This window comes from Lygodium microphyllum, chromosome 15, assembly GCF_053477565.2.
Source record: "Lygodium microphyllum isolate KBCC chromosome 15, Lygodium_microphyllum_v1.1.10, whole genome shotgun sequence".
NCBI classification, from domain to species: domain Eukaryota; kingdom Viridiplantae; phylum Streptophyta; class Polypodiopsida; order Schizaeales; family Lygodiaceae; genus Lygodium; species Lygodium microphyllum.
Window position 1 is genome coordinate 129,529,565 of NC_141149.1, and position 144,179 is coordinate 129,673,743.

A 144,179-nucleotide genomic window follows, 5' to 3' on the forward strand; every position below is an offset into this window, starting at 1 on the left:
ACACCATGAAGGAACACCTAGTTTGTTCTTTCCCAGAGCCAATCCCATTCTACTGTAAACAAAAGATGAAGAATGAGAATCGAGATTTTACAAACAGCGTTGGTTAGATTAGTCAGACCATCAACCAAACCATAAAAGAAGTCTGTCACATCACCAGAAGATGACACAATTGAACCAGAAGTTTCCTCGGTCTATCTGCAAGCAAGATTACAAATTTGATGTCGATTTTGGATGCAACAAATGCAACTGTGACAACAGCTACAAATATGGTCATTCCAACCACAGGAATCGACACTCATCCAGGTACCACATAAATTCTTCTCATTCAAGATCTTATTTCAATAGACAAGACAATAGTAATAGTCACAGGTCTTCAAGACATTCATGGAAATCATATAAATACAAAAAAGGCAAGTATCAGTACAAATTTGACAAATACAAGGATAATACAAAATAATAAAAAAAGAAAGACCTCAAATGCTTCATATGTGGAAGTTCTTCGATCTGGCGAACAAATGCCCAAAAAAGGGAAAAGAGCATAACAATTCTGATAAAGTAAACATGCACTATTATGATATTGACTCTTCAAAAGACTTCTTAGAGTATTCTACTGACACTGAGAGTTGTTACTCACATGATGATACAACTGAAAGTCTAGAACAATCAATTGCTACATCAGCAATTGAGTCAGAGATAGAATCATAACTACGTTCTTCTAACCGTTCTTGGCATACAACAGGGGAATCCTCAGAAGAAGATATTGCATTAGATGCTACTGAAGTAAAGGATGAGGACACCATCAGTCCTACAAGTTTTCATATTGTTAATGTTCATGAAACATATTTCACAGGAGGAAGAAAATATAAATTCATGTCTTCAGCTTCTACTTCTTACTTCAAGAATAACTTTTCAAAGAAAGCAAAAGGAAAGAAAGTAAAGATCAATTCTACTAAGTCAAGTGATTCTAACACATCAGACACTTCTTCATCCAAGCATAAAAAGCATAATAATAGGATTAGACAAGAATTCTTTGCTAATCCCCATGATCTGCCAAAACCGGGAACTCTCGATCCAGAAACCAAAAGTCAAGCCAATATGTTTTTGTCCCACAAGCTGGAGAATATTCATCAACCCAAAACTGCTTCTCAACTTCTCTAGTCTCTCTCTTCAACAACTTCCAATACATAACAAACATGTAATGAAATGGTGAATGCTTTTCTTCAAATGCAACAGGAACTCCATTCATTGTGCAAAGTATGTCTTACCATGTCATTGGCCATTCAAGGAAATTTTTATGCTCTTCAAGCTAATTCTAATATCACCATGAACATGTGTGAGAGCAAGCATTGTCAGTGTATTGTTAAGCTCCTTAAGACACTTAGATAGTATCAATCAATTCTCTTTTTGTGCCATCTCTTCTACCATCTCCATGATAGATCTCTTTATTAGTTTAGACATTACTTGAGATTCTGGTTGAGAAGAGAATCTCTTGTGAAATTATTGAGTTGATTGTAGTTTTGAAGTCTCCCTAATCCAAGCAATCTTTATCAATCAAATAGAAAAAGAAACAAGAAACACAATAGTAAGAGCCTAGTGGCGCTACCAATCCAAAAAAGTGGATTCTCAAGGGACGAAAATGCCAAGAGACCAACAACCTCCTATTGAGAGTGCTCTCACAAACATATCTAAAATCTCTAAGACCAAGACTACTTTCAATCAATTTGAGTATTCTCGATTGCTAAACCAAAACCACTAAGTCAGTAGTTACTTCCAAATCCATTGATCTCCTACATAATACCCTTGAGCACATAGTTGGGCTTTGGGAACCTATTGCTCTTTTGTGCTAACTCTCCATTCTGCTCTTCTTTCTTGATAGAGTTCCTTTCTTGGCAGACTTGGAAGCTATTATGTAGTTCTTACCAACTTCAATTTTATCTTAGACTCCTCTTATTTCTTGATGGAGCTCTTTTCTTGGCAGATTTGGAAGCTATCATGTGGTTCTTAGCAACTTCAATTTTTTCTCTTGGATCCATTGCTACGTTGTGCTCAGTTGATTTTTAGGGTTGTAAGCCCTTGGTCTCCTCTTCTTTCTTGATGTAGTGCTTTTCTTAGCAGTCTTGGAAGCTATTATGTAGTTCTTAGTAGTTTTGATTTTCTCTCTTGGATAGAGAGAATTTCTATTAAGTTTGACTCTCTCCTTTTCTATTGGGCCTTGAGTTTCTTCGAGCACTTCTTTTCTAGGGTTTAGGGTTGACTTTGAGGTTGGTTTATTGCCTTTCCCTTGAGAAGAGGAAAGGCGGCATTTATTGAAAGTGATGACTACCTTAATGCTTGGTAAACTCAAGTGTGTCTGTAGTGCTTGATAGTCAATATCACATTTAGTTGCATGCTTGAAAGTTCTTGTAGACAAGACTTTCTTTCTTACATCTTCTCAGTTTAGAAGCATGTAGAACATGATTGGCATGTTTTCAATTTCTATGGCCATAAGAATTATTTATTTTCCTAGGAGGGAATATGGGGATCCTTTGTAAGGTTTGATAGCTATAAGTGTTGGTACAAGTTTGGGTTGTCTAATATCAATCCATGATGCATCATAGGTTAAGATGTTGGAATTTAAACATTAGTTTAATAAAGTATCAATTATCAATAAAAATTAATCAAGTATCAATAACAACCATCTCTCTCTCTCTCTCTCTCTCTCTCTCTCTTCTTGTTTCTTCTTAACTAATTAATTCTGTTATTAGTAAAATAAGTTATTCTCTCTCTCTCTCTTCTTATTCTTAAGTAATTCATTATGTTATTAATAAACTTAAACTAATTCCTTCTCTCTCTCTCTCTCTCTCTCTCTCTCTTTAATGTATGCAATGTATCTAATTAATTAAGTCATTAATAAATTATTTAATTTAATTAATAGTTTGTCTTACATAAGATATTAAGTTTTTAACAAATTATTTAATAAATGAATCATGTACACGATTAATAGTTAACATTACATAAGTTATGAAGAATAGATTATTTAATCTATCTTATGTAGACACTCTCTTTGTCTCAGACTCACCTGGCTATCTTGAACTTCGTCATATTTCATGTCAAACACTCTCTCTGTCTCTTAAATTGTCTCAGACTCACTTTGGCTATCTTGAACTTCATCATACTTTGGGTCAAACACTCTCTTTGTCTCTTGATCTTGCTTGTCAAACTCAGTCTTGCTATTGTCGATCTCGATGTTGTTGAACGAGTCTATGTGTTGTTGAACACAATTAAGCACTGTGTGTGTGGAACACACACTCTCTCTTGAACCACTCTCTTTCTTTTGAACTCACTTGGTCAAGCACACACTCTCTCAAACTCACCAAACTCTATGCAAGCCTGGAGTCTCATTGAAGCATTCATGTTCCAACTCTTTTTTGATGTTTGTTTTTGATTATAAGCGTCGTGCAAGTGTTTAAATTTTTATTTGTTTAAAGAGTTTCAAATTCTAATAGCGTTTTCGATTGTGTGAAACAGGTTTTAAATAGCGTGGAATGTGCGCGCGCGCTAACAAACGAGAAAAGATTGAAAAAAACAATGATGAGTAGCTGAATGTGTAACCAGCTCTAAACATAATTAGTGTTGTTCAGTATAATGATGATACTGATTACAATTAATCTGATAATTTAGTTTAATTGTTCAGTACACTGATAATGAAGAAAATTTATAGGTGCATGAAAGGCCCTGGTTCTCGAGGATCTGCAATCGACTGATTGTCTGTGTTAGGGTTTGTTTCGTAACACAGTCCGCTTTGGCTTCGGCATCGGCATCGGCATCGGCGTCGGTATCAGCATCAGGAGAAGAGCTTCGACGCAGTAGTCATGGCTTCCGCAGTCGCAGGCCAAGCGTCGTCTAGTTTCTGGAGGGCGGCCGGCATGACATATGTGGCATATGCGAACACCTGTGCCTCCATGGTCCGGAAGTGCCTCAAGGAGCCCCACAAATCTCAGGCTGCCACGCGCGAGCAGGTCTACTACAAGTTCGCCATGTGGGAAGATGGACGCCCTCAAAAATCTGGTGCGTCACAGACGCCTCATAACAATTTATTTCTGGTTTTGTTAAAGTTTATTGGTGCTGAAGTGAGCCCGTATCCGTTGACCTAGAACGCTTCCATTTTTCAGAAAACAATGCCTCAGTTCTTACTCGGCAAAATTTATCAGTTTAAAAGTGAGACATTCATCACAGTGCCTGCACAAATTATCCTAGAATGCAGCAAATAAGGCTGCTCACACACAGCTGCCACATGGGAGTACCGAAACCTGACAACGTTCCTTACAGTGGTGGCTCACAATTTTGTTTTAAAGGATTCTTAACTGCATTAGCTGATCATACTGTCCATATTCTGATAACCAATCATTGTAGAATAGGTGTCATCAAACACTATCAATGGTACAAACATACTGTGAGGGGACATGTCTTAGCACCGTTAACTTTGAATCTAGTTCTCATTAGTGAGGAAGTCGTGTGTTAATATTCAAGAAGATCAATGCCAAAGTTGGGCCTCCCTTCACATTGTACTTCCTCTAAAGGTGGGGTTTTTAAGCACGGTTCGTGGTATCTAATGTATTCCATTCATTGTCCAACTTGATGAGAGCAAGGTATGGCATTTTGATTGTCATGCACCCACTTAGGGCCAGATTTAGCTTGAATCAATCCCATTAGTATTGGCTGATTTCTTAGGCTTTTTTACAGCCCAAAAACACAACTTTGGAGCATTACTTCAAGACGATGAAACTCTATAACTTTTGTAGGGCAAATGCCTCAAATAGGCTTGAATAGGATACTTGGAGGCTAGAGCATGGCTTTTGTTAGAGATTGTCATCCCCTAGACATGTGTTCTTTAGAGGTAGGCTGTGTATATATGCATTTCCTGTCAATTAGGCATATGAGAGCAGTTTCATCAGTTGTGTGTGCTGTGGGTGACATGTGGCAGTTCTGTAAAGTCCGTACAGTCAATCGCATTTACTACAGGTATGCCATGTGGTAGCGCTGGGACAGGTCACACGTGTGATGCCATGTCAGCTGTTTGGTGCATTTGGACAGGCTGCCCCGTATAGTCCAACAACAGGTTGGTACAATCGACCGCATTAAATGCAGCCGACAGCATAGTTTTGCCATTTCTTTTCAGGCTATTTATTGCTTGCCTTCAGCACACAGATCGACACATTCTGATCACAGGATTTCAAGTTTTTGATTGTGGAGATTGCTGCACATACTTTGAGGTTCACAGCCCGTGAGATCTTCAAGGCGGAGACATATGCAGACACACCCTTTTTTTGCTCGTGTACATATCTGCTTCCTTATTTAGCATTCTTCATTGTAACGTTTTTGTGTTCCACTGTCTCTTTCTCTCTCTGTTCACTCTATCTCTCAGCCTTGGTCATACGCTTCCGCACTGCTATACATTGACATATTCATCCTTGCTTTATTATCATTAAAGCACCATGATTCCTCATCAACTTCCATAAATATCATCCTCATCATTTTTTTCTATTAGCCTTCGGCTTGTTGGAAGATAGACAAATGATGTATGCTCTAGGAAGAGATGCTTTGTATCCCATAAGCACAGTGAGGAGAGTGAAACAACTCAAAAGGCTATATAAGCATATACGTGGCTCTCATTTCAATGCAATGCTATTGTACTTTGTACTTCCAATTTGTATCCTTGTCATGTCTTACTCAAGATTGTGTTTATGATCCCAAGCACTTAACCTTGGAACCTAATTCACTTGAGTAAGAGACATTGTCTCTTGTCTACGTCATCATGATTCTAGTCTTTGCCTTTTGACCTCCATAACCTACCATGTTCAAGATCTGTGTTTCTCAACATTGTATCAAAGCCATGGTGAGCATGTTTTAGCTCTTCTCATTGCTTCTCTAGCTCTCCACAACCTTAGTTTAGCTCAGCTCCATCAGATGGCTTCATCTCTTACCTCCATCTTCACCCTACCTTCTTGTTTGCCATAGCCAGCCTGTACGTGCCTCACTTGGAGCTCTTGGATCTCTCCATACAAGCCATATCTTACTAAGATTTCTTCTTAGGGAATCTTCTTTAGGGTAAGGCACTCCCTTCTAGCACATTAAACCTTGACATTACTCATCTACCGGCCCGGCATTGCATGATTTTTAGGTCATTGTTAAATCTGCGCTCATCCTTTGTCATACAACGCGTCTTGATTCTACAGGCTATGATTAATCCTGTGAGCATAGGGCTTTGATAGGGCACTATACGAGCTTTCTTCTCGTCAAGTGTCTCGCCAAGTTATCACTTCAACAAGTTGCAGGGAACAAAAAACTAGTCGCCTGTAAAACCCTAAAACATGGCAGCCATAGCCATTGACTTTCAAACTCATAACACACTTCATTTTTTCACTCCTCAGCTCACTCAAGTGCTTGCCACTCTAATTTGGTGTTTCATTCAGTTTCCCAACACTTCAAATCAGTAAGAAGAGGAGAAATCATCCGACAATATCAAGCTCAATATGAAGTTCGTCTAGAAGCTTCTCCTGAATAAAGTGATACTGGATCTCAATGTGCTTCGTCCGGGCATGGAATACTAGATTCTGTACCAAGGCAATGCAACTCTCATTGTTGCACCGTAGAAGAGTAGGACGAGGCTGGGGGTAGCCAAGCTCCTCCAACAATCTCCGAAGCCACACAACCTCACATGTGGTGGAAGATGCAGTCCGATACTCTGCCTCAGTAGAAGAAAGGGCTACCGAGGGGTGCTTTTTGCTACTCCAAGAGATAACACCTATATCCAAGATAAAACAGTAGCCTGTAATAGACCGTTGGTGCTCCACATTGCCAGCCCAATCCGAGCCACTCCAATCTGCAAGAACCAGATTTGAAGCATTTGTACCTACAGGATAAAAAATCCCTAAGTTAGAGGTCCCCCTCAAACACAGAAGAATTCTCAGGGCAGCCTGCCAATGCATCTATTTGGGTTCTGTCATGAACCCTGCCAAAAGACCCACAGCAAAACAAAGATCAACATGAGTGTTGAGAAGCCAAATCAAGGATCCAATCAACTGACGGCAGTGTGAAGCATCTATCACGAGAGAATTTGAGTGTGAAGTGGCCTTCCAATTCAGATCCATAGGAGTAGTAATGGGCCGATAAGTCTCCATCTCAAAAGTCACCAAGAGCTCCTGAATGTACATTTGCTGAGAGATGAAAATCCCCCTCTGAGACTGATAAATCTTGGATCCAAGAAGAAATGAAGAAGCCCCAAATCAGTCATCTCGAATGCTTGATGTAAAGTTGTCTTAGTCTCTCGGACCTTCTGTGCATGATCCCCTGTCAAAATCAAATCATCAACACATAACACAAACAATACACGACCAACCTTGGAAGTATATACATAAAACTGTGGATCGACCTTGGAGCGCTGATATCCCAACTTCGACTGAAGAAACAAGTCAATCTTCTCGTTCCATGCACGGAGAGCTTGCTTAAGGCCATACAAGACCTTCTTCAACCTGTAAACTTTTCCATCCGAGGATCCAAAGCTAGGAGGCTGCTCAACATAGATCTCCTCCTGCAAGTCACCATTTAGAAAGGGGAACTTTACATCCAATTGATAAACAAGCCATCTCCTATGGCCAGCCAAGGCAAGAACAGCTTGAATATTCGCCATACGATCAGTGGGGGCAAAAGTATCATGGAAATCAATGCCTGGGCGCTGAGGAAAACCTTTAGCAACAAGGCGAGCCTTGTGCTTGTCCAAAGAACCATCGCTAAGGTACTTGGTCTTGAAGACCCACTTGACACCAATCACCTTCTTGTGAGAGGGACGAGGCACAAGAGACCAAGTGCCATTTCTCTCAATGAAGACTCAAGAACATCCACCGGCGGAAGCTCCTCGGGGGTGGCCGGTGGAAGAGAAGACTCTGAATTTGAAGAAAAATCTCCATTAAGAGGCTCTGGCTCTAAAGAAATTGTCTCGGGAGTCCAACTCTCCCTTGGATCTCCAAGAACGGAGTGCTCCTCACCCCCCTTTGTGGCTAGTACTTTCACGAATCACACATCTCGGCTCGTGTAGACATCCCGCTTGACGGGATCAAACAAACGATAACCTTGGGATTGGGAGCTATAGCCAATAAAAACCTGTTGTTGGAAAGCCGCCTTGAACTTATCACAGTGCGTCTTCGGATTGTGCACATAAGCGTCGCACTCAAAGATCTTGAAATAAGAAATATCAGGCTTAGTCCCGAAGTAAGCCTTAAAAGGTGTCATCCTGTCAACGGTCGAAGTGGGAGATCGATTAAGGATGTGAATTGCGGTAGCCACTGTCTCGGCCCACAGAAATTGAGGTGTTTGTCGGTGCTCCATCATGGTGTGTGCCATCTCAATCACACTTTGGTTCTTCTGCTCCAAAATGCCATTCTCTTGGGGAGTGTTGTTGATAGCAAACTCTTGGTGAATGCCCCTATTTGCACAAAAACGAGCAAACTCATTAGACATAAATTTACCTCCCTTGTTTGAACGCAAGGTCTTCAGTTGTCGACCAGAATGGTACTCCTCAAAGAGAAGCCAATCCTTGAAATGAGAGAAAGCCTCCGACTTCAAAGTCAAGAAATAGGCCCAAGTTATCTTGTTGTAGTCATCTACGATCAACATGAAGTACAAGCTCCCCTTCAGGGACTCGGTTCTCATCGGGCCACAAAGATCCGTAGATATAAGCTCCATGGGTGAAGTAGACCTCCTAGAAGTTTTGTTGGGAATCGCATTTTGATGCGGTTTTCCACAAATGCAAGAGACACATGGCTGATGGCTCACCACTATGTCCGGCAAGCCTCGGACAAACGACCCTCGTGACGCCTTCTGAAGGTACTTGTAGTTCAGGTGGCCAAACCAAGCATGCCATAGCTCGGATTGTGTTTGAGAAGTAAGAAGAAGAGAAGTAAGAGCTGAAGAAGACTTCAATTTGTAGATTCCATTCTTCTCATACCTTGCAGAGAGAACCTTCCTCGATCCACGATCAAGGACTCGAACAATATCACTGTCAAATTCCACCAAGAGGCCAAGAGCACAAATCTTATGAACCAAAAGTAAATGATACCCCGATCCTGGCACATGCAACACCTCAGAGGTGTGGGTACCACCACGTTCATCTGGAATAAGTTACATCTCACCCTACGCAGCAATAGACAGAGAAGAGTTGTCTTCAATGAGAATCTGCCCACGCGAAGGTCGCAAATGGGCAACACCAACGGAAGGAGTCATGTGCCGTGAGGCACCACTGTCCACAATCCACTCTTGAGCGTAGGGAGTTGTCATCGCAGCATCAGAAGTTGTCAGTGTAGAGTCCTCAATGACTGCTAAGTGTAGAAAAGTGGCTGATGAGGGTGCAGCCACCGCTCGAGAGTCCTTCGTGTCCTTCTTCTTGGTATCCTTCTTGTCTTTGTCGGGGCAATCCTTCTTTTAGTGACCGGTCTTTCCACAAATATGGCAAGTCGATTCCTTCTCCTTGTCCTTCTTGGATTTGTTGTCCTTCTTCTTCTTCTTTTGGTCCTTCCCCTTCTTCTGAGAGGCTTGATCAACCAAGGTCTCCGATTTGAAAGCATTCTGTCCCTTCAATTGTTCCTCCTAGTCCAAGACCATAGGAACCAACTCTTCCCACTGAAGAGTCGACTCCCGCCCTGAAGCAATAAGAGCGGAATAAAAAGTACTGAATCGTGGCGGCAACTGGGATAGTAAAGTGATCGCCATGTCTTTGGAGGAAATAGGCTTCCCTGCATTTTGAACCTACATCTGAAGCTGTCGAAGCTTGTTGATGTGTTCTCGAAGTGAAGAAGACTTATTCACAGACAAAGTCCGCGTCTGCACCTCCAAAGAAACCCTCTTCATTAGGGTCATCCAATTGTACATTTGGTTGAGCTCCAGCCATATCTCACGAGCCACCGTCAAGTGCTCGATGTGAGCTATCACGGTGTGGTGCAAGACAGAAACAGAAAAGATCGAATCTTGGCATTCAGTTTGTCCCAATGAGACTGGGCCTTGGTCAACTCCGCACGAGCATTGGAAGAGAGTTTGGACTCATCCCTCATGGAGGGCCTACTAATCTTCTCCATCACCAGTTCCGCCAAATCATAAGGCTCTAAAATGGCCAGCATCATCACCCGCCAGATGCGGTAATTGTCACCATCAAGCTTTTGAGTCTCTGTAGACATATTAACCTGCAATACTTGCACAAACACAAAAGCAGCTTTCTTTGACTGTGAAAACGCAGCCTTCTAGGACTGATTCCTCCGCTGCCCAAACCTTCTTCACTCGCCAGAGGAGATGAAAAGGTAAAATCTGCAATGGAAAGCCTCAAACGCAGCCTTCTCCCCTTCGAACAGCAATAACCTGCAGCAAATTCACCGATTAGACTCCTTTCCCGCACACCCACGCTCGCTTCAGCCTTGATCCGATGCGCAGCCCTCTCGCTCGCCCTTGAATCTTGGAAACGCAGCCTTGTGTCGCGCTGAAATCTCCTCTTCAGATAGGTTGAGTCCTCAGTCAGTCCATCTTCACCGCTTTGATACCATGCCAGAGTGCAGCGATGCGGAAGCGTAGAACAAAGGCTGAGAGAGAGTGAACACAGAGAGAGAGAGAGAGAGAGAGAGAGAGAGAGAGAGAGAGAGAGAGAAGGAGAGTGTAAACACAGAAAATCTGCGGTGTAGTATGCTGTATAAGAGTGCAGAAATACACAAGGGGGCAGAGGAAATATCTGTGTATGTCTCTAACTTGATGACCTCGATCTCTGTTAGCTCGAGCACAGTCTGTCTCAGCCAACAGGTCTCAAGATCAGAATCTGAAATCACTGAATAATGTACCAACAATGTGCTGGAGGACTGCTATATAAAGCAAAAATAAAAGGCATAAAATAAACAGGTCGATTGCATTAAATGCAATCGATTACAATAAAATAATGCCAAAAAAATTGTTCGATTGCACTACAGATTGCCACGTGGCACACGCGCAATCTGCTGACGTGGCACTGTACTATGTCTGTTGCTGACGTGGCTGTGTAATTTGTCTGCTGTTCCAAACCCTAACTGTGCAGAATCCCTAACACAGCTTGTCTAGGGGATGACTCAAATGCTAACAGTAAGACCTTCTTCAAAATGTTTGAAGTTGAGCAAATAGCTAAATTCAATGGTGAAGGCTTTCACACCTGGAAAGAAAAGACAATGTACCATCTCATGAGGAAAGACCTCTAGGATCTATTTGAGGATGATGTAAGAGATGCAGACGGCAAGAAGGAAGATGTTGAAGATGGGTTCGTTGAAGAAGTCCAGCCCAAGTCAAACAAGTGGAAAAAGATGAACAACAAGGCTCTAGGCATCATTGCTTGGGGACTATCCGATGATGTATTGCACCATATTTCGAGCATCAGAGATGCAAAAAAGGGCATGGGATGAGCTTAACAGGATCTTTGGGACTCAAGCTATCATGCAGTTCTATAAGCTAGATGTAAAGGATAGTTCTCCTATGACTATGCACATTAACAAGTTTAAGAGCCTAAAAACTCACTTGTAACTTTAAAGAACATAGATAAGGATGAAGCCATAGTAGTGCTACTAGCAAGCGTAAATCAAGAACCATATCAGAACCTTGTGTCTACCCTAAGTAATGTTCTTAATCTCTCACTCAAAGACATTGAGCATTCTCTGCTTGATGGAGAAAGTAAACTTAAAAATAAGAATGCAAAAGAAATCATTTCAAAGGATAATCTCTTGTACCCAAGGGAACCTATGGAGCAAAAGCCAGCTAGTGTAGGTGAATTATTTGAGGGGGGGTATTGGAAGATAGACAAATGATGTATACTCTAGGAAGAGATGCTGTGTATTCCATAAGCACAGCGAGGAGAGTGGAACAACTCAAAGGCTATATAAGCATGTACATGGCTCTCATTTCAATGCAATGCTATTGTACTTTGTACTTTCAATTTGTGTCCTTATCATGTCCTACTCAAGTTTGTGTTTATGAGTTGAAGCACTTAATCTCGGAACCTGATTCACTTGAGTAACAATCATTGTCTCTTGTCTATGTCATCATGGTTCTAGTCTTTGCCTTTTGACCTCCATAACCAACCATGATCAAGATCCGTGTTTCTCAACACAACCCATATGAAGAGTGCTTGTATTCATCTCATGTATTTTTTGAGCATCTTAGGAGAGGCACTAGTACTTACTTTCATGATGATGAAAGCCAAAGCATGGCATTTTGTTTGTTATACACCCACTTAGTGCAGGTTTAGCCTAAATTAACCCCATAATCATTGGCTAGTTTCTTTGGTTCTCCTATAGCTCCAAAATGCAAATTTAGAGGCTTAATAAAAATGATGAAAGTCTAGATCTTTGGTAGGGAAAATGCCTCAAAAGTTCTATGAATGCTCTTTGGGGCATGACTACCCATCCTTGATTGTGATGATCTAGGCACCTTGATTCCTCATTAACTTCCATAACTATCGTCCTTGCCATTTCTTGCCATGAGCCTTCAGCCCACCATCCCCAAGAGTGCTTGCATTCATTATATGCATATTGTGACTACGTATTGGGAGAGGCACTATTGTTTGGTTTTGTGATATTGCTATATCATCTTTGCTATTGCGTTTGGGCTTGCTATTATTCCACGACAACCCTAGAGGACTCGGCTCTATTGTTTTGTAACATGTATGCTACTCTAATTGTCAATGCGCTCTATTATTGTTGACCAAATGTGTTGCACTTAGGCACGCCACATTATCAAGACACAACCCATTTGTTGCTTCAATATTGTGTAGGTGCTATTGTTATTGTAACCTTCCATATCATCTTAGTAAAGATCTACATTTTGGCTTTCTATGCTTGCCATGTAGCTGATTGGTTGAGTTTGCATCCTTCATGCATATTGGCTTGTTGCTTGCCTTCAAGTTCCTATTAGTTTTGTACATTTCATGGGTTATTTGGGCTTTTGATGGGCATATGGGTGGGTGTTCGAGTGAGCAGTGTGGCAGTTGGTTTCTGGTCGACTTGGATGCCTCAGCCCTTGTTCCTTGGTTGTATATATGGGCCTCCTCTCTACTCTCTAGCACATCAGCTTGCATACCTACATGTTGTGGAGGGAGGGAGATAGGAATCACTTATTTGGTCAGCCATTGCGTGTGGTTTGTAACTCATCTTCTCATGCTTTGGTATATGTATTTCTTGGGCTGTTTCTTAATTCTTTGCATTCATGTGTTCTTGCTTAGTCTTTATCATTTCATTTAGCATTTAGTTGTTTTTGCTATTGCTTTCATTAGTGATAATGCATCCTATCTCACTTAGTATTGGACAACCAAGTTCTTGGTCCTGGGCTTGGTGCATTTCTTGCTGCTGTTCTTGTTATGATAGAATGTGCTATAGGCTGGTTCTATTGCTACAAGGGCTGCCAATCACTATGTTTTGCTGCTGTTTCTCTTTGTTTGAGTTGGGTGACTTCTTTCCTAGTCGGGAAACTTGCTATCAATGCTGGATGACTTTTTTTTTGCCTTGTGAATGCTGCAAGCCTTGTGTTTTCACCTACAAAAAAGGTTGCATTTTTAGCTTCTATAGCTTCGCCTTAGTAGTTGCTGCCTTCCTTGTGCCTTATAATGCTACCGTCTACCTATTTTTGACTTTGTTGACCTTGCATTTTGGTGGCTGGTCTTCTTGTGTACGTGTGAAGCTGTCATTATATATTTCAGACTTGTTCATGTGTGAAGTTGTGTTTCTCCACCTCATTCTTTTTGCACTTTGCTCCTATCTTTTATATGCTTTTTGTGTTTGAATTGTTTGCTTGAATTGTTGAATCTTTGATTTTATTGGTGTCTTGACCAAAAGTACCTTAGGTACTCTCTCATAACTTTGCACTTTAGTTCGTTCTTTATTTCATCATCAGACATCCAATGGCTCCTCCATGTTTCAATGTTGATGATAAAAAAAGCACAATGGCTTGGGGCATCTAACTTGGAGTGTGTTTATGAAAGCTTGGTTTGTGCAAGAGCAACTATGACACCTTGTTTTAATGCTCATGCTTTTAGCTCAATAGATGATAGTATCATTGGATTATTAACCTGAAGGAAAATGCTCCATCTCATGTATGACATAATCATCATCCTTGGATCTCTTTATTGGGCGTGCTCAACTCGCCGCTACTTCTCCTTCTCTTGTTGCTTCTCCTTTGTCACAAATGGATTTGTAGGTGCAATCATGCTCTTTTCCAACATGTGCAAATTGACAACGATAAGTATTAAATCATTTGCCTTTTGCGCACCCAAACAATTCCTTTCTTTTGAAAGCTTTGTGAGGATAAGAGCTCCATAACTAGTCAAAAGATGAGGAGCTCACAATAGAAGTCAAAATCCGGATACCCAATGATTGAAATTGGAGCATCGGATCCATAATCCTCCCACCATAGGGCAGCCTTGACTCTGTGTATTATCTTGTTCATCTTGACAACCATACATGCCACCATGAATTTTGTACTTTGAAAGACTCTCTCTCACTTTTCATGTCATGTCTAAGTTACTGTTCATCCCTTATGTCTTCCATTTTGTTGATGTGATCCTTTGCCTCCATCCTTAACTTGCACACATGAACAAGGACAGAATCTTGTAGGCTCATAAAGAGAGAGGACCAAGCTCAAGAGTTGAGTCGATCCCAAAGGGCTACAAGATCCATAGTTAAGCCAACTGTGGGATCCTCCACAAGACGAGGAATAGGGGTAGTCGCAAAGGCCCAAAGATAAAATGTATCGAGAATATATCAAGATAAAATGTATCAAGAATATACTCTAGTTTGGAAGAGCAAAGGGAGTAGGGGTAGTCACAAATGCCCAAAGATAAAATGTATCAAGAATATACTCTAGTTTGGAAGAGCAAAGGGAGTAAGTAGACCCATCCAAGCGATCTTCTTTGGGTAGAGAAGGGAGAATGGGCACTTGTAAAGAAGGTGCCATCATAGGCATCCTAGGGCCAAAAGGATAGACCCTATGGGAGACATGGGGGAGAGGAAGTCTGTTCCGATCTTGGAGACCTATTAAGTGATGGTTCTTGTTTAGAACGAGGCTTTGACCTCTGATGTTTGCAATGTTTCTTGACACCTAGTAGAGGGAGTATGAATAGACAACTCGTCTAAGTCATCAAAACCATTGAACTGGTGAAATTCCATGTCTCTAGACGTGCAAACACTCTTAAATCTGGTGTGTTTTGCTATAGAAGAGCTTGAATGGAGAGAATAGTTAGCTACATCTGCAAAAGATGAGTTGTAGATGTCCCGCCTTTGTTGAAATAATCAGCGACACTTGCAAAAGGTCAGTTGTAGATGTCTTGCTTTGTCAAATGCACATGAAGAATGCAGAAAACCTGCGTCTATGCAGGAAACAGCAAGCTGAAAAATTGTTTTTTAAGCAATAGGATGGTTCCTTGTTTGGAACCTCCGTGTCCTCACTTAGGGGATGATACCATGTGAGAGTGTGCAAGCGAAGACACGCACGCGCGCACACACACACACACACACACACACACACACAACAACAACAACAACAAGAAGCAAAGAGAAATTTGCACTGAATTTGAAAAGTATGTTGAATACAGTAATGGACTGATTAGTCCTGGCATGCAGCCCAATGTGTCAATGGGGCCATCAGATTAGGCTTAAGATGGTGGCAGTGTTGGAGACGGAGATGAAGATGAATATCAAAGTATGCAACCTGCAAAGAGAAGACAAGATGATCTGCCCACCAAGTGTGGCTGCTATAAATAGCAGCAGATCAGAGTATTGGCCGACCTGCTAAATGCAACAATGAAAATAGCAATTGGCTAGCTTAATTTGGTCAACTAGTCAAATTGATTGGTGAAAATGTTGACATGGGAAAATCTAGCTATGCAGCCACCATTGGTAAAGCTGGATAAATGGCAGTATACACAATGTGAACACACTCAATACTAATCAAAGTGGATGTGCGCACAAATTGAATGGCTAGAAATAATCAAAGTTTCAATGTCTCTGTAGACTATGGCGGAGCTCACAACTAGGAGATGACTAACAAACAAAAATGGTAGGCTACAAATTGCACTTGTAGATTTTTTTTGTGGTATGTGAGAAGCAATGAGGGGAGGAAGAGGAGCAACGAGCTAAGCATGCTGAGTAGGGAGATCCCAAGGATGCTCATTATGTCATGCTTGAGATGGAGCATCCTCTTACCGGTTGATGACCAAATGATACTATCATGTATTGAGCTCCGAGCATTTGCCATTCAACCCTTAGGGCACATGGAGGCTTTAGTTGAGACTCAACTATTGAGTGTAAAATGTCTACTACTTTTGACATTTTGTAGTTGTTAGTTTCCAATCTACTAGTTTTACTACATTTCTCAGTTTGTATTGTTTCTTGTAGTCTTCAGTTCAAGTAGTGATTATTCAAAGTTTATTATTAGACTTTACTCTTTATGTCATATAGCATTTCTAATCATATTTGACATCCCTGGTACTTCTACTCCAATATAAGTATTCAAATAGGTTTTAACTTTCATGGCTCATGTTTTGTTTTATGTGACATTTTAAGAAGGTTTTTGAGTTAAGACATCATATTTGTTTAGTTTCTTTGTGGAGTATTTCAATTGTATCCAAAAAATATATATCTGTTAGGTTTCCTTGCCACAAGTGTTCATACTAGAATGTGCCCATTGTGAAACACATTTCTAGCACGTCTCTGGTTTTGGGATGGTATTTGGGGTCCACATCTCCTATGCTCCCTATGGCTTTGGAGCATTTGCTTTAACATCTGGTGTGTGTAGTCCCCATGTAATTCCTTCATTGTTCCTCTCACAAAGAAAGGGATTTTTCATGATAGGAATTATACGAAATCACTTTCTTTTTCTTGAAAGTGTATAGGACTCAAGACCTCAAAGGAGAGGAGAGGATTATAGGCCATTGTGCTGTGAAAACCTGTTTTCACCAATTGAGATGTAAGAGCAGAGAAGAACAGGAGAATGACAGTACATTGAATTGAAATCAACTTGATCAATTATCATCATAAAAATCCAAAGACAAAGGCAAAGAGAGAGAGAGAGAGTTATATTAACGTCTACGAAAGGCCAAGTTGGCCTATGAGACCAAAAAGTTACATAGAAAATGTCTGGGAAACTTTCGAGGTCCTTGTAAAAGCTACCATCTAATGCTATGATAAACTAATTGAGTAGGTACAAAATGGTATATAGGATGGGTACAATTCATATGTGTTCCAAGTATGGTGTGGAAGTGCTCATGGAGCTTGGTCATCCTAAAATGTCCCGATGGGTCTATCTAATATCGAGAGGCTGAATCGTGGGGTAGGGCCCTCTGATGGCAGCATAGTATCCCTTGTATCCTTGATATGTGCCTCGTGCAGGGGCGAGGGCCGGTTGGGCATGGGCGTCGAGCTTGGCTTCTTGTCGTGGCTATGGCTAGGGTGGTCCCCTGTGGCCAGGAGGTCGGTGGGGCTGGTGGGGGCTTAGGGGCGGGGATGGTAGTTGGCTCTTGGTAGAATTCTGTGAGCAGGCGTTGGGCGGCTCCCTGTCTTTGCTCCGAGGTCCGAAGGAGGTGGTCTTTGTGATGCCGTATACCCAGCAGGAAGAGCCCAAGGAATCTCTGGTCCTTGAAATCCATCACTCTAGAGAGTGACCCAAATCCTTCTTTGAACAGGCAGTGGAATCGTCCCCGGATCTCGTAGTACGTTGGGCACTTGCATATGTAGTGTTCTTTTGTCTCTGGCTTGAGCTGGCAGATTTGGCAGATCCGTTCTTCTAGGGGGAGGGGGTGGGCCTTATTTCTACTTGTCTCGACCCGTAGTTGGTGTGAAGATGTACGGATTTGTCTGATGGCGCTTCTGACTCGATGGGACAAGTGTGTGTCCATGTAGCTTGGGTGGGTAATGAAGCTGTCCAAAGATATGTGTAGGAAGTGCTCTCAGTAGAAAGCCTTCTTTGTCCCTAGGTCTTCTGTAGGAATCACCCATGTCTTGGCCGTGTGTAGCTGAATGATGCCCATTCTGATGATACGGTTCACCTCCTCTTGGTTGAGTTCCAGGTGGGCGCAATCTAGGCTGTATTGTAGTGGGTGGAGGTGGTCCATGTGTAGGCCATGTGGCCGTAGCCAGGTCTCTATTCGAGCATACCGGCATTTAGTGTCCCCTTGCAGTGCTAGCTGTTTGGACGGCTCCAATGCGACTTTGGAGTATCGATGCCAGGGCAAGTCCCATAGTCGGTGCAAGAAGGCCACTGTTTGGAAGAGGGCCTCAACTACGATGGGCGGTCCCCCCATCTCTGCTCTGATGATCTTGTGTGGCACAGAGGGCTTGCACCAAATCATTCGTGAGATCATAAGTACTAGGGTTCTCTCCATCTGCTCCCATCCCTCATAGGTGGCCTCCTGCTAAGGCAATGGCTGGTCTTGTGTGGCCCTGCTCATGTGGTAGAGACAAGATCCCCATATGGGAGCCCCGTACAAGAGCGTTGGTGTGACTAGAGCGTCAAATAGCCAGAACTTTGTATGGGGCTCTTGGAATTGTATGCGGGCGCATTGGTTCTCCATGGATCTGAGGGCTGCATAGCCTTGTGTCAATCTATCTTTTGCTACCTTTCTCAAAGTGCATCTCGATCCTGAAAATGTAATCCCCAGATACACGTATCTTTGGACCACTTCCACGGTTTTCTCGCCGTATGTGAAGGGGGGTATTGACCGTTGAATCCATTGGGTTTAAGTGTTGAACACCATGACCTCGGTCTTCCCCAGGTTCACGAAGAGGTCTTTATCATGGCAGAAGGCCCATAGTGCCTCCAATTGGCTTTGTAGCCCTTCGGGCGTGCTGGACATAAGAATTATGTCGTCCGCATATAGTAAGATGGTATTAGTATCCCTCCTAGGCTAGATCCCTCCCCTCCTAATCTATCCATGTACTTTGATATCTCATCAATGTAGAGACCAAATAAACTAGGTGAGAGTGGGCATCCCTGTTTAACTCCAATGGTGGTGGTTATCTCCTTTGAAAGCCCCCCTTGTGTTCGGACTCGGCCCGATTCGTATAGTGCCAGTATCCCCCAACACATTCCGGCGGGACCTCCAGTTCTTGTAGTCTCTGCATGAGCATGGCTCATGGTACCGTGTCGAAGGCCTTGCGAAAGTCCACGAAGCAGTAGTATACTCGCCTCCGGTGTGCCCTGCCCTCCTCTATAATGGCTGTAAGTGTGAGGATATGGTCAAGAGTGGAGTACCCCCTCCTGAACCTTGCTTGTCCAGTCACTTGATGCTGGTGTTGATCCGCCCACTTGCTCATCTCATGGTCGAGGATGGATCGATAGAGCTTGGCTAGTACATAGCCAACCATGACTGTTTAGTAGTTCGTGGGGGCCATGGGATCTCTAGCCTTCAAGATAGGTATTATGGTGTTGGCCGACGAGTTGGCAGGGAAGCCCTCACATAAGGCGCTGTTGAACATGTGGGCTAGAAGGGGTGCAAGTACATTGCGGGCATGGGTCAGGTGCGCTGCTACTTAGCCTTCATGGTCCTGGGCTCGGCCATTTTGTAGTCTGTCAATGGCGTCCCAAACCCCCTCCGTTCTAAAGAATGTAAATGACTCGGGTTTGCTCCCTGGTAGTCGGGGCAGTGGGGGCTGCTCGGGTATTTGGTACATTAAGGTCGCATATGCATGCCATGTGTCCAGGGAGGTAATGGATGTCTGAGCACGGGGATCGTGGAATGGCTTCCACTCTTCCTTGCTATCATGTCCCAAGAATACCTGGTAGAATTCGCGTTCCACTTTGGATAGGTAGGCCCGTTTCTTCCTTTGTACGAGGTGGTGGAAGATCAGGCGTGCCTGTTTGTGTGTGTGTACTCCCCGTGCTTTGTCCTGTTGAAGACGGAGCAGGGTTTCCGTGCACTCTGCGTCATACCAGCTATTTTGTGGGACATTCTTGTCCGGAGGGGATGGACGGGGGGATGTGTGGGGGAAAGTACTTGGCCGTTGAGGTGTGGAGTGTTCCTGCTAGTTGTGCTGTGATCTGCTCCAAGGGTGAGTAGGGGTTCATTTCTTGCAGGCTGCAATTGAGGTGGTCGGAATAAGCGCTCGCAGTTAACTTGGTGAAGTGGTACCTGGGGAATCTTGGCAGACTGCTTGCTGGGGGGGTTGGGTCATGTCTACAGGCGATGTTAAATTGCAGGTAGGCATGGTTGGTGGCCATTGCGAGCGGGCGGGGTGATATTTTGAAGGACTGGATGTTATGGATAAGTGATAGGGGCTCGAGTATGTCATCCACTGTGCTTGCTCCCAGTTTTTGTGTGGGTGCTCCTAGTGCCCCTCGTTTGTTGCAATTAGCTGCATGCTTATGCGGAAAGCATGTGAGGGCGTCTGAGCCCGGCCATCTGTCTAGCCCGTTGAGGATGGCTAATCCGTGCGCACCCCCTAGCGCCAGTAGGTGGTTGCCATACTCAGTGCATTCAACTGTATCTTGTCATGTACGGTTGAGCCCTATCTCCTCCGGTGCTATCTCTTTATATGTGGTCTTTGCTCTCGAAGAAGGGAGTCTGTCTCTATGCTATGCGGGTATTGAAGTCTCCGGCCAACATGACATCCCCCAAGTTGTAGTGCATGATGCCCTCATACAATGGTAGGTATGGTGGCGACTCCTTCTGTGGCGTATATGGGGAGTGTGCTGGGGGGGAGTAGCACACCGCCATGTAGAGAGAGAGAGAGAGGAAGGTTGGCAACATTTCCGGAAAAAAAAAAAAAGAGAGGAAGGTTGGCAACAAGATTTTATTGAAACAAACCACGGGCACCAAGTACCCAAACCATATACAATGGGCTGATTTGTTGCAATTCTGAAATTTAGGGTTTTGAACCTTGATTTTTAATACTTTGGGCAACAAGCTGACTTTCTTCTTTAGTGCTTGGATTTGATTAAGATAAGTAGAAAGACCTTGAACGAGTATTAGATAAGCATGTTGGTTTGTATGGGCCAAGTTTTCTTTCTATTCTTCCTTTTAAATTGTAAGTCCTAGTTGGTTAGTGTGGAGACCTTGATGTGTATCGATATGTAAACTTCAATAAAGGAGGATGTAGAAGTGGAAGATTCGGTGCATGTGTACCTCAAATATTATTTAGAAATGGGCTTTTCTGAAGGTTGGCTCTTTATGTATTGTGTGTTTATGTGTAAGGATGTGCATGATGCATTTCTGAGTTTCTTATGAATGAAGTAATGATATGTGGGATGTGCTTGCATTTACACTTGCTTCTGTATGTGCTAAAATTCTAGTAGAGTATGTGTTCTAGTATTTTCATATCTTTGTGTTTTGGATGCTTTTTTGTGCTAAGCTTGGGGGGTGATGAACTCCAACACCAAGATAGGGTTATCAGTCTGAGATTGTGTTGACACTTGCTCAATCATTGCATCAGTTATACAAAGAAAGCTATTTTTCAATACTTAACATGGATTACAGCTACCTTTTGTTCTTATGGACTGTTGGTGTCAAGCATGCAGATATTCGTGAAGTCACAGCTACAGCCGCTGCTATAGCGACAGCTACAGCTGCTGCTGGAAAATGATTGTGTGATTACAGGGGACAGTTTGAATAAATGGCTTCAACAAGTGTCTGCTTTTACCAAGGAGAATTTCAGGAGTCATTCCATGGAGTCTCTGTGATGTTTGCAGCTCAGGATTTCTAGTCATTCTAAAAGTTTTCAAGAAAAAGGATTTGAAGGAGTAGGCATTGATCGTGAGTCTGACATATTCTTAAGTGGGTTTTCATGGAGTGGCTCTTCTAGTTCTTTTTCCCAGTTTGTGCCGTTTTACATTAACTTCGAAGGCACTCAGGCCTTTTCTACTCCATTTCAAATCTTTATGGAATTTCTGAATTTGCTGCATTCTGCAATATAAATGCTAAAACTAGGAAGTTAACTCTTATAAAGGATTTATTTTTACTTTATATGTGCTGACTTTACACAGATCGATAGGGTTGTGGAAATTAACTATACGAAGGATCATACACTATGACTTCTATGATACTTTGGAGCCATGATGAATGTAGTTTTAGAAAAAGCAGAGGGGTCTATAGTTTGGGAGCCTGACATTGTTGACTTAAGTGAGCTCTTGCTGGGTTCGCTCTGGTATTTAGCTGCCACACATTTTTTTGTAGTATCTTATTGTAAACAGCAGTCAGGTATTTTGTATACCAATCTGGCTTTGGAATGTTTATGGCATGTGTCCATTTTACAATATACGACCTCTCTCAGGTGCACTCTGAAGTATAAACCTCTTGTTTTAGAGGTATGGGGCTCAATTCCCTGTATGGGCAAAGGAATATATTTTGTAGTGTCTAAATATAGATAGTTTACAAGGGATAGAAATTCAGGATCTATCATACCCTGTCCTTTCCAATAGTTGTAGCCATTGTCGAAGTTGTAAGAAAAAGTAGAGTGGACCATGAGTACAAATCTGACCTTTTAAGTGAGCAAGCAAAGAATGATTGAGATCCTCTTCTATTCAGGCATTCCTCTGGAGGAAAAGAATGATTACTGATTAACCAAGTCTTGGTAATAGACCTTCTATGTAATGTGTATTCTAATTATCCCATGGGAATTTGTGAAGAGATTTCTGACTTAAAAGTTGCTCGATTGGGGCATTACTATGGAGGAAAAGAATTATTGATTAACAAAGCCTTAGTAATAGATCTTGTGTATAATTGTTAATTATCCCATGGAGATTTGTGAATAGAATAGATTTTTGACTCATGGTTGGTCCATTGAAAGCTCCTAAAATATGTAATCTTATCAATTCGATTGTGTCTAAATGAATGTGATTATTTGAGGTCTACTTTTGGTTCTCAAAAGATATAGGTTATTTTGTTGGATTTATTGCAGAGTTCATGCACCCTAGGTACTGGTATTAAGCATGCCTAATTGGAGCTTGTGCTTATTGTGTTGTCAATGGATATTCTAAGTATATGATTGGCATTCAAAGTGTTTAAAGCTTTCTAATAATTTGGGGAAGTGTGTAAACGTCAGTAGCATTCCAAGAGCCATTGAATGGGGTTTTTACATTGTACTAAGTTTAAGTGGTTAGTTGTTGGCTATCGTGGCTTCGTGATGTGGACTTTGGAGAAGCTTGAAGCAGATGGTAGACTCGTTGTCCACTTGACATTTGACTATAGCATCGCCTTTGACTAATAGGTTGAAGAAGAAAGCTTTCTTTTGGGATGCACTTGCTCTGTCCGCATATGTTTTGTAATTTGTTTGTGGCTAAAAAGTGGATGTGGATAGAGCAATGGGATTCGATGGATTGTTTGGGTTAACCTTAGATCTCCCTTGGATCTTCATTAAATATGGAGAATTTGTCCTTAAAAGTTGCACATTGGACACTATTTTGTGGGTGGTTTTTCTTGGGGTCCTCCCTTTAAGGTGGGTTGGCTTTTGCTAATAATCTTTGAGGATGTTTGAAAAGAGTAGCATTAATATGAGGTTTCTTGCAAAATGGTCGAAGAGATGGATTGCACATGTGCATGGAGAGAGAGAGAGAGAGAGAAACATCAAGAACTTAGTTGCAATCTACTTTGGGGTGGGGTTGCATACATAGGAATGCTAGAGTACCATTAACACAAAGGAAAATTTACTAAGGTTATTAAAACTTTCTAAATATATCACAACTTAAAAAATTGTCGTTCATAATTATCCAAGGTATCATCTACTTCAACCTTTTGTCTTCTCAAAATTGAGCAAAACTTATTAAAGTTATAAAAAGTTACTAAATATATCATGACTTGTCATTCATGATTATACCAAGGTATCATCCACTTCAACCTCTTTTCATAATTGAGCTTTACTTTGGTCTCTAGCTTCCATATCTTTGAATATCCTTGGCTATTCATCAACTTGATCCTCTATTAATGACGCTCCCTAGATGTGCATGGATTGTAATGTTTGTTTGCCATGCTATATCTATTAACTACAAAAAGGATGGTATCTGTCATGCCTTGTGGATTTGCTACCTCTTGTATTTTTCCTTATTTGCTTCCTCTTGCATGTTCATCGTTCTTTTATCAAATTGTAGTCATGGAATATCAAAGCAAATTATTGTAAGGGGGAGTCTATCAACCTAACTAGATATGTCAACCTAACTACGTCAAGGAGTGAATGTTTGGCTATAATTGTTTATTGCTCATCTAGGATAGAGGTAAGTGCACTAATCAAATGTTGCTTGTAACACAAAGACATGTTTAAGCTGAAAGGTCTTTCATTCATTTGGCCACAAAAAAGAGTCTCCACATCTTTTTAAAACCTTGTGTGTTTTGAGCTCTCGCAAGTCACTCCATGGAAACTACCAGGATTGCAAATCACATAGAATTGCTTGTCCAACTAGGTAAGGGAATTAGACTTTGATTTCTCCAAAATGTGGATGACAAGCAACAATGTTCAAGGTGGTATAGGATGACAATTGGTAAGTATCACTTTGAAAGTAGGTTTCCTCAACTATGTTTAATTGTGATGACTCCAAAACATCAATAATTGGATAGCAAGTGTTCAAAATAGTAATTGTTTTATTTGGCAAGTGGTACGATCTACTAATAGAGCATTAAGCAAAAGTGTTCACTCAAAGAACATTTGCCTACAACATGTTATTGTATAGTTGTCATATCAAAGGACATTCTATATAGAGGAAAAGGATATTCTATATGGAGGAAAACTAGACAACCTAAAAATGATAAGTGAGCATTTAGCTACAACGGTTTACTTCCTAGGTTGGTTAGATTTTTCAATTTTAGTAAAATATGTTAAAACATGGTAGAATTACATATTGTAGGTAACATGATAGAGTTACATGTAGGTGGGTGCACAAATCATATATTACGTCAATCAACTCCATATGTTTACCAATCAACTATGGTTTCTTATAGCATTGATTGAAGGCACCTACAAGGAACTATCTTAAACGTTTCAATGGAAACTATTAGGATTGCAAACAAACATAGAATTGTAAATTTATAACATGAAATTGTTTGTTTCATTTTTTTTGTCTTCATAGTGGAGCATGTAAAGATTGCTTTAAAATTTTTGAATATATGACAAATTCATTGAGAAAAGAAATATTAGCAATGTAAAATGTATGACAACAAATAAACTTTACATAATCCTTTCGATAGATTGCCTATTAAAGATGCAAAGCCTTGTCCTTGGATATGAATGTTCTACTATAGCCATGTACTTCGGATCAATGAATTATGTAGCATGTTGAAAGCAAACACATCCATAATATTGAAAGTAGTTAGATCAATTCTAGTAGAAGGCTGTGAAAGCAATCTATCATTCTAAAAGACTAGATGATTACTGAGAATAGATCAACGATCCAAGGTTTCGTTTATAATCACTCTTCTTGTTTTGCAAACCAAGATAGATGTATCAATGATGCTCAATAGTTGAAGCCATGATGGCTTTGCATTGAGAATTCATTGTGTAATCTAGTAAGAGTGACAAAATGTATTTGTTTCTCTTTCTTTGTAAGACATGGTTGACATTTAGTTATCATGTTAACTCCATGTTGTTGGCATGCAAGAATGAGAATAGTGCTTGACATTGCAAAGGTTTTAGGTGGAAGCTAGTTATTAAAATGCTACAAACAAGTTAGGTAACATATGCCTCATCCTAGGCTATAACTATTCTAATCATAGCCATGCTTTTTATTTTACAAATGCTCACAACTATACAATTTTGATTGGGTCAATTAAACAAATTGATGGAAAGGTTTACATGAGAAAATAGTAAGGTCAATAAAAATCACACTTAATAACTTCTACAAAGAGCCATGACCTTTAAATAATAAGGGAGGAGATCGGGGTTTTCTTTGGAACAATCTCATGCCTTAAGCACATCCCACATTTTAGTTTAAAAAGCTTATTGATTTGAACTTGAAACATTTGCATCAACCATTCCACCACCATAAAGGAACAATAGTTGACAAAACATCATTTTTTGAGAGAGAGAGAGAGAGAGTCAGCAGTTTATCGCTAGCATAAAATGAAAATCATTAAGGATAAAAAGAGCAAGACATCACCAGTAAGTTTATTCTTCAATATGTTTTATTACAGCATAAAAAACAAATTTGCTATTTTTGATGTTTTCCCTTTAAAAAAAGTGTCAATAAGAATTATCTTAAGGCTATGCCTAGAGCTAGCCAAAAAAGTATGACACTCTACTTACATACTTGCCACATCCTCATAGTATGTACTATCATAAGCTGACCCAAATCTCCTCTTTGACCAGCATTCTAGCATGGACTAGTTGCATCAGCATAGATCATCCCATTTAAGCTGCGACTGCAAATGATCCTCCTAAAGTCCACCAATAAGAAATGCTTATATAGTTACATCACAGGTTCCTGCAGTTGGCTGACAAGACTTCTACAAAAGCATTTGAGAGCAGTACGAAGCATCTGAACGTGGACTCCATGAGCATCTGAATGTGTCACTTCATGGGACGTAGCACCAAATCATGATTGCATGAAAGATATTACTGTCGTGGCTTGGCTTTCAGTGCAACTGGAAGCAGTTACGTTGGCAAAGGTGCTAAATACACTTTAACTTGATCCTGCTGCCGGTATCACAAATTGGTGTGGACAGGAACCAGCTTAAGAGAATAATTAGCACTCTGATTTTGCAAGCAAGGATCTATAGCCACATCTCTATGCCTCTTTCTCGACTTAAGACTGTTCTGAAGCTATGCGCCATTCTACTTTCACTACATATTCCAGTCAGATAAGTTTATGTTGCTTGGAACTCAAAAGCTCGAGCAGTGAAATCATCTGAACTTGACAGGATGTACCTCTCACCCCTGCATCAAGAAAGCAAGGAAAAACATTTCCAGGTTTTAAAACAGAGCTGTAACTTATATATGTTGACTGCGGCAAGTTCAAAGTTGTAAATTATTACTGTGAGAGGCCAAGGTCCAGAATGCCATCCATATGGCCATGGAAAGTCTTCTCACAATTTCCAGTTCGGCAGTCCCAAACTCTTATCTTCCCATCCAGGCACCCAGTTACTATCATGCCAGACAACTGAGACCAGAGCAGTTTAACCACTCCTTCCTACACAGCATAAGAGGTGACTGCTATTAATACCGAGGTTATGAGTCAAGAAAGTGACACCGTACCAGTTATACCAATGTTATCAATGTAAAGAGGTTCAATTATTACGTAGACAGTCATTGCCTCGTGAATGCAATGTAAAGAGGCTTCAATTATTATGTAGACAGTCATTGCCTCATGAATGCAAGGTTATCAAGTCAAGGTGGTGACTGAACATGTTATATCAGTGCTATCAACTTGAAGAATCTTCAATGTAGACCACCATTACCTCATGATCACAAGTAATGCGTGGGGAAAGTGTCTGCAAATCCCAGATAATCAGTTTACCATCCATTCCTCCTGTAGCAGCGAGAGGAAAACTGGAAAGCCAGAACAATATTGGAATGAAAATGTCAACTCACAAATTACATATGCCATTAAGTGTTTAGAGAAAATACTTGTAAATGCACACACAAAAATAAAAGGGACGTAAGAATTCACCTACACAGACACATTGCAGAATCGATCTTACAAAACCATGGAAATGTGGAAAACTGCTTTGAAGACACGTAGGAAAGCGAAACAAGAAGGCATGTAGGAAAACAAGAAACGAAACATGCAAGGAGAAAGCAAGAAAGGGACACCATGAGGATTAACTCTGCAATGGAACAATGACCAAATATTTGCACAATCATCCTGTGGTTAAAGCTCTATAAAAACAATGGGATACTGTGAAGTTGATTAATGCAAGCACCCAGGTGGCTTTTAAATGATCAGTGAGTCAATGCACTGAAGCTTGAATGCTGAGGAATTGAAACATATTTTGGTGTCAAATGAATTGCTTGATACTACCATATTATACATTTGGAACATAGAGAAAATATGACTATAGACAGGCCAATACATACCTATTTGCAAGTCCAACATATTCAACCGATTTTGAGTGACCAATAAGTGAGCCAACAACCTGAAAGTAATGTGCAGAAAGTCAAAAGCTGGAAAACCGGGAAATAAATTTCCTAGATTTCCTGAGCATACATAATGTTTAAGCATTGGAAAATTCCAAACTCACCCAAGGAAAAAACATACCTTTCCTGCGCGTATGTTTACAACATGAACACTCCCATCTGTCGAACCAGAGATAACAATGCTGGAATCCGCACTAATGCCAAGACAGGTGAGTCCTTCAGTATGAAAAGGGTGCCCTGAAAACAAGCAATGTAAATTATGTCAAATGTAAAGATCATGGACATTTGGATGCAGTCAGAAAGGCTTTTCTTTACAAAGGTGCCATTAGGGTTGCATGAGGACCTTTAACATGCTATTTGAAAATATCACAATTCTCACAAATGAAACATTTGCAACTTAACAGAAGGGATTTCCACTAACCAACCATACAATAAAATGGAGATGGTTACATAAATCCCTCAACGAAGACCCTCTTTAGCTGTCTGGAATGATAGGCAAACATGCACCAGTGATGATGTAGGGATGCTACAGCCAAATGCCCTAAAACACTGATGAAAATCCAGGGAACCATTGCTGATTCTCCTAATATCAATGCAATGTTGATTATCCGCAACAGTGAATGCAAGGATAACTTCCTTGGAATCCTATTCCAATGTGCATCCAGATATTTGGTTTTTTTCTTTCAATCCAACTTGGTTTATCTTATAAGCTGTATGCAGAGTTTGTATCTTGGACAAGTATTGAGAAGTATTTATGCCACACACAGCCATGCAGTTTTTCATTGCGTCTTTTGATGCTGGATTAGTCAACCAGGTTGCCGTGTGGCAGGTTGGCAGCTATGGCAGCATTTTTTTTGTTTATCATCATTTTATTGCCGCAGTCAGTCGACCCGGTCATATTATTGGCATTTTTTTGGCTATTTATTGCAAGCCTTCCCCCAGTCATATTCATTCAGATATCGTATGCGCAGCTGGAGACATACTCTCACAGCCCTTCTACATATGTCGTCTCTCTCTCTCTCTCTGAGTCCGGTCATACACTTCCGCATTCACTGCACTCTGACATGGCATTAGAGTAGCATTGAAGGGTTCATTGATCATGAGCAGACCTGGAAAGGAGATTTCAACGCAACACCAAAGCTGTGTTTTCAGCATTCAAGAATGAGTGGCAAGGGTGTGCATCAATACAAAGCTTAAGTGAGTGGAGCAGCATGGGAAAGAAAGTGAGGTTGCTGTTTTTGTGCAGGTTTTGCTGATTGGGAAGGAGGAAAGGCTGTGTTTTCAGCCTTTTGCAGCAGATTTTGATTTTTAATCACCTCTGGCAGTCAAAGATGGTTTAGGATGAGCCGGGGTGCATGCTACCTTTTCAGAGTCAAAGGGGGCTATGCTTGGTTTTATGCAGGTTATTCAAGAGCCATGTCGCTAGAAATCAATGTGAAGTTCCAAGCGATTATGGACAGTAAGATCCTTGTGGTCCAACCCTTCCATAGGATCAAAAGCTCGATGGTGAGAACTACCACATTTGGTGGGCGATGATGCTTGTCATCTTGGAGTCCTATGATGGAGCTTATAATGGAGGCCATTGAACCATCTGTCAGCCCAAAATCTTTCCAAACTTTCTTCTTCGGAGAAAGCAAAGTTGGTGGATGTATAGGCACATTGGGACAAATTGAATTTCTGCATCTGTTCTTTCCTATTTCTCTCATGCACACTAGCTCTAGTAGCCCACATTGAGCATCTAATCAATGCTCAAGAGATATGGCTGGAACTAGATTAGCTCTACAATCAGATGACGGTGATGATGAGGGTGCATTTGGAAGTGCAAATGCAAACGTCGAACAATATGAACAAGTCCGCATCCATATGGAAGCATGTTAACAAACTCTGGCAATTGCGTATGCAGAAATTTGTTGCCGCAATTACCGCCCTATTTTAGTGCTTTCTACTCCGCCTTGATTGCTTCAAGGCACACAAATACTCCTAAGTGGGAGGAGTTGATTCCAATGCTCTTGGATCAAGAGCAACAACTCAAAGGTCAAACTCTCAAAAGACAAAAGGCCTTGACAAGTCAAGCTTCCCAACAATAAGGGGGAGGAGGAGGAGAAACCCAAGAAAGAAAAGAAATCTACTTGCCACATTTGTGGCAAGGCGAGTCATTGGAAGAAGGATTGCCCTAATAAGGACAAGAAGGAGAAATCTACGAACTCAAGAGCGGTGGCTCATCCTTCATTAGTAGCTTTCCTTCATTTGGAGGTGATCGAGGATTTCACACCATTGGCTTTTGATGCAATGATCATGGCCCTACAACCTTGTGAGTGGATTGTGGATAATCATGCTTCCCATCACATGAGTTCTTCCCTTTATGGCATTGCACATATGCGACCTTCACATGGGCAAATTCTATTTTGAGAAAGTTCATCAGTTCCTATCAAAGGCAAGGGTGACATGCAATTGATTTTAGATCGACATGGTAGTGCCCGCATATCAGAGATTCTTTATGTGCCACACTTAGGGTATCAACTACTTTCAGTGAGGTAAGATTTGTGCAATTGACCTCACGATCGAGCTTGATAAGGACTCCTTCCAAGTTCTTTGATCTACAAGATGTGGACATCTTTAGTCTTTATTTCTCTTCTTCTCTCTTTTCAAACACAAACCAAGCTATGGCATGCTCAGTATGGCCACCTCAACTACGAGTACCTTCGAAAGGTGCCTCGTGGTTAATTAGTTTGTGGATTGCCAAACGCTAGGGTGAGCCATCCATTTTGGGTCGTGCATTTGAGGCAAACATCATAGAGATGTCATTCCTAGCAAGGCTTCAGAGAGGTTAAAGGAGCCCTTGGAGCCTTTTTGAACAAACTTATGTAGACCAATACTTTGTCCCTTAGCGAGTTTGTATTCTATGCTAATTGTTGACAATTTTAGTAGGATGACATGGGCATACTTTTTGGAGCTCAAATCAAAAGTAGTCTTACAATTCCAAGATTGGCTCATCTTTGAGGAGAGTCGATCTAGCTAGAAACTTTGACAAAGGTGGAAATTTTATCTCCTATGAATTTGCTTGATTCTATGCAAATCATGGTATTTATCAAGAGTTTGCCAACATGAATACACCTCGAGAATGGCATATTGGAGCAAAAGAACCAGAGTGTGATCAAAATGGTGCGAACAATGATGGAGCATCAACAGACATCTCTATCTATAGACTGAAGCAACGGCCACTACCATCTATATCCTAAATCGGTCATGTACATCGGCATAGTTGATATGACACATTTTGAGGCTTATTTCATTCTAAAATTGCATGTGTCTTATGTTAGGGTGTTTGGATGTGATACTTATGTTTACATTGTAAAGAAAAAAAGAGAAGTTTGAGCTGGCTTCCAAGAGAGAGGTGTTCATGGAATATAGCTCTCAATCAATGAGATACAAGCTTTATGATCCTATATCAAGGGATGTCTACACAAGTCGAGATGTGCGGTTCATCGGGTTTCTAGCTACAAAGGGGGATTGAGGAGCATCCCATTCTTGGATTAGACACTTGAGTCAATGCCTTCGGAGCCTTAGCCTCTTGAGGTTCCACCATCAATGCCAAAGGAGATTGCTTCACTACCGGATTCACCTTGAGAGTCAACATCACCGGATATATCAGAGTCTTCACCGAATGCAAAGTGATGAAGGGAGTACTAGCTTCCTCCTCAATAGGCAAGAGAGGCACTTGTGATGTAGGGAGTTCCTAAGGAGTGGCAGCCGTAGGATGGCCTACAGTGGTCTCAAAGGAACTGTGTAGAAACTATTAGGATTAGTACTAATGAAACACAGAGTGTACAACCACGACAGAAGGACAAAGATATAGACAATGACATGTAAGACTTAAACCCTAGACACAAAATGCAAACTCAAAACTCAAAATGCAAAAGCATAAAAACGACTTGATGTAGATGATGGAAACTAATCAACGGCAACAATGGAAGCATGGGCCACAACTATGGACCACGTAGCGGTAGTTGCTAGGGACTGGACAGCTAGTGAAAGAGGGCTAAAGGTTGAAACTTGAAACATAGAGAAACAGGAAATGGCCGAAACAGTCCCCCCAGCACGCTGAATCGCCGTCCCCGGCACGAAGCCATCATGGGACGCGTTCCAAATCTGTGGAATGTTCCCCGTCCTGTTTCGGACAGGGAACACCATCTGGCATCCCACTTACCTTTGGTCCGCCTGTTGCTCCCGCCCGCTTGTCAATCTTGGACCTGCGCGTTCCCGCTCGCCTCTTGTTCCATTCGCCCGTTCTAGTCCCCCTATCAGTGGCTAGCTGCTAGTCCCCCCATCTCCTCCTACCTCCAACCTCTCTTCTTCCTTCTTCCTTCTCTTCACTTCTCCCTTCTCTTCCTCCTCCTCCTCTTCTCTGGAGTCTTCCTTCTTCTCCAAGTTCCAAGTTCCAAGTTCTCCATTCTTCTCCTCTTCTCTTCTTCCCTCTTGCTTCTCTTCTTTTCCCTTTTCCCTTCTCTCTTGACTCTTGACTCTTGACTCTTGAGCCTTCTCCCTTCTCTCGAGACTCAAGTTCTCACATCTCTTGAGCCATTTTTATTTCAATTTTTAGCTTGAAATGGCTTCATCTTTCCGCTCCGCTCATCGGGCTAGTGGTCGAGAAAGAAGTCCCGATAACTGGTCATGGTGGGAAGAAGTAAATGCCGACCGCCCATTGAGTGGTGGAGGATCTCAACCATGGGCTTGCAAGCTTTGCCTATACAAGCGAACTAGTGGAGTAAATAAGGTAATCCATTGAGCCAAGCATTTCTATTTTGAATTTTTATTGATTTTAATTTTTCAAAGCTACTTAAATATTAGAATATGGAATACCAATTGCCACTTGTTCCGTTTTATGGATAATCAAGTCCGAGCTCATCTCCTACATGAGCCAAATTCAGAGATACAGTTTTGTATGAAGTGACCTTGGAGAAGCAAAGGGAGCTTCATGATCGTGTAGTAGGTCAACAAGCTTATCTTGCATCTAGACCACGACATGTCGCAGTTAACCCTTCAACTTTTGTGATACCATCCCCATTAGATGTGTCTAGAGCAAGGTCAATATCAGGAAGTGCTACCTCCATACCTACTGTAGGCATTGCATCGGCCATAGCATCAACACCACCACATGTTGCACATAGATAGAGCACATGCAAGTTCCCATTTTGATTCTATTTGTTTTGACCTTCAACTTAGAAGGTTGTTGCTCTATCCGATTGATGCTACTTGGAATCCCAAGAAGAAGGAAGAGGTGGATACATCAGTGGCACGTTTTTTCTATCATGACCACATTCAATTTTGTGCAACTACGTCAAAGTATTTTAAATTGATGTGCAAGAAGATTGGTGAGTATGGTCCTTCGTATGTACCTCCATCATCAGAGACCTTACGCACCACTTTGCTCGACAAGAAAAAGCGCCTTGTTGAGCAAGCAACAATGACTAGAAAGAGCCTGTGGGCTAAAAATGGAGTTTCCTTGATTGTTGGTGGTTGAAGTGATACACGCAAGCGATCCATTCATAGTATGGTTGCTTATTCTCGTAGGGAAATGTATTTCATATCTTCACACGATGTATCGGAGATAGGAAAGTCAGCAAATGTACTTGCAACAGAGTCGGTTATAGGTATTGAGCTTATTGGCTCAGAGCATGTTGTGGGATTTGTTGCAGATGGAGAGCCTGCAAATAGGGCAGCTGGTGCTATTATCCAAGCATATTATCCGCATATCACAATTTTATATTGTATAGCTCATTCCTTGAATAACCTACTAAAGGATATTGGTAACCTATCATGGATTGCACCTGCCATAGAGTAAGAAGCTCAAATGGTTAGCTTTGTTTTAAATCACCTGTTTCTTCACCATTAGTTCTCTTTGAGGTTGAAGAAGATACTTTTAAAATACTTTGATAGCAAATTTACATTTAACTTCTTGATGCTAGGCAAATTAAGAGAATGCAGTGGTGCCTTGAGACAATTATTTCTTAGTGATGAGTTAATCTCATCAACATTGATAGATACTCCTATAGGTATCTTATGCTTGGAGAAAGCAAATAACTCCACTTTTTGGGATGATGTAAAGTGGATAGATGATATGGTATCACCTATTGTGCATTTATTGAGGATTATGGATGTTATGCAACCTTGCATTGGCAAGGTATATGAGACTATGGATAGGCTAAATGAAAAGTTGCAGGAGTTGGCACGAAATGATAAGGCATATGAGAAGATACGCCATTTAGTTGTGATAAGGTGGAACTCCTATAGCTTACCCATGCATACAGTTGCATTTGTTGTGGATCTTAAGTTCCAAGCAAGGGTCAAGAGAATGACACTAAGGTCATGGATGCATGGAGACTTATATTGTCTTGTCTAGTGCCTGATCATGGCACTAGATGAAATATCAGAGACCAACTTTCATGTTATAGGACCTTTTGGGGTTCTTTTGGTTGTGTGGATGCAGCAATTGTCAGTTAGCTCCTCTTGTTTGGAGCAATTGTGGAGTACATACGCTCACATTGCTTCAAAGAAGAGGAACCGTCTTGGTGTGGAGAGGGCAAAAGATCTAGTATTCATTAGTGCTAATTTGAGGATGTTATGTAACAGTATGACAACAAAACCCGATCCATTCACAGAGAGTGGGAGATGCAGCAAGAAGAGGAAACACATGCTGATGTTGAGGGAGATGCAGTATTTCATGGTACACATGATGATGAGGCTGGCACTTCAGGAGTAGCTAGAGCAGCCTCAGATCATGATGATGATCTTTGATTTAGTTTACTTATCATGAGTCTCATGATACATGACACATTGTATATGATATTATGATCATTGATGATAGTGTGACACTTGGGGGCTGTTGTGCCATGTCGACATTATATTTGTACTTGCAATCTTGTAGTTGCCATTTGTTGAGTGTTAAAATGACTTGTTTTTTTGGCTGATTTTTGTTGTTTTTAAGAGTTGAATGGTTGATTTTATGAGATGATTGATTGGTTTGAAAGTGGTTTGAGAGTGTTTTGGATGATATTGATTGTGTTTTGGAAGTTTATGATGTTTATTAGTGGTTCTGTGATGTTCTGATAGGTTCTGATTGGTTCTGTATACCTTCTGTTTTGTTCTGTTTGTCTTCTGTAAGGAGAGATGGAGTATTGATTGATGAAGATTGAGATCTTGTGAAAGCTTATTGAATGGTTTGTGAAAGTTTGGAATGGTTGGAGTATGAGTTATGTGGTTTTGATGACCTTCTGTAACCTTTTGTAGGTCTTCTGTAGAGCTTCTGTTTCTGTTCTGTTCTGTTCTGTACTGTAGCTGTTCTGGTACTGTTCTGTGACTGTTCTGTATGTGTTATGATGGATGAGAGTGTAGCTTGGGAAAGTTTTCTAGCCTTGGAAAGAGGTGAATACAAGTGCAAAACAGCTGAAAGAAGTGGAAGAAGTAACTGCTTAAGACTCAAGTGAAGACTAGAGTGAAGTGATAGTAGTGAGCTATGAAAGGGCACTGTAGTGGCTCTGGTGACTCTTCATATCAGACATACCTCTTGGGAAGGGTATCCACGACCTAAGAAGGATTATTGAGTGATTTTTGAGAGATTGTAGTGAGGATATAATGTATTATTGATGGAGAGAGAGAGAGAGAGTCAGAGATAGCCAATTCTACTGAAACAGAGTGATTGTATATGAGAGATTGAGAGAGAAGACTATGAAGATATTAAAGATGAATACTATGTGATGTATTTCCATTCAAAGATGGTGTATTCCTTTGCTTTCTTTATTCTATTGATGGATTTTGTGAAGATGTTGAAGAATATGGTTGATTCTATCAAATCCGTGGGAGATCTACATGATGCTGTATGAGGATTTGTTGTGCCTGGTGTTTTTTTTCTTCATTGTGATCATATGAAATATGATAAATAAGCTTGTTGATGTTACAAGATAGATTTTCTTGCAAGAGAATTCCCTTTTCCTTGGTGTTCCTCTTGGGGCTCCATGTTTTTGGTGCGCAGCCGGGGAAACTTGCCATCAACAAGCACCAGAAGAGACTGAAAATGAAGGAAATGGCATTGCCAAGAATAGAAGAATTCAATGGATGTTTGTAAAGTTCCTTCTTCCACTGAAGAGTTAGAATTTCTCATAATCAAAGCCACTTTCCACAAAAAGTTCATCCCACAATGGCGGAAACACATCACCATCATGATGCATGCTCTATGTGGTGGACAGTTTCCTCTTCTTGTTGAAGCAGCGGAAACTTGCATCTTGGTGGCAAACTGTTTGGGAATAAACTGAAGAGAAGAAACAGAGAGAATGACCATCCATGGAAGATTTGACATTCATTGAGAAGCTTCCAGACAATCAAGTGGGAGATTGTGAAGAAGCTTCAGGAGTCTTGGTCTTTAAAGGTTCACAAAAACAAGAAGGAAAAGAGTTGAAATTTGTTTGTGGATGCTTAACAGCAAGATACATGGGATGCTTGGTGTACTGATAATCTTCTGTTTGTTCAATTAGCAACCCACTGGAAGTTGGTAGACAGAGTGTTTTTCACAACATACACTGTTGAAACCATCAGAAATTGGCATTACTATGATGATGGCACCACCACAATGCTCAAACGTATGCATTTTGACACCTTCAGAACCGAATACCTTCCTCTGTGCAGTGGAATGAAAGCAGAATTCAGGGACGTTGAAAAGAAAGAAGTAGAAGAAATGTTGGCAAGAGAATCCTCCAGAGACTGAAGCCTTTTGTTAACCCTCTCTGGAGCACTAATAACCTGGTGGAGCCAACCCCCTGATGAATGACGCAATAAAGAGGCAAGCGTTAGAACGAGTCTAGAGGTATGTGAGAAGAGAAAAAGCAAAAATCAAGGCTGAGAACGAGCTCGCAACAAAAGCCGCCTTTGACGCCCTTGCGGAACTCTTTACAGAAGTCCCAATGGCACATCAAGCCCTTCCTCCTCCTGTTGGAGGTCCACTTCCAAGCCAAATCCGTCCTGGAAATATTGATGACAGGCCAGCGAATGTAGTCCCATTGCCAGTTTTTAAGGGAGATTACAATGAAGACCCGGACCTTCATGTAGCAGAGTTTATGGTAGCGTGTGTGGCTAACAATGCCAGAACCCCTGAGCATTCGTTAGCAATATTCCCCGCCACTTTCAAGGGCGCGGTGTTTCAGTGATATGAGAGACAAGCAACATGAACTTTTGGCACATGGGACGACCTGAAGTTGGCCTTCCTCAGTAAATTTAGGCGTGAAAGTTTTGAAGAGCAGATGAGAGAGGAATTCATGAATCTAAGTCAGTCTTCTGGAGAAAGAGTGGAAGCTTATGTCTCACGAATGGAAAATCCATCCTGAAGAGATGGACTAACCATAATCTAGATGATGGCATTCAAAAGGGGGTGTTTCTCAGAGGATTACAGCCAGAAGTCCGTAAGTTTGTGGAGCTGCAAAGACCAACCACCCTGCAAGCTGCAACAGAAGGTGCAAGACTGTACGATGAAGTGGAAGCTAGACTAGCGATGAATTCAGGAAGACGAGTCCTACCTCCTCTGATGCCAGGAATGATGTATCCACCAAATGCAGTTCCTGGGACTGTTCCCTATCCCTACCAACAGATGCCCCCAGTATCACAGTACAGTGCACCAAATCCACAGAGAAAAGGGACACATCTCACCAAATTGTCCAAATCCTCGAAGGTCAGTGGATTACAAGCCCTTATGCAGTCGATGCAAAGGAGAAGGCCACACTGCAAAGGACTGTCCAAGCCCAGCCCCAGTGAAAAACAGTACTACTGATAGTCCGGCCAAGGCCCAAGAGCCTACCTCCAATTTAGTGGAATTGGAAGTTGCTGCCATCACGCGTGCAAAGCAGAAGGAACCACCTGTCCAGAAAGAAAATAACCCTCCTGCAAGAACAGTGAAGTTCAATCTTCCACCAGAAGAACAGAACAGAAGAGAGCCCGACAGTGCCGTACAGAGCCCTACAGTGCCACAAAGAGTTATAGAGACAGGACCAGAGGTCCAGGAGACAGAAGAGGAGGAAGTGCCGCAAGTAGCAGAAGAAGTTCCCATGATTCCCCTGTTGGAAGAAAGAGGGAAAATGAAAATGGGTGTTGCCCCATTCCCTAACCGATTAGAGAAGCCAGTGGATCCTATTAAGTAATACGATCTGGTCAGAGATCTAGATACCTTTAAACCAAACCTCACATTCCGACAATTATTGATGTTGTCTCCCAGTTGCCGAAAAAGGTTCAAAAGTATACTGACAAGGAGAGTAGCTTAAGGATTGCTCCCTCAACAGCAACAAAGTCCAATAAGGCTCCAGAGTCTGTCAAAGAAGTGGACGTAGCTAACACCTTTCTAGTTCCGGGTACTCCAGAGACTGGCGCGTGGATAGAAGGCTGCTTCATTGCAAATGCACTGATTGATGGAGGCTCATCAGTAAACATTATGACGGATGTGACAATGAAGGATCTAGGCCTACAAGGTGTGCAACCCACCCAATGGCTCATCAGACTGGCAGATCAGAGTAGAATCAAGCCTTTGGGTATTCTCCCATATGTGAAGACTACAGTGGCTGGAAAAGATTATTGGCTAACCTATCTGGTGGTGAAGCTAAACTCTTATGGTACATCCTATCCTCTGTTACTGGGCAGACCATGGCTTTTTGAAGCCCGAGCAAGGACAGATTGGTTCAAAGGAACCTTGACCTTGGGGAGAGGACCAAATAAAGTGGTGCTGAAACTGTATGGTTCTCAAAAAGGACATGGATCCACCTCCTTGGAATTATCTTCCGACTCCCCTAGTGAGGCTACAGATGGAACATTAGCAGACGAAGATGCTGTCAAACAGATCCTTCCGAAGAAAACAGTGGTACGTTCCTTAACAGTGGATACTGTAAGCCGACTCCTAAAAGATGCAAAGCCATTATCAATGGGTGAATACTTCTTGCATGAACCAGAAATGACTTCTGAAATCACTTCTGATAGTGAGATAGAAGCATGGATGTATTGCTCTCCCTGTTACATGGCCATAGCAGAAGCCGAGACAAAGGCAGAAGATGAAATAGAAAACTTGTTCTTTTCTTACAGAGCTCCTACAGAAGCAGAAGCAGAAGCAGAGACAGAAGTAGAAGTAGAGACAGAAGCAGAGACAGAGACAGAGACAGAAGCAGAGACAGAGACAGAGACAAAAGAGGATGGATATGATATGGACGAAGAAGATTATGAAAGTGAAACGGAAGAATCTATCCCATCCGAAGAGGATATATATGAAGAAGTTTTAGAAGCTTCGGAAGCAGACGAGCTCATGCTATGGGACAGAATGGCAATAGTACCATTTGGTCTAGTAAATGGATCTTCTCATATGCAAAACCTTTCTAAGGAATGGATTAAGAAGAACAAGCCATCTTTTAGCAGTGGCTCATGCCGTCCTAACCCATCCTTGTCGAAGAAAGATGATGATGCACCGTGCCAACGAGCACCAGTCCCACCAACCCAACAGGCATCAGAGGGTCCCTGTTATGTGACGTTCTTGGATGTGTCATCTTCAAAAGAGGAGTCTTCAAACCAAGAGGTAATTAATTTTGAAACCAAACCCGAAATAGCTCTAATCCCATTTCAACATCTTAAGGAGCAACCTAAGTCTCCACCAAAAAAAGAAGTTGGTTCTACTGGGACATCAGAAGAGGACACCACTCCCTTGAAGGAGTCGGATCTGTATCCAGAAGCAGTTCATGGGACCTTCATCCGTGAAGTAGAAGGTGAAAGGCAGTTAACTTTTGTGGATGCAGATGGCACTGAATGCCACTTGAAGGTGGGTAGCAGCCTCCCAGAAAAGGAGTTGTCAACCTTGTACAACTTGTTGAAAGAGAATTTGGACGTGTTTGCATGCTCTTACAAAGACCTAAAGGGGATTGATCCCACAATATGTCAATATCATATTGACTTGGAGCCTGATGCCAAGCCAGTACGGCAAAACGACAGAGGCGAATGAACTCGAATTATTCCACATTGGTGAAAGCGGAGCTGCTGAAGCTTCTGGAAGCCGAGTTCATCTATCCAATGGCAAATAGTGAATGGGTTTCACCCATCGTGGTTGTACCCAAGAAGAATGGCAAATTGCGAATATGTGTGGATTTTCGAAAGCTTAATTCCAAGACAAAGAAGGATCACTTTCCTATTCCTTTCACAGACCAACTGTTGGACACAGTGGCAGGACATGAGCTTTATTTCCTTCTGGATGGATTCAGCGGATACAACCAAGTCCAAATCGCAAAAGAAGACCAATCCAAAACAACCTTCACCACAGAATGGGGGACCTACGCTTACCGAGTGATGCCATTTGGACTCTGCAATGCCCCTGCTACTTTCCAGCGAGTCATGATGGCCGCATTTCAAAATCATCTGCACGACTTGATTGAGGTATATTTGGATGACTTCTATGTCTATAGTTTGATCCGTGAACACTGGGAACACCTGGAACAATGCTTTGACCGATGCCGGGAGTATGGGATTTCCCTCAACCCCGACAAATGCATCTTTGGGGTCTCTTCTGGAGTTCTCTTGGGCCACGTTGTCTTTGCACAAGGGATATCAACAGACCCTGCAAAGATCGAAAAGATTGCAGCTCTGACAGCACCCACCAACCTCAAACAGTTGAGGGGATTCCTAGGCCATGTGGGTTACTACAGAAGGTTCATAGCTCATTTCGCAACAAAGGCAACCTCCTTGCATAAGCTTTTGAGGAAAGATGCAGAGTTTACTTGGACGGAAGAATGTGACAAAGCCTTCGACACTCTGAAGCAGTGTCTGATTGAGGCACCCATTCTGCAACCTCCTGATTGGACGAAAGAGTTCCATGTACACACTGATGCATCTATTGAAGGCTTAGGTGCTGTCCTTTGCCAGAAGGGCTCCTCGAAGTTGGATCAACCAATCTATTATGCAAGCCGAAAAGTCACTGATAGGGAACAGAACTACACAGTGACCGAGCTGGAGTGCTTGGCAATGGTGTTTGCCCTAAAGAAGTTCCGCCACTATCTCCTATTCACCCACTTTAAATTTTATGTGGATCATGAGGCCCTATCCTTCCTGATGAACAAAGCAGATGTGAAAGGACGAATGATGAGATGGCTCCTTTTATTCCAGGAATTCGACTTTGAGGTGATTACTAAGCTTGGTCGTTCCCATGTTCTGGCTGATCATCTGTCGCGTATCCCACAGACTGCAGATGAGGAGCAGGATGATCCAGACCTCCCTGATGCTTCTCTATTCTTGGTAGAAACTGTAACTCCCTAGTATGCAGACATTGCCAATTTGCTAGCAACCCAACAGTACCCTCCTGGCATTTCTAGTCGGGAGAGGAAGAAGCTTATGCTAGAATCAGCCCCCTACATCCTGTTAGGCGGTGCACTATATAAGAAAGGCAAAGATGAAGTGCTCAGAAGGTGTGTTGCAGGAAATGAGATTGGGATTGTTCTGAAGGCTTGCCATGATGAGCCATGTGGAGGTCACTTTGCAAGAGAAGCTACAGCTAGGAAGACTCTGCTAGCAGAATATTGGTGGCCTACCATTCACAAGGATGCCTATGATTACTGTAAAAGATATGATGCTTGTCAAAGAATGGAAAAACCCATGAAGACAAGTGCCATGCCACTGCAACCTATCCTTCCTTTGAAGCCGTTTGAGAAGTGGGGCATTGACTTCGTAGGTCCGATCGATCCTCCCACCTGAAGGAAACAGAACAGATACATCCTCGTATGTACGGATTATGTCACAAAGTGGTGTGAAGCTAAAGCTCTAAAGCGGAACGATGGTAATAGCGTGGCCCTGTTCATGCATGAGAATATCATCATCCGTTTTGGCAGTCCCCTAGAGCTGGTAAGTGACAGAGGCACTCACTTTCTTAATAAAGTCATGGAAGAGTTGACAGAGTTGACAGAGTTGTATAATAAAGTCACCAATCGCATCCTCTGCTCGATTCTGACAAGAACAATTGCCGCACATCGTCGTGATTGGGACGATCGACTTATAGAGGCCCTCTGGGCGTACAGAACCTCCCATAAAGCAGCAACAGGACAGACACCCTTTCAGCTGGTGTATGGAACAGAAGCTGTTTTCCCTGTTGAACGAGAATTACCCTCTTTGAGAGTGGCTATCAAAGAGCGTTTGGGGGACGATGATTCACTGCAACGCCGTCTCCTGCATTTGGAATGTTTGGACGAAATTCGTAGGATGGCTCTACAGTGTATGGAAGCCACGCAAGCTCGACGCAAGGCTTACCATGACAGCTTCATCAAGCACAAGGAGTTCAAAGAAGGTGATTTGGTCCTAGCCTATGATTCACGATTTGGCAACTTTCCTGGCAAGCTCCAACAGCGGTGGATGGGCCCATATAAGGTACTTGCCGTCAACCCCAATGGCTCTGTCCAAGTGCAGACCATGGATGCCTCTGATGATCCCTTTCTGATTAATGGATATCGCCTGAAGAAGTACTTCCCTCATTGGGGATCTTGACAATTACGGTCATCTGATCCTTTTCCTCGTTGGCGCGGCACTGTACTTCTTATGATGCTACTTTTGATAGCCGTTCTTCAGTCACTCCTGATGAAGTGGATGCAACCCTTTGTCCCCTCAAATCCCCCCTCCAGCCTTGATCTCTTATCCTCTATTTTCCACCAGCGACAGTGGCGAGGTTGGTTCTGACAAATGGTCTTTCTACCATTCCCTTGCTTAATTCGAAAAAAAAAACAAAGGAAAAAAATATATACATATCGGTCATGGGAGAAAAGGACTTAGGTCCCTGTCATGCCGACCTATTCTTCGAGAAAAGGTGGAAACACCCTCGGGAATAGGGGAAAATAAAAGAAAAAAAATAAGAAAAACAAAACTGTTATGGGAGAAAAGAAAGCAATTCCCTGTCATAGCAGGCCTTGTTCCAAGAAAAGGTGGTAAACACTCTTGGGCGAGAACTTGGCTGTGGAAAAGGTGGCAACACCCAGCAGTCCAGGAAGTGGATTCATTAATTGATATTTCCAAGATCCAATTCCGAAGCTACCTCCCTTCGTACGCTGTGTCCTGGGTCTCTTTGCAAAGTGTCTAACTGACCTCTAGCAGACGACATGTTCCTATCCAACATAATGTTCGATTTGATGGCTACCTCCCTGGGTACGCCTCTTCAACAACTGACAACACGATCTTCATCGACAAACCCCTTGAGTGATGTGAGCTTTCATTCTAACCGGATGGGGAAGTGCGTATGGGTTGCCCTCTGTAACTATCAACCACGAGTGAGACAGAGGGTGGGGCGAGAGACCAGTCTTTCCCCTTCAAATCAAATGAGAGGTGAGAAGTGTGAATGAAGTGTTGCACGCACGGGATGGGCCTCTCAATGCGCAAAGCACAATTTGTTCTGTACACTGCACTATAAGGCTCCCTGGCCTTCCTTCTCGCACCGTATGCTGGCACAAGGCGGGATGCACAGTTGCACCATCAAATGCACACAAGGCATACAACCTTCGCACAAGTGACCGTGAGGATTACATCAACGGGTTTTAGGAAAAGGCTGCCCTTCTGTATTTATCGACAGAGCATGAGACAGAGGGTGGGATGAGTGTGACTGGAGTTTCTTCAATCAATTACCGAGAGGTGAGATTGAGGGACGTTACGACACTTGAAGTAAGGTATGTTCACGTTTCCCTATGCACCCATGGGATGGGTCTTTGCCGTTATCACAAGACACGTCACCCTGTTCTGTACACTGCACTGTAAGGCTCCCTTGCCTTCCTCCTTGCACTTATGCCAGACGGGTTGGACGCACTAATGCACCATCAAATGTGCACCCTGGCATACTCCTGCACCATTCCCCCTTGTCGATTCCTCAACTAGGCATGAGATATGGGGTTCCATCATTCTTCCTCGAGTGATATTCGTCATGGGACGAGTGACTGTTCTTTCATTCCAATTGAGTGATTGTGAGTTGAGTGCAATATCCCTCATCATCGACAACGCATTTCTTGCGATTCCTTCCATCAGCTACCTCCCTGGGTGCTGCTGCGTGGTCCCTTCCATGACGGATGTGTGCCGAGAAGATGTCTTGGTACCTCCAGCGCCGACAATAACACTGGACGTGCCATCAACACTCAACCTTGCTTCTTGACGAAATGGGCCAAGTTTTTCTAACCCTCCCACTTTGGTTTCTTCGTGACGGTCATGTTTTAAGTGTGGGAACGTTAGTGGATGGTCTATGGCGTGGTCCTAGGTCCCTGCTGCTCGGTTAACCCTATCCATTGAGGTCTTAAGTGTGGGGACGCGTCCCTGCACGTCTACATTGTCTCCCCCTCTGCATATGCCTTAACCTGCTCATGTATGTATACCATGACTTGCTTTTACCCTAATGAGATCCCTTCCCACCCACCCGGTTATTTTCCACCCACCCTTGGGGCTGTTCCCTTGCAGTTTTCCTTCCTTTCCTACTTTTGAGATCCTGCCATGTGAATGCACCCTACGTTCACCAAAGTCCACATCCAACCTTATAGCCCTATTCCTCTCGTTGCAATGACCATTTTTCCTTTTTACCTACCCCTATTCCGGTGTACGGTTTTTAAGTTATTAATTTTTGAAGCATTTTGCGCAAATAAGTCGGTTTTCCATGTGAATGCGCTTTGCTTGCTTCGGAACAGTGATCTGACGTCATAGCCCTGACAAGCATTTTTCCCTTGAAGTTTTTCATTTTTCCTCCAAGTCATTCCGATACACGGTTTGTCCAATATTAATTTTCCGGTTTTTTAAAGACCTTTTCGTGCGTCTTTTTGACATTTTTCCATGTAAACCTGCCCTATTTGCATCGGAATTCCAATTTGATTTGACAGCCGTGTCCCTTGTGCCTTCCCCCACCTTTTTCCTTTTTCCTCCCCCCTATTTCGCCTTCTGGATTTTTTATTATTAATTTCTAAGTGAGTTTTCGAGCGTATTTTTGGAGTTTTTCGCATGTGAATCCCTTCTACTTCCACCGGAACTGCAGTTTAACGTGACCATCCTGTGCAACCCCTTTCGACAGACATTTTTCCTTCTTACTACATGACATTCCGGCAAACGGTCCGTCCGATATTAATTTCCAATCCCATTTTCGGGTTTGTTTTTTGGGTTTTTCCCATGTGAACGCGTCTTATCTCAGTCAGAACTATGTTTTGATGTGATAGGATTGTCGGACACATCTTTCTGCACAGTTTTCCTTTTTTGTGCACCTCGTTCCGATGCACGGATCTTCCGATATTAATTTTTAATTGCGTTTTTTGGTTCCTTTTTTGTGTTTTTTGCACGTGACCGCCCTTTACCCCTCTCGGAACCTCCGTCATATATTTTCCTTGTTTTCCCCCTGTCGTCCTGCCCACTTTTTGTTTTTACGCTATTTCCTTTTGACGTCCGGATTGGGAGATATTAAATTTTTTTTATTTTTATGTGTTTTCGCGCGCCCGTCTTACACGTGAACGCGCCCTTTTTCAATTTTACGCGTCTTAACGCGCCTCAGTCGCCTCCACGTACCCCGTCGCGACATTCCGACGCTCTTTCAATCCCGTCACGGCAAATTTTTTTACCCCGCTCCGCGTACGCGCGCGGAACGGGGATCTGCCTCTTTCTTGGGCCCCTACCCCGCCAATTTCTATTTCCCCCACCCCTACCCTTCCCTGGGTACCCCCTACCCTACCCCGCCCATACCCCTACCCTACCCCATCCTTTTCCCTTTGGGCGCCCCATCCTTCGGGCACCCCCCATCCTATGGGTCCCTTCCCCTTCCCCTTTGCCCACCCTTCGGGCATCCTCTGGGCCCCTGCCCATATCCTCCCACCCTTTCCACCCCCCCACACCCTTCCCTATCCCCCCCCTCTCCCGACCCCTTCCCTTCCCCAACTACCTCTCCCTCTCCCTTCCCTGCGTGTTCCTGTCCTTCCTCCCTCTCCACCTCGATCTTCCTCGCGCTTGCCCTTCTCCTCTGCTCCCTCCATTTTCTTCTTGTTCCCCCCCCCCTCCCCTCCTCCTCCTCCATTCCCTCCTCCTCCTCTACTCCCATTCACCCCCCACTAAACCCCTTTCCCACCTCACACCCCTTCCTTCCTACTTATACACACACACCCGCAAACCCTCCTTCACACACCACTAACCCCCCACCCTTTCTACCCCTCATTCCTCCCATAACTATCCCTCAAACCCATTCGCACCCCACCCCCCTTAACCAGCTTTCCCCCCAATTCCCATTGGCTTCACCTCCCTTCCCCGACAGTCGTTCGTGTGCGCGCCAGAATATGTATTGTTCGCGCGGGAGTATCTTTTAGCTGCTGTTCACGCGCGGGACGCGCGTTTGGATTTGCTGATTGAGGTGGTGCGTGCTGGTTCATGCATGCGCAGCTGTCAGGAGTGTCCGGGTATTCTTTTTGACATCCCGACTATCATTTTTTAAAAATCCACACCTCCATTAAACACACTTAAAATTTAAAACAAATCATTATAAACGAATTTGACAAACATTTTGAAGTTTTATTCAGAATTATTGACACCTTTTTCCACCATTATATATATATTTATTTATTTATAGTCTGAAATTTCCCATTACATAATTCCAAACAATTCCATATTTTCCAAATTTATTCTAAATGACCTAAAAAACAAAAAGAGAAAAAAAAAAAACAACAACAAACACAAAAACTCATTTTAAATTAGTCAAAAATACCCCAAACAATTCTAAAAAAATTCTACAAAATTCCTCTCACCCCCCCTTGACCTTTCTCCATTGCTTTTTCACTTTACAATATTTTTTATACATGGAACCCCTATTTACAAACAATTCATTAATTTACAACAATCAACACAAACCAAACCCACAAAAACATTAACACATACAAGACATATCCTTACCAACCACTTTCAATTCTTAAAAACATTACAGAAAAATCTAGGATCCTTTCGTTTTATTTTTGCAACCCCTAGCCATATTTTTCTAAACCTGTCACTTTCAGAAAAAATATTTTTGCCTATTTTTGAACTTCCAAATTCTTTCAAAATACCCACCAGTATAATAAAAATTCATTACAAATGCTACAAAATTTCAAATTAATTTCTGAAAAATTCCTAATACTTCCCTTACCATTTTTATTTATCTTTGGCATATTTTTCTTAGCTGTTATAATATTTCATTTCACACCTAAATTCCTCGCAAATTAATTTAAAAAAAAACAATATAAACAACACATTTTTCCTCCACACACCAACTAACCATCTAGAAAAAAATCCAAATATTTTTGGATTGAGAGAAGCGCATTCTTTGCATTTTCATACATCCACTACCAGGTATTTCTCTTTTATTCGTTTTTTTAAAATTAATAAACATACACACAAGCTCCCCCAAAACCCACAATTAATGTAAGACTAAAAAAAAACAACCACGGCAAACAACAAAAAACACACAAACAATACCACCATGGCACGCGCATTCGCGCTATATACACACATACTTTTTAATTAAAATAAACCCGCCGTTCACTTAGCACGCGCTACGTGCGCTACAGAGACACTTTATTTTTTAATTAAAATGATCCAGCCGTCACATGAGCACGCGCTGGCAAAAAAGCGCTCCACATCACCTTAATTTATAATCAATGAACTTGCATTTAGAGACCCAGTCTGGGTATCGAAGTCCGAGATTCGACTTAACACACTGGTTTAACCTAATAATTGGTAATTAAATTTATAATAAGGAACCGTCGTTTTCTTGCTAAGGTTTATCACCTAATAAAACTTCACCCATTCTTAATAATTTCTTAAAATCAACCCTTCATTCAATTAAACCCCCCTCATTGCACTTATTTCCCCTTTTTAACGAACCGTTTCGTGGGAAGGGTATGCGCAGTCCTTGGAGTTATTTCCATAGTCAAGCACTAGTTTATCAACGAGGTAGTCTTGATATGTGTCGGATGTGGTATTGTTTTGGTTTACTGTCTTTGTTACAGTTCCGGATACGGTATGCACTTTTTTATTTTATTGCCTGATACGGGGTTCTGGGTGTTTGTCTGATGCATAGCATGAAGCTTTCGGTCGCATATATCTCGAGGTCATGTCGAATTTTTTCTAGGCTGTGGTTTGCTTGGGGTTAGTTAGTCGAGTCCCGTTTTATTGTTTTGGTTGTTCTCTTATCCTTGGATTTTTGTCTGTTGCTTTGCAAGCATTCTCCTTGATTGTCTGTGTTTATGGTGTGTGTGTAACCATCTGAATGGCGCCTTCTCATGCTTCTCCCCCTATCCAGTACGTCCCATTAGTTAGTAGGGATTACTCTTCCCTACTTACTTTTGAGCCTCTCACGAAGGCGGGACTTGCTGCTTTTATTGCTACTTCTTTTCCATTGCTTCTAGAGGATCCGTCGTTATGTGATGAGTTTCTTGCCTTTTACAGCAAGAAGACAGGACTAGTCCAGGGAATTTCTATGACTTTGATACCTCGAGGCTTAGGAAAGGCTTTGTCTCTTCCCTTCAAAGGTGAACCTTTTGTTACCACTCGTCAGCTTTTCTCTAATGAAGAGATTCTGAAGTTGTTGCAAAAGCAGACAAGGGAAATGCTGGATGTTAAGAAGGTGATCAACTCTTCAGGAGTTTCCTTTTCTATGATTACTGATCCCTTATGGAAGATGATCTGTCAGTTTCTCCAGGATAGGTTTATGCCTGCCAAAACGCCATCCCAGTATTTGTCCAAAGAGCTTTTCACAGCTTCCAGGATGGTGTTGAAAGGAGTTGCTATTGATTGAAGCACTTACCTCCTTACTAAAATGGATCAACATTTCGTCAAAGTCACCAGGGGTAATGTTACCAATGTCACATATGGATCATATTTGTCTGCCTTCTTGACCTATTCAGGTTTACAGAAGATTGTGCCTCTACTTCCTCCATCAGATTTAGTACCTCCTCCACCTTCAGATCAGTCAGATCCCATTGACATAGAGGATGATGATTCTCCGCCTCCCCCGGTCATCCAGCGCAAATGCTTGAAGCGGGTAGCGGATAAAGCTCCGTCCGTACTTCCTTCAGTGTCCATCCCTGCTACCTCTGGCAGTGATCTTCCTGGGTATCTCACTTGTAATAACCTGTTCAGAGCACATCGAGAAGGATCATTGGAGATATCAATTCCCTCCCTGAACAGTCTAGTCTCAGGAGATGCAATTCCTTTCCTCTGTAAAGATATTTAGAGCTCCATTGAATTATCAGTGACAGCCTGTGTTAAACAACTGTACGCATCTTTTTATGAAGAACTCATGCAGTCTAAGGACGAGTTGCATAAGGCAACATCAGAGTTAGCTTCTGCAAAGGATACCCTAGCAGATTTGTTTAAGCAAATGAAACAACAAACCCAATTAATTGCCACCCAACGAGATGAGATCTCTTCTTTGAAGATCCAGTTACTCGAGGCTCAATCACAGGTTACTAGCCTTTCCGAGGAGATGGAGAGGATGTCCAGCGAAGCGAAGGAGTTCCAAGCTATCTTAGATGACAAACTTTCAGCTTTCCAGACTGCTAATGACACCGTGGAATCCCAAGCCTCCCAAATCCAGCAGTTGCAAGATCAACTGGCGAAATCACGCTCTGTTCCTCCAAGCCCTAATGTTCCCTTGATTCCTTCTCTTTCACAGCAGGACTTGGCTGCTCTTCAGAGATAGGCTACTTTGTGTCCTCTATTCCATGATAAAGTGGAAAGATTGCAATCCAGAATGGACTTGTTATGGTCTACCTTTGAGCAGTTTCAGGAATATGTCTTACCAGACCATTCTTTCTTTGTCCACTACCACTTACAGAAGTTGGTCTTCTACATGAAGCTTTCCACGATGGATTTACCTCTTCCAGAGGATGGATGGAGTGGGGCTTGGTCTGCTGAGTAGTTGACAGAGGTCGTAAGAATGGTGTTTGAAGATTCTGTCACGCCGGACACTATGTTGATGTCATACATGTATCTACGAGGAGACTTGTTAATTCCAGATGAGGTGGATATGGCATGGTATGTGGGGGATGTGGTCTTATAGGCTGTTTTGTATGTCAACCATTTGGAGTTGCGCATAGCTGTCATGTTCCAGAGTTACTCCTCCAAAGTGGCTGATTGTCATGATAATTCCTGGCATCCCATGATTGATTCTGTGGTCCTGAATCAAAGACAAAACACAGCTCCTATCTCTGCCCAGAGTACTAATCAACTGAGGATGGATCTCTTAGCCTATCTTTCAAAACATAATCCGTTTGATGCTACCTTCTTTGATGCCTATCATCGACGATCTCTCTTAGGACCTTCTGTTCCTACCCTCCTCTATTACCAACAAATGACTCACCGCTATACTATATATTTTTCTCTTTGTCAATCTAATTCCACAATTATTTTACCTCTTCTTTTCCAACCTTCATCTTTCCCTCAAATTCCCATTTTTACATATTGTTCCTTTATTGAGGATAGGGTATTTTCCCCTTCTCCACCCTGTCTTTCTCCATCCATTAATGTACCCTCTACATTTCCTATTTATCAGTTAACACACCTTCCTTAGTGATTCCCTCCAAATTTCTACCACTCCTTTAAACTTTTCTTCCTTTTATCATTTTTCCTATCCCTCACTTCATCCACTTTTCCTTATTCCACTACCTTCTCCTAACACTTCTATATCTCAACCACCTCAATTCGTTAGTGACTGTGATGGGTTTGATAATCAGATTTCCAGAAGAAGGGGATGGAGTTCGGATGATTGCCTTACAGGATCTCAGATCAATTGGCCAGTAATTCCAGGAGAATTGACAGCTTCCAATCAAGCTTATCAGAACTATGTTCATTTTGCTCAACAGTATTCACAGTCTGCAAATCCCTCAATGAGATTAATTGCTCACTTTGCTTGGTACCTGGCGTATATGCATAGGCACTCTCATAATGATTCTAAGCCTATTCCAAAGTTGTGCATGAATGTCAATGTGAGCATTCATTCCCAACAGCTGGATATATTGTATTTTCATGCCCTTTGTTTGCCTAGCAGATACTTGGTCCTGTTGGAAAGGATGTGCTGTCTTCAGTTTTTTCAAAATCCTCCCAAAACCTTTGTAGATGAATCCTTGTCTATGGATCATTTCCAACAACATCAATCTTTCAAGAGGAATCATCTTCATTGATACCTTTCCAATGTATGGTGCAAGCTTTTTAATGAAAATCTCTCTTTTTGAAGGAATCATTCAGATGGTTGTGTTGTCTATTAGTGTTTGTGTTGTGAGTTCATTTATGTCAAACGAACGTGGTGGATTCCTATTGGATTTCATGTATGAGCTACATTTTTAAGAATTGTGGTGAGTTGGGGTCGTGGATGGAGAGTTGAAGCTGATGCAGATGAAGAAGAAGCAAACTCTTATATCCTTTACAAATTTATTGTGATTTTTAGTTTGATCAGAAGTGTTAATGTATAAAGGATTTTCCTTTCTTTGTATTTTTATATCAGACACAGGTTATGAGTTGGGGTCATGGTGGATGGATTCTTTTTGAAGAGATATTGACGATCAAAGTTGAGCTTTTCCTTGAACTTGTATTCCCTTTTTCCTGGGTCGCGAGGACGCTTCCTTATCAAGTGTGGAGATATATTGAGTGTTGAAATGACTTGTTTTTTGGCTGATTTTTGTTGTTTTTGAGAGCTGAATGGTTGATTTTATGAGATGATTGATTGGTTTGGAAGTGGTTTGAGAGTGTTTTGGATGATATTGATTGTGTTTTGGAAATTCATGATGTTTATTAGTGGTTCTGTGATGTTCTGATTGGTTTTGTATACTTTCTGTTTTGTTATGTTTTGGTCTGTTTTGTTCTAATTGTCTTCTGTAAGGAGAGATGGAGTATTGATTGATGAAGATTGAGATCTTGTGAAAGCTTATTGAATGGTTTGTGAAAGTTTGGAATGATTTGAGTATGAGTTATGTGGTTTTGATGACCTTCTGTAACCTTCTGTAGGTCTTCTGTAGAGCTTCTGTTTCTGTTCTGTTCTGTTCTGTACTGTAGCTGTTCTGTGACTGTTCTGTATGTGTTATGATGGATGAGAGTGTAGCTTGGGAAAGTTTTCTAGCCTTGGAAAGAGGTGAATACAAGTGCAAAACAGCTGAAAGAAGTGGAAGAAGTAACTGCTGAAGACTCAAGTGAAGACTAGAGTGAAGTGATAGTAGTGAGCTATGAAAGGACACTGTAGTGGCTCTGGTGACTCTTCATATCAAACATACCTCTTGGGAGGGGTATCCACGACCTAAGAAGGATTATTGAGAGTGATTTTTGAGAGATTGTAGTGAGGATATGATGTATTATTGATGGAGAGAGAGAGAGAGAGAGTCAGAGATAGCCAATTCTACTGAAACAGAGTGATTGTATATGAGAGATTGAGAGAGAAGACTATGAAGATATTAAAGATGAATACTATGTGATGTATTTCCATTCAAAGATGGTGTATTCCTTTGCTTTCTTTGTTCTATTGATGGATTTTGTGAAGATGTTGAAGAATATGGTTGATTCTATCAAATCCATGGGAGATCTACATGATGCTGTATGAAGATTTGTTGTGCCTGGTGTTTTTTTCTTCATTGTGATCATATGAAACATGATAAACAATATTGTTGATGTTACAAGATAGATTTTCTTGCAAGAGAATTCCCTTTTCCTTGGTGTTCCTCTTGGGGCTCCACCCTTCGGGCTATTTCGGCATGCCGCATTTTGCTTCAGTCTAGAGATAAAACTTTACATTTCTAGTCTTTTTTGGGACAGTGAGCATGTTCTTTCAAAGATTAGACTTCATATTTGTAATCTTTTAAGTTTTTTGGCAATGGGACCATAGGCATGCTCTTTCAGCTTAGAATTTAAAGTTTTGTTCATTGTTATTGTTTTATCATTTATGATATATGTATTATGCATTTTATAATTGAATAGCTTACCTCTTGAGCCTTGTAAGTTGTAATTCAATTTCTATTGAGTGGTTTTAGAATGATGCATGATATCTTAAAGTTAAAACTTAAAATGATTTGTCATTGTGGATTATATACCTTGGTTTTAACACTCCAGAGTCCACATGGATTATGAGTGAAATATTTTTTTTTAATGAATTTTAATTTTTGAAATGTTGTTTCCATTCCTAGGTCCTCGTTCCCTAGGTTTGGCGTCCCTGTTCCCATTCCCCGTTTCATGTTTCTATGTTGAAACACAAGGATAGACTGGGTAAGGCAACCTCTCCATTTATAGATATAGATGGATCCTCCACAATTAGGGTTCCAACAAAACTCTCTCGAATTGCTTCTTGTTTTAGGGTTTTTCATTAATTAAGCATGTTTTGGGGCTGTCTAAGAGGCTAATAACCATGTAATGCATTTTTTAGCTCAATACCCTCTCTAAGGCCCAAAATAGAGCTAGAAAAGAAGACCAATCTAGTTTTATCTCGAGACGTCCCATCCAAAACAACTAGAAAATTAAACAAAGGGTCCACAATGGCTACTCAGTGGCCGACCAAGACTACAGAAGTGATAGTTATCTTACCGAGGGAGTCCAAGTAGTCACCCTAGAGAGGCCAGGGCATTGGACAAAGGATGCACGTCGACTGTCTACTGGCCTACCAAGTCCTGCACATACGAATGTGACTAGACTAAACTTTTTCCTTTGGTTTTGATTTGGAAAAGGTATGATTAAAGATGTTTTGTAGTCAATCAAGTAACTATGTCCATACGCAAGAATGAAAAGGGATAGTTAGATCCAACACACCGTAAAACAAACAAGCTAACCCAACCACTCCAGGATATCAATGACAAGAAAAAAGGGTGATGGAGTAAGGTGGTGGGATGAAAGAACCGTCGGTGGAGATAGCTCAAGATCCACACAAGGGTGCTCTACACAATGAGATGCATAGTATGCTACATGTTGAGCATGCTCATGTAACACGTGCTAGTTGGACAATGTCCCTCGTGAGAAAATTATTCACTTGACCAAGCGCCCTTTACAGAGATGATGAAATCATGCAATGCAAAGCAGAAGATACAAGAGGGGGGAAGACCGATGTCGAAGATAAATGTCGAATCCTACAGAATAACATGAACGGATAGAAACCCTCCTCAACCTCGGAAGCTGAAGTAGAAAGAGAAGCCTGATATGTTGGTCTTCCTGTGGTGCTGAGAATCATGAGGAGGGGGGAAGCCTCTATGTTGGTAGAAGAGCAAATCAAAGAAAGAAATGTTACTATTGTTTCTAGATGAGTTTTGTTTCTTTGTTGCCATCAAAGGAAGAAATGTTACTATTGTTTTTGCCTACCTTTGCATATTGTGGATTCTTATTGTCTCCAATTTTCCCTTGCGAATAAGAGGTAACGAGACCCCTCTCTAAATGTGAATATATGGAGAATTTATTGTGGACTTGATCGTGCAGCATTGCATAGTGTCAAAATTGATACTCGAACGCATAGAAGGTCGGCAATCAAGGCAACAAGATAATGTGCTAAATGAAATGCAAGTATTTTTCAAGCAGATTATTCAAAAAGAATGTAACCTGTCGCTCCATGAGACACCTCCAAGGCTAAATATGGGCAAGAGACCAATAGTGAACAAGTGCCACAAGGGAAAGATGAAAATGACTGACTTCGAAGAGCCAATAGTAGCAAACTCAGTGAGTAATTGCTAATATTCGATCACCTTGACTTTTAGACCATCCCCTTTCTTAATGAAAAACTCCTAAAGCTCAAAATCGAGATTGATACATTGAGTGCAATCTCGCACTGCATAACAATCAATGAGATGACTCCAACGCTCAAATGTAAGGGAAAAATGTTGTAACTGAGAGTGGAACTCAAGAAGCAACTCCTGCATTAACTCAACGTTGGATGTGGCATTGCACGCTCTCCATTGACAACAAATGTGATAAGGGTGAACTAATCGAGGGTTTGGTATAAGCTCTAGACCAATGACAAGGTTCCAAAGACCCTGAGATTCAAGCACTTGTTGCATAAAGTTTGACCAAGTGGTGAAATTTGACTCATTAGAACACGTCTTATCCATGAAGGCTATTAGGAATAAAGGGCCATCGTGCCTTTTATATGTGCACGGGTATGAACAGACCCTTAGCACATTTGTACTTTCATATATATCTATCTAAAATCTAAAGAGGTACACTAGTCTTTTGTACCGAACATCAAGTCTTATGCTCACTCTCTCACTCTCTACTCTCCTCTACTCTCTGTGTTATCCGTTGCGTTCACTCTCAGCTCTGTCAAGCTCCTTCAAACTGGTATCATAGCTCACAAGTTGTGCACGTTTTCCGAAGTCAGTAATAGTCGTCAAGCTGAGTGACAGACGAGCAAGAGCTTTAGGCACCAATCATCAGTATTTGGCAGGTGAAGGAGAGACAGTCGAACTAGCGAGCAGTGTTGTAGGTGTCCCAGGAACTGCACATAGGCTCCACAGGTAGCAAGTCTAGGCAACAGTTGCAAGTGACCTCGCTACAAGCGACCAACCCAATGACTAGCGCCCAACGCCCAGCACGAAAGCGATGAAGTGAGCAGGCGGAGGCGGACCATATCTGCAGGTACACGACGAGACAGGCGATCGGCCGTGTCGCGTGTCTAACGTGACAAGCCGACGGGTCAACAAACCCCACGACAGTTTTTTTAAATAAATTTTTTTTCCAAATCTTTTCTTTTACCCCTTTCCTTTGACGGCATTCATGCGGGGAAGCATAGTTTCTAAATCTGTACAAACCTGGCTTAGAAAAATTGGGGCTTTTCCCGGATTTGGGGACTTTGATGCAGTACTGGACAAACTGACTCAGAAATTGCAAAATCGGTGCACATTTGTCTGGGAATTTTGGGGCTTTTCACATTTTAGTGAAATTTTTACAATTTCACCAAAATTTGTGCACAGAGGACTCGAGAAATTTGGTGATTTGTCCAAATTTGATACGATCAAGATACAACAATGATATTTTTCTCAGAAATTGCAGAAATCTATGACATTTTGCCTCCGACATTTGGGGCTTTTCATGTACATGCAAGAATTGGGCTGAAATTTACCCAATTTCTCAACATTGATGCACATTGGACCCTATGTAATTTGGGGCTTTTACTATTTGGGCGAAATTTGTGCGCCATTTGGTCATTTTATGTACATGCGAGTTTAATTCCATGCAATTTGGACATCTAGCACTTGGAAAATTTGGGGGTTCTGCTGAAATTGCTCTATTTTGGTAAAATTGGCCTATTCTATACATGTCAGAGACAATGTAGATGTATGGTTGATGCTTGGAGCACGAAAATTTTGGGGCTTTTGACCGTGCATGTCAAATTTTGTGCCCGTGGGTGCATGTACAACAAAAATTGCAGCTAAAATTTGGGATTTCTCATGTAATGTGATGTATTTGTCCTTGGGACAGCTGTAATCAGTTGTGGAGTGTTGTAGCACAAGGTTTAGTGCTTCTGAAAATTTATTTGCAGATCTGAAATTTCTGCTTTTACGTGGTTATTTATTGCTGGCTGGTACCTGTTTGTACCTTGGTCACTTGTGTGATAGTTTGGGCCTCCATTTGCGAATTTTTTTGTCACATTTGGGCTGAAAATCATGACTGGCAGCAGTGACAACAGTCATCTCATGCACATTAAGAAGCTTGAAGGAGCACAAACTTTGCAGTCTGGCAAAAACAGTGCTATAATATCCTGTTGCAGAAGAAGCAGGCAAGGCCGGTTAAGACCAAAGGAGCAAAGCCCGTAGATATGGAACAGGAAGACTGGGATGAGTTAAATGAGCTTGCACGCTTAACCATCGAGTGATTGATTTCTGATGCCTTGTTGTTTAACATTGAAGGTTTGGATTCTGCCTATGCTATTTGGACTCGACTAGAAAAACTGTATGCCTAGAAGAGTGCCGCAAGCAAAGTTTATTGGGTGAAAAAGCTTATGGATTTGCGTATGAAAGAGAGTACAGCAATGTCTACCCACTTGAGTGAGTTTAACTCCATTTTCAACCAGCTAGTTGCCTTGAAGTTCTTGATTGATGAAGAATTTAAGGCTATGTTCTTGCTTTGTACTCTACCAGAGAGTTGGGATACATTCAAGACTGCTATGAGCAATTCTAATGCAATCCTTTTGTATATTGATGTAGAGAGTGCTCTACTCATGGAAGAAATGAATGGGCAGACCAATGCATCCAATAAGTCTTCCAGTGCTTTGCATACTAGAGGCAAATCACAACAGAAAGGCAAATTTGATAGCAAGGGACGCAGTAAATCACGTGGTAAGGATGTTGAATGCCATCATTGTGGCAAGAAGGGTCACTTTAAACGTAACTCCTACAAATGGAAGAAAGAGAAAGGAAAGAGCAAGAAGACAGATGATAGCAAGGAAGAGAAGAAAGAGAGTCAGTCTAAGAAAAGCAATATCAAAATTGAAGAGGTGAATGTAGTCACTCATGACAGTGACAGTGGGAATGACGTACTCTTTGTCTCTTCACACTTTAGTACACATGCTTTACTTGCACTTTAGTACATATGCTTTACTTTCAGATACGGACGAGGACATGCACACTTGGATTCTAGATTCAGGTGTTTCCTTTCATATCACTTCTCATCGTGAGTGGTTTTCTGACTATACAAGGGGTTGATATGGTGTTGTCCATCTTGGGAACAACTATGCATGTGACATTACACGTATTGGCAGTGTGAAGTTGCAATTTCAGCATGGTTCTGTTGGGTGTAAAGGCCCTTCGCTACACTTTCCGTATATATATTTTACTTGTACATGTGACCGCACTCTTGCGGGTGTAAATGTACCGTACCCTAAAACATAAATACATTCTTTCATTCTTTGTGTGTGCCACACAAGTACACACCCAACTCAAGTCTCTACTCTCTCTGCACTCTCTACTGCTGAACACGCTCCATTCTCGCTGCGCACACCACTTAGGCATTTTCGCTTTCCTTCAAACTGGTATCAGAGCTTCGGCTAAGGTGTGCGCACTTCCCGGAGCCTGTGCGAGACATCGCCAGCGCTTTGCTCGTGAGAAATCAGCAAGTTGTCATCTCTGCTGGTCAGGCGAGAGCACGCGTGAAACAGGAGACAGTGCTGCAGGGTCGTTTTTGCTCAGTCTGTAACCAGACAGATCAGGCGCAGCCATTCCAGGTCAGCACAGGTCAGGTCGTCAGCTTTCCAGGTCACGTTTCTGTTCAGCGACAGTCAGGCGACAGCTGACAGGTCAGCGTGGACAGGCGACAGCTGACTGGTCAGCATGGACAGGCGACGGCAGCTGACAGGTCAGCGTGGACAGGCGACAGCCAAATCTGCTCAGCGACAGTCAAGCGACAGCAGCTGACAGGTCAGCGTGGACAGGCGGCAGTTCATTTCTGATCAACATGATCAGTCGACAGGTCACGACAGTCATTTTTGCAATTTTTTGTGACTTGTCGCATTAAAACAAGCCCCAATTTGCGCGCCCAAGCACAGTTCTCACAGTTGTGCAGATTTGATCCAGAAAATTTGGGGCTTTTCCAGATTTAGTGCTGTTCATGCATAATACAGACATCTGCGTCAAAATTGCAGACATTGTGTGCGTATAAATTGGGGATTTCGCCAAATTTGGTGAAATTTTGCTCGTTTGAGTAAAATTTCTCAACATTGGACCCATAAAATTTAGGCCTTTTGCTGTATTGGTGAAATTTTGCTCAGCTAAGTCAGATTGGTTGACATTCGTGCACACTTGGACCCGGAAAATTTGGGGCTTTTGCAAAATTTTATGAAATTTTACTGAATTTGCCCGTTTTATGCTCTCGGGAACATGTATTAATGCAATTGGGGCAGATTTATTGCAGAAAATTTGGGGCTTTTCACATTAGTGATGTAATTTGAGCCGATTTGTGCTTTGACAGTGGAATTACTATTGCTGAATGCTCATTGTACAGTGAAACAGTGGCACATACAGCACTCGGGTTATTGCATTTGGGCATTACGGTGATGTATTATTGAAGTGGGAGCTGTCTTGTATGCACATGTATCAGATTTCCTTTGTGTATATGCTGTAATCAGCCTTTTGGACTGCAATTACAGCAAAATATCTGCTTCTTGGGCACACTTTGAAGTGCAAGTTTGTGTATTTGCTGTTATATACAGCAACCTTGCTATTGGCTGATTGCATTCAGCTTTCTATTGCAGAAATTTATTGCTGAAAAATGGCTGGAAGTGCATCCACTGCTGACACAAAGAATCTTTTTGAGATTCGCAAATTTGATGGCAATGGCTTTGATCTTTGGAAAGATCGTATGCAGGGTATCCTTTTTCTGAAGGATTGTGAAGATGCTTTGGCAGAACAAAAACCTGTTGCTTTGTCAAATGAAGATTGGGCTAAAATTAATAAAAAGGCCATTACTTACATCAAAATGGCAGTTATTGATGATATCTTGGTTGATATCAAGGGACTCAACAGTGCATATGCAGTTTGGGAGAAACTCAAGGCTACGTATGAGAATACTACTCCTGTTAATCAGGTCCATCTCATGCGAGAGTTAGTTAACTTAAAGCTTGATGAGTCTAAGCCCGCATCAGAGCATTTGGCTGCATTTACAGGTATTTTAAGTCAATTACAGGATGTAGGCTTGCCGGCTTTTGATCCTAAGCTAAAGGCTATCTTCTTGCTCATGACTTTGCAAGATTCATGGGAAGCATTGGTTGTGTCATTGAGCAACAAGCCCAACTTGACATTTGATGGTGTACGTGGTTCTATCCTCAATGAGGAGATTAGACGCAAGTCTAGTGGGGAAAACAGTGGATCAACCTATAATGTTAGAGGACGGACTGAAAAGAAGTCAAATGCTGCAAATAAGCATAAAAATCGCAGCAAAAGCAAAGAAAAATAGCAAGATGTCACTTGCTATCAGTGTGGACGCAAAGGGCATAAAAAGCTCGATTGCAGGTACTATAAAAAGGAGCAAGAACGCAAGAAGCAGGCTAATGCAAAAGGCAAAAAAAATGAGAAGGATAGCAGCTCTACCCCTAAAGTAACAGAAAAGGCAAATATGGTATCTAGTGTTGTCATTAAGAAGATAGAAGATGATAAAGATGCTGATTTGCTGGTTGCATCTTCAGATCCACATGCTATGACAGTGAAGAAATGTATATCACTAAAAGGGATGTGATAGATGCCTTGTTATCTGCTCATGATGGTTTGTCACAATCGTGGATTGTTGACAGTGGTGCCTCATTTCATGTAACTCCATCTCTGGAGTGTTTTTCTACTTATGCAGCAGGTAATCTTGGGAAAGTTTACCTAGGGAATAATCATGCATGTGACATTGAAAGAGTGGGCACCATACACCTAGCTCTTGAAAATGGCCAGGAATTGATTCTTCATGATGTTAGGTATATACATGGCATTAAGAAGAGCTTGCTTTCTATTGGGCAGTTAGATAGCAGGGGTTACTACACTATCTTTGGTGGTGGAATGTGGAAAATACAGAAAGGATCTATGCTGGTCACTAGAGGTGGTAAAAAGGGAACTTTGTATTATCTTCATTGCAAGGCACTTCCTGGAAAGTTTGTTGCAGTTGCAGAAGTACAATCACCCATGGAGGTATGGCATAAGCGTCTTGGACACATGAGCCAAAAGGGTTTGGATGCACTTTCTTCACTTGGAAGAGTTGATGTGAAAAACTCAAAGCTTGACTTTTGTGATGACTGTGTCTTTGGAAAACATGTAAAGAGTTCATACTCTCATGGAGCCTCTAGGAAGGCATGTATCTTGGATTTAGTCCATTCCGATGTATGTACCATGCCAATAAAAACTCATAGTGGTTTCCGTTATTTTGTGTCTTTTATTGATGACCACTCTAGAAAGCTATGGGTTTATTTGCTTAAGCAGAAAAGTGAGGCATTGGATGCCTTTAAAAGGTTTTATGCATTTGTTAGTACTCAAAAGGGCTTAAAACTGAAATGCATAAGAACAGATAATGGGGGAGAGTACGTATCTAAACAATTTAATAGTTTTTGTGATGAAAATGGGATTAAACGAGAGCTTACAGCCCCTTATAATCCGTCATCTAATGGTGTGGCTGAGCGAATGAATCACACTTTATGTAAGAAGATTCGGTGCATGCTGTCCACAGCTAATCTCCCGCAATTATTTTGGGGGGAGGCACTAAAACCGCGGTGCATATTTGCAACCGATCTCCACATCGTGCACTTGATAGTGGCATCCCTGAAGAGGTTTGGTCTGGCAAACCTACTTCATATGACCACTTAAGGGTCTTTGGCTGCGAATGCTATGTACATGTGCCTGTTGATAGCAGAACTAAACTTGACATGAAATCCCTTAAAGGCATTTTCATGGGTTATGGAGATGATGGTGAAATGGGTTATAGAGTTTGGGTTCCAAGCATGAAAAAGGTGCTATGCAGCCGAAATGTGGTATTTAATGAATCAAAGCTGCTGAAAAATGCCACATCTAGTGATGTAGACAAAAAGAAAGTGAAATTTCAGCATGATCAGCCACTTAAACAGCCATCAGCCACTGAAAATTCAGCTCCATCTAATGCTGGTTATGATAATCAGCGTGTCATTATTGAGCCAGATGCTGAAAATCAGTTTGGGCAACAAAATCAGCATGCTGAACATCAATTACAGCAGCCTGAAAATTTATTACAGCAACCTGAAAATGCAGTTCAGCAGCCAAATAATGAGGTCATAGACATTCCTTTGGATGTAGATCCATTGCCTGATAACACAAATCATTGGGTGAGAAGGTCTACACGTGTCAGGAGACCCATACAGAGGTTTGATCCCTCTTTGGACTGCATTTTACTCACAGATGAGGGTGAGCCTCTTACATATAAAGCGGCATTGTCATGTGAGTTAAAGAAAAAGTGGGAGCAAGCTATGCAAGAAGAAATGAAGTCATTGTATCAGAATAATACTTGGGATTTGGTTTCACTGCCCAAAGATAGAAAAGCAATTCCTAACAAGTGGGTCTACAAAATCAAATGTGTGGATGGCAAACCCAAATACAAAGCCAGGCTTGTGGCTAAGGGTTATACTCAGAAAGAGGGGATTGACTTTCAGGAGGTCTTTTCACCTGTTGTCAAAATGACGACTCTTCGGGTATTGTTTGCTATTGTTGCATCTATGGATCTTGAACTTGATCAAATGGATGTTAGAACTGCATTCCTGCATGGTGATTTAGAAGAAGAGCTGTATATGAAACAGCCATAGGGCTTTGTTATGCCAGGAAAGGAGCATTTGGTGTGCAAGCTTAAGAGAAGCTTGTATGGTTTAAAACAGGCTCCTAGACAGTGGTATAAGAAGTTTGATGCCTTCATGCTCTCACATGGGTTTAAAAGAAGCAATGCAGATCACTGCTTATACACAAAGAAGGCTGATGATGGAAGCCTTATTATCCTTGTGCTTTATGTGGATGATATGCTTATTGTTGGTAAGCATAAGAGCCAGGTTAATGCATTAAAAAGACAGCTGAATTCAGCCTTTTCCATGAAGGACTTGGGTGCAACTGAACATATTTTGGGCATGCGTGTGACGAGAGATAGAGAGCAGAAGCTCTTATTTCTCTCACAAGAAAAGTACATCAACAAAGTACTTGATCGTTTCTCTATGACAGATGCTAAGTCACTTGGTGTTCCATTACTACCATACCTTAAGCTTAGCAAAGCTGATTGCCCAAAAGATGACATGGCAGCCAACTCTATGAAGGGTGTTCCTTATGCTTCAGCTTGTGGATCACTCATGTATGCTATGGTTGCCACTAGACCTGACATTGCTCATGCAGTGGGAATTGTGAGCAGGTTTATGTCGAACCCTGGCAAAGCACATTGGGAGGCAGTGAAATGCATCTTTCAATACCTTAAGGGCACACAAAGAAAATGTATTTGCTATGGAAAGGGTACATTAGATCTGCAGGGATATTGTGATGCAAACATGGCAGGTGACTTGGATACTCGCAAGTCTACTAGTGGGTATATATTTACCTTGACTGGTGGGGCAGTTTCTTGGTGCTCTAGATTGCAAAAGATAGTAGCACTTTCTACCATTGAGGCTGAATATATTTCAGCCACTGAAGCTTCGAAAGAAGTTGTTTGGCTTGGTCACTTGGTCAAGGATTTTGGGCTGCCCACCAAAACACCTGTACTTGGATGTGATAGCCAGAGTGCTATATGTCTAGCTAGGAATGCCATATTTCATGCACGTACTAAACATATTGATGTACGGTACCACTTTATCAGACAAGTTCTGGATGATGGTCTAGTCACACTGACTAAGATCAAAACACAAGATAACCCTGCAGATGCTCTCACAAAAAATCTTGCAAAGGCTCAGCATGAGCATTGCATTCAACTAGTGGGAGTTGGTTAAAGGTTTGCTCATGACCTTTAAGTGGGAGGTTGTTGGGTGTAAAGGCCCTTTGCTACACTTCCCGTGAATATATTTTACTTGTACATGTAACCGCACTCTTGCGGGTGTAAATGTACCGTACCCTAAAACATAAATACATTCTTTCATTCTTTGTGTGTGCCACACTGGTACACACCCAACTCAAGTCTCTACTCTCTCTGCACTCTCTACTACTGAACACACTCCATTCTTGCTGCGCACACCACTTAGGCATTTTCACTTTCCTTCAGGTTCTGTCTTCACATTTCAGCATGCACGGCATGTACATCAGCTCAAGAAGAGCTTGATTAGCACAGGGCAGCTAGATGACAATGGATTTCATACTACCTTTGGCGATGGGAAATGGAAGTTCTGTAAGGGATCTAGAGTGATTGCCAGAGGATACAAAAGAAATACCTTGTATCCTCTCCATGTATCCAATATGTGTGACCATGTTGTTGCCATGACCGAGCAACCAAGTGTTTCTTTGTGGCATGGCCGGTTGGGACACATGAGTCAAACTGGAATGAAAGTGCTTTCTCATTTTGGTTACTTGCATTGTCTTCGTTATGATGATTTTGAGCATTGTGTTTATGGTAAACATGCACAAACGTCTCATAAGATGTCTCTTTCGCTGAAATCTTCTACTCTAGAGTTAGTACATTCCCATGTATATCAAATGCCAGGGTTATCTTTAGGAAGAAAGAAATACTTTGTCACCTTTGTCGATAATGCTACACGGAAGGTATGGGTTTACCCTGTTCGTAGCAAGGACGAAGTGCTTGACAAGTTTCAAAAGTTCTTGGCATTGGTTGAGAATCAGACTGATAAGACACTTAAGTGTCTTCGCTCTAACAATGGTGGGGAATATGTGTCCAAGGCCTTTTAAGCATTTTGTGACAGCAAAGGGATAAAGAGGGAGTTCATTGCCTCTCATAATCCGCTCCAAAATGAAGTTGCAGAGCGTATGAATCGGACCATACAAGACAAGGTTCGTACAATGCTGTCTCATGCTGCTTTACCTCATGGTTTTTGGACAGAGGCTATTATGATAGCCGTACACTTGATTAATCGGTCACCAAACAAGTCTTGGGGAGAGGGGGAGTTCCCCAAGAAGCGTGGTTGGGAAAGCCACCTTCATATGCTCACCTGAAAGTATTTGGCTGCGAAGCTTTTGTGCACATTTATAAAGAAGAACGCATCAAACTTAAGCCAAAGTCCTGTAAATGCATTTTTTAAAGATATGGTGACGAGGGTGAAATGGGGTACATATTATGGGATCCCGAGAAAAGGAAAATAGTACGCAGCAATGATGTTAACTTCTGGGAAGATTGCATACATAAACAGCCAGAAAAGACTGAGGAGGTCCGTAGGGTTGTATTCCGTGAAGAAATACCTTTTGGACAGCAAAAAATGCCCACTGTACAGCAGCAAATACCTGCTGTAAATGAACCTGCAAATGCAGAAAATAATGTTGGAAATTATCAGCCAACCATTGCCCATAATGATGAGCCACTGGATGTGCAAGAACAGCCAGGACAGCAAGCTGTTAATGCTGATTGTAGGCTGAAATGCCAGGACAGCAAGCTGAAAATGGAAATTTGCAAGCTCAACAGCCAACAAACAATGATCATTGGGTTAGGAGATTGTCTAAGGCTACTAGACAACCTGATAGATTTGTTCCTGGTGCAAACAATGTGGCTGATTATGCAATGTTGACAGAGTGTGGTGAACCGTCTTGCTCCAAGGAAGCAATGGACATACAGAACAACAAGAAATGGTATAAAGCCATGTTGTCAGAGATGGAATCTCTTGAGAAAAATGGCACTTGGGACTTGGTGCACTTGCCTGAAGGGCAGAAAACCCTTCCATGCAAATGGTTTTACAAGATGAAGGTCACTCCTGGTTCCTCGCCAAAGTACAAAGCAAGATTGGTTGCGAATGGGGTACAAGCAGGAACATGGAGTTGACTTTAATGAGATCTTCTCTCCTATAGTCAAGATAACTACATTCAAAACCATTTTGGGCTTGGTTACAGCTGAAGATATGGAGCTCATCCAGATGAATGTAGAGACTGCATTCTTACATGGTGATCTGCATGAAGACATATATATGCAGCAGCTTGAAGGGTTTGTGGCAAAAGGAAAAGAGAAGATGGTATGTAAACTCAAAATGAGTTTATATGGATTGAAACAAGCACCAAGAGAATGGTATCATAAGTTTGATACATTTATGCAATCTCAAGGTTTTCATAGAAGTCAAGTGGATCACTGCTTGTAAACCAAGAAGGCAGCAGATGACAACCTGGTTATCATGGTTCTGTATATTGATGACAGACTGATTGCTGGCAAGGATACTCATGCCTTGGACCCACTGAAGCAAAGCCTTCATGGCAGCTTTGACATGAAAGATCTTGGTGATGCAAATCACATTCTTGGCATGCGAATACTCAGAGATAGGTCAAAAGGATTACTCGATCTATATCCGCAGGAGTATATCTTCAAGGTTTTACAACATTTCAATATGGAGGGGAGGAAAACAATTGGGGTTCCATTGCCTCCATATGCGAAACTCAATGCAAAGGACAACCCTACATACGTCCTGACATTGCCTTTGCAGTGGGAGTGATTAGCAGATACATGGAAAACCTTGGTAAAAAGCATTGGGAAGCAGTGAAAGGTATTATGAGATACCTTAAAGGCACAAAGGATTTGTGCATCTACTTTGGAAAGAAGAAGGCATCTGTCATTGGCTTTACGGATGCAGACTATCCTGGTCATGCGGATTGCAGAAAGTCCACTTCTGGATATGTGTTTACCTTCACAGGAGGAGCAGTCTCTTGGATCTCCAAGCTATAAAAGTGTATTGCCTTGTCTACTACAGATGTAGAGTATGTGGCTGCCATTGAGGCATGCAAGGAGACTTTATAGCTTTCACATCTGGTGGGAGAGCTTGGCATTATAGAGTTACCTATTCTCCATTGTGATAGTCAGAGTGCTATCATGTAGTACGGAATGCCGTCTTTCATGCAAAGATGAAGCACATATAGGTGAAGTATCACTTCATTAGAGATGTACTTGATAGCAAGAGCATTGAGCTTGTCAAAGTACATACAGATGATAATCATGCAAATCTTCTCATGAAGGGTCTTCTAGCAAAGCGGTTTGCTCATTGCTGACAAATGATGGGAGTTGGATAGGTATATGTATTTCAGCTTTGTACATACCTAGACTTAGTTGATTCTTTTCTTCTCTTAAGGCACATTGCCTTTAGGTGGGAGGTGGTTGGGAATAAAGGGCCATCATGCCTTTTATATGTGCACGGGTGTGAACACACCCTTAACACATTTGTACTTTCATATATATCTATCTAAAACCTAAAGAGATACACTAGTCTTTTGCACCGAACATCAAGTGTCGTGCTCACTCTCTCACTCTCTACTGCTCTCTACTCTCTGTGTGTGATCCGTCACGTTCACTCTTAGCTCCGCCAGGCTCCTTCAAAGGCATCCTTAGCTATTAAAACAGGAGTAGCAGTGCTAGGAGATGGATAAGGTGTGTAATTGGGTAGAGTGGATAGGGTGGGAGAGTAAAGTACACTTGAGAATTAATCCCAAAAGTATCCACCATGTGTGTAAAAAGTGTGAATAGTGGATCCGAATGTGGGCATGAACCGCCTAGACATGGACATGGTGATCACATGAGTAGCCCATGGAGAAGAGAGAGGGATACGTGGAGCAGAAGATGGAAATCCCTGCATAGAAGTGACCTATGGAGTCTATGACAATACATCATGAGCAAAGGATGAAAATTCTTGTGTTTAAGAAGGACCTAGCTAAGATGAAGAAGACGATCGAAGAGGTGGCCGCCTCATCAACCAATACGAATCGAGTGGCAAAGTTGATAGGAGGGGTATAAGCTTGACTATATGTGAAATGCAAGTACTCTTCAAACTTCTCTATCATGAGACTGAAATCTGGAATAGGAGAAGACAAAAAAGGTGAAGATGAAGGTGGGGTGTCATCTTCCTTGTGGAGTCCATAATGGCTCCTCGGGGCCTCCAATGATGGAGAAGGTTACTGACACTCCTATGTGAACGTAGGCATAAGTGAAAACCCAACAAACCCCCCTAGAGTGAAGAGTGAGTGATTAAGAGTACAAGGATCATCTGCCACCAAAGGAGATCAAATTTAAGGCATTGCAAAATGCTTCAAATTTGTCACGAGAAAGAGCTTTGGTAAAAAAAGTCATCAATAAAAGTCACAAGTGCAACAATAGTCACAAAGAATAGACCCAGCAGAATCGAGTAAAGTCATCAATAAAAGTCACAAAATAGTAACATCCTCCCAATGACTTTGTCTGCATAGGCCCACATACATCTGAATGCACTAATTGTAACCTAGCTGTGGCTCTGAAAGCAACATCACGGGAAACGAAAAACGATGCGTTTTTCCTAAAAGCACCACTATCAAAAAACCAAGTGCCTGTATCCTTAGTAGAGCTAAATACTCGATCAGGCCAAGAAGTGTCATAACTCCATGTGTAAAAGCAATAGTCCTTATCTACAACAAAGAACGCGAACTCAATAGCAGTGGAAGGAGCATAAAAAACAGACATTCCTGACTCCTCCTTGGCGATGCGCTTTCTACACTCAGTGATGTAGTGGCCTGGCTTCTTGCAATAATGGCATTTGCCCTTTTTGGCTTGCATGCCCTCAATTTTTTACTTCCCTGTGAGGTACCTAAAGTCCCAAAGCTCTACGGAGCATTCTTTACTCGACTGCCTTTGCTCTTCTGTCTAGCCATAAAAGCCTGTTCAGAAGCTATGACATCCACACCACTATTTCTTCTTGTTTGCTCCTCTTATAGAAGCAAACTGACTAATTGAAGAAAAGTAATTGGTTGTGCAGTAATCCTCATGGTGAGGTTTAAGGCCGTATGAAAAGCCAAGTACAAAGGAGGTAATGAGTTCAATGTAGTAGATATCATCTGTGCGTCATCTGAATAGTACTCATCAACATTCATAAGTTGCTCACGCAAGTCCTGAATTTTGTTCAAGTGATCCTGCATAGAATCACCCTCATCCATCTTCAATGTCTCTAGCTCTTTCTTTAAGAAAGAGATACGAGTCTCATTCTTACCAGCAAACATCTCTCCAAAGTTAGCCAAGCTTCTCGTGAAGAAGCTGCCGAAAGAATGTGGGGGATGATGGACCGCTGAACTGCCAATGCAATCGGTCACAAAGCCTGTGCATCCCATGTATCCCATGCTTTTTGAGCTGCTAATCTTTGGGAAAGTAGCTGAAGTGGAGCAGGCTGAACAAGATGAGATGCTCGTTGTCCACGTCCTCCTGGAGGAGGAGTAGCTGGAGCCACAACTCCGGGCCTAACTTCTTCTCCACTGACATAATCCCAAAGATTTTTCGCCACAAGCACATTCTTCATCATGAAGGACCAAAGTGAATAGTTGTTACCATCCAATCTGTCCTCCTTGGATACATACGTAAAGGCATCTTCTCCCTGATTTGCCATGATAATCAATTACCAAAAGAAGCAAAAGAGCAATGTCCAAGCTGGATCAAACTAGAAATCTCAAAATTTCTAGAAATTACAGCAAATAGCTTGCTGCAATTAGTACACTCAGGTCCACTCTGTGAAAATTGTTTGTAATGCACGCACTCCAAGTTGCATTTAGTGATCAGCAACACTATATGAGCAAAAACCCCAAAATTGTCCAAAGCAGTCTATCACTCGGAGACTGCAATACGTATGCCAATGTCTTCAAAAACCTTAAAAGCCCCAAAATTTCTGATAAATTTCACAAAAAATTTGCATCAACTGTGTCCCAGACACGTATTGTAAAATTTTTAAAAAAAATACTTCTGAAATGTCGAGTTAAAGGCAGTAGATGCAGGCCGTAGGAGCTCAAGCGGGGATGACAGAGGGCTGCACTAGTGGCACAGACCAGGGCGTTGCAGGGAGGGACGGCACAGACTAGGTGGTGGGCTGCTCAAACGACAGGCAACACAAGCGGGCGCAGGGAGTCACATCCTCGTCGGGCGCAGGGGGCGGTGTATTGGTCGGGTGCAGGGGGCAGCATTGGGCAAGCAGACGGGCTGAAGACGCAGGGTCCAAACTTTTGTGTTTTGATTAAAATGCAAATTTGTGTTTGCTAGTGTTCACCAAATGGTGCAGGCATCAGCATATTCCTACAGGCGACAGCTTCCTGAGACTTGGCGACAGCTTTCTACCATAGGCAACAACTTTCTATGCAGGCGACACCTTCTTAGTGGCAGGCAACACTTGTTTTTCTGTCAAACACAGCTTTCTAGGTGATTGCAGGTTTGAAAATATCATTCCAGTTCACGAGCTTTCATGACTCAAAGGAGGAGCTGTTTTCCAAACACTCTTCTAAGCAGAGATGCAATTATCACGATAATAGTCGCCATGAGAAGTCCCCCATGCGCACCCATCCCCCTTCTATTCATCTTTCATAGAAAACTCCATCCTCAATGAAGATACCATCCTTGATACGTTCGGTACAAGTGCTTGTATTACCTTCATTACGTCAAGAAGACAAACTTGATGGTTCGAACTATTCCTTGTGGTCATGTAAGGTGGAGTGCATACTTGACACCTTCAATCTTTGGGCTCTTGTTTTAGATTCCATCCCCCGTCCTAAGGAGGATCCTGCAAATGGAACTTCTATGGACCATACAACCTTGTGGGATTGGCTCAACTCTCGAGCACAATCCTTTCTTTTTATGAGTTTGCAAGACTCTATCCTTTTGCATGTTCACAAGTTGGAGACCGCAGCAAAAGTGTGGAAGAAGCTTGCATCTTTGTATCAACATAATACATTTTCCCACAAGATTTTCCTGGAGAAGAAATTCCAGATGCTCAGTCTTGATGATTCCTCCTCTATGAAGGAGCACATCACGAAGATGGAGGACATGAGAGGTGAGCTTACCTCTCTTGGTCACATGATATCTCTGAAGACATGGCTATGATCCTTATGATTCAATTGCCATCTCCTCCGTTCGATGTCTCCTACACCAGCCTTATCACATCGAGGACCCACGAGACCCTCATATGGGAGAAGCTTTCCCTGCTTGTCTTGGCGCATAATGAGCAACTCAAAGAGGTTAGGGCCTGTGATTCTAGCTCCACTAAGGCATTTATTGCAAATATAGGTGGCGGAAAGAAGAAAAAGGTACACGCCAAGGACAAGAAGAATGAGGACAAGAAGGATGAGAAGAAAGAGAAGTGAAAGTGCCCACACTGTGAGAACAACACTCATCCCGAGGAGAATTGTTAATAAAAGTAACCCCATTTGAAGCCAAAGGAGAAGCATTTGAAGGCTGCCCAAGTCAAGTGGATTTATGTATTTGCCAAGAAGGATACAGCCCTTGCTTCTTCCACTCAAGAGAAACCTTGCCTCATTGACAGTGGGGCCTCTTCTCACATGACCGATAGACAGGATTGGCTTCAAGACAAGTGTCACAACTCTATAGAAACAGAATTTGTATCCTTTTTCATTAATTTGTCTATATAATGATTTATTAAATTTGTTTCCTTTGCACTACTTAGATATAAAGAAAAGTGCATTGGAGCTGGCCACTGATGAATAGTCACAGGTTATGGTGGACCCACACGGTGGGTTAGAGAAAAGATAGATCACACTTCCACCTATATGGCCCGATTGGGCGCCCGTGACCAGAACTCATGCATATCAGGGTTAGACTCGCACACAGAAAGGATTGATGCCTTGAAGTGTGGACTAGATCCGCCAGAACAGACAGTTACAATCAACAAGATAACATGATCATGAAATGCTTGTACAAAGTGCATGTGTGGGCTGAAAGCTTGAAATGCACATTTCTTTGCATAGGAAAGTCACATGAAGATTCTGATACCGTTTTTGCGATGTACACGGAAAAAGCTTTCATATGACACCCATATTGGGGGGTCCCTAAATTTTAGGAGGTCCCTAAATTTTAAGAGCCTCGAATTAGCCTAAAAATGCTAGTCCTAAAAAATAGGGATATCATTCTAAAAATAGTAAATTCTGTACTCTGACTGTGCTTACTAAATTTGGTTGTTTCTATTCTTGACAGTATTCAGCCCAAAAAGGAAGGCCATAGAGAAGAGACAAGTGTCAAGACACTTATCACACAAGTTTCCAAGTGTCCCACCACTTGGCACATCTCATGATATGTGGCGGGACACTTGTCTTGTGCTACTGCACTTTCCCCTTTTGTACTAGCTCTTCCCTCTCCTATACATAAGAGCTAGTTTTTCTTCTTCGGAAAGTTGCTTTGCTTGTAGGTATAGATTGGAGCGAAATTGAGGAGCATTAGGAGGTGCATAGGGCTTCATCTTCTTTTGATTTGATGGCTGCTTTTGCCGCTGTTTTTGTCCTTCATTTGGGACTGAATACTCCTCATCATCAGCTACTCTCTTCTTATCATTCTTTTGGAATGATTTGTTGCCATTGTGCTCCATTTCCCATGTCTCAACATGATCAATGAGTTCCCTAAGACTAGAACAATGATAATGATTAAGAGCAGTACGAAGTTTAAAATGCAAACCTCCTTGAAACTTCCTAAGCTTTTCCGAACTGCGGATCTTCTTGAAATGTTGGACCATCAAAAGTAGCTCCCAAAATCTCTTGGTATAGTCACCAAGTGACTCATTTTTCCTTTGCCAAAGCCGATCCCATTCCATTTTTACATCTCTTTTGAAATGAACAGGAAGAAATTGGCTTTATATCATGCGAACAAAGGACCACCATGATTTTGGGACAGCATGATCAGATTCCAACCCCGTCCACCAAGTATGGGCTAAGTCGGTCAAATGTAAAGCTGCAAACTTAATCTTTTCTTTTTCTTTATACTTGTCACGACCATACAAAATTTGAAATTGACGAATAAACTTCAGAAGGAGATCAGGATTTCGGGAACCATCATACATATTGAACTTGATCTTCTTTTCAAGTTGAGATAGTGACTTAGTCTTCTTCTTCTTCTTATGCCTTCGTCCATGCCCGGATCTTGAGGTTGAAGATGGTGAAGTGCTTGATGGGAATGAAGATGGAGATGAGAGTGAAGAATGTCGACGCCTTTGACGATGATGAGGTCTTCCACGAGAAGGGTGTGACTCTTTGTCACTGGAAGAGGGTCCATCAGAGTAAGCGCCAGATAAGTTTGAAAAAGAGAATGAGCTTCGACGCGATCTCTTTCTTTGACTTGAAGTAGAATGGGACTGCCTCTTAGAAGTAGTTGGACTTCTTGATCGGCTCCTTTCATTGGTATGGCTTTGTCTCCTTGAAGCAGATGGGCTTCTTTCCTTGAATTCTTTGGGATTCTCAACTTTTTCTAGTTTGAGAAGTTGCTCACGAATTGGCTGATTCTCCTCTCGAAGACTTTTGAATGGCTTGAAGGATAGCACTCGACTGATCCATTGAGACTCTAAGAAAAATATGCTCAAGCACTCAATGCCAGGGCTGAAAACAAACAAACTTATAATTGTAAGCACTACCAGTGTTGGGATGAGGACCGAGCCAAAGCTCTGATACCACTGTAAACGCCCCGAACAACGTAGTATGCTTAACAATTATGATATTCGCTTGTTTTTTAGAATTAATATAAAAGAGAATGAACAATTAAAGCCAAAAATGAAAATTACTCACAAAATTACAGCCATGAAAATGTAAAAGTAATGGAGACAAGATTGAGGGTTGAAGATGGGCAACCCCTCCCCTGAAGGAATGTATTTCTGCTCAACCCAAGTCCCTTAAGGAAGAGCTCAGTTACAATCAACCTGAGAGTGAGGAGAAGTAATTCTCACTCTCACAAGATCATGCAAAGATATACAAACACACATGCATTGTCTATTATGCAATGATAAGAACTGATTTCTTTACAATATGAGAGAAGAAAGAGGGGAAATCAGCCTTTCTTCATCGTTGATCAGCAATACATGGATAGGACTTGCTTCTTGTTGCTAAAATGGAAGAAAGAGCTCGAGAAGGAGGTGCTGTAATGAATTTACAGGCTTGTTGTCCTGTAAAACAGCAATGATAGAAGAGGGAATATGGAGGAATTTGATAATGGAGAAGTGGGGGATGATAATGGGGATGGATGGGGCCAGTTTCTGGCTATCTATGGGTGCTGTACATGAGTTTACAGCAAAGAAAAATGTTGCTGAATGAAGAAAAACGAGCTCTTATTTATAGGAGAGGGAAGAGCTAGTACAAAAGGGGAAAGTGGAGTAGCACAAGACAAGTGTCCAGCCACATGTCATGAGATGTGCCAAGTGGTGGGACACTTGGAAACTTGTGTGACAAGTGTCTTGACACTTGTCTCTTCTCTATGGCCTTCCTTTTTGGGCTGAATACTGTCAAGAATAGAAACAACCAAATTTAGTAAGCACAGTCAGAGTATAGAATTTACTATTTTTAGAATGATATCCCTATTTTTTAGGACTAGCATTTTTAGGCTAATTCGAGGCTCCTAAAATTTAGGGACCCCCCAATATGGGTGTCAAATGAAAGCTTTTTCCGTGTTCATCGCAAAAACGGTATCAAAATCTTCATGTGACTTTCCTATGCAAAGAAATGTGCATTTCAAGCTTTCAGCCCACACGTGCACTTTGTACAAGCATTTCATGATCATGCCATCTTGTTGATTGTAACTGTCTGTTCTGGCAGATCTAGCCCACACTTCAAGGCATCAATCCTTTCTGTGTGCGAGTCTAACCCTGATATGTGTGAGTTCTCATCACAGGCGCCCAATCGGGCCATATAGGTGGAAGTGTGATCTATCTTTTCTCTAACCCATCACGTGGGTCCACCATAACCTGTGACCGCTCATCAGTGGCCAGCTCCAATGCACTTTTCTTTATATCTAATTAGTGCAAAGGAAACAAATTAAATAAATCATTATATAGACAAATTAATGAAAAAGGATACAAATTCTGTTTCTATAGAGTTGTGACAACAAGAGTGCCAGAGGGGGCACAATCACCATTGGTGACAACTCTACCATTCCTGTTCGAGAAGTGGAGACTATTCCTTTATTGCCCGACAAGCAATCTTCTTTGACCAAAGTTTTCTATGTACCGAATTCATGTTTCAACTTATTGTTTGTTCATGGTCTTACACAGCTTGGTGCCCATGTAGTCTTTACACAAGATGTGGTGACAGTGGAGGATGCTTCTACAAGTACTATTCTTTGGACAAGCTCCCAAAAGGGTAGGCTTTACACGCTCACAACCTTAGTCGCAAGGTCTTTTTACGAGCTTGGGCTCCTTTAGCATGCTCGTTATGGTCATCTTCACTTTGATGCGATCAAACGAGCTTCTCGGAAGAAGATGGTGAAGGGACTTCCTAACTTCCCTCCTATTCACACTCTATGCCCTAGTTGTTTGAGGGGCAAAAACCATAGGCAGCCACATCCCTAGGCTACCACTAGAAGGACTTCTTTCCCGCTTGAGTTGGTTCACACCGACCTTTGCGGACCTATGGGCATAGCCTCCCTTGGGAAGCCCAAGTATTTCATGTTGATTATAGACGACTTTAGTCGTTATGTGCAGCCTTACTTTCTAGAGTACAAGAGTGAGGAATACTCTCGTTTCTACGATTGGAAGATCTCTATGGAGACACGGATATTTCCAAAGTTCATGGTGTACAAGCAGATCATAGTGGTGAGTTTACTTCTAACCTCTTTTCTCAATTTTGTAGGGATCAAGGCATTTTGGTGGAGTATACACCTTTGGAGAATGGTGTGGTGGAGCATATGAATCAAACCATGCTAGAGACCGCTCGATGGATGTTAGAGAATTGCCATCTTCCTCATATCCTTTGGGGTGAGAGAATGGCTACTACTATTTACATACGCAACCGCTCCTTGACTTTTGTGCTACAGGACATGACTCCTTACAAGGCTTCTTTGGTCGAAAGCCTTATGTGTCTCATTTTCGCATCTTTGGTTGTGATGCATTTGTCCATGTGGATAAGAAGAAGACGAAGACAAAGATTGACTTGAAGTCAAGAAAGCTTATCTTCGTGGACACTACTACGAAGAATTATCAACTCTACAACGTGACAACACAGAAGCTTAAGGTGAGCAAAAATGTGATCTTCGATGAGGCTTCAACCTCAGAGGATCCTATTGATGGTTCTATTGCAAGTGATTCTTTGTCATCAACTGACCCTCCCCCACCCTCAATTTCGTTTCTCCCTTCCAGGTTGCCTCTTAGCACCCCTTCATCTTTGGCTCCTCCATCTTCTTTTTTTTTCATCCTCTACTCTGGCTTCCCTATCACCTTTGATGGATACGACTACTTCTACTTCGTCCCATACTTTTGCCCCTTCGGTCTCCCCTCCAAAGTTCCCTACGAATATTCAACTATCACAAGGGGAGCCTTCTTCCCATGCAAAGGAGATCCCTTCCCTTGGTGTAGGGGAGTCTTTCCTTCCGACAGGTGCATTGCATGTACCAAAGACTATATAATCTCTCTCGTAGCAAGATTAACCTATTCACGGCTCATGGAAGATTCAAGTATTTCTCACTTTCTTGCGTCTCCTATATGTCCACACATATCACCTTGCTTACAAGCCCAACGGAATAGTTCACTTTTGTGTGAACTATGCTCGTGTCACAGATTCTTCATGATCATGAGCCTACTACAATTGAAGAGACTCTTACACAGGATATTTGGTGTCATGCCATGCAAGAGGAGCTCGATTCCATCAAGCATAATCAAACTTGGCAGTTGATTCTGCGTCCCCTAAAGCGCAAGGTGATAGGTGTGAAGTGGGTCTATAAGACCAAGTACCTTGCAAATGAATCCTTGGATAAGCACAAAGCTCGGCTTGTTACCAAGGGTTTTGCTCAAAGGGTAGGGTTGGACTATTTTGAGACTTTCGCACCTATGGCTCCAATGTCTACTATGTGAGTTATTTTGGCTCCTACCGCCCACACCCACTAGCTTGTTTATTAGATAGACATAAAGTCTGCCTTTTTGAATGGTGTCCTTGAGGAGAAGATTTATGTTTCCTAGCCTCCTCGTTTTCTTATGCAACGGAAGGAGAACCATGTCTACAAATTGCAAAAGGCTCTCTATGGCTTGAAGCAAGCTCCGAGAGCTAGTACCAAAGAATTGATCGCTTCTTTCTTCAAAGTGGCTTCCATCAATCAGCTCATGACTCCAACCTATACTTCCGCGTTAAGAGTGGCAAATGTCTTTTGCTCATCTTGTATATGGATGGTCTTATCATTACAAGGAGCCATACTCAGGAGGCTAATCGTACTCGGGAGATTTTGCGATAGGAGTTTGAAATGACGGATCTAGGAATCCTTCACTTTTCCTTGGATTGGAGATTTATCAAATGACACAAGGCATTTTTGTTTCGCAACACGTACATTTCTGAGCTTCTCTCGGAGTTTGGTATAACCAATTTTCAACCTATTTCATGCCCTATGGACCCAAAGTCCAAGCTTTCAACAATTAGAGTTCCCCTTATAGATGCCACCCATTCTTACAGATGTCTTGTTAACTCCCTCATCTGGCTTATTCACACTCGACCGGATATTTCTTTTGTTGTGGCTCTATTGTTTTCTTTCATGAAGACTCCCACTCAGGTGCATTGGAGCGCGGCCTTACGCATTCTTCGTTATTTACACGGGACTCGATCTATCACCAGGACGTGAAATTTTGATATGCTTTAATCTTACTAATAACATTTCATTAAGTTATTAATCAAACACGCAAGGTTGTTCAAGCACATGTGATGCACATGGCAAATATTCTATAGTAACATATCAAGGACCCCGAGGATGCAATGGGTATCAAAGGCAAAAGTTGTGATAAATTATGCCCGCTAGGTTATACTAGCCAATTGGTATTAAATTGGACCCTAGGGAAGTAGTTTAGCCAATAAGTATCGGTGGTGACACTAGGGACTAGCATTAAATAATTAATTAATGTCAGTATAAGAGTCAACAAAGGTTGGGGACCACTCCAAGTTGCAAATGGCCTAGCCAATTTAATTATTAATAGGCACATTTAATTTTGGGCAAGGATCAAAAGGGTTGATATTAATTTTCAGGATAATTTAATTTCGAAAATTAATTAAATAGTTAGATAATGCTGAAAAATGGATTCAAAAGGCTGCTACTTGGCTAAAATGCCCATGCAAACTGAGAAAACGTTGTTGGGGCCTGATTTTACAGTCCATAAAGACCATCAAACTTTGACCTACTTTCTAACACAGACAAGTTACCAAAGTAACATATGAGATGGGCAAATTTTCTCTCTATGTTCCATTTTCAAATTGTACATATTGATGGTAAAAAGAATATTGTGACTGACGCACTGTTACATAAACCACAAATTTCAGTCGTCGACATAGCTTATCATTGAAGCCAATCTTTCCCTTCAGATAGGGTGGTAAAATCTAATCAAGCATTTAATTACAACAATTAACAAATTCGTAAAATTGAAACAATGTTGGACATTGGACAGCCTGTTAGCCCCAAAATTCCCGCCTCTCCTCGTATTTCTTTAACTTGATTGCAAATGGATAGAGTACAATAGAGGTCCTCTAACATCCTCCACTAGTCCAAGTGTTTTTTACTGTTAAAACTGACTAGCAAACCTCCAAACAAATTTCCCCCTTGGTTTGCTTGGGGATTGGCATTCACCTTGCTTCTTGAAAGACAAATTCAAGCCCAAATCTCACATTGGTTGGCTGGCCACTTGAATCTCCCTGAAATTCCTCAATCTCAGCTACTAGAATTCAAGTCCTAGGTCCTCAATTCTGAACACACAACTTGAGGCAGCTAACAAAACCCTAATTTCTGATGTAAATTAGGGTTTACAGCAGAGATTGACTGAAATCTCTTCCTCGGATGGCTCAGACTGCTAAAAAAATGCTAAGATAACTTGTGAGATGGCTGGGGGATGAGAGAGAATGCTGTAGAGAGAAATTTTAAAGTTTCATCGCGAGAAACGCTGAAAAACTACTGCTATCTTGCTCAAATAACCATGGAAGCTATCATCTACAGCTTAGGATCACCAAAAAGATTGTTGTCTGCTGCCATTTGCACCAAAAGAACCTTGGGCTACTGTCACCTGCTCTTGGAGAGCTCCATACTGCTGTCATATACTATAAGATTGATCCCTACTGGCTGCAAATCACATTAGCAGCCTTTCCTTGCTCTCTAAGAGCCTCATTCTCTCTCACAATGACTGGAATAGACTTGCATCAACCCCTAAAAACGTTTTTTCCACTTGCATGAGCAAGTTTTGCCAAGTGGCAATCTTTTTATTTCATTTTTCAACATTATCCAACTTATTAAATTAATTTTTAAAATATTAATTCTAAAAATTAATTTAATAGTTATTTGAGTGCTCCAAAATTTGATTTCACCGGCCAATTATTAATTGGCTAGGCCAATTTGTCTTCCAAGTATGTCCTTGAGCAGTTATTGAACCTTACACTGGTATTAATTACTTAATCAATGCCTAGTCTCTAATGGCACCCCACTGATATTATTAGACAATAAATTGATCTAGACCAAAATCTAACAATGGGTACCACCTAGTACCTGTTAGGCATTACTTATCACAACTTTTGTCTTTGATACCCACTACATCCTCGAGGTCCTTGGCCTCTTACCATGAAATAACTACCATGTGAATCACATGTGCTAAACAACCTTGCACATTTGATTAATAACTTAATCAAATGTTATTGACAAGGTTAAAGCATTTTAAAATTTCACGTCTTCGTGACAAATCTCCCCCTTGAAAACCTTGCAATCGTCCTCGATTGCACTGTATTGTACCAACAAAGGAAAAGCATACTGCACTAGAATTTCCACAAGGCAAAGCATCACAGTCACAACATTAACCACTGTTATCCAACCATACCATATGCCCCAAACCTGCTAAAAATTTCCAGCCAACATATCCATAACATAAATCTGAAATACATTCTAAAATTGTTCCTAGAGACCCACTAGATGCATCCATAACTCATGTTTCTCAACCGTTCTAACTTCAAAACCATAGTAAAGCATATTCTCAGCATAAACCATGGTTGAAACTATCAATGGCATTTACTAACGTGTTGTTGTCCATAGAACGGAGTAAACCATTGAAAACTGAGCATAATCTGATCATTTACTAATCTGAGAACTTATTAAAAAAATACTATAAATGTGATCTCAAACTGATCACAAATTGATTGCAAAAATTGATCAGTAACTAATGCAAAAATTTATGCAAAACTTATCCCAAAAGTGACATAAATGGTTTCTCAAATTGATCAAAAACTGAGCTGAAATTGATAAAAAATCGATCTCATAACTGAGGCAAAAGGTCATGCCCAAAACTGATCATCAATTAATCCCAAACTGATACAAAAGTATAGTCTCAGAGCCACGGTAACAACCATACTCATCTGCATACATCTCATAGTTACTAGTACACTAAGTAGTGACCTCATGGTAGACATACTGTCAACACAATTCCTTTGATACATGTTTAATACATCTGAGATCCACTACATATGAGAGCTATCCAAAAGTCAAAAACACATTGGGTTGTACATATGCATTGCCAAATTTGGCCCTTTGCACCCCAGCATCATGCCAACATTGTTATACATGGGGTTATGCATATTACCAACTATGCCCAGATACATTTGGTCTTGCACAACATGCATTGGCTATTGCGTACCATAAGGAGTTGTGTCATACATCCCCGTATGTGGTCCCTAACCCACCATAGCATGAAAACTAGTGCCGCCATGAAAGTACCTTCGTTGTCTCATCATTGGATGCATGCTCTACTGTCCCAAAAAAACATTGGGTTGGCACTTTCAAGTTAGCCTTGCATATGTATCAATTGCCCCACTAGCATCATTTGCTTATACTCATTGCCCACATTTGTAACATATGTTGTTGTATTGGCTTTTGCTTCGGTGCACCTTGCTATCCCGAAGCTCTCGAAGACGATTTTCTCTTCTTACCTTTGTTGCCCTCCTTTAAGGGGTTCAAAAAGCGTGCAAGCTAAGGATCATTTGACAATTACATAAACATTTCAATTGTTGTCCATGGCTGATCTTTAAATTAGTCATGAAATTTATCTTCCTCTTGTTGGTCTTCAACTTCAAGAGACCTAGAAGGACCCATATTTTGGTCTAAACCAACATTATTAGCTTGGTGTCCATGCTACGTGCCTTATCCAAGATCAAGCATTGCATTTTTCCTAACACTTTGTGAATTTTCAGAGATATCATCCTTGCTCGATCCCATCTCACTATCTGAAGACATTCTTGTTGTAATACTCAACTGAATACAATTTCAGCACTAGAGCAAAGCTTCTGACCTTCAAACAAGTGCCTCGGGCAATGCTCAAAAGCTGCTACTACCTTTCTTAAACAACCATGGAAGCTGTCACCTACAACTTAGGATCACCAAAAAGACTATTGTCCCCTCTTGTATGCTACCACCTGCACCAAAATGACCTTAGGCTACTGCCACCTGCTCCTAGAGGGTGGCTGCAACTGACATGAGCAATCTCTCCTTGCTCTCTAACAACTTCCTTCTCTCTCACAATAGTTAGAATAGACTTTCTTCAACCCCTAAAAACGTTTTTCCCACTTACAAGGGCAAATTTTACCAAGTGGCAACCTTCTAATCCCATTTTTCAACATTATCCAACTTATTAAATTAATTTTTAAAATATTAATTTTTAAAATTAAATAAATAATTATTCGAGTGCTCAAAAAATTAATTTCACCAACCAATAATTAAATTGGCTAGACCAAATTGTCTTCCAAGTATCCTTGAGCAGTTATTAACCCTTAGACTCACATTAATTACTTAATTAATGCCTAGTTTCTAATGTCACCACTTACATTAGTGGCCAATACATAGATCTAGGCCAAAGTGAGACAAGTGCTAGTACTTGTCAGGCATAACTTATCACAACTTTTGCCTTTGATACCCACTACATCCTCGGGGTCCTTAGCTTGTTACCATAAAATAACTGCCATGTGCATCACATGTGCTAAACAACCTTGCACATTCGATTAATAACTTAATCAAATGTTCTCGGCAAGGTTAAAGCATCTTAAAATTTCACGTCCCCATGACAATCACACTAAGTTGGATGCCATGAAAGAGCAATATATTACTGATTCAGGCTTTGTAAATGTTTATGATCAGCTTTGTAATGGCCACAGACATGAAAATTTTGTGCTAAGAGATGGATTTCTAATGATGCATGGACGATTGTGTGTCACAAAGCAGTTAAGGCCCAAAGTCATCACTAAATGTCATGCTCCTCTGTATGCACAACACAAAGGTATTGACGCCACGGTCAAGGCAGTGGAGCATTTCTTTTATTGGCCAGCTTTGAGGCATGATGTAGAACAGTTTACCGAGACATGCATCGTTATGACAAATGGTTAAGCATGATAGGCAAAAGATGTTGGGTTTATTGCAACCCTTGTCTACTCCAAATAGGCCTTGGCAAAGCATTGCAAGGGACTTTATTTTTTAGCTTCCTAGGACACCTGCAAAAATTAATGGGATATGGACTATCATTTGCATGTTTAACAAACAAGCCTATTTCATTCCGGTGAGGAAGAAAATAAAGATTGATCATATTGGCACGATTGTTTTTGCAACACATCTTTAAGTATCATGGTATGCAAGAGTTGATCATTAGTAATTGAGACCCTCAAATGAGCAGTTTATTTTGAAAGGGATTGTTTGAGAATATGGATACCAAGCTGAAATTCTCATCATCCCTCCATCTGCAGACAGCATCCACAATCCAAGATACTGTGCTAACAATATGTTTGCCATGAGGCCACTACTCAGTATACTAGTCACTGTGAGATATATCCAAATGAGTATGAATATCACTCGAGCACCGAAATTATCCTTTTGCATCAGCTTGTGATCAGTTTGGCATGAATTTTGCCACAATTTTGAGACAAAAATTATGATCAATTTCAGCTCAATTTTTTGTCAGTTTGAGAACCATTCATGGTCACTTTTGGGATTAGTTTTGCATCAATTTTTGCACTAATTGTTAGTCAGCTTTTGCAATGAATTTGTGATCAATTGGGGCCACATTTGCAGTAGTTTGTGCTCAGTACTCAATTTTAGTAAGTGATCAGTTTATGATCAAATTATACTCAATTTTCAATACTTTACAGCTAGTTCTATGTACAGCAACATGTTAGTAAATACCATTGATAGCTTCAGCCATGCTTTATGCTGAATTAATGCTTTTCTATGGTTGATAGTCAGAACAATTGAGAAACATGAGTTATGGATGCATCCAATGAGTTTCTAGTAACAGTTCTGGACTGATTTTCAGTTTTACGTTATGTATATGCTGGATGGAAATTTTCTATAGGTTTGGGGCATGTAGCATGGTTAAGATAACAGTGCGCAATGTTGTGACTATGATGCTTTATGGAGATTCCAATGTAGAATGTTTTTCCTTAGACACAATGCAGTGCAACGGAGGATGATAGCAAGGATTTCAAGAGGGAGGTCTATCACAAGGACGTGAAATTTTGAGATGCTTTAGTCTTTCCGATAATGTTTGATTAAGTTATTAATCAAATGTGCAAGGTAGTTTAAGCACACGTGATGTATATGGCAAATATTCCATAGTAACAGACCAAGGACTCCCAAGATGCAATAGGTATCAAAGGCAAAAGTTCTAACAAGTTATGCCAACTAGATTCTATTGGTCAGTTGGTATCCAATTGGACCCTAGGCCAATGGTTTGGCCAATAAGTGTCCGGGGTGATAATAGGGACTAGCATTACTTCATTCTCAAGAGATCTCAATATTTCTCAACCATTGTGAGTAGATCTCAGCCAAATTTCGTGGACAGCAAAGAGATCTCTATTGTAAACTCTAAATTTTTGCAGAAATTAGGGTTTGGGTTTGATAGCCACCTCGAGATTCATGCCAATTGGTGAAGCCATCATACGCTGAATTCAACACCTGAAATTTGTGTAATTATCAAGGAATTCAAATGCCAACCCATTCATTGTAATTTGGAGTAACATTTGACCAATTGGTGGTTCCATTTGTGTAGGTCCTGGGTAAAAAATCAAGGGGCAATTGGCTCGAATTGATTGTTAATTGTTGCTACAACAAAGAGGCTTTTTGGAATAGCAAAGGAGATTGTAAATCTCAACTTGAACTCATTCCATTAGCAATCAAATTAAAGAAAAGGGGTACCAGTTTTGGGGCCAACAAGATGTCCAATGTCCGAGATTATTAAGGTAATTTGTGCATTTCAAGTTATATTCATTTGTTGATTGCTATAGTTAAGTGCTTAATCAAGGAATTACAACCCTTTCCAAAAAGGAAGACTAGTTTCACAATCCTACGAGATCATGTACCGAGTGGAGTTTACTCTCTCTGGTTGGAGTGATTCTGATTGGGTAGATGATGTGAATTCACGGATTTCCACTACACGTTATGGCTTCTCCCTTGGCTCAAGCATTATTTCATGGTGCAGCAAGAAGTAGCCTATTGTGGCCCTTTCTTTTGCAGAGGCAAAGTATTGTGCCTTATGTGCAACAACTATGGAGGTTGTTTGGCTTCGCCGCATGTTGGCAAAGCTTGGCTTTGCTTAGCCAGGCCCTCTGGCGCTACGTGTGGACAACCTGAGTGCTCTAGCTCTGACCAAGAACCTTGTGTTTCATGCTCGCACAAAGCCCATCGTGGATCAATACCACTATGTTCGAGAGTAGATCGTGGATTCTAAGTTAGCAGTGGCCTATTGTTCCATGGAGGACAACGCAACTAATCTCTTCAAGAAGCCTTTACCCAAAGCTTCTCCACTTAATTACATGAGGTTGTTGGGTCTTCAGACACTCCCAAGATCTAAGAGGGGATATTAGCCTAACACCTTAGTCATGTCTATCTGTTATCTCCTAGTTGTGAGCTCCTATTAGAGTCCGGCAAAGATATAGGAGCTCTGGCAGTTTAGGTGCATTTTTTTGCTTGTCGACTTCCTAAGTGCATTCCTAGGTCCCTTATTGCTTTCCATAGTCTACCTACACATGCCAAACATTGTCTTTGTCACTTGGGATTTTTCCACGGTGTCCTCTATTTTTTTCTGGCATTTCTTTCTACATGACCAGCATTTATCACTAGTCGACCAACATTTTTGGACTCCACCGATGTAGGTCGACTAAATTTTTACATTTATGGCTATTTATAGCCACCCCCCACTTGGCACACGCACACGCTCTTCAATCTTCAATCTTCCCTTTGCAAATGCACACTCTAACACTCCGTCTCTCCAAGCTCCGTGCTGCCATTGTCATCAGCCTAATCTGGTGTCTTCACTGACGCTTTGGGTTGCATGTAAGTCTTTCACCTGCAATTTGTTGCCCCAACTATCAGACACTAGCCATCCACTCGCGATGGACACCCCACTAAGGTTATCAACGGCTAGTATCACCACAAAAATTGCCCAATGCCACCCAACCCCCAACTTGCATATAGATCACTAACATAGCCACCAACAAAATCAAGTTGGCTAGTACCTAGATTACTTCTCTTTCATCTTCTCGCTCTTTGAAAATTCTCTTTTTTTTTTCGTAATGGATGTTATATTTATAAAGTACTAAACAACAAAATAGTTACAAAAGTCATGGCAAAGACGCAGAGGAAATTGCCATATGCCAGGGAAGTAAGTTCTCCCGAGGGAGTAAGTCAGAGTGCCGAATGAGATCTATCTGCCAATGCAAGAGACCTTTAAGCCTAGCAATATGTCCCTGAACATTAGAGGCCGAATCAAAAAGAAAAGCATTCCGAATGATCCAATTGTGCCAACAGCCCCAGTATCTAAGAAAGTGAAACAAAATCTTCATATGTGGCTGCGCCGGTGTGGGGTATTTGGGCCGCACAAAAACCCAATCAAAAGGGCTTAGCGAGAAACCAACCACCACTCACCAAACTACTGACAAGAGTAACCGAATTTTCTTAGCAAGAGGGCAAGAAATAAATCGATGACGGGCCGATTCCACACTGGTGGTGCAAAAGAAACAATTGCCGTTGGAGATTCGACGCTTGGAAAGGCCTGAAGCAAGAGGAAGACCACCAATCATCACCCTCCAAAGAAAGACCTTGCATTTGAAAGGTGTCTTGTTCAACCAGCCCTCCATCACAACTACCTTCCACCATGACTGAGATTCACGCAATCCCCATACAGTATTAGCTTTAGTAACTAACCATTGATGATCTTTAATCAGAAGATGATACACCTAGTTAGCTGAAGCCTTTTCTAAATTCAACCGGCCTGCAAGGTCCCAGTCCTGCTAGGGACGAAGCAAGGGCAGAAAAGGGCTGTCTACTCTGGAGCACCATCAAAAGTTGTCCCCATAAAACCCGGTATCCACGAGTGATCCTAAAAAGTCTCCTGGCTGTGCAAAAATTCTCTCTCTCTCTCTCTCTCTCTCTCTCTCTCTCTCTCTCTCTCTCTCTCTCTCTCTCTCTCTCTCTCTCTCTCAATTTTCTCATACAACTTCGCGCTTTTTTTCTCACTATAACATGTTTCACCTCTCACTTCAAAACATTAATATTCAACCTTCTAATCACCAACATATCAAAAAATGTAAAGAATCAAAACCTTGAATGCTCCCTATGCACACTAATCTTTGGACTGCTAATGATGATCTACCATGGCTATAGAGTGGCAACTCCCCTTGGACACCAATCATCGACACAAATCCAAAAACAAGCAAACCATTCAACTCATTACAATATCCCAAGAACAAATACCAAATGAGAACCATTCCTCATCGCATCCATCACCTAAAGGCTAAAACACATGCCTCCCATGTTTGCCTCTCTTGGTAGTAGCGTCCCATATCATCCTATCGAGATAAAGGTAAACCTGTCAAGCATGGAAGATCATGGTTCCATCAGTGAACACCAAAAAGACCAATATTGTTGCCACCCATCCAACCGTCCATGGATGTAATAAGAGTTTTCACATCCTATGTGAGATTAATTTAGATCAACATGTAGTCATACTAAGAAACTTTATAACAAATATTGAGACTAGCCTTCCTCTTTGGGTGGTACTAACCTTATTTAAGAGTCATTACAACAAGCATAAAGTTCACATAAACTGAAAATGCAAATATTACCACTTTAATCTTGGACAATGAATAGCATGTTGACCCCAAAACTGACATCCCTTTTGGTATTTCTATAACTTTTATTACAAATGAATGGAATACAACTAAGATCCTCTAATCTCTTGTGCTAATCCAAATGCCTCTTGCTGTCAAAACTAACCAACAAGCTTTCGAACCAATTTGCCCCTTGTTTTGCTTCGGGATCGGCCTTCACCCTGCTCCTTGAAAGACAAATTTAGCCCTAAATCTGATACTGGCTGGTTGGCCTCTTGAATCTTCTTGAAATTCCTTAATTTCAACTATTGGAATTCAAATTCTAAGCCTTCAATTCTAAGCATGCATCCCGAGATGGCTATCAAAATCTTGATTTCTACTGTGAATTAGGGTTTACAACAAAGATTTTCTAATATCTCCACCTTTGATGACTCAAATGGCTAGATTTTGCTGAGATAACTTGAGAGATGGCTAGGGGATAAGAGAGAATGTTGTAGAGAGATTTCAGATTTTATCGAGAAAAATGTTGAAAAGCTATTGTTGCCCTGCTCAAACAAATATGGAAGCTATCACCTACAATTTAGCACCACCAGAAAGACTGCTACCCCCTCATGTATGCTGTCACCTACACCAAAAGGACCTTGGGCTGTTGTCACCTACACCTAGAGGGCTCCAAACTACTATCACCCTGTAGGACTGGTCCTTGGTGGCTACAAGTCATATTAGCAGCATCTCCTTTCTCTCTAGTAGCCTCCTTCTCTCTCACAATGCTTGAAATAGACTTCCACTAGTCCCCCAAAAACATTTCTTCCACTTGCATGGGTAAGTTTTGCCAAAATGGCAGCCTTCTAATCCCATTTTCCAGTATTATCCAACTTATGAAATTAATTTTCAAATGATTAATTTCGAAAATTAATTTAATAATTATTCTAGTGCCCAAAAAATTAATTCCACCAGCTAATAATTTGTAAAGATGGTATTACTAGTGGTGCATGCTCCAATAATAATTATACTACTAAATATAAAGTTCTAATTATATTACTAAATAGAAAGTTCAATGAGCAAAGAAACAATCCAAACAACATTTTGCCCAGTAAAGAGGAAAGTAAACTGAAAACCTTGTATAATGTGAATACTTTCCCCTGTTTTTGGATTCCATACCCTCAAACTTCCATCAGCAGAGCCAGTGCAGACAGTTTTTCCTGCAGCAGTTAAAAATGCCTTTTAGTAATAAACAAACTGAATGCCACTTTCCAAAGAAGATACGTGAGCTTTTTTATGAATAAATGTTTGATCCATGCACATGGACTGAAATAGAAAAATATTTCATCGTGTTTCATAATGCAAGAGACCAGATAATGGTGCTAGACAATACACCTTCTCTAAGCAATAGCAGAGGAAACACTCACCTAAACATCATGAGTTGTAAACTACAAAAAAGAAAGTATGTGCATAAACAGTGACAATCATTGCTTAGAAGTACAACAAATGATAAAAGAATAGCATGCCAGGGCATATACCATCTGGAGTAAAATCACCACATGTAACAGAGCCATTATGTCCAGCGAACACAGTAAGACAAGCTCCTGTATCAGCATTCCACATCCAGCTAGTGAAGTCTTCTGAACCTGCTAGTACCACATGCCCTCGTTGATGCCACCTAACCCACTACAAAGGATTAACGTTAATATAAACCGAGGTAGGATAGACATTGAAGTTTCCAATAAAATGCAATATCATCATACTAGAACAAAGTACAAGATTTTGATATCAAGAAAGATCATCACATGTCCTAAAATAATCTCAAGCCTGCTCAGACAAGGTGGTCAATTGCAGGAGATAAATTCGAGGAACAATCAAGGGAATGGATTTCTTTTTTTTTACAATCATGAGCAGTGACAATTTACCCACGTGATCCCTGCAGGAGATCTGGACAGCAGAGAATGTACAAGAAGAGTGTGACCTTTATTCAGAACACACAGCAGAATTGGAGAAAGCCCTGAAAGTGCAAGCATGCTAGCGAGACAAAGGGCCACTTCAAAACAGGTAAACAGCCTGCTAGGATCCTTCAGCATCTCCTTAGATTCTAGGTCAGCTTAGATGTAGAGATGCAATAGAAACCCTAGTTATAACACCCCCACATGACTCCATTGAGATAAGCCCATAAAGCTGGCAACTCTCTTAAAAGTTTGCACCTCACTGCATTACATCTCCCAACCATGAGCCAGCCCAGCAATGAGGGTCTAAATAAGCAGCTTAGAATAACTGTCTGGTTCCTCATCATGACCAACCATTGTGGCAAGTACTCGTAAAACACGTGACAGACGTCTTGAGTTCTAGCTTTGGACCAGACCTGTCCAAATGAAGACTTCACCTAGATACACATAAGGAGTGATCCCCTCATGGTTCTATACCCCACTGTAGAACAGAGAACACAGAAGTGTCATTTACACAGCAATAAGTTCACAAATAGATGTTAAGAGAGGCAAAAACACCTAGGAAAGACACCAACACCCACACCTCCAAATATTAGATAGTATGTATCAAAACCCTCTACTCTGTAGAAAGGCACTCTTAGATCCACACAGCAACTGTCACTACCAAGATTTTCCTACTAAACCCTAGCCCTAATCTTAAGAGACGCTGCAGTAACAGAGTTTGTCAAATGCTAAACTCTAAACCTAGCTAATGCTTGGCCTATTTGTGTAGAAAGACTTTGAAAAGATACAGTTTCACTTGAAAATTTTATTCCTTACCCCTTGGTGGAGATAATAATAATTAATTGCCTTACCCACTGTGGTGAGAGGCCTCAAGCCTTAAGGTATACAGTAAAGGACTCAGGTCTGAACCTTGAAAGAGGTGGTAGAGAGATGAATATCAGTCTCAGCCTTAAGCGTTCATGAATCATGTCGAAGCCCTAATTGGTGGTAGACTAAGATTGGAACGGTGGAAGACTGGAAAGGTGGAAGATCTGAAAAATATAGAGATCAATTGATCATCAGGTGAACGACACATCATTGTTTGCTAATTCGGTTTACTTTAAATTTTGACAAGTGGCAAGTGCATAGCTATAGTATTGTGTTTCAGTACTGACATTTGGATGTGTAAAATATCAACGCTAAAGTACAAACAGGTGAATTTTTTGAATATTGCACCTGCAGACCACTATCCAAATGTGGTCGAGCAGAGACTGGGCCCCCTTGAATAGCAGGGGGAACAGCCCAGACCCAAATATCAAAGCATCACATTCAATGAAAAGCATTGGTCAGCAGGGTAGCTCCCAACATGAGACAAGACTGCACTATCTTTTGTACTTGCTGCACCAATGCTTGGGCAAAAGCTGAGAGAGAGAGAAAAATGCAAGGTGCTCCACACACACCAAGAGCCCTGTCAGAGCGGAAAGGACCACCCAGTCTCTTAGGACTGACCAACCCTCTCTTTGCTTCACCCTTAAATCCATTTTTGACCAGCCCCAAGGAAGAGAGGCAGCAGGAAGAAAAGTAGCAATCCCCATGCAGACCAGCCTGGGATGTCCCACGCTAAAAAGCAATGCCATGTAATGGAAGACCTCAACTGATCACCCTATTATGACCCCATAGATCTTTCGGAAGAGCCACTATTACTCTTCGGACATACTGTGCACCCACTGCAACATTAGTTTCCAAGAGGCAGCAAAACCGCACGCTACATCTTAGTGAAGGCTCTATTCCATTACTGATAACTACAAAACAAAAGATAGAAGAACACATAAGGCATTGAGGAAGGCAGATAAGCTTGCTGAAATGATTATGAGAGCACACCACAATAGCCTCGCTTGGACCCTCAAGCTTCTGCTTCAACAGACCAGAAGATGTGTCCCAGATATTAACTATACCATCCAAACCTCCAGAAGCCAGCAAGAGGCCATCACTACTGAAAGCCAATGCTCCCACAGAATCAGAATGGTCTGCATACCACAATAAGTATGTGCAAACATTGATCACTGCTCAGAATATGGCACTGCCAGATAACACAAAACTTTGACTTAACAATTGAAATGGCAGCGTACTTTTCAGCTCCAAAGGAGATATACTATCTTTTATTCTCCACAGATAAGCCTTGTCATCTCCACCCCCAGTTGCCACTAGATCTGGATCTGTTGGGCTGCAGGCAATTGCGTACACAGAATCTGTTTGCAAAGAAGAAAATTAAGCAATGGTCATGAAACTAGCAGTCTAGACAATATACAACTCACAAATATACTGGATATTTAGAAAAAATTAACCAGCATAAAAGCATACCCTCATGCCCTGTAAAGATGTGAATCGAATCATCTTCCTCCACATCCAGGTTGCCATCTTTGACAAGAAATGACAAAGCTCCGTTAGTTGACAGCACAAAAGGGAACTAACACAGAACACTTGTGCTTCACACACTACAGTTTAAATGTGCATAATAATAAACAACTGAATTTGCAATGAAGCACAACTTGGGCCCAAGGCCCCAATGGGAGGCACACTGATTCACACATTCTTGCAATGCACATGAGCACCAGAAGTAAGAAACTAACCTAGTCTAAGAGAAAATGGTAAGTCAAAAGGCACGTGAGCATCCTAAGTATGATACTAACCCAGTCTAAGAGAAAATGGTAAGTCAAAACTCTAATCTGAATTCTGGAAATGGCACTCAAGTTCAAAGTACTTACCCAAGACCCAGCTCACACCTATATGAGGACTGGACACAAAGTCACGTGAGTGGAAGAACACGAATGTGACCACAATCTGCTCTCCAACAAGCTAAAGAATGCCTGTGAATGGCCTTCCTTTTGCTGTTCCAACTACAGGACCAAAAGGCAATCAGACCTGCCATATCATCAGCCATGTGTCCACCCAGTTGCTTATTCATCTGCTTGCTGCTGGCAACAGTCTAGAAGCTAGTTGCACACTCTCCCACTAGAACAGTTGAAACATCCCCCTAGGATCCAACCTGCACATGAGACATGACACCAGTCACAACTGACAGGGATAAGGACTGTGACGGGGACAGGGACATGACAGGGATGGCCAAAAATAGGGGACGCGGGACCGGGGACCAGGACGTCATTAAAAAATTCAAAATATATTTAAAAGATTAACAATTTTTTGCCTTAACTTCGAAATTCGGAATATGTATCATCAAAGTAACATACAAAGGCGTAACTTCAACAACTATAGCCAAGCTTGGAATCAACTTCTTGCAATATGCAAAGAATTATTTCCAAGAATTAGTGGACTAGGCTACAATACTCAAAAGCCACCTGAAGAACATTAACTCTCAAAGTGCCTTGAAACAGTCTCAATAGACAAGGCCCTAGCTGTTAGAGGGGCTTGAAACAGTCCCAATAGACAACGCCACAATACTTGAACAGTTCTGAAATAATCTCAATAAACAAGGCCTTGCCAGCCTCAAAAGGGACCGTCACCATCCCCGTCCCTGTCACGAGATTAGGCTGAGTGGTTTTCCCCTCAAACAGTTCTAAAACAATCTCAATAGACCAGGCTTTGTCAGCCTTGAAAAGGACCATGGAAGGGACTATTGAAGAAGAGCAAGACAATGAGGAAGAGGATAAGCATTATGAAGATAATGACAAAAGTGAGAAGAGGGAAGATGAAGATGATGATGATGATGTGTCCGTCACAAACAAGCATCCTGTCACATTTCATGACCCCATTCCGTCACTTTGTGACAAATGTTAAAGTGACATCACTTTTATAAGTGATGCGTCCCGTCACCGATCCATTACAAGGATGGAGTCCCAAGGGTCCATCCCGCCCATTACTTGTGACTATGCATAACACAAGACATGTCCACAACAAAGAACATAAAGGGAATGGACATCAGACTCACCTCCCAACCATAGATCTAAATAGGTTTGTCCATAAGCCTAGTAGCTAGCAACACATTGGACCATGACCATGTCCCAAAAGGTAGCATTTCATACCACCAGCCCACATCATTCCAATGTGCGGACTCGTCTGTCAACATGCCTAAAGTCCAAGAGTGGTGATCACACAATGACATGCACAATAGGGCCCCAAGTCAATAAATAGGACTCAGCTGCCCTAACCCTCCCCTAATGCATTCGCACTACATGACGTATGACCAATGTGCCCCATGCTACTAAAACCCATCCAAATATCCAAGGAAATAACAATTCGACCCTTATGAATGATTGTTGTTCTCAGCAATATCCTCATGTATCAAGAACTAAGTGGGGAAAACGAACTAAGTGGGGAAAACAACTCTTCAATGAATGTACTAACTACCAAGCTGTCTTTCACCTGACTAGATACTCAAGATAAAGTGTACGACGGGATCTTTTAGTCCTATAGTTGACCAATTCCAATTCAAGTGGAATATAATGAGCAATAGCTGTCAATCACAAGACTTCCTCAATTTGGACAATGAGTACACTTCCCCCCAATCATTCTTTCAAACAACTCACTTAAAACATCCGATACACTCGAGTGTTCAAAGGTAAATCTAGCAGGTAAGATACATTGCACTCCTGAAGCTCTTGAAGGGTATGATTCTATTTAGCATAAAACGTAGCACAATCCTGGGCCATTTTAATGATTTCCTTTCCAATTGTTAACATTTCCTACACGTCGTGCAAGAAGTCAACTATGGACTGCATCTTGAATCCCTTGAGCTTGACAACAACCAATGGTATGAAGATCAAGCTGATCACAACTAATTTTAGCCAATTGTGGTCAGCTCAAATAACAAACCAAGCACAATACAAGTAATGACATTATATTTTAAGAGCATGGATGACCGCCAATAATTCCTTCTCTAAAGTGGTGTAATGTGTTTGTGCATTGGTAGGCTTATAGCTCTCAAATGCAAAGTTCGGTCGTCCTAAAATTAAAAAATACCTACAGCATAATCACTGGCACACATATGAACCTCATAGAACTTATTTTAATCTATAGTTTGCAACATCTATGCAGTGATAACTAGAAATGGTGATCGAGTTCACTCATCCAAACAACAAATGGACTAACATGCTGATTCTTGCTTCGAATACCCTTAAAATAAGCAAATCAAGGGCTCAACAATCTTAGCATACTCCTTAATGAGCTTTTAGAAGAACACATTGGAAGCTAAAAAAGATTTCACCTACCTAGTGAACCTTAAACTTTAGGCCACTCCAGCACTACTTGTGTCAATCCCAACATCTTTTCAAAGTCAAACTGGATGCCATCAACCGAGATGACACGTCTGAGGTACAAAAGCTCTAGACGAAAAATTTCACACTAGCATAGCTTTGTGAATAAGCGCTCTCGGCTTAAAAGACGTAAGATGATATGCAAATGTTTTGCTTGTTCCTCCAATGACTTACTTTAAACAATATGCCATTAAGAAAAACAACTATCACCACATGTGAAACATAATTTTTCAAGATATCCTCAAGAGCTCTCAATATCTGATAATACACGGCCCAAAGACTAATGTTGGTGAAATAGCGCACACCACAAAGCTGATCAATAAGATTGTCCCCTTGAGAAAACGGATATATATTCTTGACGGTTGCCTTACTGATATCTTTATAGACAACGCAAAAGCACATCATATCATCTTTCTTTTTAGTGAGAAGAGATAGACCTACCCACAAAGGCTTACTAGGTTCAATAAACCCCTTAACAAGATAGTCATGCAACTATCAAACTATCTCATCCTCCCCTCTCAAGCTAAATCTATAGGGCTATCAAGAGAGACGAGATGGCTAACAATGTTCATCGTCTTTTGGAAAGTCACAAAAGCCTTTTGTCAGCTCGAAAGGTTAAGTGATGCCACATATAGGCCGAAATTACCTCAATATTGGAAGATACATAATGCTTTCATGTAAGCCTGCAAAGATCTTTTCATGGAATTGCACAAAAGGATGTATCTACTAAAATTCAGCTAGAGGTTAAGAAGCTACATGAGATTTTTGGTACTAGAGCATTTATTGACACATAAGGGAAGAAAAGTAACAGGTAAAGTTTCCAAGTGCTACTAGGTAAAGTGTCATCATTGTTCACCTATGGATACAAAATGGATGGAAGAGGGTGACTTGGTAGACCATCCTCAATTATTGCAGCTTTACCTTGATACATTTCAGCTTGAGCCGACTTTACCTCAAGCTCCTTCAAATTCAACAGAGCGAGAGATCCACAACACCACTTGATGCTCAAGGGAAAGATAACACTTCCACTCCTTTGGTAATGGACAACTCATGTATATAGTGGATCTCAAATGTACTCAATTTGCATCCAAGGTATTGTTTGCTAATAGTATGTTTGTCTACGGTGACTATCAAGTATACTAGTCAGTGCAATTGGTATACAAACAACTATAGTTCTTATCATGGCTACAAGAGTATACATTTGCATTAGATATCAGTGGTTTTCAGCTGAGAATTTTACACAGCAATGTTATGAGATGCCACTAAGAATACATGCATGTTTTATGTTCAGTTTATGCTTTTATGGTCATAACCTTTTTGGTTCATAGTTTATGGATGCATCCCATGTGGTTCTGACAGCAATTATGGTTTCTTTTTTGTGGGTTATAACTTAGTTTTGCTGGCTGGAAATTTCAGCTTATGTGTTTGGGCATGATTATGGTTGAACATTAGCGGCTGATGGTGTTTGACCATGATGCCTTATGCTTTCTTTGCTAAGCACTCTTGCTTTTGTCACTTTGCAATGAATCAAGGACTTGCAAGGATTTAAGGGAGACGTCTACCATGGGGATGCTTATTTCAATTGCTTAGCTTTGGCATTATTAAGTTGTACACATGTGAGGTGCATGTGTGACAATGCAAGTTAGATATAGCACTCTGACTAGTCCAAAACTTAAGTTATGTATTGGGGACATTGGCAAAAGTTGTGATAAGTTATGTTGAACACATACTTGTTGTCAAAAATGGATGCAACAATGGAAGCATATACATATGTTGAAATAGACTGTTGAACTGAAGACAAAAGAGAAAGGAAAGAGAGCAGAAGAACATAGCAAAAGAAAAGAACTCAGATGAATGCTCAAGAAATGAAATCCATATACCAAGACATGAGATAGTACATAACCAATGTGAGTCACTCAAGACATGAGATAGTACATAACCAATGTGAGTCACTAGCTGTGAAGATACTAGTACCAGTTCCTCTCTCCACAAGAACCTATAGATGATGACACATGAATGCACTGGCTGAGGAGGAGCACAAAACATATAGGCCATAAATATAATCCCTACATAATAACTAGTCGGCCAACATTAAATGCTAGCCAATTAGCATCAAAATGCCTAAAATATGTGCCAAGCCCAATCACATGCAAAGACTCAACCATGAACTCACATATCTGCTAAACACCCTCTCTCAAATCATGAGTGATCTAATACAATATGATATACAATGATAATGTCCTATCATAGTACATACAACAATGTCCACCAGAGTAGAACCATGGATACCCAAGCAATGAATGCGCAAGCTACCACCAAGGTGCACAGAGAAAACCTCATGTCAATGTCAATCGTACAAGCTCTTGAAAATAGAGAAGAATAAGAGCAGCTCTCAATGTCTGTCAACAATATCTTGCAATAGCATACAAGACCATCCTCTCAAAAAATCCATCTGAACATATGTGACCATGGTGTTAAGCTAGAATTGCATTAGCTTGACTTAAACAACCCCAAAACACACTCAATTAATGAAAAAAACTTTTTATTTTATAAATAAATGTTATCCTAGAGAGCTTCCATGTCCCACATGCAAAACCCTAATTTGGGTACCCCAAACTTTCTATAAATAGACATACAACCCACCACTCTCCGTCAATTTCGTTTTTTCTAGCTTCAAGCCCTCTAGCTTCACTGCTCACACCCCGTTCACGAAGGACATCTCATCCGGAGCTGCCCATTGCTATTTACATCAATGTGGCGCATGTTTCCAACCTCCATCACACAGTTTACATTGATTTCTACTGTGTTTGCTGATCGGCCACATTGTCTACAACTAGCGAGCTGCTGAACTACTGTGTTTGTGAACTACGGCTACTATGGACTACCTCTTCATCATACCTACATTTTGCTACTGTTAACCTGCCACGTCATCATACTTACATTTTTATGCCGTGCTACAGTTTCTCTCTCCTTAGGTACTTGCATTTCTAGTCTTTCTCTCTCCTCATTGCATGCTAGTATCAAATCCAGCATCTCTGGCCACATTTACTGCCATTCAACACACAGAAGCTACCTTGCTGCATTTCAACATCCATTTGGAGTACGACATACTCTCCAGCTCTTAATCTTTGCCTTGATCTTAGAGATAGGAGAGTTCGAGGTTTAATATTCACTGCATAGTGTGTTTGCTACATGAGTTGTCATGAGGAGATGTATTTTTGAAACCTCGCTTAACATGTGGATTAATTTTTAATCAAATGGTTAAGTAAATGTTACACATGTGAGATGTAATTGGGATTAGAGTAAATTTATGAGCCTAGGACCTGAGAAAATCACGGGATATCAAAAGCAAAAGTTGCTATAAGTTATATTGCACATATACTTGGTGATATCTGGTGCCAGTTACTAGCCTATGTCATTCATTTGGCCATAAATGTCAGTTGGTGAACTAGAGAAGTGGCATTTAATGGTACCTAACGCCAATTTGATGGTCAAAGATGATGCAAAGACACTTGGGAATGGTTGGGCTTATGTGTCTCGATGCCTCCACCTTCCCCATCAACATCTTATGGAAACATTCAGTGCCTTCACATCAATCGACACTCGTTGGACACTCACAACCTATTTCTGCCTACCTCCCTCCTCCTCCACCAAATCCACCTTATCCACCTCTATATTCTACATTGCCCATCTATCCCCCACCAACTTCCCATTCATCCGCCAAGCATGCTTTTTTAGGCAAGACTCATTTTAACGGGTCGAATTTTACCACTTGGTCCAATTTGATGAGCCGTGTATTGGATTCCCAAGGTTTATGGGAACTTATCCTCGAACAAGAACCTCAACCTAACCCTCGTTGTTATCAATATGAGGTTTGTCGCTCTTGGACAAGCAAAAATAACATAGCCATCGTCGAGTTGATGCAAGGTCCCCTTCTAAATTTCACTCACAACTCTAGCACTTTTGACCTTGCCTCTAAGCGTTGGGCCCATCTCGTTGACCTCTATGCGGTATGGGATCGGAGACTTGTCGCATCAACTTAGAACATGATCTTCAAAACTTCACCATCACTGATAAGGATAACTTGAAAGTCAAGTTGGCTGAATGTCAGCATTTACTTGCTAAGTTCTCAACCACTGGGGTTCCTAAACCCCTTGACAATCAAGTTACATTGTTCCTTAATAAGCTGTCGTCAAAATATTTCCATTTTGTGCAGCAAGTGATATCCCAACCTTAGATGCCTACATTCTATGAATTTGAGTGTCAGCTATTGTATTACGCTTGCCTGTTCGATCAATTTCATGGGACATCCTCCACATAGGGGCCCTTTATTGCATCCTCTCAGAAGGGATAGTAAGGGAAGGGCAAGCAAACTCAACCTTCCAATCAGCATCCAAATCCAAACCAAACTAGTGAGTCACAAAGAACTTCCCAGTCAAAACTCAAACCCGCGCGATAGAATGTACCAAACAAAAATTGGTATTGACACATTGTCAAAAGGCCGGTCACTTTGACGACGAGTGTCATTTAAAGGCTAAGGAAATTTGCCCAAGACTCTTGTCTCAAGCCCATTTCGTGCAAGCACTCCCACCTCCCCTCTCCACAACCAAGACAGCAAGATAGATCCACTACTCACATGGCAGCTAGTTCTCCTACTCCCTCTTCACCTAAGGAGTTGTCAAAAATGTATTTCATCCTACTATTGTAAATTTTAGTTATCCTCGGCATGTGTTGCCTCTCTTGAGGACCAACTTGATGAGTCCCCTTTCCACTCCAAGTTGCTCTCTCCTTCGAGTTCGCAACCAACAACACTTAAGCCCACTTTCTCTAGAGACCATTCGGCCTAATAGATTGTGGAGCCTTTCTCCAAATCAGAACTCTATGATACTGACTGTGATTCCTTTCCACTGGTCGTCAGGTCGCAATTTTCGTAGTCAGGAGGCTCTATGAGCTGTCAAATGCGTCTAGAAGGCTATCGAAAGGTTTCTCTATTGCTAAAGGTGCTTCACCTAGCCCGGGATGTGTTGGATCTCGCAAATTTCCTATCAGTTTTTGGTTCGATTTATAGTGTTTAATTTGGAGTCGTCCAATTTGTAGGTGTCCAATTATCAGAATCGGACTGTCCGATTTCAGTTGATCCGACAATCTGATTCCCGATCATCCAATTGTTGATAGTCCAACTATCCGATTATCTGATTGTCCGAATCAAACAAGCCATATGTCCGATTAGACAAGTTGGATGGTGTCCGAGTGGTCCGATTTTTCAAAATCAGATTGTCCAATTATCCAAAATCATATATCCGAGCACGATTCTGGGAATCGGACCCTATCATGCGCATCTGATTCCGATGGCCATGGTTCTAGACGAGGTTGCCACACCAGCTTCCAGAATGTAAAAATAGACAAGGGGCAAGGTTTGTATATAACTGGCATAGCTTGAAAACACCCGTACGCAATGATCGATCCGTGCCTTGCCTTGGAACTCTCTCTCTCTTACACATCACTTGATCCTTGTAGAGCAAGCTCTAGTTTGTCTTCTCTTTTTCACTGCACATTTCTCCTTTTACTTTCATACATTCTTAGCGTGTCTACCTTTTGGTAGTGGGAGACTGGAGTCCCATTCACATTGTCCATGGCACTCACCTCCACTTAACATTGAAATCAAGGTTTGCATCTTTTGCGATCTTATGTAGTTGTTTTTGCTTCATTTTGCAAGTTGACATTTACTTCTATACTCCCTAGCGAAGCCTTGGATCATTCAGCACTCCTTCCCATGGTTGCACCTTTTGGTGGCACTTCTTTCCCATAATTTTCCATTGCCTCTTCGAAGGCCACCTTGGGGGCTATTCATTTTACAAGTTTTTAGCTGGACCTGTATCTTACTCTTCTTCTTTTGAATGCTACTCCTTTTCCCCATTAAGATCAATATTTGGGGACATAGGGGGTACTTACTTCTCCTTCCACCATCCGATGGTGAGAGGGGATGGTCTACACTTTTCCCTTCCACTTTGCGAGGGGGCAGCTTCTTCTCCTGATAGTGACAGTGATTATACTTACAGATTTTGTTTCAAGCATCGTATTTATACACTTTTAAACATTGTATATTCATCTGCACTGTCACGATGACATGATTGTAAAAGGGTGCTTGGGCAAGTGAACAATTCCCCTACGAGGGCACACTGCCCAAGTGGCGCCATTGCATCACACTCTGGAGTGGTCAACTCCAAATCCACCATACTCGTAGCATTGCACATGGCAGTCTCCTAAGGTAGTTTTTTAACCCTATGCTTACATGCTAGCTATGCTTGTCTTGCTTGCTCACCCATCGTATTGCTTCTCTCTCCTCATATTCTCCATATAATTGGCACATACACACACTTAGGAATCCCTAGGCACTTATCCTAGTAAAGTGTGCGATTGTTTTGCTTGTTTTATGAAGGTAGTGGGGCTATCCATCCTAATTTTCCATATTTCGAGGCACCCTGGCTCCATGGGATAAACGCTCATTTAAAATCCTCACTTAATGATGCTAAATCTTGTGGCAAACAAAAAATACCTTTTTTTTTTAATCCATTGTTGATTCCGTCCGTCTTTGCAAGACTTGGTAGGCCCCTAGGCAACCGACGAGCACCCTTGGTCTGATGCTCTGGCCTCTCTCGGATGATTACTTGGGCTCCCTTGGTAAGATAATCATTGCCTCTGTAGTCTTGGTAGGTTACTAGGCAACCAACGTGCACCTTTTGCCTGATGCCCTCAGAATAAACAAAAGGACTTATTTCTCATGGCTCAATTCTTGGCCTAACAGGGGGTGTTGAGCTAAAACTACATTAGCTTGAATTAAGCAATCCCAAAACACGCTCAACTAAAGAAGAAACTTTCTTATTTTAAAAAGAAACACGATCCTAGAGAGCTTCTATGTCCCACCTACAAAAACCTAATTTGGGTGTCCCAAACTTTCTATAAATAGGCATACAGCCCACTACTCCCCCTCAATTTCGTTTTTGTAGGTTTTACACCTTCTAGCTTCGCTACTTGCACCCGGTTCACATAGGACATCTCATCCAAAATTGCCCATTATTGTCTACATCAGTCTAGTGAATGTTTCCAACATCCATCACACAGTTTGCATCCACTTATTGCATTTGTTGATCGGCCACATCGTCTATAACTGGTAAATTGTTGAACTAGTGTTTGTAATTTACGACTATTGTATGAACTATCTCATCATTATATCTGCGTTTTTATTGCCATCAGCTTGCCACGTCATCATGTCTACATTTTTTACTGCCATCAACCTACTACGTCATCATCAACTTATTGCAGTTTTTCTCTCCTCAAGTATCTACATTTTTTGTCCTCTCTCTCCTCATTGCATGTCTGTATCAAATCCAATTTCTACAACTGCATTTATTGTTGTTTCACACACGAAGACTGGCTTGCTATATTTTGGGATCTTTTCGGAGTATGACACTCTCTCTAGCTCATAACCTCTGCTTGGATCCCAGAGATATGAGAGTTCGAGGTTCAATATTCATAGCATAGTGTGTTTGTTGCATGAGCATTGTATATTCAGTAGTCATCCACTTTATTATTCATTGTATTTGCTGTCTCTGTGTTATCCTAATCCTAATTGTATTTTGTGTTATCAATTTGTACTTTATCGTACGATTGGTTTTGTATTTTTTGTGTTTAGAGCATTTCGTCACACATGGATTCCCCGCGGTTGTCCTATCCACCAAAGTGTCCCCTCATGTGAGCACCAAACTAGGAGTCAATACCGCTCTCTATCACGTACTAGCCCATCATAAACCTTGATGTCAATCCCAGCTCCAAGATTTGAACCTATCAGACTTTGATTGATGCATCAAGGATGTGTGCACCGGTATACCTATATAGATAAGACTCAAATTCCCCACCTCACTATCCTCTCACTCCCTCACTGGCACCGTAAAGTCATGAGGAGTGACCGCATCACTTGTCCTAGAAAGCAACAAAAGGAGAGTCTACCAAGCCCTTCCCTCGTTTTAAAAACAAGGAGTCTACCAAGCCCTTCCCTCGTTTTAAAAACAAGGATACGTTTTGGGCCTTGGCCGGAGGATCTATATTGAAGTCGAAGAAGGATAACTCAACACAAGAGTCCACATCTTGCTTCTTCTTCCCAGAAGCCACTAATTGTTTACAATCCTTTCATAAGTGTCCCTTCTTACCACAGTGGTAACACTAGACCTTTAACTTTTTCTTCTTGTCACCCCTCTCTAAAGCTATAAAGGCCTCACCAAAACCTCCATAATGAGATGGAAGCCTATCTATAGACACAAAGATGTCTCATGCTCAAGAAGCATCAAGGACATATGGGTAAAACTCATAAGTCTTGATGACGCCTGTGCCCTCAAAGCATTGGTCACTCCATCAAACTCCAAAGGGAGCTTGTAGAGTACAGTCCCGACAAGATGTGCCTCTAGAAGGGTAGACTGCATGTGTCAAAGCTGGTCGTATACCTATGTAACACAAAACAAAAATGACAGAATAGTGTCCCTGGGCTTGAACTTCATCTGCTAGAGGTATCCATAAAGCGTCACTACATGCATGAAGAGAGGAACCTCATACAACATCTGAAGCTTTGCCCATACTTTTAAAGATGTCCTGGAGGAGGTAACCGCCAATAGAACAACTTTAGAAACACATTAAAGAAAAGCAAAATAAGCACGCACATCATTTGTATCCCATGTAAGCACAACTTCCTCATGGTTGTCCTTATCAAAATCTTCTAAAATTGGAAAAGGATGCTGAGGACGCGAAATAGCTCCACAAACAATGTACCATAACCGCTTCTACACAAACCAAACTTTCACAAACCAAGCTTTCATAATAGCACTCCAAGTTAGATAGTCAAGGCCATGTAACTTATCATCAATAGAAGTGCGTGGAAGAGGATAGGAAGAGAAGATAAAGGATAGAAGGTATACACAGAGAGAATACAGCCACACAAACAGTAAGACTGCACAAAATGAGAATTCACATGCAGTGGAAACCAAAATCTGATCAAAGTAGAAGGGTGACGATTGCAAGAGAATGGAAACACGGCTAGAAAATACCAAAAAACAGCAAAAACGACCTGTAGACACAGTTGCCCAGCCAGCAATCAGGGTTAGAAAACCAAAACACAAGCTGATTTGAGCAATAAATGCAGAAAACTAACGATTACAGGGCAAACAGATGTCGCGCACCGAAAACAGTCCTATACACAAAATCCAAGCTACAGTGGACCACAAACAGGCTGTACACAATCAGCAACAGGTCACCTGATCAGCAAATGGAAGGGGAAGACCTGTGGCTGTAATCAGTAGAAAAACATCAGCAAGAGAAGAGATCCTACAGTTTGATACCATGTCAAAAGTGGATGCACCAATGGAAGCTTATACATATACTAAAATAGACTGCTGAACACAAGAAAAAAGAGAAAGGAAAGAGAGAACGGAAGAACACTGCAAAAGAAGAGAGTTCAAACGAATGCTCGAGAAATGGAATCCATATACCAAGACGTGAAAAAATATAGAACCAATGTGAGTCACTAGCAATGAAGGTACTAGCACTGGCTCTCCTCTCCACCAAGAACTTGTTGGTGATGATACATGAATGCACTAACTAAGGAGGAGGAGCACGAAATATATAGGCCATAAATATGCCCTAAATAACAGCAGGTCGGCCAGCATTAAATGTTGGCTAACTGGCATCAAAATGCCCTAAAATGCGATAAATAATGCACAATAAAAATGCCCAAAATATGTGCCCAACCTAATCACGTGCACAGACGCAACCATGAATTGACATATCTGCTAACACTTGTGTGTGTCTCGTGTCAGTTTGGGCCTAGAGCACTAGCTTGACATTCCCTCAACCTTTGAAGGTGGGCAACAATGAGATATGCTATCAAAACCCTAATTTATAGCAGAATTTAAGGATTCCCAGCCAAGGATGATTTTAGAGTAACAGTTGTAATTGAAGCATTTGACAGTTGACCTAAAGGCAAATACTCATCTACACTTAATTTAGCCCCGACACAAGAGTTTTTGAATCAATTTGTGCCCAAATTGTAGCCAAACCAAGGGGTAAATTGATCTTTGATACTATTGGTCACTCACAACAGCCCAATGTATTGGACTGCGGAGAGATCAGCCAATACCTCATTGTACTACAAATTAGAGCAATACAAATTAAAGAAATACTGCAAGAGCACCACTTGTTGGGGTCAATTGGGTGCCATCTGTCCAAGATTTAAGTGGCAAAGTATTATTCCAGTTTTGTGAATTTTTATGCATATTGTAATTTGAGTTAAACTAGGTACCCACCTGCCCAAGAAGGACAGCTAGTTTCATGCTATATGCTGTTTGCAGTAAAGCTACCCAAGTGCCTATGGGCTAAGGTTGTTAGCACTTCAATGTGCATCCTCAACTGATGCCCAACTATGGTAGTTCCTCATAACATCCCCTTCGAGGCATTCCATGGCATTCAACCCACCATTTCTCACCTTTGAAGATTTGAGAGTCATACATTCACAGATACTCCTCATGACAAGTTGGGTAAGCTCATGCCATGGCAAAGCTCTTGATTTTTGCAGGCTACTCTTCCAAAGCCAAGGCATACTAATTTTGAACCATATCCTAACTCCGAGAGATGTTGAATTTGATGAGAAGAAGAACATACAACCCCTTGCACTGGCCAAATCTTCTAAGCCTATCCTTCAATCTATAGTTCATGAGATCATGCCATCTAAGCTTAGTCTTCTTCCCATCCCTAATCTGCCCTCAAATTTTAGGACTCCTAGGCCAAGTGCCCATCCAAGGATGAAAATCTCTTTGCATCTATGCATACTATCTATTTTCCTTCCTCAAGTGGTCGATTTTGGATCCACCATATTCTCCGCACATTAAATGGCAATCTCTATGCCAATGCATCATCTGGTAGTATACAAGACGTTCCTCTATATTTCCCTCATCACTAACACCCTAGTGGGTGGTTGGGATAGACTTTCTATTTTGTGATGTTGGAGCCAACATCCCTTTTTTCCCTAGGGACACTGACTTATAGGAAAAAAAACGAAAGAAGAAGGTTGTTCAAAGTGGTTTCATCGCCTTTGCATATCCTGGTAGGCCACTGAGCAGCAGATGAACACCCTTTGTTTGATGCCTTCACCTCTCTAGGATGGCCTTTTGGGCTCCTGAGGTAAGATAACCATCACCTCTATAGTCTTGATAGGTTCTTGTGCAACCATTGTGCATCCCTAGAGACCAATGCCCTTGCTACTTTGGGGTGGAAACCCTTGAGGTAATCTAGAGTAAGCCATGCTTGCAGTCCCTCCTGGTTCCAATTTTGGGCCTTTGCCATGGGGGGGGGGGGGGGGGGGGCGGGAAGGGGGGGGACTTTGTTTTATACTTGAAAAAGTGCACTTCAATTTAAACCTTAATTAGTTCATTTTGAACAATCCCAAAACTCAAAATGCTACAAAGTTTCTATGCACCATAAGCAAACACCTAAACTTGGGTTGGATCCACATCTATAAATAGAGAGGCTCCCCAAACCACTTACCCCATCCTATTTTGCAAATTCTCTCTCCATTAGTCAGCACCCTGTCTCCACAATTGTCACCCAGTTCCAACTGAGGCACCTTACTGTCAACAGTTGTCCATAATTCAGACATATTCCTGGTGTTAGTGGACTTCTATCTACATCTACATTTTGCTGTACAACTACCACCCTGTTAGATCAAAGACAATTACTGCCTGTTGCAGCCAGCTAGGAGCTTCATTTGTTGTTCCATGCTGCCACCCCTCCCCCGCACCATCTCTAGGAGCATTCATCTTGCAGCCAGCTGCTGCTTTTTGTGCACCTGTCTGAATGAGCAAAAGAAGATGAGCTCAAGGAGCAAAGATGTCCAACCACCACTCACTTGTGGGAGCAAGGTCCCAAATAATGACATCATCCATGTACACAATACCACAAACTTGGAGTAGATGAGTAGACTAGAGCTGACAGTAATGTCACGCAGCAGCTGAAGTCTGATCACAATGAGCTGCGGCAGTAAATCACGGATGTTGGAGTGATGGAATCAGCGACAATGCAATCATGAACCCAAACACAATAGTTGAGATGGTCATGGAGCTATAGAATCAGGTCACCAGCTGATGAGGAGCAAAAGCCCAGCAGCAGCTGGACAAGTAGTGATGGCTGTGGCGGAGCTGGGAGACCTCAAAACAGCAGCAGCAAATGATGTTGAATAGCTGGCAGCTGAAAACACATCAAGAAGAAGCCACATGCAGGCTGGTGTCAACAAGAGGAGGGCCAAGTGTTGAGAAACCCTTCACCCATAGTTTGTGTTTTTGCATTTTGCGTTTAGGGTTTGCAGCCCCTAAAAGGGGCGCCACCCTAGACTGGCTGTGCCTATTTATAGGCCACTCTCTCATTCATTCTTTACGGCTGATTCATTCAATCCGTCACCTCTTCTCTCCAGCCTCTCCACTACACTCACACCCCTTCAGGAGGACATTGCAGTTCGTGGTTCATGGCTGTCTTCATCATCTTCCTTGTGCTACAACACCCTTGTTCCCTTGTATCACATTCACTCCATTCATCACAATTTCTTCTCTCTTCTCTTCTCAGTGTTTACCAAGTTCACTCTGTGTTCCTCCCCACAAACCCTATTGTCTCGCTGGTATGTCGTCTTTTGGCATGCTATCAGAGCTAAATCTGCTCAAACAGTGGCAAAGATCCTCCACTCCAATGAAGGCAAAGACCGGTGGCAGGTTCAGCATCCACTTCTCTTCTTCTTCCGCTACATCAACACTCTAACTGGCCGCTGCTCCCTCCTGCGTTTGCTGTTTTCCAGCCTACGTCCAGGGCTACTGCTACAACCTCCATCTCCCCTTTGCTACATTTTACTACCGCGTTTTATTGTGGCATTCTACTGCTGGCGGCTCCTCCCTGCTGTTGGCGGCTGTTCTCTGCAACCAGGCGGCTCGGCCAGTCTGCTGGTGGCTATTAATACTCTACAACCCGACAACTCCACCATACTGCTATTGCAGCCTCTTACTACTTGTAATCCTCCTCACACTGGCAACTCACTTTTAGCCCTTCCACTGACCCCCTAGCCCTTGAGGCGAGCATTGCAGTTCATGGTTCGTGGCTGACCTCTTCCTTCTTCAACGAGGCACACTGATTCCCACGGCTTCTTTACTAGCAGATGACCAGATTACTGGGTGCTCGTACTGTGGCATCACCGAACACACCACCAATGCTTGTCAACTTCAACCTTTGCTCCCCACCCCACCCGAAGTATATGCATCTCCCACCTGGTACTTCCTGTGCCACCTCTCCTTTCTGGGCCACAAAGATCGTTCTGCATCGGCTATCAGATTATTACGCTCAAGGCAATAAGCCACACGCGACGCGCACTAGGTCCTTTTGAGCACACGGAGGCTCTAAGACCTTACGAGGCAACAAGCCCTCCTAGAGACCGCTCCAATATGCGGAGGTTTCTCCCACCCACTTCTAGGTACAGTGGCTTTTGCGGCCCACATCTCCTCCACAGTCCACTATCCTAAGAGCCCGCGACTATTCCCCACCCTTGGCTTATCCCGAGCCTCCTTCTTCCCCACCCTCTTCCACTCAGGTTCAAGAGGCCACTTTTGGGTGCTTTCCGACTTCTTCTTCCAAGACCTAGATACCTTCTTCAGCACGACTGGTGGCACTACCTTCGTCCTCAGATTGCTTCGCAGTCCGTGAGCCATGAGTGGTTGGATTCCCTCTCTCTCAAACTCGGATTTAAAGGGGGATTTTCTTACTTCGCCCTCAGCAAGGGCTTCCAGTTCTTCTGCTTCAGAGGGGGCTCCTACTTCTACTTCTTCCAATTCAGAGAGGGACCCTATATGCCATGAAGATCTTCACACACCACCACCTTTCACTTTCGAGGAGTGGCTCTCCTTGGAGCATACATTTCCTCTACTCATACCCAGGATCTAGAGGATCTACCTAGATCGGGGCCCTTGGATCTTTAACAGCAACTTGGTGGCAAGGCCTTCGTATTCCTTTCAACATGGAGTCACGGAGCTAGTAGCTTCTCTCCCTAGGTTGAGTTTTGGATTCTATAGCTAATCCAGTCTCCTGACTACTTCAAAGGTCTCCTTTCAAGTGGTATTCTCAGCTTTCAAGATGGATCTTTTTCATCCCTTGGTCAGCATGGAGCCAACTCCCGAGATATATCCTTATAGTTCTCGGCACTACACAAAGTCTGACATTCCTCCTATACATTGCATGTTTTCATCATCTTTATACTAGGGCACTTGGGCAAGTGAACAATTTTCCCACGAGGAACACTGCCCAAGTGGCACCTGCTACATAAATATTCTTTAGCGTGTAGCATTGCATCTTCACCTCGCTCTTCTCTTGTTCCCCTTTTTGGACCTAAGAAGGGATGTTGAGAAACCCTTCACCCACAATTTGCGTTTTTGTATTTCTACGTTTTGCGTTTAGGGTTTGCAGCTCCAAAAAAGACCACCACCCTAGACTGATTGTGCCTATTTATAGGCCACTCTCTTATTCATTCCTTACAGCTAATTCATTCAGTCCGTTGCCTCTTCTCTCCAACCTCTCCACTACCCTCACACCCCTTCAGGAGGACATTGCGATTCACAGTTCCGGGCTCTTTTCATCATCTTCCTTGTGCTACGGCACCCTTGTTCCCTTGTATCACATTCACTCCATTCATGAGAGTCTCTTCTCTCTTCTCTTCTCTTCTCAATGTTTACTGAGTTCACTCTGTGTTCCTCCCCGCAAACCCTACTGTCTCGCCGGTACGTCATCTTTTGACACCAAGGATAAGCTAGCGACCTGCTGGAGCTGGTGGTGATGGCTGGCAGCAAGGGCAGCACCTCTGGATGGTGTACATATGGGTAGACTAATGATGGCAACAACTGTGGGCTGATGAGAATTAATATGGATGACAGAATGAAGCGTGTTGTGCACATTGCATGTGAAAGCCAAAAGAAGTCTACAGTGTCGCACAAGCGACCTGTAAGGTAAGACACCGCCTCATTGAAAGAGTCCGTAAAGCTAAATTTACACGATAAGACATCAGCTACAACTTGAAAATAGCATCCTCAGGATGAAAGTTACCTCCTTCCTCGTTGTAGAGGCCGGTCTCATCTCCATCTTCATCCACATCAGGCAGGTCTGATGATAGAACAAACAACATGCTCCTTCCATTAAAACTAAGGATTGATCGACAGAAGTGACGATCGGAAACGAGCAGGAACGTAGCCTAACCTTCCTCGTCGATAAGGAGCTCCTGCTCCACGTCTTGATCGTCTAAATAAACGGCCCCTTCGTCTTCTTCCTGATCACCCTGCAATACCCCGAACAAAGGAGCCAAATAACTCAGAGGGCATGAAAGACTGCGCACCACAGAGAACGAGAGCTCGCGAGCAAGGGTTCTTACAGCACTTCCCGGGCGCTGAACAGCCATAGTGGATCGCTACTGATGCTCAAACTGCTGTGATGAACGCCCTCGGGACAGGGAACTTATATTTACAATAAAAACAGCTACGATGCATGCGTCGCACAATGCGCTAAGGCTGGTTACACACCAAATGAGTGATGTGCACTTTGTAAGCTTTAACTAATCAAAACATTTAATAAAGGGTTGAGCGTTTGCGGTTTATTATACACTAGAGAAGATATGATTTATTGTTTACATGTTAAATAGGTAAATTTCCCACTCATTTTTGGAGAGAGTCTCTCCTATCCACATTGTAAAGTGATGGATAAGGGTATGCTTTTTGTATTTGTAACCAATCAAAAAGTTTATATGTTTATTATTTTTTACTCTTTCGCAAACTATGTCCATTTGATACAAAGGTACTACACCCATGTCCATGCCCAGTTTCAAAAAGTACATGCCTACACTCTAGGCGAGGTTTGAACAACCGTCACTCGATGTGTAACCAACCTAAAAGAGGATCAAATTTCTCCTTGAGGTTTCAGGGCTCTTGCACAGCAAATCGTCACTTGGAGTGTGGGCATGCACTTTTTGGAATTGGGCACCTATATGAGCACAATATCTTTACACATAACAAAAGGGCATGCTTTGCACATGCAAATAGTGCACCCTTGTCCATCGCTTTGTAAAGTAGGCAAAGAAGGCTACCCATCCAAAAGCAGGCAAGGATTTTACTGATTTCATAAGTAAAAAACAAGTCGTGTCCTCTCTATTGTGTAAAGGAGAGCGAATGCTTGACCTCTAAATAAGTACTTTGATTGGTAAAAACTTACAAAGTGGGCATCCATCATATATGACTTGTGATAATAATGCTTACATTGTCATGTATATGACTTTAGAAGAGTTAGGTTCATGCATTGATGTCAAACTATTTATGTGGATTTGTAAAACTATCGACATAAAATCAAATATCTAATACGACAAAATAAGTCATAAGCATTTACCATGTCATTTATAATTTTTATTTGCAACTTAATTAGTTGCTAAAGAATCATTGAGCAATGCCATTCCTCATTAAAGCTCAAGAGCACAAAATCACTCAAGATGTAGGAACACTAAAAGGCCTCAACTAGCCTCAATGGCATATAAAAAACCATCAACATTGAGGCTCTGACTTTGTTCATCAAGATATCCCTTGACCTCTACCTCAAAGCTCTCTACCTCCTCTAATAAATGTGCAAATTGCTCCCCCAAAGATTCCAGTGCTCATTAATAACTAGGGTTCTTCATAAGCAATAATCACTCTAGCATCAAGGCATGTACCTCAATTGCCTTGGCACAATATTCGTTCAATGTATAAGCAATGCAAAAGCATAGATCTCTATCATGATCAACCTCCAAATCCTGAATGTCCCGTTCATTCACAGAAATTTGAAAGCCTCGTTGTATGGCATTTGTATAATTATTCAAAATAAAAAAGGAAGGGGAGAGAGAGGAAAAGAAACCAAAGAAAAAACAATAAAGATGCACACACAAGTACTACACCACACCAAGGGGTCCTCAAATTAGTATGTTCTGTGGGCCTCAATTGGCTAGATCCATCCTTGATACTCCGGCCCTCTTTATCATTCCCCTACATCTACAGAGGTGTGCTTAGTTCCTCTTTCTCTTGTCTATCGATTCCATTATGATTATTCCATGTTGTCATCATTTTGTTTAGTTCATTATTCTTAAGTCTCCCTTCTTTTTGGATTCAACCACTCTTTTTTCACTCTTCCTTCTCCCCTCTCCTTAATGGCTTGTTTCTCCTCGCGGTCTTGAGCCCTCTTGAAGAGGTAGTTCTATGTTGAGGACTTTGTTGTAAGAGAGACATGGCATGAGGTTATTGGAGAAAAGTTGAGTTAAAGCATTGCCAAAGCTAATCGTGGTGACCCTAGCATCTACCCCTTTTTTTGTGAACTAATTTTCATGTCACTACAATACTCCTTACAAATGCTTGATGTGTAGTTTTCATCTAATGGCTATTCAAACTTTGCTTCGCGATCCCCCCCCCCCCCCCCAAGATGTCCTTTGAGGCTTTTTGAAATCCTTGTCATACAATCATTCAAACACATTCTAAATAACACTACTAGTGTGTGGAACAATGAGGTTTTTAGTTTTAGCTCTTCATTTATAATAGCTATCATTCTAGACCATCTTGATTTAGTGTAAGAGGGTATCCTCACCTCAAGGTAGTTTTAGCTCTTCATTTATAATAGCTATCATTCTAGACCATCTTGATTTACTGTAAGAGGGTATCCTCACCTCCAGGTAATTTACTCTACCTTGTGGCTCTTCTCGTAAGGTTTAGTCTTATGCTTGATCCTTAATGCTTCCTTCATTTTCCAATATGTTAATGTGATAGGGTGCTCTACCATGCTTTGTGGCATTGCTACATTAAGAGTTTCTATCTTGGTTGACACTTATAGGATTTAAGAAACTTTGTGGTGTCGCCTCCCAACAATCACATATATTGGCATAAGCCACACTCCTCACTGAGTTATTTAATGGTTGGAGTGCTCTCCACAACTCACTTTAGGCTCTCAAACTATCAAAACTCAGTGATGGATGGAAATTCGAAAGCCCCCTTAGTTTCATTATGAAATCATCATATGCTGTCATTTTGCAAAATGTATAATAATGCTACATTGAGGCATCTTCTTGCATTTGTAATGATCTAGCCTAAGAAAAAATATTCACCAAATCTAAGGACAAAAACATACAGCTCAGAAAAATTTGTGGCTAAAATCCATGGCTTTATATTAGTGTTAGTGACCTTCATTGGTCCAATTTACTAAATGCAACGCTCTATTGGTTACCAATATATAGACAACTATGCTTAAGATCATGTCCGCTTTGGTCCAATTTACTTACTAAATGCAACGCTCTATTGGTTAGCATTTTATCGAGTAGGGGATAGTATAACTTTTTGTTGCTCAAGGGAAAATTCCGCACCATAGCCGACACTTTAAGAAAATTAGGTGCCACTTATATTGGATCATACTCAAATGTCTTGATGGCACATCATTATTCAAGATTCATCATTGGTCCACTTCTAATCTCAATTATTTTAGTGTGAGTGGGCTTCATTCCTTTGGTTCTTTCAAGATTTCTAGTCCTTCCCTTGAGCTTTTAGGTAGAGTTTTGTAGAATAAGAAGGGATAAACCTCATGGCCTTAACAATGAATTTGGAAATGAGTTGCAAAAAGTTGTCAATGACTGGGTGGCGATTATCATAAACACATTCTTCCTCCTCCCATACCATAGGTGTTCTTGCAAAACCTATTTTTTAATAGTAACACTCCAATGTCAACTTGCTCAAAGATGTGCAAGAATAAGAAAGTGTCTTAAATGTCCTTAAGGCATGCCACAACATTTCTATTCTACTTTTGAACCATATGTTCTGCCATATCCATAGGGGATTGTTTAATTGACTTAAGCCTCAAACTTGGTAGAGCCTGAGGTGGTACATTGCACATATCATGGACTTTCTAATTAAATACTTAATTGTGCTCTTTGACCTAGTAAGTATATCTTGTACTGTGGAAGCATTTGAGATTGGTTCCTTAGCAAAGTATACTAAAATGGTCCTACTCAAGGGTTGTGATTATCCTAATTCCACTCTTTGATTGGAAGTAGTAGTGGCTTGTCGAATGGATTTTAGGGTGACATGCAACCATTGTAGTATTAGATGTGATAGAAGATCTTTGATAGGAGAGAGAGTTTGAGGCCCAATTCCAAAAAGTGACTAGAGTCACAGAAGATAAAGTAGCTATGGTACATCTTAGTTTTGGGGAAGCCAAGCTAGTCAAAATTAGTGCTCACTCGGCACAAATTTTTGTGATTATTTGATCACTCTCCTAACAATGTTTAAAGATATATTTGCTTGGGATTATGGGAATATGAAGGGCTTGGACCCTAGATTTTATCAGCACCACATTCCCCTCAAGATCAATGTTATTCCACTTAGGATACAACAATGTCATATGAATCTACATATGGCAAATTTGGTTAAACAGAAATTTGATCATCTACTTTGGGTTGGATTCATTGCCCTTATGGATAGGGCCGAGTGGATTTTTCCAATAGCCATTGTCTCAAAAAAGAATGAAAGGCTTTGGATTGTGTAGATTACCACAAGTTGAATGGAGCTACCATTCCAAATCTGTTTCCCCTTCCCTAGCTAGATAGCATCCTAGACAAGGTAGCATGGCACAATATGTATTCCTTCTTAGATAATTTTAGTGGCTACAATTATGTTCAACTGGCTCTAGAAGATTAGCCAAAAACTACATTTATCATGGCTTGAGATGACTTTGCTTGTACGATGATGTGGTTTGAATTAACGAATGCCCCGATATTATTTCAATAAGATACATAGGAAACTTTTGGGACCTATTAAATTGAATTTATGCAAGTTTTCCTAAATGACTTTAGTGTCTTTATTGTAATGATTCTTCGTCTTCATCATCTTCGATTATATCTCATCAAATGCCGAGAAGCTACTCTAAGCTTGAATCCAATCAAGAGTGTTTTTGTAGTAAAAGAAGGAATGCTACTCAAACATGTCATTTCTTAGAATGGGATTGTGATGGATTTGCCTAAGATAGCTATGGTGATGTAGGTTGAAAATCCAACTTCTCCATTAGTAGTTTTATGATTTTTGGGCCAAGTCCACTAGCACAGTCACCACATGTGTCTATTAGCTCATAAAACCACTCATTTGAATAAATTCACCCATGTTCCAAAATCTTCTCATTAGTGGGATGCAAAATTAGATTTGCCAAGCATTGTAATGCCTTTTATTTATGGTATCCAAATCTCGCATCTTGATTTGGCCAAGGCATTCATGTTTCCATGGATGCATCAAATAGAACCATTGAAAGTGTCCTAATTCCAGCTTTTCACCACCACCGAGAGATTAATTTTATTATGTTATTGAACATAGTCCTTGGGCATGGTGTACAATATGAATAATTTTTAGCACTATCTTATGGGTCACCCTTTTACGTTTCATGTTGATCATTTGGCCTTGGTGTACTTGGTCAAGAAACAAAATGTGGTAGGATGCTTAGCTTGATCAATCATGATATTGTAGGAGTTTGAGTTTCAAGTAGTGCACATGCCAAGAGTTAGCATGTGGTGAGACTAAATTTCTTTCTTATGTAGATATGTGGGTGAAGTTCTAGGTGGTATGGATGATGATTTCCTAGATGTATAGTTGTTTGTAGAGTAGTTGTCTCTCCAACTATACTAGCTCCTCTCTACCTACTTGCCCTTGGACTTGTTATGAAGAAATGTTGATTTTTCTTACTACTAGTGAGATTCTTGATCATATACTCATTGATTATAAGAAGGAATTAACCCTCCATGGCCCATTTTGAAGACATTGTCATCAGACCCTATCCAAAGTTCTTTTGTGGGTGGTGCCTCATATTATGGAATAAGAAATTTTGATAGCCGAAGCTCATCAAGGTCTCTTGAGAGGACTTTTTTAAGGGGAATTTTCTATCTATAAAATCCAATAGGCAAGTTTCTGGTCATTGACTATATATGGTGATGTTCAAAAATGGGTTCGACAATGTGATTCCTATTAGCAATTGGGTGAGCCACACGCATAAGATTTTTTATCTCTTCATCTTATCTTGGTCTTGGAGCCTTTTCATGAGTGGGGCTTGGATTTTGTGGGTTTGATTAAACCTGATGTAGCTTGCACTGGAATAGCCATATCCTCACAATAGATTATTGTTACCGAGTGGATTGAGGCATGGTCCCTTAAGGGTAACACTCCTCATTCTATGACAATATGTCTCTTCAAAAATATTTTCACTTAGCATGGTTGTTCAATGGAATCGATGAATGCGACCGAGTTAGTCACCTCCTAAAAAGTAATTTGGAGATTGATGACATTCTTCATGATTCTTCATACAAAATCTTCCATGTATAATCCTTAGGCCAATGGTTTTGCCAAATCTATCAATAAAACCCTATGCAAAATTTAGCTAATGCTAATGAATCACCATTGTATAGATTGGGATACTAGGCTTTCTTCTACACTATTGGCTTACTGAACTTCTTTCAAGGTGAGTATTGGCCTTTTCCCATTTAATTAGCCTTTTAGAATGGAAGCCGTTAGAATGTTGGAATTCTTGGTTTCTAGTTTGCATATGGCCTTTTACAATTTTGGAATTCCTGATTTCTAGTTTGCATATGGATTCCCTTAAATTTCAATTGGAAACTTTGGGCTAATTAGATGAGGATCGGGTGCACTTTGCTTACTTGTTATCGAAGCAAATGTGACGTTGATTAGCTATCAAAGTAGATATTCAAAAGGGGTCGTCTTTAATGCCACACTGGAAAATTATTGGATAAACTTAAATTTAAATGGAGTAGGCCTTTTTAGGTGTTCCACCATTTTTACTCCAATGCCTTTTACTTGATGGATTTGCAAGGGCATATTCTTCCCCATACCATTAATGGATTTTCCTATTGATATTATCATGGTGCAAATCTCTAGTGCCCATTTTTGGACTTGACGGAGTTTGAGGAGTCTCCCAACCTAGCATCACTCAAATCTAGTCTCTTTTTGTTCCATTCGATCTCACTGTGGATCCCAACCTCGATGATGGTTCATATTATTGTCTAATTGGTAACATGTCTGGGAGCATGGGCTAACATGGTCCTTCTTCAATTCTCTTTTCCATTATTCAAAGTACACAATGGTTGCACTAATGATATGGTCTCTTGAAGTGTGTTTTGCAATTATGAGCCATCATGGCTCTTTGTGCACAAATATTTTGTTAATTTTTCTTATTTGCCATACCATACAAAGGGTGTTTTCTTTTCTTTTAGCTCATGATTATGCAATTCTACTTTGCCTTCATTGATTATTATCTTCTTGCTCTCCTCTCTATCCTATTATTTAGCATGGTGTATTCTCTACAAGCATGGCGATTGGTTGCCTAGTAGTGTTTGACATCGTCTTCCCTCTAGAGTGCAATAATATTCATCCTATGGAAGCATGTTTACAATCACTAAAAACTCTTTGTATTCACCACGTTTCCATATGTAACCATGCTTGAATACAATATTGCTACTAGTGTCATGCCACTACGCAGACATAGTGTGAAAAACTCTAGAGTGCATCATCATTCGACTTTCTTATTAATCTAGAGAGCCAATGCAATATTAGTCATTAGTGTTAGTGTCCGTGGTGTGGATAGTTTAAAAATGCTACATTTTTGGATAAGTTTAACCTATTTTTTTATTTTTAGATATTATTTCTTGTAAATATCCAAAAGCTGTAGACAACTTCTAAAATAGGATGACATGTAAAAAAAAAGCAAGTGGCTTTCAGCCATTTTTGGGGGATTTTATGCAAAAAGAAGGATTGTGAAATTGTGCAATGCGCGATAGCAGTTTACAGGCAGTAAACAACACTCTGAGCTGGGAGAAGAAGAAGAAGTGATCTAGGACCAAGTGTCCTAGTATTTTACCCCCTTTTTGAAGCTAATGGAAGTGTTAGATTGGTGGTCTGGGTAGCAGAGAAGAAGCTACTATTTGATGCACATTTTTGGTCTACAAGGGATTGATCTTCTCAAAATGTAGAAATAAATTGACAAGCTTCACCTCTATGAGTATTCTTCTACATCTTCTGTTTCTTTAAACCTTTTCTCTTTCATCAATTGCTCTCCTTGAATCTTGCTTCACTCTACTGTTTCCTCTTATCCCCATGTAGAATTTCGACCCCAAACGCTTCGACAGTGGTGAGCCTGACCTGAAAGTCAGCAGAGCAGGTGTGTAAAGATGGGGGATTATGTAGGTTCAAGTGGTGGTGATGCTTTACAACAAATGATTGCTTTGTCACAGCAACAACAACAACAACGATTGTTGTTACAACATCAGATACAAAACTTGGCACGATGCAAAAATAAATTGACAAGCTTCACCTCTACGCGTATTCTTCTACATCTACTCCTCCCTTCCGTCTACTCCTCTCCTTGAATCTCCCTTCACCCTATTGTTTCTTACCCTTGTGGTACACTTTTGACCCCAACCGCTCCGACATCAGAACCAAAGCAACTTGTATCTATCAAAGTACAATGTTCCTCCCATCAAAAGATCATTGTTTTCAGCTTAAAATCCCCATTTTCAATTAGTTATATCAATTAGAAAGAATAATCCCAAATTTGGCCATACAAACCCCTGAATCAAGAGCATAACATGCAATAAAATCACTCAAATCACAAACTCACTGAGCAAGCAATGAACAACCTAAAATCTCTAAATAAAGCAATCCACAGTAGTCCAAAGACTTTTAGATCAATCCTCCCACATGGATTCACCAATCACAATCAGTTTTCTCCCTATTTTATTCAGTGTTTTTCATGAGTTTGTTTTTCTTTTTTGTAGGCCTTATGTCTAGCCGCAACTTGTTTATTCAATGACTTTCTCATATAAACTTATAATAGGGGTGTGTAGATACTCAAATCAAGCAACAAGCCTTGTTGGCAAGCCAACACTACAAAATTACAATACTCCTATTAGAATAGTCATAAATGTTGATTTTTTATAAATGTGTCATTTTTAAATATTTTTTCACTCAAATAACTTGCATCACTCAAGATAAGTCCTTAGATCTGATTAATTCTGGAGCCAAAGTTCTCATTAAGTCATAAAAACTTAATATTGGATACTTTCCTAAAAAACCATGTAAAGACTCCCTGCCATGTGCCTTTGTATAAATGGTTTTTCCTACGACTTTCCTTTATCAAGCCTACAGCCACATGACAACATCCAAGAGATGCACCTCAAGTGAGCTCTACCTCCATAGCTTCAACTCGTTGTGCAGCCTCTAAGAAGAAAAAGAAGAAGAAGAGAAAGCAAAAGCTTCTTCTGCACTAGTCTCTCACTCTCCTCAATGTCTTCCTCTCTCTCACAAGCAAAATACATGTAAGAAGCAAGAAGAGAGTTCACAAGATTGCACATCATAAGAACGAGCTTATCCATTCACTTTTTAGCTTTTATACATGGCCTTAGTTTTCTTGGGTCTTATTGCATTGGCTTAGATTGGTCTTCTTTTATCTCACACACACTCTTTTATATTTTACAACTATTTTTTTACATGTTATGTCAAAATCTATTGCACTCATGCCTCATTTGGGTTTTATGATTCGCATGAGAGCAAGCTCGGCTCTCTTTTACATAATAATTTCAAAATATTTTTATTGTCCAAAAATTACATGCATTGGACAATCGCTCTAATTTTCATTGATCTTGTCTGTCTAAAATTTTAAATTTATGCCATCTTTTTACGTGTTTCCTTTGTTGCACCTTCTTAGAAGGGGTTAACATTATCTCTGTCCTAGACTTGTAATTGTCCCATAACACTCTAAAGTTCGGTGGGTATCAATGTGTGACCAGTGCTAGTTGGTCATGTAGAGGGTAATCACTAGTAAAATAATTTTAGGCCATTGTTGGTGTAGTTGGGATTAGCTCTTGCTTAGTTCTCTAGGGGTTCGCTAACTATTGAGTTAAGTGCATAGAGAGAGAGAGAGAGAGAGAGAGAGAGAGAGAGAGAGAGAGAGAGAGAGAGAGAGAGAGAGAGAGAGAGAGAGAGAGAGAGAGAGAGAGAGAGAGAGAGAGAGAGAGAGAGAGGGAGAGAGAGAGAAGGATGATATGGGCCATTGATGTTGTTGGTTTAATCAAGCTAAGCTCTCATTATAGAAGAATTTTTGCACTTCCTAATGGTGTGGGTCCACCTTGTCATGTTGTGATTGTTGTGTATGTGCAAGTACAATTAGTCATTGTGGCTCTATTTGATTCCTTGGTGTTGGTCAAGGGTTTATCCTCCTAAGGATCTTTCATCATATGGGTTTTTAAAGTTGACCTTGTAGCTAAGGGTGTTCATGGAAAAAAGGGGTGGCTACAACAATTGGTAAATTGTGTGACATTTGTATCCTATAGCAATTCAAAGCAATATGCTAGTAGTAGTGCAATGTGAAGAAGTAACCTTACCATGGCATACGTATCTATTCCTACATTCATATCAAAGAAGAGTGGATATAGACCCTCTTCTTCTATCGACTTCTTTTGATTGTCCACCACTGCTACTTTGATTGAGTGGATGTATACCATGGCTCATTCCAATTCATTGTTTTCTCGGGGTTTTACCCTTTCCTCGTTTGGTCGAAACTTTAATGATAAACTTTCCCCTTATTCTTTTTTGGATGTGGCTAATTTTGGCTCTTTTGGTTGCATTCTTGGTTGTCGCTACTAGGTTTCTAGGTGTATCCATTGTTGATCATAAACTCTCTTACTTTTCAACTTTGGCAGTCACTCCAATGCTACCTCGGCCTATGTCTAGGGAGTAGCCATCATGAGGTCCCGTTTATTTACTTCTTGTTCTCTAATCAAGCTTATCATGCGAACTTTGGTTGTTGTTCTCCTACTAGGTGCTTGCTTAGTCTTGAGCTTTTGTCATATTGTTGCTCTACAAGTCTTCTTGCAGTTTCCTCCACTTCTAGCTAGAGTTTTCTAATTTCTAGTTCCTCTACTTCTATTGAGGGTTTATGCTCTAATGTTCCTTTATGTGTGGATGATACCTCTTGTGTTGCTATACTTGGGGTTTCTTGGAATGTTTGTTCTCAAGCATTCATGCTCTAATGTTCTTGCGTGCATGGATGATACCTCCTACATGCTATGCTTGGGGATCTTGGGATGTTTGCTTCTCTCTTACATGTGGACCTTTGATGACTTCATGTATGAATGGTTGTTAGTATGCCTCCAAATTCTACTAATGTGGCTTGGGTTGCCACTTTTTTCCTCTCTACTTCCCTACTTGTTGCCAATATGCGTCTTGATTGTTTAGAGCTTGTGCACAAAATCCAAGCGCCTTTGTTGCATCACTGATAGTTTTTATGACAAACACATTGAGGTTTCTATTATCCATTACATGTGTAGCCATGTTTTCTAACATTGCCACTTGGATCTTGCTCGTCATAAAATTTTACATATTGCCAACGAATAGAGCATGTATTAACTTGGCTTGAATTCTCACCATATGTTTTGGAATGACCAACAAGATTACATTGTCATAGGTAAATACGTTGTCAGAGCGTTTAGGGTTGAAAGTCTACCACGGGGGTAAGAGAGAGTAGAGTGAAGCGAGATTCAGAGGGAGAGAAATCGATGAAAGAGAAGGGATTTAAAGAAATAGAAGAATACTTGTAGAGGCGAAGCCTATCAAATTATTTATGCATCCTGAGAAGATCAATCCCTTGTAGATGAAAAATGTGCATCAACAGTAGCTTCTTCTTTGCTACACAGATCACTAATCTGATGCTTCCATTGGCTCTGAAAGGGGGGTAAAATGTAGACACCTAATTAGAATTCTCCTAGATCACTCCTTCTTCTTCTCCCAATTCAGAGTGTTGTTTGCGGCTTGTAAACTACGATTGCGCGTTGCGCAATTTCGCCAATCCTTCTTTTTGCATAAAATCCCCAAAAAATGGTTGAAAGCCACTTGCTTTTTTTAAAATAGACATCATATTCTAGAAGTTGTCTACAACATTTGGATATTTATAAGAAATAATATCTAAAAATAGACTAAACTTATCCAAAAATCTAGTATTTTTGAACATCCATACTATGAACACTAACACTAATGACTAATATGGCATTGGCTCTCTAGTTTAATAAGAAAGCCAAATAACAATGCACTCTAGAGTTTTTCACATAGTGTCTACGTAGCGGCATGACAACGTTCTATTTTTCTATACCAAGCATTGCATATACTTCTCATTTTGGCCTCTTCTCCTTTTTATTTGGTAGGCCAAACTTTATGGATTGCCATTTTTGCCCATTGTTATCACTCATCGTACTTGATCCACTATGCCTATTAGGGTTGTAGGTCGTGAGAAATTTCATGCACTTTTCATAATTCACCTCTACTTCAAAAATTTTCATGTAGAGGTTTAACCCATACTAATCCACAAGTGCTCTAGTATTTGGATTTTTGACTACCACTTCTTTTAGATTATGGATTTGCATGTACCATAAGTAGCAAGTCAAAGAGCACTACAAGATATAGGCCTTATACCGATGTTAAAAGCGACAAAAATGTTCATAAAGAAATTTGCCCTCGTCGTTACAAAAAAGGTCGTTATTGGCGACGCCATAGAACAGTCGGTATTAGTGATCAGCGTCGCTATTTGCATTGTGCTAATACCGACGCAAATAGCGACGCTAATAACGACGCTTTGTGACGCATTTTGCGATGCTAATAGCGATGTGTGCAGTAAATTTGCGCCGCTAATAGTGACGGTAATAGGGAAAAAAATTTGCTGCCCTGCCACATATAGCACTATGTGCTTTATTTGGGCCATACAAAATAGTTTCAGTAATGTGTACAATGCTCGTGTAAATAAAGGCAAAGTGTACTTAAATCATAACACTGATACATGAAATAAATACATGATCGCACAATGAAAGCGACCGGTACAATCATGGCAAGATACTACTACTACATAGAAAATGTCTACACAGATCATGCGACCAAAAAAGAAGGATATGTGAGCTTCAAGGATCCAAAGGCGAGCTATAGATCCTCGCCATCCAAAACCTCGTCCCGCTACAAAAGGAGCATCGAACGGACTCTGCAAAAAAAGAAAACAACTACACATAAATCCACTATACAATAATGCATTAAAATTAAACTTAGTGACTACAAACAAGAAAGATGAATGACTTACAAGGTCGCTGTGTCCATACAATTGGCCGATCAATACAGTGAGACCGTGTCCCTCTGCTTATCAAGTCTCAAGGCCGGTGGGATCGCGGTTTGTAATGGAGTGTTGCAAAGAAAATAAAATACAACTATTAGAAACACAATTGCTAGTACAAAGGATATTGCAATAAAAAATAAGCAAGCTGAACAAAAGAAAAACTTACAAAGTCCTCCAGATATGTCCTATGGCTGCCACTCTCAAGATGATGGACCATTTCGACCTCTAGTCATGCCCTCGCCGCCTCGCGCTGCTGTCTCCAATGTCTTAGAGAATCTGTAGCCTCCTCCTTGAGTCGGTGCCAGTTGTCCGCATCTAGCCACTTGGGCTTTGAAGCCCCACTCTTGAGTACCTTGCGTGCATCCGATCGTCTGTGTGACATGTATGCATGCATGCACTCCATCATCCAGCCCGTAGAAAACCTATATGTTGCGCTTGGTACCGGAAGCTCCTCATGCAAGGATGCTACTATGTAGTCCTTGCTCCCCTCTGGTATATTCTTCCAATGATCTAAGACGCTATGTCGAAAAACTTGTTGGCACTACTCTCTCATGCGAGCCATCACCCTCCTTCCCTCATCATTCATGATGATGGCTTCTGATCTATCATCTACAAGGTAGGCATACCCCTCTAGGGTATGCCTAAGATGGGTTCTCTCCCTCCTACGACCACGTTCCTAGGCATATCCAGGAGACCCGTGTGCATCTAGTGTACCTATCGGGGTAGTATCTCTCGGAGTAGCACCCATAGGGGTGCCACCTGCAAATGGCTGAGCAAAAGTCGGAGTGACTAGAGTAGACGTCCCCACAGGTGTGACAAATCCCGGAGGTGACGCAACTCTAGCAGAACGACGAGATGGAGACATTACATTGGTACCTCCACAGCAACCACCTGAGCCACGCCACGAGAGCGAGGAGTAGCACCTGTATCCCGAGCCGACCTCGGGCTCACTGCATCCCGATCTCCGCAACATCCCTCTGAATCACTTCCTTTGTCTAGCCCAAGTCTGGGGCATTGACCTCGTCTACTAGAAACTAAAGTATCAGAGCGCACTGAAATAGATTTAATAGAGCGGCCTGATGGTGTCTGAGACAGCTCCTGGTCCACCGTATCTCTGAATCTCGCCATCTGATCTGGAGACATACGCGTGAAGATCTCCTGTACCTCCTTGTCGCTCATCCCTCGACTCATCGTGATGATCTAAATATCCACAAAGGTCACACGCACAAACAAAAATTGATGTTAGCATAATTAATATAAATCATACAAAGCACGGTAATATAAATCTTAAAAAAATGATATTACTTAAAATGCATATCTTATGTAACCTTATAAGTAATTCGTCAGCGAATTGAGTAGGTGGATGCTCCAAGTATGAAGTACCCTATGGTCCCATGTCAATCTCCTGACACAACTCTGCACACACTGGAAGGTCGATAGACATGTCACCACAAAAGGATGAGTCCACCTTGTTCTCAAAGACTACTACTACAACCACGACTACGACAACTATGACTACGACTACGACTACCACAACAACAAACCATTACCATTACCACTACTACTACCACTACCACTATACTAAACAAGAAAATAAGAAAAAAAAAAACAACAACAACTACTACTACTACAATAACAACAAATAAGAAAAGAAGAAAAAACTACCACTACTATTACTACAACAGCAACAACAACAACAACAACAAACAAGAAAACTAAACAACAATAAACAAGAAAAAAAAAAACTACTACTAAAATAACAACAACAAACAAGAAAACTACTATTATTACTACTACTACTACTACAATCACGACTACGATGACTACGACTACCACAACAACAACAAACAAGAAAATAATAAATTAAACAACAACTACTACTACTATCACTACCACTACCACTACCACCACTACTACTACGACTACCACAGCAACAACAAACAAGAAAATAAGAAATTAAACAACTACCGCTACCACTACCACTACCACTACCACTACTACTAACACTAACACTACTACGACTACCACAACAACAACAAACAAGAAAAAAAGAAAAGAAGAAATAAAACAACAACAACATTAACAACAACCTCTCCCTCCCTCTCTCTCTCCCTCCCTTCCTCCCTCTCCCTCTCTTTTTCTCTTTCCCTATTATGTTTAATGTTTTCTCCCTCTCTCTCTCATTCCTTCTTTCCTTTTCTCTCTTCCTCTCCCTCTCTCATTTCCTCTCTTTCTCTCTCAATACACATGATTTTTAACAAAAACAAGTAAAAGAAAAGAAGAAAAAAACAAAAACAAAGCAAGAAGGAACAATGCACTCACTACAAAGGCCCGAGTATGGATTCGACGGCTTCTCTTCGCCCTTCGTACACTTCCTCCTCTTCTTCGCAAACTGTGGCAGCGGCGATGAGAAGCTTTCATTCTCCCTCTTTTACTCTTTCTCTCTCTCTCTCTCCCTCTCAAATGCAAGATGGTGTTCGCTCTCCTTTTCACTCTCTCTTTCGTTAGTTTATGCAAAATAACGTGCTCAGGTTTCGGCTCGCGTTTTTTCGTTTGAGAACCGTCGCTATTTGCATTGGAAAGTACCATTGCTATGCCTCCATATCCTTGTAGTGGAGGTTATGAATTGTGTTGAGCCTTTTTGTTATATGCAAATGCTATGATTAGGGATGACAGTCATAAGTGAAAGAGGGATATGTAGTCAGGATATATTCTTTTGTTGGACCAAAAATAGGTCCAACTCTAAGGCTCTAGCCGGGGGTCTCCTAAACTCACATAAACAACCCCATGGTCTCGTGGCCAAGAGTGTATAAACACTATGAATTGATTTAACCAAAGAATGCGTTTGTAGATACTATTTCTCAAGCTTAGTCCAACTTGTCACCCTTTTTTACTCCAAGCAATTGGAGTACCCGAGCATAATGGTGTCTAGCACCTCATATCACACACATAGGAAGCTCCCCCCCATCTGATTGTTGTGGCCCTACTACAGCTCTCCTACATCCCAAGGATTAGCTCCATGATGCATTGTTTCAACATAAAGTTCATGCGAAACATAGTCCTCTTTTTTAATATTTATTTCAGGAGATAATTCAATCCTTACCAAATCAAGACCTAAAGAAGCGATCATCTAAACCTAGAGCAGCTTAGGGAACCTCACACTCAATATGGGTCAATCGCTAAAAAACAAGTGCTATGCATCCAAGAAATGATTCTCATGATACCACGTATAACCATGCGGATGCAAAGTGAATGCCTTTAAGTGCATAAATAAGTAAAGCTCTAGATCAAACAATATGGATGTGCACAAATAATTCTTTTCATGATTTCACCTTAACACAACAATGTATCGTTGCTAAGATAGCACCGAAGTAATTTGTGCTACTGCCTTTCTTGGACTTAAAACAATCGGATCCTATATATCATGATATGCATAAAATCATATTTCAATGGATTCTTAAGTCCCCACAACCCTTCCCTCCTACAGTTTCAGGTTTTGCATTCGTTGGTAGGTGTAAAGAGTATTTGTTTAATGTGTTTTTCATATGTAAAAAACAATAAACATGCAGTTTGACAAAAATAATTTGGATAAAATGAGGCTAAATCTCATGCCCTAGCCCCACCATACATTCACAAATATATTCATAATTTTCTCATACTGTGTAAAATTTATTTTCTCTCAAATTTTCTAATTTTTAATTTATCTTATTATGTATTATTGGTTTTTCTTTTTTCCTAACATATAGAGCTTGCATGAACAAAAAACCAAAATTATTCTCCATATGACCCCATATGAACACAAAAAAAACCATGAAAACTCATAAAATCCTCAATTTGCCCAATATTCCACAATTTTTGCATTATGAGTTTTCTTGATTTTTATTTTAATTATGTGAACAATAAGAACCAACTAAGAAATCTAATTTTTCATGCACTCAAAATCATTTTCAAATATTCAAAACTATTTTTCATAACATGCGCGAAAGAATCATCGTACAATGTAAAAAACGAGTACTTACACATTTAATTTAATTCGAATCCACACACATTTCAAAGTTGGGAAGCCACTGACACTCTTCCATGGCTGCTTATGTATCCTCAACCTTCAATTTACACTCCATAATACTTCAACATTAACATCATCACATGTCCAAAATCTATCACTTGAGCCCACCCCCCTCTCACATAGATTGAACCATAAGAAGAAGGTGCAGAGAAGAGAGAGAAAAAGAAGAGAGAAAGAGTGAAATCAAAGATTTTGATTCATTCTATCATTTTGCGAATGGTCTGTGGGGATATGGAGTGAAGAAGTTCATCATCTTAACCCCTAGAGCATTTCTCTCCTTTTCCCGGATCAGAAGATTCATGAATCGATGCATTTTCACATGAGAAAAATGAGCTTTGAAGCTCTTTTATACAATAATTAATATTAATCATAAAAATAACTAGTTCATTTTTCACATGTTCACACTTTCCAAATGTGGTTTCGGCTTATATAGAGGGGCAAACGAGCTCAAAATTGCAAATGGACTAGAGAACTAGCTTTGTGGCATCAAAATCTATCAACGTAGCCTCTACCATGCTCTTTCCGCCTCCTTGATCCGATACCTACTTCATAACGCCAAATGTTACTACTACGGGGATTAAATGGGGGGGGGGGGGGGTGTCAAATGAACTTTGATTGACAAACGAACACTTGAGTTGGATTTCTGACATCGAAATGTATCTAGGAAAACTCCAACTCCTTAATCTGTAACTGTTTCATTTTTCTTGAAAATTTGCTCTTTTACATCTTCGAAGGTCTTTTGCGCTTAAAAATCAACTTCAAAAATCCGCTCTCGTTGGTGATCATGAAATAGGGCGACTCAGCCCGTCGAATCCATAAATTGTCATGCACATTAAGAAACCATAAAGAGCATCAAGCTGCTTTAAAAAAAGAATACACAAAAAAACACATCTCTCATCCTATCCCCTTACAAAATCAAGGCATGAAGATCCATAAGGGATAGGTCAAGTATAACCTGACAAAGATCCAAAGCTAGTCGATAACCAATTGCTCCAACACAGACCGGCTAAAAAGAACTATCAAAGAAGTCATCCTAAACTGGTGGTCTAACCTGCCTACCTAACCTAGGACAACTGGACCAATAACTCGTAGTAGGTGAGGACTCCTATAGCCTAATAATCTTACATTTTTAGATATTTTTGATTCATCATTTTTTTTTCATACTTTTGGACTTGATACTTGAGCATATAAATAGGAGGGAGGTGAGCGCATTGTGACCCAAGGAGAATGGGGCATTGGCCTTAGATCATATCTTGGTACCCAAGAACCTACTAAGCGCTCCCAAGGCGATGCCAAATCCTTTTTCTTTCACTCACTTTTATTTTCACTCTAACCATTCTTATTTATTTATTTGGCTAGACATCACCCTCAGGAAGACAAGGCATTGTGACTGACTCGTCCCTAGGAACCTACCAGGCCTTCACAAGATAATGATCATCTACTCTTGGAATTTTTCTTGCGTTTCATTTCATTTCTTTTTGTTCAAGTCTTAGAACCCCTTTTTACATATCTCTGCATACTATATTATTAAGATATATTCAATGTTTATTCTATTTCTTTTATTGAGCAGACTTTTCTATTTACATTAATACTAGCAATGACCCCTAAAAACAGCTGCCTAGCAGGCTAGTAGACAACAGGGTCACTCAGGGACTACTCTCAAAACAGCTCTTTAAATGCAAGATAATGCCTTTACAAGAGGCAAACAACTACTCAAACCTCCTTAGGCACAAATAATCTAAACTTTGGGACTTCATGCCTTGATTTTGCAAGTCCCCAAAAGAAGAAAATTTCCCACATACAGATATACATTTATAGCATCAAGAAGGGAAAGAACTCATTAAGGAAGGACATCACCTGGACTTAGCCATAAGAGGCTCGCTTCAAGTACTCCATTGAATCTATCTAGTATAGCACTAAGATAAGAAAACTTTAATTGCACCTGCACCAAACAAATACATGGCCCTCTTGGCCTTATGAAATCAAATACTAAATTGCAAAATAAATAGCCCTCTTGGCCTAATTGTGCGTCCATGAAAGAATAGGAAGATGGTCAATGGCAACCTGACTCATCACCCATACTAACCATTGGCGGCCATAACAAGGCATGCTAGGAAGTAGACCCTAGAGTAACCCCTTAGGACCACAATTGAGAAATATGTCCTCAACAAAGGCTTAATTTGCCAATGAATCTGCAAAGCAGTTCCACCAATGAGGAACCAGCTGCGGAAGCACAAGAAATGCAGAAAAGTCCTAAATAAAGGAAAAGGGTGCATAAGAAAAAACACGAATCAATACTTTTGTAAAAGAGCACAAGCGCATCATGGTTTAATTTAAAGAGCACCGGGCTCTCACCTGTGCAATTTGTAAATGTAGACGGGCGGTGGAAAGGAAAGGAAGATAGAAGGACAATGTGAAAAAGGGCCTAGGCTATGGTCGACCATGTAAAAAAGGGGAAAAGGGAATGACCGTCCAAAAGGGATTTAGGGTTTTGTATATAAAGTTGAAAAGTGAACGAGAAGCTCATTCTTGTGTGTGGCAAAAAGTAACTCTCCTATTCTTCTTCTTGTTCTTGTTCTTGCTTGCTTGAGCTTGTGCTTGAGAGAGGGAGTGTGAGAGTATGAGGGAGTGAGTGTGTGGGGGTGAGAGACCGAGGAGGAGAAGCTCTCCATCTTCTCGTCTCTTCTTCTCTTCTCTTCTCTTGCTCACGGTGATGGAGCTTGGAGCGTAGAGCTTGAGGATGGAGCTTGCTTGAAGCTTGACTTGGATCGTGGAGCTACCGGAGTGCGCGGGAGAGGAGATAACTCGAACGGCATGGAGGTAAGCTCACTATATCCGTAGATATGGATGGCGCGTCGGCTATGTGAGAGGTAGCCATTAGTGCTCGGCTTGGAACACTTGAAAGAATAAGCAATCTGTGGGTCTTGGCGGTTAAGCAAAAGCTCCCACATTTTGGTTCCGTTGTTGCCGAGACGAACAGATTTAAGCCTTGAGCACTTGTGCGCTTCGAATTGAGCATCGAAATAAGGGTTTTCCCCCTAACCGGTGCTTGAGATAGGTAGGAAGTGAGGGGGTTGAAGATGGTATTCGATCTCCTTGGGAAGTAGGTTTTTTGCTTTTTGAGATTTATGTTGTGAGATGGAGTAGAGTAGGTACATACTTTATGATTTGGATGCATTAGAGTAGGAGAAAACAAAGAAAATAAGCATTAGGGTTTACTGTTGCAAAACACGGCAAAAACAGGGCAAGAATCGTGCAAAAGTGGTTAAAAACTCGCTTCCGATGCCTAAGGTCGGCAAGTGAGTTATTGGGGGCGTCAATACCATACCTGGGAAGGGGTATAAGGGCCAAAATTGGCAAGAAAGGCCACATTGTGCACTGCAGGGTTTTAGGAGAACAAGAGAGAAGAGGAGAGCTTGGTGAGGGGATCCGCTTCGATCTTGGCATCAGAGAGATACTTGGCTAGCCCAAGTAATTCTACACCTTCCCCTACATGAGTAGGATGGATCTGCAGCTGCTTGACTAGGGGGAAGGCCTCCATCACCCAGCATGGCAAATTTTGTGAGGTTTGGACGAAAAGACGCGCGGCGCCCTGCGTGTCCGAGTGACGGCTACTCTGGTCCAACGCCCAAAATCGGCCCTTGAACCGCTCGATTCGACCCATTCGGCCACTACTACTTGGACGCCCACACTCGGCTCGTTCAAGTCGAGCACTCAGACTACCTCAGAACTCGGCCTCGGCCCATTCAGCCCGCCCTCGGACACCCGGGTTCGGACCGACTGAATTTGGCATTTGGACAATCACATACGACCCTTCCCACTCGGCCCTCGAACTTGCCGAATCGGGTACTCGGACCCTGCAATTCGGACCAGTTGGGCCGAGTGTGCAGTTTCACCAAATTTTCAGAAAACTTTGCCAGACCCGGCTAACACTCAGCAGCGCAAACTGTCGAAAGCCCTTAGGACACTCAGAACTTGAGTCTGGCACACGGAATAGACAAAATCGTAGGGCGCAGCCGCTTAACAGCTAGAAGTAGGCAGTTGCGAGACCAGGGACTTAGACGCAAACCGCTAAGTGGAAAAGCCTGATTAGACCAAAAAATGAACGAGGCACGAATTAGAAAACCTCTAAACCCCGAAATTGACCCCACGGGCTACATAGAGCGAAAGGTGCACCATAGATCCACCACTAGGCCGAAGCTTCGAGCAAGTGGTTTAAGATTTGGCTAGATGGTCCTCCAAACCACACATGGTGTCTATCGTAACGGCCCTATAGACCGGGGAGGGGACTGCTCCCCAGACCCCCGTAGGAGGGGCTCTGCCCCTTCTGCACCTTCCCCAAGTAGGTTGGAGAGAAGACACGCACCATGACAGGTCCTCCAACTTAGACCCTTGGGCAGTAATGGCCCTACACAAGCATGGATTCTCACTTAAAAAGGAGCAACCAGAAGCTCGCACCCGAATAGATGCAAACGGAGACCCTGGAACCTTAACGGGCCAATCTAGCCATCAAGGGCAAAAAGGCCACACTACAAGGACACATGTACATTGTGTTCAGACCATGTCTAGTCATAACGAAATGCAACATCAGCAAGCTACAAATGCCAAGATGACTAGACATGACACTGTTGATGAGAGATGTACCTTGAGCAATACTACACAGACAACCCAAGACATTGCTGGAGAATCCACGTCTGGTCATGCAAGTGGGGACTCAAGGGCATCTGTCAGAAGGCTTAAATTTACAAGCCAAGACCCAGAAGATGAAGACATAGTACCACCTGCTTATCTTAGGGTCAAACTCATCGCGAAAAGAGAGCATACTATTGATGCTCTGATTGATGAAGGAACAGATTTTAATATCTTGACCTATGAATCATGGACCCTACTAGGCCAACCAGAGTTCACACCAACTAGTGCAACTCTTAGCCCTTATGGGGGACACCCACAAGCACTCATAGGGAAGTGCAATATCCTTGCGATAATTGAAACGAAAAGCTTGCCTATCTTATTTCATGTTCCTCCAAATAGTGCTAGCTGGGGGAAAGAAACCCTCCTAAGAAGACCCTTCAAAAGGGCGACCAAGTGTGAGGCCGACTATGTAGCACAGAGGATACACCTGACACTACCAGGTGTGAGGATAGTCACAACCTTTAGCAAGGGTGACCTCATCAAACCTCGAGGGAAAGGCAAGGAAGGTGCTGACGTAACAGTCAAGCCTACTAACGAGAGCAAGGACTTGTTGGAAAAACTGATACAAGCACAGGTCGAACAACGAGAACCAATGAGTGAGGCCATGCCTGAAACAAGAAGGTCAAGAGACAATGCCAAGAACGAGCTTTGGACTTACAAATATCGTAGAAGACCCCAAAAGAAGCCCAAGCCTTATAGACGCAGGCATCGATGGAGGGTTAGCACAACGCCGCGATGGATATTCAAAGCGTTGCTACGTGCTCAAGGGTACTACGCAGGTAACCGATGGATTTGGATACCAAAATCCCCTGCTAAACCGCCTCTATCAGTTGAAGGCCAGAGTGCATCAAAAGGAATGAAGCACATGAGGAAATCTAAGAGAAACTCTAGGTGTCGACGTAAGAAACCAGACATGATTGTTCGAAAGAAAGAGCCTCAATCTAGCATGCTAAATAGACAGATGTCATATATAGCCATTGAGCATGCACAAAAATCATTAGTGCCCAAAGAGCCTTTGATTTCCCAAGGGGAGAACAAGCATCATAGGCATAACATTGCTCATGGCAAGGTTGCTCACTCAACAAAGGAAATGGCACAATCGTCTAATAGCCTTGAGCAAATCATTCAGCTAGTGCCATGTCCACCTATGAGTCCTAGATCTCCTACGCCCTCTTTTCCCAACAGACACAGGAAGCACTATAGCAGTTGTCAAGGGCAACTTCTCAATTCCAATCTCTATCTCCATCTAAGCTTCCAAATGTCCAAGAGATGGGACATGACGCCATCTGTAGCCCTCGACCCAAGGATATGCCTAAGCAACCTAATGTGACTACATCAACTCATGCTCGATCTACACAGATGAGTGCTCAAAGGGCAACAAAAGACACGACCACTTCCGATCACCCTAGGGACTTGACACTGTAATCCACCAAGGGTAGCCAGCCCACTAAACTAGCTACTACTACTTCCAATCAAGGATCACAGCAGTCACAGCCCTTGGCCGTGATAATGCCCCTTGTGGAACGTGTCCTTAGTAGTTTACCTGTGGGGAGGAGGTGTCGCAACCAACTTCCTCGACAACACAACACTTTCAAAGTACCTAAAGCCTAGGCTGGAGGAGTTAAACACAAGGGAGTTGGCTAAAGAGCTAGACTATCCGAAAAGGGAGGTAGTTGTGCTCTCACAACCTAGCAAGGCTATTCAGCAGGCCACGGCCATGTCCCATAAGGACACACTAGAGAAAGAGAATGCTGAGGCCCAACCAAGCACATCAACAGTTGACCTAGTCCAGGGTCCTGAGTCGTTGAGAGATGTACCTTCACTGACCAGGAAAAAGAGGAGAAAACAACAAATACAACAGCAATCACAGGTGGTTGTGGATCCCAAGAACATTGACACCAAGAGCGCTGGAGAGCTGGGGAATAAAGCATCAAGTCCATCCACCAATGAACCCATTGATGTCTCTCCTAATAGCGGTGAAACCTCAGACACATCCGTGTGCTCTGAAAAATCAAAGCAACCGTTTCCATCAACAGTTGCTCTCAACACTCAATCCACTGACAATAGAACTCACATCAACCAATCAAGAGTGGGTACAACGCTGTCACAACAGGGTGACAAATCTATACCAGTCACATCCGAGGAGAACCATGATAAAATAGTAGCAGAACCCCAGGAAAAACGCATAATTCCTGAGAGCATGAGCAATCCTAGCATTGACCAATCTTGCTCATCTAGGCCTGAGCCCCCAGCTATGCTAAAACCTAGGCAAACTCCTAGAACCTTGCATGAGATAGCAACCGAGCAAGCCCTCGTTGAACATAGAAGTGTCGCAGAATGCTTAACTGAGTTGGATGCTAAGCTCAAGGGGTTCGCACGTGTCTACGTCCTTGCGGACATGGCCACATTCCCTAAGGAGCAGCTTGGAGAATACTTGCCATTTTCCCTATCCTAGGAAGAGCAAGAACATCTTAACGAGCACTATGATAGGCTCCTACATGGACGCATGCGACTCATCTCTGACGAGGAAGTCGACGAACTACGCTTAACTATAACATTCAATGATGTGCTCTACCAACCAAATCTCTTAGAGATAGAGCAACTAAAGCGACAATCGAAGGGTCAAAGTCAATTTGAGAAACGTTGGTTTGAAAATCGTGTTGCAATGGCCGAACTAGGAGCCCAAATCATGACAGTCTCAGAAGAGCAATTGGCCAAATGGCGATCTCAAAGAGACCCAACTATGTGGCACCAACTTCCTTTCAAGTGCTAACTGCCATTTGGGGTACGAACTTAGCTGAAACTAGGCAAGAGAACTCTTTGGCTGATAAGGTTCTCACTGAGGAGGAGCTACATGTTGCCAGTAGACTCTGACAAGATTCAATGCTACTCGATCTTGCAAAATATCTATCGATATTGAGTAAGCTGCCACGAGTACTAGATGCGTGTGCCACACTTCAATACAATCCAGAGTTCTACAATTGGCTTTTATCCTCGTAAAGTAACATGGATTCGTAAATATATATATAAATAAACAATGATTTTCGTGTGACTCTGTATAGACAGTATCAACATACACAAGCAATGATAGTCAAGCGCAAGGAGAAGAGTTGGGTTTGACAGGCTAAGCTCCTCAGGTCCTCCTCTCATCACATATTTAAAAGTCGTGTGACCATTCCCACCTCTAAGTGAATGGCATGCAACCCTCATTACCGCCATAGGAAGCCTTTGACCAACAACTCTGATGGTGTAGACGGGGTACCGTCCCTTTCTATACACCTTTCCCCCTTTCCGGTCTATCCTTCCGAGGATGAGCCCTGCTCCACTCCATGACAACTAGTCCACACAACTTAGCATAAGCCAATATCTGCTAATGGCTAGAGGCAAAACGAACATCATCATGGGGGCCATCCCTCTACAACAAACAATGCATGCCTCACCTCTCCCCTCCTCATCATATGCGCTTGATAACCCACTGTATAATCCCTTCCATGCAAATAGTTTTATCCTGCCTCGAGGCCTAATCCTTGGTCTGCATTTTGTAGGTCCCCCTACAATAGCTGACATGGAGCACCCAATGCAGTTGGCTTGCAAGGACGCTATCCGCCGTCGAAGGGAGCATGTAGCAAAAGCGCCTCTGCCGAAACGCTACGTATCTACCCTTAAAAGGTTTGCAAAGAGATGAAGCGACACCGGCCCAGACGTAGGCCAAAAGATCCCGAGGCCAGGGGAATAGAAGCTCAAGGGAGCACACAGGGCATGGCAACACCAACCGTACAGGCTCCTACCAGACGCTCGAGCACCAGGTGCTCGAAAGAGGAGAGGATAGCTCGAGACAAGCAAGAATTTGACGCATTGTTTAAAAGCATTCTGGAAACAGTGGCGGCCACCAGGGACTACACCATCTAGGTCCGAGCCGACATTTTCTCCTCCTAGCCTCACAAGAGCCCCTCACTAGCACAGCCTCAATCACCCGACCACCCAGACTTGCCCCGCCTCGTACAAATAGTGTAGCCCCATGTTGTATAAAAGGCTTATCAAATGCTACCTGGCCATGACTTTTTGTCTTTAAATGGTTAAGTGTTGACATGTTTCCCAATTGTACAAACTTTTCATATCTGTGTTTAATATATTTCATGTCTTTAGCAAAAGAAAAAGCTAATCAAGCGCAGGTGATAAGTATCTAAGTCAACACCATGGAATTCAGATAAGTGATGTCTCCTTGCATTGCACTGGTTTATTCTAGTTGCGGCATATACCATGCATGTACTCTCATGAAGTGACAAGTGGATGCAGGATGATACAGGTCTTTGTGCAAAAGTATTCAATGCCCGATCACCGCAAGACCATTGACCCCACAAAGAGCAGCGACAAAGCCACGCTGCCGAAAGTAAAAATCACCCTTGTCGACCGCCCACATTGCATGGCCCAAAGCATATTCATGGGCTATGCTTTCTTTCTGGGTCAAGCTCTATAGTTGGCTCATAGCAGTTGTTACCTCAATTGTACCAACATCGCGTGTCGCAAAGAGGTTTGCAATATCTCAAGTGTATCTCCACATCTCAACAACTGCTTCTTTAACAATGAGGCTAGGGCACAGTCATCACTGTAATATCCATTTCCTGAGCCTTCGAAGCTTGACATTTTCCAACCCATTGAAAGGCTGATAGCCTCAACATATTGCAATGGTTGTACACAGGCAAGTCCAAAAAAAAAAAGGAGAAAAGAGAAGAGAAAGAAAGAAAGAAAGAAAAAAACACAAGAAAAAGAAACAAAAAAGAAAACAAAAAAGGAAAAAAAGAAAAGAAAAGAAAAGAAAAGAAAAGAAACTAATGAAAAGATAAGAAGCACCCACGATCACAGCACAGCACCTAGGGGTCCTCAAATTAGGTATGCCTAGTGACCTTGGTTGACTGGCTCCGTTCCTAGTCCCCTAGCCTTTTAGCATCACCCACAATTGTTCAGGGCACATCAAGGACATGACATACCTAGGGAGCTTGTCTCGCCTATGGTCAGACATGTTACCCTGACCCACTTGCACAATTTCCTCTTGCACTCTGCCTTAATACTATTACAATCAATTGTGGTAAGCACTGCATGATTGGCCATGAAAAGTACACCGTCCTCATCAAGCAAGTCCAATAGCTTCCAGCTATCGAAAGTGCGGTGTCCCTATATTCAATTATGCTATGTCGTGCAGTCACAATGCAAAGGATGTCTCATATACCTTCACGTGTACTTCTTCTCAACATGGATAACTTTGCTTCATCCACACATTGTTACGAGAAACTAGCCCGTGGTCTTCTAACTACATAATATCTAAGTATGCACGAGCACTCACATAATATATGCACCTAAGTATATACACAGTTTGGGTCCTCAAGTGCACGACAATGCTCTCAGCTTGCTTAGAGTTTGACCTGTCTCCCAAACTAATTGCACTATGTCTTGTGCACAATAGAGAAGACTAGCACTACCCCTAGGGAAAGACCACCTATGAGAGGTTTTCAATTGCAGGTATTGAAGACTCTAACAACAGTGTCATTCGATCTTCATCGACACCCAACTCTGAATTCTTATCCTTTATCGTCCTATAGGCCCGCCAAGAATCGTCCTGTGCCAAATCCCCAACAAAGAACAGCCCTATCACCAACCACCTAGGCCACCAGCATGCCCCCAACGACCTTCCTCCACACCACCACCAACACTCCTCCACGGCAGCCACCAATGTCCCTACTACCCACGTCTTCGGTGCATGCTAAAGCCTACTACCTACGACGATGAGTGCCATAGGACTGGCACTCGTCTAGGAGGGGGGTAATGTTAACTGTTAGACGAACAAGGTGAAAAATCTGAAAAAGTTAAAGCAGAAGACAAAGGCCAAGGCAAAAGTGAAACAGAAGACGAAGGCGCGCCAAGAAAAATATAGAAGCACAATAAATGCAAAAAAGTCCTAAATAAAGGAAAAGGGTGCACAAGAAAAAGCACGAATCAATACTTTTGTAAAAGAGCGCAAGCGCATCATGGTTTAATTTAAAGAGCGCCGGGCTCTCACTAGTGCAAATTGTAAATGTAGACGAGCAGTGGAAAGGAAGCTAGGAAGATAGAAGGACAATGGGAAAAAGGGCCTAGGCTATGGCCGGCCATGTAATAAAGGGGAAAAGGGGATGACCGCCCAAAAGGGATTTAGGGTTTTGTATATAAAGTTGAAAAGTGAATGAGAAGCTCATTCTTGTGTGTCGCAAAAAGTGGCTCTCCTCTTCTTCTTCTTCTTCTTCTTCTTGCTTGCTTGAGCTTGTGCTTGAGAGAGGGAGTGTGAGAGTGTGAGGGAGTGAGTGTGTGAGGGTGAGGGACCGAGGAGGATAAGCTCTCCATCTTCTCCTCTCTTCTTCTCTTCTCTTCTCTTGCTCATGGTGATGGAGCTTGGAGCGTGGAGCTTGAGGATGGAGCTTGCTTGAAGCTTGACTTGGATCGTGGAGCTACCGGAGTGCGCAGGAGAGGAGGTAACTCGAACGTCATGGAGGTAAGCTCACTACACCTGTAGATATGGATGGCGTGTTGGCTTTGTGAGAGGTAGCCATTAGTGCTCGGCTTGGAACGCTTGAAACAATAAGTGGTCCATGGGTCTTGGCAGTTGAGTGAAAGCTCCCATAACACTGCTCTAAATATGAATGTTCAAGATAAGGAATGATTCTGCCCATCCAAATGCCTTGGCACATATTGCAAGTTTAAGCTAGAACCTTTAAGATTTGCAAAGGTACCAAGTCCGACAATAGTCCCTATATATAATAGGGCTTCAACTTATTAAAGTTTACTTTATTTTTAGACTCTAACCGCTACAAATCTACTAAGAGGGCTATAGAGCCATTCTTTCCTATTCGAATAATCTTATAAGGATGATCCCATTTTGGTTTTAACTTGCCAAGAGATAAGTCGCGACGTGCATCAAAATGTAGAACCAATCGACCCTTCACAAATTTATATCTTTTAGCACGAAGGTCATAAAGCACTTTCATTCTCTTCTTTCCTACCTCTTGATATAACAAAGCCTGCAATCAGATCTTATCAAGATGTACCAAGGAGGTCAACCTTTCTTGCAATGATTCCTCTTCTCTTAGAGAATGGTTCAATGCAAACCTCACAATGGGTATTTTAATTTCCAAGGGAGAGGCATACTCTTCTCCATATAGCAATGTAAATGGGGTGTGGCGTGTTGCTTTTTTGAACATTGTATTATATGCCCAGATAGCCACATGAAGTTTCTTGTCCTAGTCATGCTTTCCCTTCGATATAGTTTTGGATAGAATCCCTAAAAGTTTCTTATTGTACTCTCTACTTGCCCATTTGCTTAGGGATTATATGGAGTGGTTTTATTATGCTTAGTTTTCAGAGCTTCATTCAAGGCTTCTATGACCTTATTCAAAAAGTGTGTCCCACAATCGAACACTAGTTCCTTAGGTAGACCAAAAGGGCAAATAATTGGTCCATAATAAAACTAGTTGTTTCATTGGCATTGTCCTTCATCATAGCTCGATCTTGAGACCATTTTGTAAAGTAATCCGTCGCCATAATGATATAATGCTTCCACATAGTAGAGAAAGGATGCACATATCCAACAAAACAATGTCCCACTTCTCAAAGGGCAAAGTCACAAGAATGGGATTGAGTGGCTACTTACAAATTTTCCTAGCATCATGTCTCTAACAGACATCACAATGCTCAACATATGCAAACGCATCTTGGAAAACCATTAGCCACTAGTAGCTAGTACGTAAAGATTTATGGGTGATGAGCCATCTAGCAAAATGATCTCCACATGCTGAATCATGACATTCTTCTAGAATAAAGGGTACCTCATCAACCAAGCACCACACAATGACGATAAATCTCATCCATACATTTTCTCTATAAAACATCTCTATTATTGAAAAGTGAAGTGCTTGATGCTTAATCTTCCTCTTCTCAAATTTAGAAAGAGTTTCCGTTGGGTTACCTGTTGATAGATAATACATCATGGATGCATACCATGGCAGAATAGAGACTGCATCAATTTTGTATAAATCCTCATAGTCACTAATACGAGCCCACTCTTACTTAGACTCACCAAAATCTAGTGGACACTCTACAATACCATGCAACTTTGGTGGCTTGCTCCTAATCTCATACAAGTTGTTGACTACCTTGCTGGATAGAGCTAACCCTACTCCAACAGGTGATGGCTAAGTGACCAGAATTCCCGCATGTATCACGTTTGACATTGGAACAATTACAAGGAAAATATTTTCCACCACACCACTTATAGCTAAATCATAATGGCGCCCCCTCATCGGGCTTTCTAGTACCCATATGATTTTGTTGGCACTTAAAAAAAATTAACATCTACGATGATCTAGCGGTATTGCTCAGTGATCATATCTATCTTCATCTACAATGTTTGATGCAAAGGACTCATAGCCAATGGCTTTAAGAGCTACCATCTTACTAGGTTGCACAACTTGTAAGGAATTCGCTATCTACACAAACCCTAGAGTTACAAAAGGAGCTCTTTGGCTCGCTGCCTGGCTTAACGATATTTGGAGGAGCTAGCAACAAAGGCACATTTTGCATCATGCTTTCTCTACCATTTGGGTTGGTCACAAGGGTATTGATGACACCTTGATTTGCATCAACTAATCCCAAATTATTTCTAGGCCACTTACAAGCAGGACTCTCCTTCCTATGCTCGGGTTATAGCAGTATCTATATTTGTTAAAGGGACATTAGTCAACTACACTTGGATATTAAAGCCTAGTCCATGCAATAAATTTTGCAATTAGGCAGCAGCAGGTGGGGAATAGGAATACATACTTGCAACTTATGAAATACCTCTTTCATCTTCTTGGTATATGCTCGGGCATTTTCATGGGACTCTTGATGTGTCACATTTAGCACATGTAGCTTGATGAATTGCAATAGGTTGTGCTATAACGAGGACTGGATTTGTTGTAGGACTTTGTGATGGTATGACTACAACTCTACTTAAAGTGGGTAAATTTACTTGGAGAAGGGGAGCACTCAAGCTTCCTCCTCCTCCTAATGAACTGTTTGTGCTACTAGGGTCACTTAGACCTCTTCCACATAGGGGTATCAAGCTGCTACGTTGTGAAGAATACCTCCTAATAATTTTAGCCCGTCGTCTAACCCTTTTGGTTTGTTCTTGTTTTTTAATCTTGGCTTGATAGTGTTTATTAGGAAATAATGGGTCAATATCCGTGCTCTTCAGCATAAACTAAGTGACTAGTCCCTATCCAACCAAGAACTAGAAACCACCACTTATTAGCGGCTCTCGGCAGACACACCACCTATTGGAACCAAAAATGGGTATGATACTAGCTCTAGAGCTCTAGTCAAGCCTCCTAAACTCACCTAAACAACCCCACGACCTCACAACCAGGAGTGTATAAACACTATGAATTGATGTAATCAAAGAATGTGTTTATAGATACTATTTCTAAAGCATAGTCCAATGTGTCACCCTTCTTGACTCCAAGCAATTGGAATACACAAACATAATAATGTCTAGTACCTCGTATGACACACATGAAGCACCTCCCAACAGATTACTTTGGACCCCACTACCGCTCTCCTACACCTCATGATTAGCTCTAGGATGCACCGTGTCAACATTAAGTACGTGCGAGACATAGTCCTTTCTTTTAATGTTCATTCCAAGAGATAATTCAATCTTTACCAAATCAGGATCCAAAGAAACGATCATCTAAACCTAGGGCTTAAGGAACCTCACACTTAACATGGGTGAATCGCTAAAAAACAAGTGCTATGCATCCAGGAGATGATTCTCATGATACTATGTATAGAAATGCAAATGTAAAGTGAATGCCTTTAAGTGCACAAACAATTAAACTTCTAGATTAAACAATATGGATGTGCGCAAACAATTTTTTTCATGATTTACTTTAACAAAGTGCGTCGTTGCTAAGGAAGCACTAAAGTAATTCGTGCTATTGCCTCTCTTAGACTTAAAACAATTGGATCTTATATATCATGATATGCATAAAATCATATTAGAATGGATTCTTAACTCCTCACAACCCTTCCCCCTATCAGTTAAGGTTTTGCATCCGTTTTGGTAGGTGTAAAGAGTATTTTTAAATGTGTTTTTTGTATTTTAAAAAATGATAAATATGCACTTTGACATAAAGAATGGGGATAAGACCTCATGCCCTAGTCCCATCATACATCCACGAACATATTCATAGTTTTTAATAAATTTTCCATGGATAAAACTTATTTTTCTCAAATTTTCTTTATTTATCCTATTATTTATTATTGATTTATCCTATTTTTAGACATGTAGAGCTTTCATGAATCAAGAATCACTATTATACTCCATATGATCCCATATGAATACCAAAAAAACATGAAAACTCATAAAACCCTCAATTTGCCCAAAATCCCACAATTTTCACATTGCAGATTTTCTTGATTTGCATTTTAATTATGCAAACAGCAAGAACCAATTGAGAAATCTAATTGTTCAAGCACTAGAAATCATATTCAAACATTTGAAACCATTTTTCATAATATGCGCTAAAGAATCATCATAAAACATAAAAAATGAGAACTTACGCGTTTAATATAATACAAATCCTCATGTATTTCAAAGTTGACAAGCCACTAATGCTCTTCCATGGCCGTTGATGCATCAATCTTTGATTTACACTCCATAACACTTCATCATCAACATCACCACATGTCCAAAATCTATTGCTTCAGCCCATCCTCCCCTCTCACATAGATTGAGTCATAAAAACAAGGTGCATAGAGGAGAGAGAAAGATAGAAATCAGAGATTTTGTTTCATTTCACCATTTTGTGTATAGTTTGTGGCAATACTTACAGAGTGAAGAAATTCTTCATCTCAACCCTAGAGCATTCCTCTCCATTCTCCTAAGGATCAGAAGATTCATGAATTGATGGATTTGAGGGGACGCACGTGAGAAAAATGAGCTTTCAAGCTCTTTTAAATAATCACTAACATTAATCATCAAAATACTTAGTTCATTTTTTTCATATTCATACTTCTCAGAAGTGGTTCTGGCCTAAATGGATGGGCAAAACAAGCTTGGAATTGCTTCATAATGCTAAACCTTGCGAGGATTAAATGGGGGGTCAAATGAACTTTGATATGCTTGCGTTGGATTCCTGATGTCGAAATGCATCTAGGAACATTCCAGCTCCTTGATCTGCAACCATTTCATTTTTCATGAGAATTTTCTCTTTTATGGCTCTCCTGATGTCTTTTTGCGGTAAAAATTTAGCTTCAAAAACCCACTCTCATATTTGGAAAAGAATGCTACTTGAGTTAGTTCCTTTGCTTAAGGGCAAACATGCATCGCCATGTAGGTGCATCTACAAGTTGAATATATCTTTATCTAATGGATTTCCTAAATGCAAGGCAAGTTTAGAGGCCAAAGGATGTAAGTATGAGAAGGGGATTGGCTTTGATTGGATATTTTCATTACTAGTTAAGATGACCACCCTTGCATGCAAACTTGCATGAGAATATTTACATGCTATAACTTAAGGGGTTTGTTGTGGAAAGCAAGAAGCAACTAGGGTGCAAGTTGTGTAAGAGCTTATATGTTTGGAAATATGCTCCCAAGGAATGGTATCATAAGTTTATGCAGTCATTGAGATACAATAAAATGAGAGTGATTACTGTCTATATACTCGGAAGGCTTGGGATAGTAGCCTTAGGATTTTGACTTTATATGTGGATGACATGTTACTTGCTAGGAAGTCCATTATGGATTTAGATGCTTTAAAGAATAGGTAACATAAAACCTTTGACATGAAGAACTTATAGAATTTGGTCACATTCTTGGTATGCACTTTCTATGAGATTAAGACAAAAATATACTCTATTTGTCTCAAAAAGAATACATTGGCAAGGTATTGAAGCATTTCAATATGGAGAGGGGGAAGGCTATCATTGTTCTATTGCCTCCATATTTGAAACTTAACCAAGCGGACAACCCCAAGTTTGATAAGTAGAAGGCTAATATGGCCAAGATTCCATACACATTCGTAGTTACTAGATTGATATATGCCATGTTTGCTACACATCCAAGCATTGCCTATGCAAGTGAAAGTAGTTAGGTATATGGCAAACTTTGGCAAGAAGAATTGGGAATTAGTAAAGAGTATCATGAGATACGTGAATGACACTAGGTCTATTTGCATCAACTTTAGAAGGAAGAATGCATATGTTCTTAGATATATCAATGTTGATTTTGCAAGGAGTATAGAATTTAGGAGGTCTACTATAAGTTTTATCTTCACCATCACAAGTGCAATCTCTTGGATCTCTTGATTACAACCATGTATAGCTTTATTTATGATTGAGGTAGAGTATATTGTAGCCACTGAGGCTTGCAAACAAGCTATATGGCTTACTCATCTAGTGGGAGACTGATGCCATAGGAGAGGTATCTACATTGCACTGTGACACTCAAGATGCCATTTGGTTGGCACAAAACCCTATCTTTCATTTAAAGATAAAGCACATTGAGATGACGTATTACTTCTTCATGAAGGTTCTTGAGAAGCTCTATAGGAAACCTTATAGGTATTCTCACAAAGAGTTTACCTTTGAAGCACTTTGCACACTGTATAGTGTTGACGGGCATTGGGTAGTATCTTCATAAATTTTTATATTCCCATACAAGTACGTTGGCCTTTAAGTGGGAGGTTGTTGGGGTAAAGGCCAGTGACCAATAGTTGGGTGGGCACTCGTTCTATATGTACACACTATACAATCATATATAATTGAAAATAACAAAGAATAAGAGTACCGATCATTTTGTACTCAAATAACTCATGTTCTTTTCTCTCTCAACTTTCTTGCACTTCATAGCTTCTATCTCACATTCCATCATTCCTTTTATCTCAAAGGGTTAGGATTATAGGTTAGGTTTTAGTTGGAGGTAGTTAATATTTTGCAATCGAGGGGGTTTAGGCAGGCTTACAGATTTTGGAGTGGAGAGAAAGAGTTGGGATTTTTGACATGGCAAGAAAGGATTAAGGGTTTCAAGGAAGGATGTGACACACACATACACACTCTCTCTTTGCCCTATATCATTTATTTTTACCCTCACAATGGTACCATAACTGACACCAATTCAAGCCTAGTGAACCCCCTTTCCTCCC

General features: G+C 41.4%; 2 protein-coding genes across 2 annotated transcripts; one reads left to right on the top strand and one right to left on the bottom strand.

The window, feature by feature from the left end:
• The first annotated feature begins 3,658 nt into the window (after positions 1–3,658).
• Positions 3,659–21,979, top strand: LOC148025057 (ATP synthase epsilon chain). Its single transcript, XM_087694759.1, has 2 exons — positions 3,659–4,047; positions 21,535–21,979. Exons 1-2 carry the CDS (start codon positions 3,852–3,854, stop codon positions 21,597–21,599), a joined length of 261 nt encoding a protein of 86 aa, XP_087550885.1. The 5' UTR covers positions 3,659–3,851; the 3' UTR covers positions 21,600–21,979.
• Positions 21,980–26,075: 4,096 nt separating this feature from the next.
• LOC148025058 (transducin family protein / WD-40 repeat family protein) lies at positions 26,076–109,542 on the bottom strand. The gene is made up of 13 exons (XM_087694760.1): positions 109,387–109,542; positions 109,215–109,293; positions 109,065–109,121; positions 90,988–91,044; positions 90,756–90,875; positions 90,508–90,653; positions 88,228–88,375; positions 87,826–87,909; positions 28,195–28,310; positions 28,014–28,072; positions 27,395–27,485; positions 26,972–27,126; positions 26,076–26,873 (listed from the first exon to the last, which is right to left on the bottom strand). The coding sequence occupies exons 1-13, from the start codon at positions 109,411–109,413 to the stop codon at positions 26,804–26,806; spliced, it is 1,209 nt and encodes a 402-aa protein (XP_087550886.1). The 5' UTR covers positions 109,414–109,542; the 3' UTR covers positions 26,076–26,803.
• Positions 109,543–144,179: the final 34,637 nt, after the last annotated feature.

What these genes read in the sequence shown, in the direction of transcription:
- LOC148025057 (XM_087694759.1), top strand. Translation starts at nt 3,852, where the DNA reads ATGGCTTCCGCAGTCGCAGGCCAAGCGTCGTCTAGTTTCTGGAGGGCG. An exon ending in TGGACGCCCTCAAAAATCTG is followed by an intron (nt 4,048 to 21,534) that starts GTGCGTCACAGA and finishes TCAAGCATGCAG; the next exon opens with ATATTCGTGAAGTCACAGCT.
- LOC148025058 (XM_087694760.1), bottom strand. Translation starts at nt 109,413, where the DNA reads ATGGCTGTTCAGCGCCCGGGAAGTGCT. An exon ending in TTCAGCGCCCGGGAAGTGCT is followed by an intron (nt 109,294 to 109,386) that starts GTAAGAACCCTT and finishes GGGGTATTGCAG; the next exon opens with GGTGATCAGGAAGAAGACGA. An exon ending in GCATTACTTGTGATCATGAG is followed by an intron (nt 27,127 to 27,394) that starts GTAATGGTGGTC and finishes TATGCTGTGTAG; the next exon opens with GAAGGAGTGGTTAAACTGCT.